The sequence below is a fragment of the Oncorhynchus kisutch genome, linkage group LG6, assembly GCF_002021735.2.
Source record: "Oncorhynchus kisutch isolate 150728-3 linkage group LG6, Okis_V2, whole genome shotgun sequence".
In the NCBI taxonomy this organism is placed as follows: domain Eukaryota; kingdom Metazoa; phylum Chordata; class Actinopteri; order Salmoniformes; family Salmonidae; genus Oncorhynchus; species Oncorhynchus kisutch.
The window spans coordinates 61,768,523-61,885,151 of NC_034179.2; the positions used below are offsets into that span (position 1 = coordinate 61,768,523).

General features: G+C 42.8%; 5 protein-coding genes across 10 annotated transcripts; 4 read left to right on the forward strand and 1 right to left on the reverse strand.

Annotated features, from left to right (window-relative positions):
* The first annotated feature begins 5,335 nt into the window (after positions 1-5,335).
* On the forward strand, positions 5,336-13,706 carry LOC109893108 (nudix (nucleoside diphosphate linked moiety X)-type motif 9). 2 transcript variants are annotated; one of them, XM_020486159.2, is made up of 8 exons: positions 5,336-7,746; positions 7,944-8,228; positions 8,335-8,424; positions 8,862-8,948; positions 10,995-11,106; positions 11,875-12,021; positions 12,142-12,226; positions 12,466-13,706. In XM_020486159.2, exons 1-8 carry the CDS (start codon positions 7,655-7,657, stop codon positions 12,609-12,611), a joined length of 1,044 nt encoding a protein of 347 aa, XP_020341748.1. In that variant the 5' UTR covers positions 5,336-7,654; the 3' UTR covers positions 12,612-13,706. The 2 variants fall into 2 exon arrangements, 1 of the variants encoding a protein (XP_020341748.1); XR_004210359.1 differs by having other exon boundaries at positions 7,385-7,746; positions 8,335-8,455.
* Positions 13,707-13,914: 208 nt separating this feature from the next.
* si:ch211-11k18.4 (uncharacterized) lies at positions 13,915-27,198 on the forward strand. The gene is made up of 12 exons (XM_020486147.2): positions 13,915-14,229; positions 20,242-20,353; positions 20,608-20,701; positions 20,891-20,945; positions 22,137-22,277; positions 22,512-22,672; positions 24,767-24,865; positions 25,024-25,169; positions 25,325-25,496; positions 25,632-25,744; positions 25,845-25,929; positions 26,032-27,198. Exons 1-12 carry the CDS (start codon positions 14,112-14,114, stop codon positions 26,086-26,088), a joined length of 1,353 nt encoding a protein of 450 aa, XP_020341736.1. The 5' UTR covers positions 13,915-14,111; the 3' UTR covers positions 26,089-27,198.
* A 32,864-nt stretch (positions 27,199-60,062) lies between these two features.
* On the forward strand, positions 60,063-87,415 carry LOC109893087 (sarcoplasmic/endoplasmic reticulum calcium ATPase 1). Its single transcript, XM_020486123.1, has 25 exons — positions 60,063-60,149; positions 60,352-60,488; positions 61,835-61,852; positions 65,269-65,351; positions 67,474-67,578; positions 68,001-68,139; positions 70,506-70,586; positions 71,050-71,135; positions 71,399-71,554; positions 72,277-72,418; positions 72,690-72,856; positions 76,385-76,473; positions 76,609-76,711; positions 76,920-77,051; positions 77,323-77,448; positions 77,618-77,836; positions 78,013-78,124; positions 78,354-78,577; positions 78,771-78,991; positions 79,271-79,473; positions 82,118-82,203; positions 83,100-83,233; positions 83,984-84,101; positions 84,713-84,830; positions 87,060-87,415. Exons 2-25 carry the CDS (start codon positions 60,371-60,373, stop codon positions 87,095-87,097), a joined length of 3,018 nt encoding a protein of 1,005 aa, XP_020341712.1. The 5' UTR covers positions 60,063-60,149; positions 60,352-60,370; the 3' UTR covers positions 87,098-87,415.
* Positions 87,416-88,125: 710 nt separating this feature from the next.
* On the reverse strand, positions 88,126-97,742 carry LOC109893100 (rab GTPase-binding effector protein 2). Of its 2 annotated transcripts, none has more exons than XM_020486146.2 (12): positions 97,547-97,742; positions 96,659-96,820; positions 96,286-96,368; positions 95,834-96,196; positions 94,533-94,628; positions 94,330-94,428; positions 94,106-94,225; positions 93,927-94,005; positions 93,768-93,779; positions 89,710-89,864; positions 89,411-89,527; positions 88,126-89,164 (listed from the first exon to the last, which is right to left on the reverse strand). In XM_020486146.2, exons 1-12 carry the CDS (start codon positions 97,581-97,583, stop codon positions 89,060-89,062), a joined length of 1,428 nt encoding a protein of 475 aa, XP_020341735.1. In that variant the 5' UTR covers positions 97,584-97,742; the 3' UTR covers positions 88,126-89,059. The 2 variants fall into 2 exon arrangements, with proteins under 2 accessions (XP_020341735.1, XP_031682946.1); XM_031827086.1 differs by lacking the exon at positions 97,547-97,742 and adding an exon at positions 97,050-97,069.
* Positions 97,743-101,506: 3,764 nt separating this feature from the next.
* Positions 101,507-105,736, forward strand: LOC109893102 (uncharacterized). Of its 4 annotated transcripts, none has more exons than XM_020486148.2 (4): positions 101,509-101,803; positions 104,002-104,486; positions 104,783-104,878; positions 105,004-105,736. In XM_020486148.2, exons 1-4 carry the CDS (start codon positions 101,560-101,562, stop codon positions 105,520-105,522), a joined length of 1,344 nt encoding a protein of 447 aa, XP_020341737.1. In that variant the 5' UTR covers positions 101,509-101,559; the 3' UTR covers positions 105,523-105,736. The 4 variants fall into 4 exon arrangements, with proteins under 4 accessions (XP_020341740.1, XP_020341737.1, XP_020341738.1 ...); XM_020486149.2 differs by having other exon boundaries at positions 101,510-101,803; positions 104,783-104,809; XM_020486150.2 differs by having other exon boundaries at positions 101,510-101,803; positions 104,783-104,788.
* The last annotated feature ends 10,893 nt before the right edge of the window (positions 105,737-116,629 follow it).

The following is a 116,629-nucleotide window of genomic DNA, read 5'->3' on the forward strand; positions in this document are numbered from 1 at the left end:
ACCCTTAACCGTGTTCTGAACACCTCCAAAACAAAGGTCATGTGATTTGGTAAGAAGAATGTCCCTCTTCCCACAGGTGTTAATACTACTTCTGAGGGTTTAGACCTTGAGGTAGTCACCTCATACAAGTATTTGCGAGTATGGCTAGACAGTACACTGTCATTCTCTCAGCACATATCCAAGCTGCAGGCTAAAGTTAAATCTAGACTCGGTTTCCTCTATCGTAATCACTCCTCTTTCACCCCAGCTGCCAAACTAACCCTGATTCAGATGACCATCCTACCATGCTAGATTACGGAGACATCATTTATAGATTGGCAGGTAAGGGTGCTCTCAAGCAGCTAGACGTTCTTTACCATTCGGCCATCACATTGCAACGGTTTTCTTCTGGTGAAATAGAGGCGGACCAAAATGCAGCGTGGTTAGTTTTGTACATCTTTAATAAAGATGAAAATACAACAATCTACAAAACAAGAACCGTGAAAAAACCGAAACAGTCCTATCTGGTGCCACAAAGACAGGAACAATCACCCACAAGAGACCTAAAGAATATGGCTGCCTAAATATGGTTCCCAATCAGAGACAACGATAAACTCCTGCCTCTGATTGAGAACCACTCTAGGCAACCATAGACTTACCTAGAGCACTACTCTAACCACAATCCCATACTCTACAAACAACCCCAGACAAAACAAACCACATAAATCCCCATGTCACACCCTGGCCTAACCAAAATAATAACGAAAACACAGAATACTAAGGCCAGGGCGTGACACCAATGCTCCATGCTCCAAGTCCATTTATTTAAGTGGCCAGAGATTTGAGTCTGTATGTTGGCAGTACCCTCTCTATGTTAGTGATGGCTGTTTAACAGTCTGATGGCCTTGAGATAGAAGCTGTTTTTCAGTCTCTCGGTCCCAGCTTTGATACACCTGTACTGACCTCGACCTTCTGGATGATAGTGAGGTGAACAGGCACCAGCTCGGGTGGTTGTTGTCCTTGATGCTCTTTTGACCTTCCTGTTACATCGTGTGCTGTAGGTGTCCTGGAGGGCAGGTAGTTTGCCCCCGGTGATGCGTTGTGCAGACCGCACTAACCTCTGGAGAGCCCTGCGGTTGAGGGCAGTGAAATTGCCGTACTTATTGTATATAAATGAGGGCTAGCACAACTAATGGTTAAAGAACAATTCAATTTACAATATCAAACAAGTTAATATAAATCATAAGACAGTTAAGTATATTCTTCTGTATATCAAATGATATATACATGAACTTAACTGTGATACAGTTCGACAGGATGCTCTCGATTGTGCATCTGTAAAAGTTTACGAGTGTTTTAGATGACAAGCCAAATTTCTTCAGCCTCCTGAGGTTGAAGAGGCGCTGCTGTGTGGGTGTACCATTTCAGTATGTCTGTGATGTGTATGCAGAGGAACTTCAAACTTTCCACCTTCTCCACCACTGTTCCGTCGATGTGGATGAGGGGGTTCTCCCTCTGCTGTTTCCTGAAGTCTCGCCATTGTTGGTAATCAGGCCTACCACTGTAGTGTCATCTGCAAACTTGATGATGGAGTTGGAAGCATGCATGGCCACGCAGTCATGGGTGAAGAGGGAGTACAGGAGAGAGCTGAGAACGCACCCTTGTGGGGCCCCTGTGTTGAGGATCAGCGGGGTGGAGATGTTGTTTCCTACCTTCACCACCTGGGGGCGGTCCGTCAGAAAGTCCAGGACCCAGTTGCACAGTGCGGGGTCAAGATCCAGGGTCTCGAGCTTAATGACGAGTGGAAGGTACTATGGTGTTAAATGCTGAGCTGTAGTCAATGAACAACATTCTTACATAGGTATTCCACTTGTCCAGATGGGATAGGGCAGTGTGCAGTGTGGTGGCGATTGCATCGTCAGTGGACCTATTGGGGCGGTAAGCAAATTGGAGTGGGTCTAGGGTATCCGGTAGGGTGGAGGTGATATGATCCTTGACTAGTCTCTAAAATAACTTCATGACGACAGAAGTGAGTGCAATGGGGTGATAGTCATTTAGTTCAATCACCTTAGCTTTCTTGGGAACAGGCACAATGGTGGCCATCTTGAAGCATGTGGGGACAACAGACTGGGATAGGGATTGGTTGAATATGTCCGTAAACATACCAGCCTGCTGGTCTGCGCATGCTCTGAGGACGCGGCTAGAGATGCCATCTGGGCCGGCAGCTTTGCGAGGGTTAACACGTTTAAATGTTTGACTGACGTTGGCCATGGAGAAGGAGAGCCCACAGGCTTTGATAGTGGGCCGTGTCAGTGGCACTGTATTGTCCTCAAATCGAGCAAAGAAGTTGTTTAATTTGTCTGGGAGCAAGAAGTCAATGTCCGTGACGGGGCTGGTTTTCTTTTGTAATCCGTGATTAACTGTAGACCCTGCCACATACGTCTTGTGTTTGAGCCGTTGAACAGTGACTCTACTTTGTCTCTATACGGACTCTTTGCTTGTTTGATTGCCTTGCGGAGGAAATATCTGCACTGTTTGTATTTGGTCATGTTTCCTTGCCATGTCGCCTTGCCATAATTAAAAGCGGTGTTTCGCTCCTTCGGGTTTTGCGCGAATGCTGCCATCAATCCATGGTTTCTGGATAGGGAAGGTTTTAATAGTCACAGAGGGTAAGACATCTCCGATGCACTTGCTAATAAACTAGCTCACCGAATCAGCGTTTACATCATTGTTGTTGTCTGAGGCTATCCGGAACATGTCCCAGTCCACGTGATCGAAGCAATCTTGAAGCGTGGAATCCGATTGGTCAGACCAGCGTTGTATTGACCTGAGCACGGGTGTTTCCTGTTTTAGTTTCTGTCTATAGGCTGGGAGCAACAAAAGGGAGTCATGGTCAGACTTGCCGAAGGCAGGGCGGGGGTGGGCTTTGTATGCATCGCGGAAGTTAGAGTAGCAATGATCCAGAATACTAACAGCTCGTGTCGCGCATTCGATATGCTGATAGAATTGAGGAATTATTGTTCTTAGGTTAGCTTTGTTAAAATCCCCAGCTACAATAAATGCAGCCTCAGGATGTATGGTTTCCAGTTTACATAGAGTCCAGTGAAGTTCTTTCAGGGCTGACTAGGGAACTGCTTGGGGGGGGGGGGGGGGGGGTGGGGGGGGGGATATATATGGCTGTGACTATAATTGAAGAGAATTCTCTTGGAAGATAATGCGGTCGGCATTTGACTGTAAGGAATTCTAGGTCAGGTGAACAAAAGGACTGTAGTTCCTGTATGTTGTTGTGATTATACCATGAGTCGTTAAGCATAAGGTATACACCCCCGCCCTTCTTCTTACCAGAGAGATGTGTGTTTCTGTCGGCGCGATGCATGAAGAAACCGGGTGGCTGTACCGACTCTGACAACATATCAAGAGTGAGCCATGTTTCCATGAAACAGAGAATGTTACAATCTCTGATGTCTCTTTGGAATGCAACTTGTGCCCTAATTTCATCCACCTTGTTATCTAGAGATTGGACATTGGCTAGTAATATGCTCGGAAGCGGTGGATGGTGTGCTCGCCTTCTGAATCTGACCAGTAGGCCTCTCCGTCTGCCTCTCCTGCGACGACCACTCCGTCTGCCTCTCCTACAACGACCACTCCGTCTGCCTCTCCTACGACGACCACTCCGTCTGCCTCTCCTGCGACGACCACTCCGTCTGCCTCTCCTACGACGACCACTCCATCTGCCTCTCCTACGACGACCACTCCGTCTGCCTCTCCTACGACGACCACTCCGTCTGCCTCTCCTACGACGACCGCTCCGTCTGCCTCTCCTACGACGACCGCTCCGTCTGCCTCTCCTACGACGACCACTCCGTCTGCCTCTCCTACGACGACCGCATTGTTATGGGTCGGCCTCTGGGATAAGATCGCATGTCCAGGGTGGAGGTCCGAACAAAGGATCCGCTTCGGGAAAGACGTATTCCTGGTCGTAATTATGGTAAGTTGACATCGCTTTTATATCCAAAAGTTCTTTCCGGCTGCATGAAATAACACTTGAGATTTTCTGGGCTAACAATGTAAGAAATAATACATTAAAAAAACAAAAAACTGCATTGTTTTCTAAGGACCTGAAGCGAGGCGACCATCTCTGTCAGTGCCATTTTTGTGCTGCTACAATGTTGTGTTGCTACCATGTTGTTGTTACGTTGTGTTGCTACCATGCTGTGCTGTTGTCTTAGATTTCTCTTTATGTAGAGTTGTGTTGTCTTTCTTCTTGTGATGTGTGTTTTGTCCTATATTTATATTATATTTATTTTTAATCCCAGGGCCCCGTACCCGCAGGAGGCCTTTTGCCCTTTGGTAGGCCGTCATTGTAAATAATAATTTGTTCTTAACTGACTTGCCTAGTTAAATAAAGGTTCAATAAAAAAAGATATTTAAAAAATCATGAGTAATACAACAACAGATCTACTATCAGTGTGATCATATAGCCTACCTCAAATTTTGTAATATAATTTACAAAATTTCAGCAGTAGACCTGAAATTTGCTCAGTGCTGAAAAAAACTAGAGGGAATTTTGTAAGCAACCTATTGCTTAGGTAGGAATGTCTGTCACAAGTGCTTGGGAGGATGGGTCATGGCTAGAAGCTTTTGTCAAATTAACATCAGATTTGACATTTTGTAGCAGGTTAGGATAACTTATGCAGCAGGTTAGGAGAATTAACATAGCAGGTTAGGAGACTTATGTTAAGGTTAGGAAAAGGGTTAGGGTTAGCTAAAATGCAACAACAACAAAAAACTTTTGACGTTCATTTGACAAAAGCTGGATCCCTTCTAGTCATGACCGGGAGGGAGGGTAGGGGACTAAGCAGGCAATGATTTGGGATCAAAAAAAAGATTTTTATAACTAGCCAAAGATAGAAAACTGAGGTATAATATTAACCGTCGCTTCCACTGGGTTGTTTCAAATGGGAGCAAATTAATCATAGTGGGCAGAACAAGCAAAGAGGTGAGCAGAGCCAAGCACGAACTAGCAATATCCTATTGGCGCGTTCTAGCATGTGTTTGCATATTTCCGTTAAGGAACTCCTACTCTTTGAAGTATGCATGTGCAATAACTCAATTCACCCTTGCACTCCTACAGAACACCATTTATTTTATTTTTTTTACTTTTGCAAAGGGTAAAATCTACAAAACGTAGTCCACTCTGTTTGTAACAGATTATAGTTTTGGGAACAAAAAACTGTATTGAGATCAAATGTTTTATTGATGAGAAAATTAGCAGAATGTCGGACAAAATCCATCTCACTCCATCTTCTCCCACTGCCGGCCACCGGGCATCCTCTCATCACCATATTCGGTGGTGAGTGGAAATGCATTCTTCTTCTTGTGAATATCTGCGAAAGACTAGATGCTTTTTGGCATATTGCCAACCTTTTTCAGTTCAGAATGTGCATTCCACATTGTGACAAAAAATACGAAATAAATACAGGGCAAAGGGTAATGGGAAAACTTAATTGCCACACCATCTTACCCTGCACCTATATGCTTTCCCCAAAAACCCACCACCCCATCCCACTACTTTGGCCCTAAACGATCCTACACCAGGCAGTCGGCCTGGGAGGATGGAACCCCTTCTCTCAAAATTTCCTGTAGATCTTCTGCACTAAAATGTCTCACACCATAATATTTCTCTGCTGCTGCAACTAACACATCTATCTTCTGTGATTTCCGCTCCATCAGTGCAGTGCAGTTGATCACAAAGGCTATAAAAGCAAGGAATTCAACCTTACTATAATTCATCCTCTCTGTTTCTCTCTCTCTCTCTCTCTCTCTCTCTCTCTCTTCAGGACCTAATCACTGTGGGCCTCCCAGTCGACTCCCTCACCCTTGGGCTATCCTCTACTCTCTTCACTGCCTCAGCTTAGGAAACGTTCTTCCCCAATCGGACTCTGGCAATCTCAACCTGTCTCTCTCTCACTTCAGATTCCCAGCTGCATGGGCACCCCCACAGTTGACACACTGTGCTTTCTCTATCCCAACTGTACACTCCCTCTGACTATGCCCTCCTGCACATTTCTCACATTGTGGGATCTCCCTTCTACACTCTGCTGCAACATGTCCGAATCCTTAGCACCTAAAGCCCCAAAGCGGGTTCGAAACATAGGCCCTCACAGAATAGCAAATATAATTGCCACCGGGTCAACGTCTCACCAAACGGCGAGCGTCACAAACACTATAAGTCATATTACTTCGTTTGAAAACAGGAGATGTAGGTATCTACACATTGAACGAAGGTGTAAACTCAGGAGACAAATCTCTGATCTTAACAGCGCCATTCTTGCTTTCATGTCATCGAACCTCCTCCGTCCGTCTCGTGTTCCTTTTTTTTCCTCAAATCCGTCTCGTGTTCCTTCTCTTTCCTCAAATCTGTATCCCACCGAAGATTATGGATAAACTGACAAGATACATGTCTCTCCGCCCTAACAACAAGGCAGTGGGCTGTCTAGCTATCCTTTCATTGGATTGGTGGATATGTCTCATTATTGCAATCCTATTAAAAATATTCGATGAGGGTTGTTGACGTGAACTGCCTGTATTCAATGGAGAGAGCTTCTATGTTACTAGCTTCATGCCATGAATATGCATAGTCATCTTGAGACAACTCTAAATAAAGTGTTTTTTTCCCCTCAAATTTGCCAGGATGTCACATGTCCTACTTATATTAGTACACTTGTAACAACTTAAACATTACGAAACTTCTATTTGATCAGATAAACCTCATGTAGCAAATAAGACATACACTATTTGGGGACCAAATTCGACACTCATTGACCTCCATACTAAACCTCTTTGCTTGGTGTGCGAAACAATGAAAAACGCCACCTGCTGGAGGGAGACAGATTTTCCGCAGAGTTGGGCCTCTCTTCCTCTCTGATCCCTCTCGTGTGAACGCCACCAAGTGGAAATGCTAACCGGATGCTTCAGATTCATACATCCGGTGAAACATCTGGCTTATTGTTTTATTTGTGATCAAAGTGCAGACTGGCCGATCACGTTATGACGACATGCGGAAGCAGAAACACGGGTTGAAACTAAAGACAGTACAGTCACATATAGAACAATGAGCAAGATATTTCACCAGACCTTTAGGTGTGAAGCATCCGGGTATCCACCCACTACCACATATGGTGATGATAGGAAGCCAAGTGTCCGGCAGTGGGAGAAGATGGAACGAGATGGATTTTGGCAGACGTTGTGCTAATTTTCTCATCGATAAAACGTTTGATTTCACACGCGCACTTCACAGAGTAGGAGTTCCCTAAGCAGAAATATGCAAATGCCTGCTAGAACGCGACAATAGGAACTCGCTAGCTTGTGCTTGGCTCTGCCCCCCGCCCCCTTGTTTGTTCTGCCCACTGTGACTCATTTGTCACATTGGAAACGAAAGACTGTGGTGTATCTGTGGTACAGTGTGTTGAAACTGAATTAAACATCGAATCATATGAGCAAAGGCAGCTTCAAAATTATTTATGATTGCGTCGTCCGCAACAACACTGAAATATTCCTATACGATTCAGTGCGCTCCTTAAAAAAAAAGCATAGCAGCGGGCTTTCTGTATTTCCTGGTTACTGCAGCATTATTAATGTGTATACAGGCCTGTACTGTGTTGACTGACTGGTTATGATACGAGTGGGACGGAACTGGGTTGGGCCGATTCGAATAGCACTTAGCCTGTTAGGATTTCCATTTTGCCTCTGCACCTCAGGAATCAGGTATGGAATCTTACTGGAGTAATTTTGGAGACCTATGATCAATCTATTCGTATCATTAGGGAGTTATCTGTTCTTTTCACCTTCTGCCTTTTTCTCTGCCTTGTAGCTACTCCCTGTTTTATGTTACTATCGTCATAGAATGCTAAGATTACTTAAAATTGTACTTTTAGATGTTAAATCTCTCTCTCCCTCCCCAGGCCTCTCACCTCATTCTCTCCTGACCAGTTTATTGCCAGAGTTAGTAAAAGCCTCAGTCCCAGTGGCTGTAGTCTGTGTGTGCTACCGCCCAGTGTCTTCACCATGCCCTGCTCGGCCCCTCACAACAAGGCCAGATGCCCAAAGTACCCCGGCTCAGAGACACAGCGGTTCCCAGTGCCTGATGACAAAGTTGACTGGAATACTGATTGGCCCCAGTACAGACCAGTGGGCTACACTGCCCCATCTGTGCTCATCAAGCCTGTATGGGCCGATCAGGACATCAGGTGAGTGAGAGAGAGAGGGTTTCAAATGATCTGTTTTACTGACATAACTGATTAGTTCATTATTGATGATTATTAAGTATTTTTACAATTTTGTATTATTTCACAGGTCTTTCTCCCCACGGTTTAACGCTCTGGATGGCAATGTGGACAGGCGGAGTCACGAGGGAGACTACAGAGTGGAGCAAGGCATGCCACTGTGAGCCTTCATCCAACACAGTTCTACAATGGTGATCCTCAGCAAGATTACACCATAATACACAACTTCCTACTTACAGACAACATCAACTGCATTCAAATATGCCACGGATGCCATTTGTTGTCTCAAATTGTGGAAATCTCCAAGAAAATCATTCTTAGCAGATTTGAATTCTGTTGAAGCTGATGTCATCTTGCTGAGTGTATCTTTACAATCTCCAACATAATGCCTACTTGACATGAGCTGTCAGAAGCAACTGTGGCAAATGTGTGACCCTATTCAAGCATTTACTAGCCAATGATAAGCTAGCATTCTGCAGCATGTTACTAAGCAGGGTTTTGCTACAGAGTTGTACATGTATATGACCTCATATCAATTTTAAATAATTGAATGTGTAGCAATTCATCATACATAAGCTAACTCTTGTCCTCCTGTAGAAATCCTCGCGGCCGCACTGGTTTGACTGGGAGAGGTTTGCTGGGACGATGGGGACCCAATCACGCAGCAGATCCCATTGTTACCAGGTAACTTTCCCACTTTATTCCATCATCTCTTAAGCTATGCATCTACTTTTCAGATTACTTAACCTAACCTTCCCACAAACTCTCTTTAAAGTCAAACCAACTCCTGTGCCCAATATTGGCCACCCCTACCCCCTAGGGAAAGATATACAGTTGAAATCGGAAGTTTACATACACCATAGCCAAATACATTTAAACTCTGTTTTTCACCATTCCTGACATTTAACCCTAGTAAAAATTCAATATTTTAGGTCAGTTAGGATCACCACTTTATTTTAAGAATGTGAAATGTCAGAATAATGGTAGAGAGAATTCATTTCAGCTTGTATTTCTTTCATCACATTCCCAGTGGGTCAGAAGTTTACATACAATCAATTAGTATTTGGTAGCATTGCCTTTAAATGGTTTAACTTGGGTCAAACGTTTTGGGTAGCCTTCCACAAAGTTGTGTGAATTTTGGCCCATTCCTCCTGACAGAGCTGGTGTAACTGAGTCAGGTTTGTAGGCCTCCTTGCTCACACACACTTTGTCACTGCTGCCCTCAAATTTTCTATGGGATTGAGGTCAGGGCTTTGTGATGGCCACTCCAATACCTTGACTTTGTTGTCCTTAAGCCATTTTGCCACAACTTTGGAAGTATGCTTGGGGTCATTGTCCATTTGGAAGACCCATTTGCAACCAAGCTTTAACTTCCTGACTGATGTCTTGAGATGTTGCTTCAACATATCCACATAATTTTCCTCCCTCATGATGTCATCTATTTTGTGAAGTGCACCAGTCCCTCCTGCATCAAAGCACCCCCACAACATGATGCTGCCACCCCCGTGCTTCACGGTTGGGATGGTGTTCTTCGGCTTGCAAGCCTCTCCCTTTTTCCTCCAAACATAACAATGGTCATTATGGCCAAACAGTTCTATTTTTGTTTCATCAGACCAGATTACATTTTTCCAAAGTGTACGACCTTTGTCCCCATGTGCAGTTGCAAAACGTAGTCTGCCTTTTTTATGGCGGTTTCGGAGCAGTGGCTTCTTCCTTGCTGAGCGGCCTCTTCCTTGCTGAGCGGCCTTTCAGGTTATGTCAATATAGGACTTGTTTTACTGTGGATATAGATACTTTTGTACCTGTTTCCTCCAGAAACTTCACAAGGTCCTTTGCTGTTGTTCTGGGATTGATTTGCACTTTTCACACCAAAGTACATTCATCTCTAAGAGACAGAACGCATCTCCTTCCTGAGCGGTGTGATGGCTGCGTGGTCCCATGGTGTTTATACTTGCGTACTATTGTTTTTACAGATGAATGTGGTACCTTCAGGCGTTTGGAAATTGCTCCCAAGGATGAACCAGACTTGTGGAGGTCTACAATTTTTTTTCTTAGGTCTTTGCTGATTCCTTTTGATTTTCCCATGATGTCAAGCAAAGAGGCACTGTGTTTGAAGATAGGCCTTGAAATTCATCCACAGGTACACCTCCAATTCACTCAAAAGATGTCAATTAGCCTATCAGAGGCTTCTAAAGCCATGACATCATCTTCTGGAATTTTCCAAGTTGTTTAAAGGCACAGTCAACATAGTGTATGTAACTTCTGACCAACTTGAATTGTGATACAGTGAATTGTAAGTTAATAATCTGTCTGTAAACAATTGTTGGAAAAATTACCTGTCCTAACCGACTTGCCAAAACTATAGTTTGTTAACAAGAAATTTGTGGAGTGGTTGAAAAATGAGTTTTAATGACTCCAACCTAAGTGTATGTAAACTTCCGACTTCAACTGTACATCTCTCTCAGAAAAGCCTATAACCCTCAAACTCAACTCTGGACCTCGAAGCCCGTGCCACTGCATTTTTTAAATTGTTCCCCTCTAATCATGTGTGTGCAATTAATGATTTAGACCAGGGACAGCGGATGTGTAATTAATTATCAGGTAGAACAAAAAAAACAAGACTTTGGACCTCGTAGGGTAAGAGTTGAATACCCCTGGCCTATGGAGTTAGGGGTAGATTTCCGTACTGTAGTTTAACCTGTCGCTACTGTATGTGTCACCGCCCTACAGGTGGAAGAGAGACTCAGCTGGACAGCAAGTGTCGCACCCAGTGTCCAAACTGCCAGTTTTGCAGTTTGTGTCCATCAAGAGGAGAGACTGTGGGGAATGGGCCATCCCAGGGGTCAGTGGGATTCTTTAAACTCCTTCCTTCCTCCCTCATCTGTCTAACCCTCCACATACAACACCCGTTCTGCCAGTCACATTCTGTTATAGGTCCCCAAAGCACACACATCCCTGGGTCACTCGTCTTTTCAGTTCGCTGCAGCTAGCGACTGGAACGAGCTGCAACAAACACTGAAACTGGACAGTTTTATCTCCATCTCTTCATTCAAAGACTCAATCATGGACACACTTACTGACAGTTGTGGCTGCTTCACGTGATGTATTGTTGTCTCCACTTTCTTGCCCTTTGTGCTGTTGTCTGTGCCATAATGTTTGTACTATATTTTGTGCTGCTGCCATGTTGTGTTGCTACCATGTTGTTGTCATGTTTGCTGCCATGGTATGTTGTTGTCTTAGGTCTATCTTTATGTTGTGGTGTCTCTCTTGTCCTGATGTGTGTTTTGTCCTGTAGTTTTAAATTTTAATCCCAGCCCTTCCCCGCAGGAGGCCTTTTGGTTAGCCGTCATTGTAAATAAGAATTTGTTATTAACCGACTTGCCTAGTGAAGTAAAGGTAAAAAATTATTATTCATAATAATACAAAAATATATATATATTTCCTCCTCTCTCACCTGCTACTCCCTCCTCTTGCTCACCTAGTCCTCCCTCCTCTTCCTCACCTGCTCTGAACCTCTGTATCATCTTGGCCTTCTCGGGAGCATAGGGCGTCAACCATGGCTCTACACCTCACTGTATTCTTATGGACGATGACATGTGTTTGTGTGTAGGGTATGGTAGACCCGGGGGAGCTGGTGTCCCTCACCCTGCAGCGTGAGTTCTCAGAGGAGGCTCTGAACTCCCTGGCAGCTTCCCCCCAGGACAGAGAGCGGATCCACGAGCGCATCACTCAGCTGTTCAACTCGCCGGGTCTGGAGGTCAGCAGGCTAGAAAGAATTTATCCTCATATATTTATTTTCATTTTGTATTTGTTTGTGTAGTTGACATAAAACACTTGTTTTCTTTCTCTCTCTCTCTGTCCTTCATCTACTTCTCAGGTTTATAAGGGCTATGTAGATGACCCAAGAAATAATGACAACTCTTGGATGGAAACGGTTGCTGTCAACTTCCATGATGATACAGGTAAATCAATGATTAGTCTTATGATATTATAGACCCTGATCAACAACAAGTTAAGGCAGTCTTATCTATGCAGGAAAAATGTTGACTAAATTCAATGAAAACCATGAGGATTTGGCTATTCTCACAGCAGGATAGCATGCAACATGTTTCCTTATCCTGTACATTTTTCCCCATTCTGCTCTTTATTTGTACACACATTGCAGTTCTCTGAAATTTAGATTTTTGCTCTGGTTACCTAGGTAACAGTGTGAGCGAGCTCCCATTGCAAGCGGGCGATGATGCCGGGCAAGTCCACTGGATCGACCTTGACTCCGTCCTATCCCTCTATGCAAGCCACTCCCAGTTCTTGGAGGTGGTCGCCAAGGAGAGGCATGCTCACTGGTAACCAAGGAAACTGTCCTCACGTTCAAGAGGATTGGCCGGAGCAAGGCCCTGCAGCATTATCACTATGTTTTGGCATCATGGCCTTGGTCAGGGAGTAACGAAACAATGAGAGCATGTCTTCTTTTGAACAAATCATGTTCCCATCAGCCCTGATTAGAGGGAGTGGTTACAGAGTAACCACATAGTAAACAGTGAAAAGCAATAGGTAATATACATTCTAAATATATATACACTATCAAAATGCATATTGAGGTTAGAAGCAGTAGAAAGGTCTAAGTAGTTACGGCCTTTTTATTTCACCATTATTTAACCAGGTAGGCGAGTTGAGAACAAGTTCTCATTTACAACTGTGACCTGGCCAAGATAAAGCAAAGCAGTGCGACACAAACAACAACAGAGTTACACGCGGGATAAACAAATGTACAGTCAATAACACAATAGAAAAGTCTATGTACAGTGTGTGCAAATGTAATAAGGTTAGGGAGGTAAGGCAATAAATAGGACATAAGAGGCGAAATAATTACAATTTAGCATTAACACTGGAGTGATAGATGTGCAGATGATGATGTGCAAGTAGAGATACTGGTGTGCAAAACAGCAACAACAAAATTAACAATTAAATATGGAAGGACAAAAACATATATAGTGAGAAGAGCCATACTACAAAGCTCACTAGATGGCAACAACTATGAACCACAAAACATAGAAAAGGGTAATAGGGCTAAAAACACACCACAAAGTAGTTTTAGCAAACTATTGACCCTACAGAAATGGTGAGAAATAAATTTGTGTCCTTCCATATTCAAGGCAAGAACCACTTAGACCTCTAATGCTTCTAATCTTAATATGCGTTTTGATATATCTATTTAGAATGTATATTACCTATTGCTGTTTACTATGTGGTGTCCACCAATGACTAATGTGTAACCACTCTGTAATCAGGGCTGATGGGAACCTGGTTTGCTCAAAAGAAGACATGCTCTCATTGTTTCTTTGTTACTCCTTGACCAAGGCCATGATCCCGAAACGCGTCTGAGTTTAGCTTTTGCTTCAATTAAAAATGCCGTGATCAAAAATAAAGGCATTTTAAACAATATCAGTCTATTTTGTTTGTGATGAAGCCAAGTGTTATGTAAACAAATATACTTTGGTATATGTGTGTAGGGTTAGTTGGTGGTGCAATTCTTTAATTTGATTTTGTATTACAAAACGTAACATGACTGACCACACAACTGCACAGTAGATGCATGTGCAAACGACATGATACCAAAGAAAAAGGAGAACCAGGAACTACACTACCCGAAAGGCGTTGCGTATTCTAGTTGGCTACGTGGCTCCTACGTTCCTTTACAACCGACCGGGGTGATTTAAACTTAGAATGAGTAAGAAGAGGGGCATTTTTTTAGCTCAATCTGGAATTTAATGAGTAGCTAGTTAATACTTTTATAGTTTAAAGCAACATTTGTTATTTTCATTGATACGTTTGGATTAACGTTTTGCAATGTCTGGGAAAATCAAGAGCCGAATCGCGGCAAATGCCGACTCGTTGTCTGGAAGTGTGTCTTGCGATGAGCGCATTTTACGAGACTGTCATCAATTGTACATCGATGCCGACAGTGGTGAGTTAGCTAATGTCTCACCAAATTAAGATTTAATGAAGATATCAACCAATTTCAGCAGACATTTGCTGTCGGAATGTCATTCAGCCTGTATGTTTAGCTAGCTATATTTGGTATGACTCATTGATTCTGACTAACGCGTTAGCTAGTAGCTAGCTAGCATTACGTTGAAAGGGAAGAGGGATTCATAGTTGTACAACTGAATGCCTTCAACTGAAATGGGTCACCCATTTAACCCAACCCATCTGAATCAAAGGTGCGGGGGCTGCCTTAATCGACATCCACGTCTTCGGCGCCCGGGGAACAGTGGGCTAACTGCCTTGCTCAGGGGCAGAACGACAGATTTGTACCTTGTCAGCTCTATAGTGTTGAAATGTTTGTTATAAAATGCATTTTACAAATCAGACGTTGGGACTATTAAGGGTCCATCTTCACAAAGCATAGTTCTGAGCAGGGCTGGCTCCAGGCATAAGTAACATAACCGGTGGCTTAGGGCAGGGTTTCCCCAAAGCCAAACCCTGGCTTAGCCCTGGCCCCCAAATATGTTATTGTGTTCATTGTTTTTAATCTGGGTTCAGCCATAAGGTTCTATCTGGCACAGAATGTTAAAAGTACATGCGTTTAATAGATTAATTAAATCACATCAAATATATTAATTCATGTTCATCACACATTTTGTTAAAGCGATAGTTCTCTAAAATGACAAATACACTATATCCTATAGATAAGAGACAATTTATGCTTGATAAGAAAGCGGTGTGGATGGTGTGACGTAATTGCATTCCAAATTGAGCTCCGTACCACATCGCTGTGCACCTCTCAAATTGGTTTACTATGTGGAGGGCTCTGTATAGCTGCATTGACATGAACCAAAACGTGCGCTCATAGTGGCCAGGGACTTTAATGCAGGGAAACTTACATTTGTTTTACCTCATTTCTACCAGCATGTTAAATGTGCAACCAGAGGGGGAAAAAACTCTACACCACCTTTAATCCACACACAGAGACCTGTACAAAGTTCTCCCTCCATTTGGCAAATCTGACCATAACTCTATCCTCCTGCTTACAAACAAAAACAGGAAGTAACAGTGACTCAATAAGGAAGTGGTCAGATGACGAAGATGCTTAGCTACAAGACTGCATTTCAAGCGCAGACTGGAATATGTTCTGGGATTCTTCAGTTGGCATTGAGGAGTACACCACATCATTCAATGATTTCATCAATAAGTGCATCAACGATGTCGTCCCCACAGTGACCGTACGTACATACCCCAACCAGAAGCCATGGTAGAGCTGCTGTTTCAAGGAGCGGGACTCTAACCCGGAAGTTTGTAAGAAATCACTATACCGGCCCCCCTCCTGTACTCCCTGTTCACCCATGACTGCATTGCCAAGCATGACTCCAACACAATCATTAAGTTTGCTGACGACACAACAGTGGTCACCGACAACGATGAGACAGCCTATAGGGAGGAGGTCAGAGACCTGGCCATGTGGTGCCAGGATAACCTCTCCTTCAACTTGATCAAGACAAAGGAGATGATTGTGGACTACAGGAAAAGGAGGATCGAGCACGCCCCCATTCTCATCGACGGGGCTGTAGTGGAGCAGGTTGAGCTTCAAGTTCCTTGGTGTCCACATCACCAACAAACTATCATGGTCCAAACACACCAAGACAGTTGTGAAGAGGGCACAACAATGCCTATTTTCCCTCGGGAGACTGAAAAGATTTGGCATGGGTCCTCAGATTCCTGAACAGCTAATCAAATGGCTACCTGGACTATTTCCCACCCAAATTTTTACTCTGCTGCTACTCTGTTTATTATCCATGCATACAAGGGATGCAATGGTACACAGTATGTTGTCAAATGGTTCGGTACGCCCCCTATGGTTCAATACGCACGTGGAATTACGATATGCCTGTCATTTTCCTATAATTTCCAAAACATGCTTATTGTGCTGCAGACTACAGGCACGTTGTACATTCAGATCCACAGAACCAGACTTGCAGCTTGTAAACAGGCCTGGCAGGCAACTGCTTGGGGCACCAGACCGTTAGGGGTCTCCTGAGGGCTGAAAAACTTAACTCCATAGCAATGTCTCAATGTGGCAACCGCAGTGACCGCAACCTCCCCTTCAAATCAAATTAAATGTATTTGTATAGCCGTTCGTACATCAGCTGATATCTCAAAGTGCTGTACAGAAACCCAGCCTAAAACCCCAAACAGCAAGCAATGCAGGTGTAGAAGCACAGTGGCTAGGAAAAACTCCCTAGAAAGGCCAAAACCTAGGAAGAAACCTAGAGAGGAACCAGGCTATGTGGGGTGGCCAGTCCTCTTCTGGCTGTGCCGGGTGGAGATTATAACAGAACATGGCCAAGATGTTCAAATGTTCATAAATGACCAGCATGGTCGAATAATAATAAGGCAGAACAGTTGAAACTGGAGCAGCAGCACGGCCAGGTGGACTGGGGACAGCAAGGAGTCATCATGTCAGGTAGTCCTGGCGCATGGTCCTAGGGCTCAGGTCCTCCGAGAGAGAGAAAGAAAGAGAGAATTAGAGAACGCACACTTAGATTCACACAGAACACACCGAATAGAACAGGAGAAGTACTCCAGATATAACAAACTGACCCTAACCCCCCGACACACAAGCTACTGCAGCATAAATAAATACTGCATGAATATGCAGTATATTATAAACTCAGCAAAAAAAAGAAACGTCCCCTTTTCAGGACCCTGTCTTTCAAAGGTAATTCGTAAAAAAACAAATCACTTCACAGATCTTCATTGTAAAGGATTTAAACACTGTTTTTGCTGAGTTTATAATATACTGCATATTCAAATATTAAATATTACTGCCCACTACAAATGTTACTGGAGTTATCTCTGCAGGATGGCCAGAATTAGGGTGAAATGCTTGTTCAATGAACCATAAACAATTAATGAACATGCACCTGTGGAACGGTCGTTAAGACACTAACAGCTTACAGATGGTAGGCAATTAAGGTCACAGTTGTGAAAACTTAGGACACTAAAGAGGCCTTTCTACTGACTACTGAAAAACACCAAAAGAAAGATACCCAGAGTCCCTGCTCATCTGTGTGAATGTGCCTTAGGCATGCTGCAAGGAGGCATGAGGACAGCAGATGTGGCCAGGGCAATAAATTGCAATCTCTGTACTGTGAGACGCCTAAGGCAGCACTACAGGGAGACAGGACGGACAGCTGGTCATCCTCACAGTGGCAGACCATGTGTAACAACACCTGCACAGAATCGGTACATCTGAACATCACACCTGTGGGACAGGTACAGGATGGCAACAACAACTGCTTGAGTTACACCAGGAACCCACAATCCCTCCATCAGTGCTGTCCGCAATAGGCTGAGAGAGGTTAGAGGCAGGTCCTCACCAGACATCACTGGCAACAACGTCGCCTATGGGCACAAACACGCCGTCGCTGGACAAGACAGGACTGGCAAAAAGTGCTCTTCACTGACGAGTCGCGGTTTTGTCTCACCAGCATTTATCGTCGAAGGAATGAGCGTTACACTGAGGCCTGTACTCTGGAGCTGGATCGAGGTGGAGGGTCCGTCATGGTCTGGGGTGGTGTGTCACAGCATCATCGGATTGAGCTTGTTGTCATTGCAGGCAATCTCAACGCTGAGCATTACAGGGTAGACATCCTCCTCCCTCATGTGGTACCCTTCCTGCAGGCTCATCCTGATATGACCCTCCAGCATGACAATGTCACCACGCACAGAATGAGCAGTATGGCTGATTTCCTGCAAGACAGGAATGTCAGTGTTCTGCCATGGCCAGCGAAGAGCCCGGATCTCAATCCCATTGAGCAGGTCTGGGACCTGTTGGATCGGAGGGTGAGGGCTAGGGCCACTCCCCCCAGAAATGTCCGGGAACTTGCAGGGTAACATTCTCACAGCAAGAACGGGCAAATCTGGTGCAGTCCATGAGGAGGAGACTCACTGCAGTACTGCAGCTGGTGGCCAGACCAGATACTGACTGTTACCTTTTATTTTGCCCCCCCCCCTTTTGTTCAGGGACACATCATTCCATTTATGTTAGTTATATGTCTGTGGAACTTGTTCATTTTGTCTGTAGTTTAATCTTATGTTCATACAAATATTTACACATGTTAAGTTTTCTTGAAATAAACGCAGTTGACAGTGAGAGGATTTAAACATTTTTGCTGAGTTTATATACCTCGCATGCGACAAGTAATAAGACTAAGCAATTATCCCATTAAATTATCTTTATCTGGCTCCATAGTATACATAGGAATATGCATGGAGACTTGAGTAACAGTAATGGGCAATGAAGAATAGAATTCTAAATACAAGTGTATTTAATTACTTTGTAAAATGAATGGATTCACGTACAATTCCTAAAGCTTAAGTTACAAGGAATTAACAAGAATTACAAGGCATTATTTTAATCATGGGCATTAATATGGAGTTTGTCCCCACCTTTTGCCGCTATAACAGCCTACACTCTTCTGGTAAGGCTTTCCACTAGATGATTGAACAATGTTGCAGGGGCTTGCTTCCATTCAGCCACGAGCATTAGTGAGGTCGGGCACTGATGTTGGGCGATTAGGCCTGGCTTGCGGTTGACCTTCCTATTCAAGATTTAATATTTCCCTTCACTGGAACTAAGGGGCCTGAACCATGAAAATCAGCCCCAGAACATTCCTCCACCAAACTTTACAGTTGGTACTATGCATTCAGGCAGGTAGCATTCTCCTGGCATCCGCCAAACCCGGATTTGTCTGTCGGACTGCCAGATGGTGAACCGTTATTCACCACTCCAGAGAAAGCTTTTCCACTGCTCCAATGACGGTGAACTTTACACCACTCCAGCCAACTCTTGGCATTGCGTATGGGGATCTTAGGCTTGTGTACGGCTGCTCGGCCATGGAAACCCATTTCATGATGCTCCCGACTAACAATTATTGTGCTGACGTTGCTTCCAGAGGTAGTTTAGAACTCTGTAGTGAGTGTTGCAACCGAGGACAGGCGATTTCTACTCGCTACGCACTTCAGCACTCTGCGGCCCGTCCTGTCGCTTCTGTGGCCTACCACTTTGCGGCTGAGCCATTGTTGCTCCTAGATGTTTCCACTTCACAATAACAGCACTTACAGTTGACCGGGGAAGTTCTAGCAGGGCAGAAATTTGATTAACTGACTTGTTGGATAGGATGCCATGTTGAAAGTCACTGAGCTCTTCAGTAAGGTCATTCTACTGCCAAGAGGTGTCCACATTCTTTTGTGTATGTAGTGTATCAGAGCTAGATGGTGTTACCTTTGCTTCTCAGAGGTATGAAAATGGGGGTTGGCAAGACCAACACAGACAATACTGAATTCCTAAGACAACACAGAGGACATTCTTGTGCACAGTTGATAAGAGGAGTCACTTTGGCGGCTGCCCTACACTTCTGAACGGATTATGATCAAGAAATTAGGTTTGGAACATTGGATTTTAGAGGATTAAATACAGAATTAACAAATGATTTTACCCATTGGTCATTTTTTTGGGGGGGGGACACACACCTTAGTTGCTTATAGATGAATGGTATTTAGCTACCCATTGATTCATGAAGAATATAATGTATAAATGCCTGAGCTTAGTTCAACAGTCAAACCCCATCAGAACCCTTGCATCCATAGCGTAGTCTATGGATTTGAAGTGGTTGTATTTGACTGAAACTGTGGTGGGGAGGACACTGTTAATATTTCAGTTAAGGATTGCCGCTTTAATGTAACTACCAGTAGGAGTTGTTAGCAATAGTTTGTGGTAGCTAGATTAGTTAGCTAGCTATAGCTTAGTGGCTAATACTAGTAAACTAACAGTTGATCAATCGGCTTTATACGAAACTCGTCACGTCAACGAGCAAGTTTTTAAAGCTAGTATTTATATCACCGCTAGCTAGCCCATGTTAGATAAGCTAAAGTTAGCAAAGTGTCCTGATCACATCCCTCCATGTCTCCATTCTAGGGCTGGTAGCAGTGGCCCAGTCTGTTGGCGTGACTCTGCTGGCACCCAGGAAAAAGATCACGGTCATGTTGATGGGCAACCACTCTGCCGGCAAGAGCTCCTTCATCAACTGGTAATGTTCAATCAGATCGAGGTTACCATTGACAGCCACAGGAAGAGTGGAGAGAAGGATGCACTTTGAAAAGTGTTCCATCAGAGACTGGGACTTTTCCCTACACTGATGCTACTGTCCCCTATGCTTCTCTTTGCTTCAAAGTCATTGTAATTGTGTGTGTGTGTGTGTGTGTGTGTGGAGATACACCTCGTATAACGTGAATACCAGAGAGAGTGCTTGTTAAAATGTCTGCTGTAAACTTTCTGTCTCAGGTATGTGGAGGAACACATCCAGCGTACAGGAGTGGCCATTGAGACGCAAGGCTTCAGCTTTGTCACAAGTGGCCGCAAGAGAGAGTCTCTCACAGTGAGTACAGCTGGTACAGTTCAGAGTGAATTTCCTCTACAACTTCAGTTTGCTCCTCAATTCATGCACTTTCGTTGAGGTACTTTGAGGGGTTTTACCTTTTCACTGAGTAAGTGCTCACACAGTGGATGGTGGATGTGTTTTTCTCGCAGAATGTAAACTTTGGCTTGGTTTCTTGGTGTATTTTAGGGAAATGCCACGCTGCACCTTTACCCACACTTCAAACCTCTACACGAGCTCAAAGGTGAGATTTCAGAGTTGATTCAACCTCATTCGTCAGCGTCAAAGTAGGACTCAGGAAACACCCCCCCTGCCCCCCCTGTAATACAGTGGCAAGAAAAAGTATGTGAACCCTGGATTTCTGCATTAATTGGTCATAAAATTTGATTTGATCTTCATCTAAGTCACAACAACAGACTAACAGTCTGCTTAAACTAATAACACACAAATTGTATTTTTCTTGTCTATATTGAATACAGCATTGCCTGATGTTGAACCGTGCCTCGAACAAAAGAGATCTCAGAAGACGGAAGATTAAGAATTGTTGACTTGCATAAAGCCGGAAAGGGTTACAAAAGTATCTCTAAAAGCCTTGATGATCATCAGTCCACAGTAAGACAAATTGTCTATAAATGGAGAAAGTTCAGCACTGTTGCTCCTCTCCCTAGGAGTGGCTGTCCTGCAAAGATAACTGCAAGAGCACAGCATAGAATGCTCAATGAGGTTAAGAAGAAGAATCCAAGAGTGTCAGCTAAAGACCTACAGAAATCTCTGGAAGATGCTATCATCTCTGTTGACAAGTCTACAATACGTAAAACGCTAAACAGCGGGAGTGGCCCAATCAGAGTCCTGACCTCAACCCGATTGAGACGCTGTGGCATGACCGCGTGAGTGGTTCACACCAGACATCCCAAGAATATTGCTGAACTGAAACAGTTTTGTAAAGAGGAATGGTCCAAAATTCCTTCTGACCGTTGATCAGGTCTGATCCGCAATTACAGAAAACGTTTGGTTGAGGTTATTGCTGCCAAAGGAGGGTCAACCAGTTATTAAATCCAAGGGTTCACATACTTTTCCCACCCTGCACTGTGAATGTTTACACGGTGTGTTCAATAAAGACATGAACACGTGTTATTAGTTTAAGCAAACTGTCTTTGTCTATTGTTGTGACTTAGATGAAGATCAGATCAAATTTTATTTGATCAAAATGTATGCATAAGTCCAGGTAATTCCATAGGGTTCACATACTTTTTCTGGCCACTGTATATGATGTGATAGTCATGCTGTCATCACCATTGTATTTCTGACAAACCATTCTAAACATTAGTCAGCACTTAGTGATATGTTTGAAAATACCATTTGAGTAAAGGTCTCTCCCCCTCCCACACACTCACTCTTTCATCACTTTCATTTTTCTTTCTCTCTCTGCCTGTAGGTGTGTCTGAGTACCTGGGTACTGAGATCTGCACTTCGAGGCAAAAGCGCTTCAGCCTGGTGACGTTTGTGGACTCTCCTGGCCTGGTAGACGGGGACATGAAGTACCCCTTCGATGTGGACCAGGCCATCATGTGGCTGGGTAGGTCACCACAATATGGCGCTGTGTGTGTGGTGTAGGGTGTGTAATTCTGTGAAGGTACTGTTGACTTTACAGCATGTTTTCTTATTCATCTCTGTGTTTCATCATGACACACACACACACACACACACACACCATCTGTGTGTAAAGATGGCTACAGTATTTAATGTTTCTGCATTTCTCTATCTGGCTAATTGAACAGAACATAACAGGCTCGTCTCTGTCCCATCCCAGGCGAGCTGTGTGACCTCATCCTGGTGTTCTTTGACCCCATGGGCCAGGCGCTGTGCAAACGCACCCTCAACATCGTGGAGAAGCTCAACGAGAAGCACGGCGACCGTCTGCGCTTCTACCTCAGTAAGGCCGACGAGGCCGGGGGAGAGTCGGACAGACAGGTACCCCCCCCCCCCCCCCCCCCCCCCCACACACACACACACACACACTCTAGTGGGAAATGTTAAGATTAATAAAATTCATGTTCAGTTAAGTGCTTAACACAATGCATTATGCTTTTCCTTTTCTGTAATGCACATGATTCTGTTCATGCAAGGTTTTTTGGTCACTAGACTTGGAGGCCAGACAGGTTATGGACAGTTACCCTTCACGTCTGCTGATAGTATTGGTGCCAGTTCCGAGGACACACTGGTTTTCTCTGCGTCCTTGCTGGAGGTTTCGTACAAAACCAGAGATAAAAAAATTAACTTTAACAACGACCGCTTTTGTGTCTATTACACCTGGAAATTCCCTATTACACACACTTTATACATATCTACAATATCAACAAGGTTGACAGTTGGCTGGGACGGAGTTGGCCAGTTTTATTTTATAATCCAATCAAGTAAATGTCAGTTGGCTTTTCATAGCCGATCATTCAGAGTATCTCTACCGCTCCTACTGTTTCTAGAGCGTTGAACAGGTAGCACGTCCGATGAGCAGGTCAGGGTTCCATAGCCGCAGGCAGAACAGTTGAAACTGGAGCAGCAGCATGGTCAGGTGGACTGGGGACAGCAAGGTGTCGTCATGCCAGGTAGTCCTGAGGCATGGTCCTAGGGCTCAGGTCCTCCTCCGAGAGAGAGAGAATTAGAGAGAGCATACTTAAATTCACACAGGACACTGGATAAGACAGGAGAAATACTCCAGATGTAACAGACTGACCCTAGCCCCCCGACACACAAACTACTGCAGCATAAATACTGGAGGCTGAGACAGGAGGGGTCAGGAGACACTGTGGTCCCGTCGGACTATACCCCCGGACAGGGCCAAACAGGAAGGATATAACCCCACCCACTTTGCCAAAGCACAAGCCCCCACACCACTAGAGGGATATCTTCAACCACCAACTTACCATCCTGAGACGAGGCCGGGTATAGCCCACGAAGATCTCCGCCACAGCACAACCCAAGGGGGTGCGCCAACCCAGACAGGAAGATCACGTCAGTGACTGATGCACCCCTCCTAGGGACGGCATGGAAGAGCACCAGTAAGCCAGTGACTCAGCCCCTGTAATAGGGTTAGAGGCAGAGAATCCCGGTGGAGAGAGGAACCGGGGAACCGGCCTGGCAGAGACAGCAAGGGCGGTTTGTTGCTCCAGAGCCTTTCCGTTCACCTTCACACTCCTGGGCCAGACTACACTCAATCATAGGACCCACTGAAGAGATGAGTAAAGGCCTTCAGTAAAGGCTTAAAGGTCTGACGCCATTTACCACCTTCACAAGTGCAGTCTCAGTGCTATGATGGGGTCTAAAACCAGACTGAATCGTTTCGTATACATTGTTTGTCTTCAGGAAGGCAGTGAGTTGCTGCGCAAAACAGCTTGTTCAATTTTGTTTGAGATGAATGGGAGATTCGATTTGATATAGGCCTATAGTTAAAAATATATATTTTCTGGGTCATTTGACTTTTTCAAGAGAGGCTCTATTACTGCCACTTGTAGTGAGTTTGGTACACATCCGGTGGATAGAGAGCTGTTTATTATGTTCAACATAGGAGGGCCAAGCACAGGAAGCAGCTCTTTCAGTAGTTTAGTTGGAATAGGGTCCAGTATGCAGCTTGAAGGTTGAGGCCATGATTATTTTCATCAATGTGTCGAGATATCGTACTAAAAAACTTGTCTCCGTTGAACTTAGGTCCTGGCAGAGTTGTGCAATTAAATGTTATTAGTCACATGTACTTACTTACGATCCCCTAAACAACAATGCAGTTTAAAAAAATACAGATAAGAATAAGAAATAAAAGTAACAAGTAGTTCAAGTGCAGCAGTAAAATAACAATAGCGAGACTATACACAGGGGGGTAAAGGTACAGAGTCAATGTGCGGAGGCACCGGTTAGTTGAGGTCATTTGTACATGTAGGTAGAGTTATTAAAGTGACTATGCATAGATAACAACATCGTAGCAGTAGTGTATAAGAGGGGGGTGGTTGCTGCTTGAAATTTCTGTTTAGTTTATAACATCAACTAATCTCCCTGTCATGTGAATGGCTGTTTCAGAGGGTGATGATGCAGATAGTCCAGGAGCTGTGCAAGCGGCCGGGACTCAACAAGTGTGGCTTTGACATGCCTACCATCTATGTCCCCAACCCCAACAAGGTAGCCACCGCACCCACCTTTTTGTACACTGCACCTGAAAGGCACTGGATATGCCAACCTGGGCAATCTTGGGACTATCCTAGCTAAACAAATCAAATGTATGTATACTATGTACGTATGTTTTGAACTTCACTTCCGCCTGCTTGTCCCAACCCCAGCCCAGTCGCTGTGTGAACCAGATTGAGGAGGCATGTCGCACCATCGAGAAGACCATCAACCAGACGGTCCAGAACACACTCAACTCACTAGAGAAGGACTGTGAGCTCATCACTAAGGCCATTGCAGATACACTCAGCCACGACAGGTAACACACGCCTGCGTATTTAGTGTGTTTTACACCTACACTCATTCTCAACTTGCTGAAAAAACAGTGACTGGGGATATTGTCGATGACACGAGCACACATCACTGATCTTCTCTCCTTTCCAACACAACAATCTCTCTCTCTCTGTCTCTCAGGCAGACGAGTGTAGATAACCGGCGGGCGCGCTGTAAGGGCTGTGTGTTGGCTCTGCTGGGCTTCAGTGTGCCCTTCATGCTGATGGCAGCCCTGGTGCTGGGCAGCCTCTCCAGAGAGCTGCTAGAGATGTCCCTGGGGCATGATGGCATTGAGGCCCTCTCTCTCTACCTGGTCAGTGTCTTTGTAAGAGAGTGACAGAGTGAAGGGGTGTGGGGAGGGGTGTTAATCTGACCATGGTCGTGTGTGTGAGACGGAGTGGGGGAAGTTTTTGTGTTTGTTTGACTCTTTGCCCTTTGTCCCCAACAGACTCCTGTAGTGAGAGTGTTTGAATCTATGTCCGTGGAGTACCAGCTCTACAGTTGTGGCGGACTCATCTTCCTCTCCTTCCTACTCCTCATCCTTGCCCGCTTCTCTTTCAGGTAAGAGCTGAGCACACTCTCAAACTGCGGGATCTTGTTCAACTTCAAGTGCCACCAGTTATCAATTAATTATGCCTAAAGCATCTCTCTCTCTCTGCAGATCTCGGCCCACTCTCTCTGGCCGACAGAAGAGGCAGCTACAGGAAAAGCTGGATTATGTGCAGGAGGTGGTAAAGACCAAGAAGGTAGTGTGTGTGTGTGTGTGTGTGTGTGTGTGTGTGTGTGTGTGTGTGTGTGCGCGCGCGCGTGTGCTTGTCCACTAACAGCGTATCTCTCCCTTCCTGTAGAAGAAGCTCTATGAGGAATACCTTCGCCAGAGTGTGGGTGATCAAGATATGGACTGATAGAAAAAGCAAGGGATGGAAAGATTGGAGGAAACCACAGAAGTACCACTTAACATTCTCACTGTAGAGGACCAAATGTAATGTAGGGTTTAAACTGTTCATGCTTTACCTTCCTGGCCATGCCTTTATGGTGCATTTATGACAAGTTGGAAACTCGGGGGCTGTTCAATGTTGGTCATCAGAGGCCAAAACACTTCTGGTGTTAATCCTGTCCTTCTAATCAGGGACTGATTCAGACCTGGGACATCAGGTGAGTGAAATTAACCACCAGGTGGAAAACCTGGGCCTCCTCTTTCTACAACGAATTTCCAAGTCGAAAATGTTGGAGTTTCCGACTTGTCTTGAACGCACCAGTTACGCGTCTCTCGGGCGCGAGAGACACTTGTCCAAGTGTTGTCAGTCCAATGTCTGTTCATTCATGTTATTGTAAACCATAGATCACCTTTAATGTCTGATACAGTAAGCTCTTAGAAACCAACTCCTAACTGTGGTACTCATTCATTTACCAGTGTTTCACTCCCATGTTAACTGATTGTTGTTTTTCAAATCCTCATGCAAACTGGCATCATGGGACCGGTATTTTTGTATGAGAGAATTCTGTGCACTAACTACATTATGAATTGAACAAAGCATTTATATATATTTGTTTCAAAGTTTTTTTGGTAGCCACAGCTGTGCCTGTTTGCTCAGACAAACACCTATGATGCAATATAAACCAATAACATTTACATGGGACCTGTGTTTTTGTACAAGGTGAACTCAGCAATCCGTGTCTCTGTAAGTAAATCGGCATCAAAGGACTTTTGCAGGGCTGTTTACTTGCTGTTCCTTTTGTTCACATGTAACTGTTTCAAAGCTGCAATTGTGCACTTCCACATATTTTCTGACCTTGATTATGTCAACTGATACTAACTGTAAGACTATGTAATGGGAGACTCATGAATAAGCACAACGGCTGCTTTGTACTGATGTGTGACCAAGCAGTTAACAACCATGATCTGACACCGAGAGCCTGTTCTCTTTTTTTTATTTTTTTTTATAACTTTTTTTTATACTTTTCCTACATTTACTGTTTCATTCAAAATTATATAATTAAAACGCACAGTTTGTACAAACCAATGTTTTCAGTTCAGCAGGTGTCATGAATTTTTAGAATATCGACCCCATGTTTGGCATCAGCCAAGCCAACCTCTTATTTCCATACGGGCAGTGAGAAAATTGATGTCACATTTGTTAACCTATTGTGTGGCGTGTAGTGTCCCCCCCCCAAATAGGATTTGAGCAGGCAGCATCACATTTTCAAACCACTTTACGTGGTTAAAAATAGTTTAGGCATTTAATCAACTGACCTACACCCCAAGGAGCAAGCTAAGCAAAAGGACAGTGGCCAGGAAGCATTCCCTAGAATGAGGGAACCTGGAGGGGAACCAGGCTCCGAGGGGTGCCTAGTTCTCTTCTGTCTGTACCGGGTAGTCCAGGCATACTGCATTTCTGAAGCTCCTCTGAAGAGTTTGGTGAGGGAATGGAACATCCTGACCATGAGAGGGTGTTTGGGGCACTCCTGAGCAGGGGGTGGGTCCTCCTGGATTGTGGATGGAACCTCACACTCAGCATCTGTGATAAGAGAACATTGTGGGGATCAGAAATGAATATACATGGAATGCATCTGTCTTAACTTCTGCTTAAACAAACTGGTAATGTTTATGACATTTCATGTTGCCTACATTTTGTCATGAGGGGAAACCAGGGGCGGACTGGGACCAGATATAGCCCTAGCAATTTCAAGGGATGAAAGCCTCTAGGTCTGCCAATGGCAGGCCTAATAAGACTGTAAATGTAATTCTAATCACAGGTAAGCTCAGTTCTGTCATGTGTCAATTTCAGAAACCATTCTCATTTGAGTTCGCATTGAGTCATACACTATCTGGCCAAAATTATGTGGACCCCACGCTCATCCATCATCTCATTCTAGTTCTCACAGTTGTGCTGACGTTGCTTCTAGAGGCCATTTGGAACTCGGTAGTGAGTGTTGCAACCGAGGACAGATTTACACGCTACGTGCTTCAGCACTGCGGTCCTGTTCTGTGAGCTTGTGTGGCCTACCGCTTCAAGTGGAAGTTTCCACTTCACAATAACAGCACTTACAGTTGACTGGGGCAGCTCTAGCAGCGCAGAAATTTCTCCACGCCACCTTTTCTTTTTCTCTACATTATGACACTACGAGATTACTCAGAATAGTTATTTGGAAGACACAGAAGACGGAACAAATCATAGTTTGCTAGAGGACTCTAGATCAGGGCTCTCCAACCCTGTTCCTGGAAAGCTACTCTCCTGTAGGTTTTTGATCCAACCCCAGTTGTAACTAACCTGATTCAGTTTATCAACCAGCTAATTATTAGAATTGTGTACGCTAGATTAGGGTTGGAGTGAAAACCTACAGGATGGTAGCGCTCTAGGAACAAGGTAGGAGAGCCCTGCTCTAGATGGATAAAACCTATTTTGGCATGGACATTGACATTGAGCGCTTCCACCATTTGAAAGTAGTCAATAGGGCGGGAGTCAGGACTTTCTATGGGTTAAGGAACGATCACATGATAGTCCCGCACTTCCCTATGGGAAAAATATAATTGATCATAAACTACTCTTAAGACCCAATAGGAGACATAGAGATAGTTTTGACCATAGTCCAGCAGCTACGTGAAGATTTATTGGACTTTGTAATAGAGCCACCAAATATCACACAGCTAGGGCATCTAAATAAAGTAGTTTTGGCAATAGTGCAATCACAGATTTTGTCCTTTACCCCCCTGGGTGGTCATTTCCAATATGGCCACTGACAAATTGGCTAAGAAACCCAAGAGAAGTAACTCCAGGGGTACTCTGCTCCATTCTGAGAGCACACAGACAGAGACAGTGCCAAAGTTAAAATATTTATTAAGGACTTATGGTTGGACTTGGTGAAGTTGGATTTGTGTGTGGCTCTGCAGCAAAGGAGAGACATAAGCTGGTTGCATAATAATAAAAAGGTAATGGTGATAAGGATGAATCTATTAAACCAATATATCTCAAACGAGGAAATGACATCTTAATGTTATGACTGAACTAAAATATACATGGAAATGGTACCCAAATGTACTCTTAACTTGTTCGCACACAACTGGAAAGAAACTGAGGAATGCCTTGACAGGATTTAAATGATTTATTTTACCTTTATTTAACAAATTTAACTAATTCTTATTTTCAATAACGGCCTAGGAACAGTGGGTTTACTGCCTTGTTCAGAACGACAGATTTGTACCTTGTCAGCTCAGGGATTTGATCTTGCAACCTTTCGGGTTACTAGTCCAACCACTAGGCTACCTCATTCAAACTAACCACTAGGCTACCTCATTCAAACTAACCACTAGGCTACCTCATTCAAACTAATCACCAGGCTACCTCATTCAAACTAACCACTAGGCTACCTCATTCAAATTTAAGGTTTGAATGAGCCTATCAGGGCAGTCCTGATAATTAGTGAAGGCTTTGTGGCATTGAGAGAGGGTCAACAGGTGACATCAACTTAGTTGATCAAGTTAATCTCAGTAGTATGTTGCTCCACTGAGGGCTTTTGTACAACCGCCAACCAGATGCATGGGGCCGTATCGGACACGACTCACATTGCCATAGCTCCATAAATAGTTGGCATATACAGCCCAATGATGGATTGAAAGGTTTAACTGGGTCTGGAAAACACAATAAAATGGCCCAAAGATGCCATATAAATGTATCTGTACTTTTTTCATGTAGAAAAGTGTTGAAAACATGTTCCAACATACTGTTTTTTTGTTAGTGTATTTATGGATAGTTCCAGTAGTTTATGTGCAAAATGTTATGGGTGTTCACTGAAGTCTACTGAATGCAATGATATATTATATGATATTCTGTTTTGTGTCAATTTTAAATGTGACAGGACACCTGTCCAGTACATGTCACTTTAGGTAAAATCCTATAGGAAGGCATTCCAGTCCAGCAGAGAGACAGGTAACCTATTATTGATGAGAACTTTCAGGCTTTACACAAAGTGTGTAAACTGCCATTTCAGATTTAATAACCTATTATACTCTAAAATGACCACCAACCAGCTACATTGGTTTTAATTGGGCGGGGTTCACATGGACATACTGTACCTCCATAAATAATTGGTACATACAGCCCAATAATGTTTTAGCTGGTGTGGAGAACACAATAAGCCCAAGTATGCCTTTATGCAGAAATGTGGTGGAAATGTCCCCTAAAATTTGTTCTGTAATTTTAATCGGCACTAACTTCATTAGTAAGTGGCATATTAAGCCTAATGATGATTTAAAATTAAAATGTTCAAGATAGTGTGGACAATATAATCAAATGGATCACGTATGTTTTTTTAAAGAAGTTTTAGAAAATATGACCAAAAATGTGCCTGAAATGCTGTGTCCAAATCACAGATTTTTGTTGATATTTTGATCTCTCGATTGAGAGGATCACGTTTCGGCATGCTCCTAATGATATCAGAATATTGTGTGATATCTGTGGATTAAAATGTCCCAAAACAGTGCTTGCATAATAAGTAATGGTAGTCTTAGTATCATGTCCCATACATCCCATTCAAATAGGCAGAGTTCTATTGGAATGGCTTCATGTCCATGGTTCCATTTTCAGTACAGGGAAGTCAGTACAGGAAAAGATGTATTGAAATTGACAAAATAATGAATATCATATTTTATATCATTGTAATCAGTAAACTTTAGGGAACACCCTTTTGACAGTTTTAAGTGTTTAAAAAGAGGATGGAGGTATGTTCAATAATCAGTACATTTTGTAATTTATTTAAAACTTTTCCACCACTTTTCTACAAAAAATATATTTAATGGGTACTTACCATACTTGGGTCATTTTATTGTGTTCTCCAGACCCCCTCAAAGATTTTAAACTATTCTTGGGCTGTATGTACCAAAATTCAAGCCCCTTGGGTGCTGCCATAGAGTTACATACATTATTAATCCAATGCCCCCCCCCCCCCCCCACACACACTGCTGCTACTCGCTGTTTGTTATCTTTGCACAGTCACTTTACCACCTACCAACATGTACAAATGACCTCGACTAACCTGTACCCCCGCATATTGATTCAGTACCAGTACCCACTGTATATAGCCTCATTATTGTTATTTTATTATGTTACTTTTTATTACATTTTTTACTTTAGTTTATTTAGTAAATCATTTCTTAACACTATTTATTGAACTGCATTGCTGGACTTGTAAGTAAGCATTTCACGGTAAGGTCTAAACCTGTTGTATTCGGCACATGTGACAAATAACATTTGATTTGATTTGACATTAGAATTGCCCATCCAAGAAGGCTCAAGGCCATTTGCCACAGATAAAATGTCAAATCACGTTATATCTACCAAAGCTTTGATTGGACTGATCATGTCAACATCATACTTTCAAAATCTTAGCTAGCAAGCTAAACAAGCAGTCATCGTCATGAATCAAGTCGACAATCTACTGGCAAATCTTTTTCAATCGACCATTGAAGATTAACATTACACAACAAGTTGGAAATTGCAAATTAAACAATGAGTGGTTTGGAAGGAATCAGTGGCTAACTGCAAGCATTGCAAGGCAATCACTAGCCTGGTATTCAGTGGAGTGGGTGTGTGGTGCAAGTCTGGGTTTAAGGGTCTCTTTTCCAAGCTTTAAAGGATAAACATTCACACGCCATGGGCCAGAAAAGATTGAATACATTGGCCATGCTGACAATGCAGCATGACTTCTGCCATGTTCAAAACAACTGGAAACCCGGAATTCGGAAATCTCAGACTTCAGTGAGTTCAAGACAACTGGGAACTCAGAAAAAAACGAGCTCTGACTGGGAAATACATTTTAAACGGTCATCCAACTCGGAATTCCAAGTCAGGAACTCCGGCCTCTTTCTAGAGCTCAGAACGGAATATTACTGACACCATGATTCAACCTTGTTTTTTTCCACAGTTGTCTTGAAGGCCCCCATAAATCCAGAGAATGACCAGACTTGGTGACAATGTTTGATGACAAAATTTGCCCACAAGGACCGCCGTTCCACCGTCCTGTTCAAGTGAGCACAGCACAACAAAGTCCAAAAATGTATTGTATGCTGCTGCATAAATTATGCAATGTGCCAGGGAGATATGTCAACTGTAGCTAAGAAAGTAATACTATGTGTATGTTGTGTAGTAAGCTGTTAGTAGCCCATGTGCCTCACCCTAATAATTTGGTCCCTTTCCCCTCATAACTTAGCCTACTGTTCTGACTTGGTGGTGCACATGTAGCCTGTAGCGTGTTTTAGAGAAATGTAATCATCAAATATTTTAAGAGCTTTCATTGTCTTCCTAAATGCCCCCTTCATTTAACCTACGGTCCTGACTTGGTGTACAGTGAGAAAACTATAAGAACGGCCCGATGTTCTGAATTCTGTCACTGTAGCCTACATTTCAAAAGTGCTGAAAAATGGTTATATTGACTACATATCATCCTAGCTCACTCATTAATGTCTTAATGGAAATTACGGATTGCTTCTTATCTGCTTGTCGTCCCCTTACGCCATAGTTTGTACATCTCAAATGTCAGTAGAAACCACATTTGTTTCAGCAAGTCAGCCATATCAGCTATGTTTTTTTAAAAGGCAGTAAATAAGGCGAAATGAACTGTTTCGCTGCCAGACCAGGTTCCACTGATGTGGAGGTGTAGCAGTGGTAAGGATTCACTCCATGGTGCTGAAAAGAAAGCTCTGCTGTTGGGACAGCTTCATGTAGGCTCTAACAGTTTGTGGGCACCATTTGTCACCGTTATAGTGCAATTAATGTATTGTTTAGTGTTGTGTAGTGGCGTTGCTGATATGCATCTAAAAATGTTTTTTTGAGTTTGCCCCACCTAGATTTACATGCTAAAATCCTATCTATTTCTATGATGAAACACACCGATACGTAGTTATACCCAGGGGCGTCATTTATATTGAATTGTGCTTATATCATGCTATACCATGAAAAACATAAAAGTTAGAAAAATTGTTTTGACCAAGAAGTGACAGGTTCATTGACACGAAATCTCGCTGCGCTCTATCAGCGCCATGGACAGCTCGGTACACACTAAAGCGCGATTTTGATTTTAAAAAACAACCAGCTAGTGGCACAGCGGTCTAAGGGACTGCATATCAGCATCTGAGGTGTCACGACAGACACCCTGGTTTGATTCCAGGCTGTATCACAACTGGCTGGAATTGGGAGTCCCACAGGGCGGAGCACAGGGTTTGGCCAGTGTAGGCTGTTATTGTGAAGAATAGTTTTTTCTCAACTGACTTGCCTAGTTAAATAAAATATTGTTTCAGTCTTACCTTTTCAAAAGAGTTGCAGCTTCCTTGATGCTCTGTGGAACTTCCTGAGTAATCAATCATTCCATTCTCCGCTAAATCTTCTTGTAAGATCCCCCTCAAATGCCATTTGAATTAGTTAAGCTTTCCTCACGAGTAGCAAGCTTCTTCTGTGCTGACTGAACATGTTTGTCAAAGTGGAAAATTAGTTTTTGCATGTAGCTGTGGACACCCAAAAGTCAATCCATGTTTCAATGCAGTAAGCATGATCGGCATAGCGCAGAGAGGCCCAGAGTGTCGTTGAAGGATATCAAGTGGGGTCCATTTGTCCTCATTGGAGCCAGAGTGGGCGATTTCAGTCTGCAAAACTGCAAAACTCACTAAACTCAGCTTCAACCAAATCTGTTTTTATTAGCTCCAGCAGTGGTTTACATTTTTCACATTTAGAAAGTCGTGGCTCCCTGGGTCAAGGGCACACAGGGCCTCCAACAATTGGCTGTTGCGGTCGCTGAATCTTTTAGACATTTCATGATAGCATCCAATGTGCTGAAGAACAGTCTTTTTCACTGTGAGAGAATTATTACGTATTACCTGATTTATTTAATATTCATGGTTAACAATTCATATTGAACTAATAGTAAGACATTTCTGTCCTGCTAATGCTGTGTTTTTATGGTCTCCACTCTCGTTCCATGCAGCTAATCTGGGCGTATGGTCACTAGAGGTGGCTTGAGCTGACAAATGAGTTAAAGACTGCATTACATAGACAAGAATGTGTTTTACTAGAGATAGCTTAGGAGTAGAACAATCCCTCCTTGTCTCTAAATCGTCCTGGCATCTGGGAAACTAAGCTAGGGTGGGGTTAAGACAACCACCCCGTGCAGATAACGACCAGATGAACCTAGAGTGCCTTATGATGCTCCTTTGTCTGCATGGGAGGGCTGGAACAGCCATGACTAAGCATTGCTAGTGTCCGCTTTATAAAGAACTCTGCATTTCGGTAAAGGTTAGACTCTCTGCCCAACACTCATGGGTGTTGGGTTGACCAGCCTCATTATTGCAATAATTAATCGATATTGAATAAAGATGATTGTTTGAAGAAATGACAAAGCCTCTCTCACTTGATTAGAATATTCCACGACAACACTCAATAGCATTCCTCGAGCTAGAATACCCAGCTTGGGTGAAGGCCTTTTCTACGTTAGCATTGGACCCAACACGGAACTTTCGATATAGGAAACAAAATGCAGCATCTGCAGTAACCGAGTATTCCAGACACTCTTTTTCTATGAACCAGTTGCTATTAAATGAACGTTTTTTTGGACCTAAAAACCTGCAGCTAGGGTAGGATTCTAGGCTAACTTGGGCTGGATCCTCTGCTCCAAGATAATCAGGAGCAGTCAGAGGTGAAGGCGGCTGTGGGGCTATCATCCTGGAGACGCTTGTGGAAGGGTGGATAGCCTCTGCACACGGAGCTAGCTGGAGCTCGGCAGCATCATCGCTGTTTCGATTGGCGGTGGCCTCGGTGGTTTGATGCTGCTGCTCATCGCTCACCTTCTCCTTTGTTTGGATACTTTGGCGAAGCCAACTTGTGATATCCATCGTGACAGATTAGCTGGTTCTCGCTAGCTAAATAGGCTAAGGCTAATAACACTAACGTTAAGCTAAGAGTGAAGCAGCTTCAACGGTATACTTGACCCTATAAATCAAAATCAAATATTTCAGTCGGGGGCATATCACATTATTCACATTTTATGGAATCCCAAAGGAGTCAAACCTAACCGCCCAGTGGCTTTCCATTGCCACCCTACACACACCGCAGCACACCCTTTGCATTGTGCTGACACCACACAGCCGAGATACAGATTTCTTTTGGAACGTATATAGGGACGTAAAACTAAAACCGAGGGTTTGAACTGAGGGGGCTTATCTCCCTTTAGTCCCTTTGTCGGGCCGTGACCGGTTATTTATGGTTGGCATTCAGATGCAGCTTGGACGTTTCACCTGTAAAACGAGGATAATTATCATTCATGATTGACAGTGATGATGGCCTATTTTGAAATTAGGTAGGCCTAATTTTGTGTTTGAGGGTATTAAAAATACAAACACGAGGCAACACGGAGTGCCTGCATACAGCCCTTAGCCGTGGTATACTGGGCATATACTGTACCACAAACCCCATAGGTGCCTTATTGCTATTATAAACTGGTTACCAACATAATTAGAGCAGTAAAACAAATGTTTTTGTCATACCCGTGGTATATGGTCTGATATACCACGGCTGTCAGCCAATCAGCATTCAGGGCTCGAACCACCCAGTTTATAATGAGAATTACACATTGGCTGGGTCAAATCCTGAATGCTGATTGATTAAAAACTCATTCCAGTCTGTGCCTATGCCACAAGTTACCACCGGCTAAATCTATGACATTAAAATGCCTATTTACTCTGTTCCATCTGACTTTTTTTTTCAATGTTCACATGTAAACTATTGGAGCTAGCCATGAAAACATTTACCAAAAAACAAATTTGATATGCGATTTCACCACTTTTCTACTAAAGTCTTAAAGGATACGTATATGTTTCATTTTTTGACATTTTATTGTGTTTTCCAAACCCATTCAAACATTGTAAGCCATCATTGAGCTGTTTGTACCAATTATTTAGGGAGAAATGACCATGTGAATCATATGGGCCCATCCTGTTTCAGCATGACAATGCCCCCGTCACAAAGCGAGATCGGTGTGGATGAACTTGACCAGCCTGCATAGAGCCCTGACCTCAACCCCAACGAACACCTTGGGGATGAATTGGAATGCCGACTGCGAGCCAGGCCTAATCGCCCAACATCAGTGCCCAACCTCACTAATGCTCTTGTGGCTGAATGGAAGCAAGCCCCCGCAGCAATGTTCCAAGATCTCGTGGCAAGCCTAATGCCCATGACTTTGGAATGAAATGTTCGACAAGCAGATGTCCACATACTTTTGGTAATGTAGGGTATTTACCAGTCTACCTCCAATCTTTAAAATGTTCTTTTATATCATAAAGTGAAACGATCTTGGATACATTTGGTTCTTATCCACTGGACCATGTCGGGTACATGTGCTTAAACAAGGACGTGGTGCTAAAGAACATATCGATATCCACAGGACTTTCCATTCACTGTCAAACAAAAAAACAAACACATATTTCCACACTAAAACAAGATAATTGAACTGTCATCTAAAATTGTCCACTCAATTTGCTGCATGCTACCTGGGCTGTTTGAGAGAGGATGGAAACTTTTTGGACCCAATGTCGACTAATTCTGCCCTGCAGCGAATTGTGCAGTTATATTCTAGATTTTCTGTGAAGAGACATGCATTGCTTAAAATTCCATGCCCAAGCATACAATTATGTTGGGTGTGTAGGCATAATAACTTTTCAAGGTTTACCAAAACAAACATTTAGCCACAAGGGGGAGGCCAAACTCTATTGTTGTTTATACCTACTCAATCCTCTTAGATCTCCTACTAAGTGTTGGTTCAATTTGGAATTAGTTGATTTGGGATAACAACAAATATGAATTTCCATATTCTGCACAGGGCACAGTTTTGCCCCAGGACAGGTGCGTACCTATCTCTCTCTCTCTTCTCTCTCTCTCTCTCACTCCCCCCTCCCCTACCCCGCACCTCCCTCCCTTCGCAGCAATTAAACGACAGGCCACACTTCAAACATACAAAAACACGTAGCACGATTATAAATAGCACCTTATGCAAAGTGTTGGAAACAAATCTCTTTATATACCCCTCCCCAACGAGAGATTGGCCGAAGGCTGTGTCGGGTTTCACATATCAAATAGTTTGTTAACCTAAATCGGTCTCTTAATAGGGAGTGTTAAAAGAGCGGCTGAAGCAGGGGTATCACCAGCCGAGCATCCAATGTCAGATTATAACGAGAGGGGAAGTCATTATATGGCATTATCACTTGGTTAATTTGTTTGACTTTGAGAAAAACACCTACCAGAGCCTCTTTGAGCAGCAGATTTGTTTTGACTTGGACTAACTGTTGACGATATATACAGTATTACGCCAATATCTAGGCTACATTTGGAGTGCTTAGAAGACCTCTTTCTGTGTGCATTGTTGTGAGGCATTGTGTTAACATTTAGGGTTGCGATTGTCCTTTTGTGTGTGCTGTGTTTGTATTTCTAGATGTTTTTATTATAGTACACTACATGACCAAAGGTATGTGGACACCTGCTCATCACAACACCTCATTCCACCTCATCATTTCAGAGAACATGTTTCCACTGCTCCAAAGTCCAATGGTGGCGAACTTTACACCATTCCAGCCAATGCTTGGCATTGTGAATGGTGATCTTTGGCTTGTGTGCGGCTGCTCGGCCATGGAAATCCATTTTACGAAGCTCCCGATAAACAGTTCTTGTGCTGACGTTGCTTCCACAGGCAGTTTGGAACTCAGTAGTGAGTATTGCAACTGAGGACAGATGATTTTTATATGCTATGCGCTTCAGCACTCAGCAGTCTTTTTCTGTGAGCTTGTGTGGCCTACCACTTCGCGGCTGAGTGTTTCAGCACCTCTACTCCCTCGTTCTCTCTCTGTCATTCTTTATTTCTCTCTAGCCATCTTATTTACACATCTCTCTCTTTGTTTCTCTCTCTCTCATTTACTCTAGGCCATTGTACCTCTCTGTCTCTATCCCTCCCGCCCTCCCGCCCTGTCTCTCGCTCTACCCCCCTCCCTCGCCTTACATCTCTGACTAGGGTGGCGTGGTGAGGAGAGGGGAGTGTCTGTTCCAGAGACATTAAACCAGGCATGTGCGTGCAATGTAAATGTAACCTCAGGGATGGAAACACAATAAAATAAAATCCACCCGGCCTCAGGTTTCAAAATGGACACTAACAAATCGCTCACACAGACAGGTTAGCTTAGATTTAGACAGTGAATGTATTTCATTCCCCTTCAGTCTACTGGCCTGCAGAGGGCAGTCTGCTAGAGAGGTTGTGTAAGGGCATGCGCATGCCTGGTTTGACTAGAGCCATATGGCCCTGTCAAAGTAGTGCCTTATATAGGGAATAAGGGGCCATTTGGGTACAGCCCAGCATACATACATCAGAGTTTATAGTTATCAGGAGCAGTTAAGAACAGTGTACAGTCATTTAATTGGGACTGGCAAACTGTAGTGCACCTAAACAGAGGCTGCACATATCCGAAGTGCACTTATAAGGAGTGGACTGTCATTGGCCATCAGTCTTACTTTCTCCTTGTCAGTCGACAACAATCTGCCTTTATCTGTGTCCTCTGTCTATGCCTTGGACCGACTGCCCCCAACTATCTCTCACTCTCTTTCTGTCTCTCTCTCTCTCTCTCTCTCTCTGCCTCACTCTCTCCCTCTCTCTGTCTCTCTCTCTCTCTCTCTCTGCCTCTCTCTCTCTCTCTCTCTCTCTCTCTCTCTCTCTCTCTCTCTCTCTCACAGACACCTGTTACAACACCCTCAGCTTGTGTTACTGTTATAAATGTAATAGAACACTATGTCTCTCCTCTCTCTCTCGCTCTGACCCTCTGTCTTTTCTGTCACACTCTCTCTCCTCTCTCTCTCTGTCCCTCTGTCTTTTCTGTCACACTCTCTCTCTCTGTCCCTCTCCCTCTCTCTCTCTCTCTCTCCCCCTCTCTCTCTCTCTCTCTCTCTCTTTCTCTCTCTCTCTCTCTTTTCTGTCACTCTCTCTCTCTCCCTATGTTCTCTAGTTATGTTATCTGAACCTGCCTGCCACAACAACAATCTGGCTTTGCACTTTTTGTATGTAAATCATGATTGGGGTCAATTCCATAAAAATTGTACTCCGATGAAGAAACTCCTCATCCAATTGACTTCTGATGAAATCATACAGGCTGTGTCCCAAATGGCACCTAATTCAAAATAATGAATGGCACCTAATTCGTCACATGCTTTGTAAACAACAGGTGTGGACCAACAGTGAAATGCTTACTCGCGGGCCCTTCCCCAATAAGGCAGAGAGAAAGAAAATGGAGAAATAGTAGAAAAGTAAAATAGGTCATTATAAAGCAATAATAGATACACAATGAGTGATGATAGCTTGACTCATATACAAGGGTTACCAGTACCGAGTCGATGTGCAGGGGTACGAGGTAATTGAGGTAGATATGTGAATATAACTAGGAATACATGTGACGGATAATAAACAGTAGTCCAGGTAGCTATTTGATTAACTATTTAGCGCTATTGTGGCTTGCGGGTAGAAGCTGTTCAGGGTCCTGTTGGTTCCAGACTCGGGCACCGCTTGCAGTGTGGTAAACAGAGAGAATAGACTATGACATGGCTGGAGTCTTTGACAGTTTTTAGGGCTTTCCTCTGACACCGCCTGGTATAGAGGTCCTGGGTGGCAGGGAGCTTGGCCCCAGTGACATAGTAGGCCGTACGCACTACCCTCTGTAGCACCTTGCAGTCGGATGCCAAGCAGTTGCCATATCAAGCGGTGATGCAGCCAGTCAAGATGCTCTTATTGGTGCAGCTGTCATACTTTTTGAGGAACTGAGGCTCCATGCCAAATCTTTTCAGTCTCCTGAGGGGCAAGAGGTGTTGTCGTGCCCTCTTCACAATTGTGTTGTTGTGTTTGGACCATGATAGATCCTTAGTGATGTGGACACCTTATTCCCCATAGGACACTGGCCAAATTCCCAATATAGTGCATTTGGCCAGTGTCCTATGGGGAATAAGGTGACATTTGGGACTAGGCCATATAGAAGGAGACAGGTATATTGTAATCTCTTCCCCTGCCTTGCTTTCTCCTCATATGACCACAGTCTCTCCAGCAGCTGCTGATAATGCCTCTGTCCTTCGTTATCCTTGTGGCCTCTTGTCTTTCCCTCCTTTTTGCTCTCACACGCCTCTCGCTCTCATTCTCTCTCTTTTGTCCTCTTCTCTCTGTGACTCCTTTTGCTCTCTTCTCACTCCTTATGTCTTTGTAATGGAGGTGTGTGATGGTGACGCGTGTTGCACCTGCAAATAGTTCAAATGTTTTGAAGAAGACCTCTTGTACGCAGTTGTTTCAGGCAACACTGAAGCACATTGGTTTTATTTATAAAGAAGCATGTTTGAAATCTACTTCTATTGTCCTCCAAGAGAAGCTGAATATTTTCCTCTCTTCTGTTGTTTCACTGTCTACAATGTTTATTTAAAAAAGGAGGTGAAGGAAGAGGAGGAGGTGGAGTATAAAGGTAATGCTGCCGGTGGTGATGATGAAGGTGAAGAAGGAGAAATCAACACTGAGTATAACAAATAAACTCATACTTTCAACTTTGAAAAAAGGTTTTGAAAGATTATTAGAAAGTGATAATAAGTAAGGAGAAGTGTGTTCTAATCCATGCCAACATGGCGGCTTCAGTAACTGCTAGGTTAGTCCACCCCAGGCCACCATACTTTCAGACGACAGTCTTCAAGCACCTTTTCCCCAATAGTTTGAGCACATACCGTTCTCCTCTCTAAAACTCAATGAAGCACTGTAGAGGAGCGAGCGGACAGACCGTCGTTCCACTGGACATCTGTTTATCAAGCGGCCGTATTAACACCGTGAAGGATGACGATGAGGATGATGGTGGTGGTAGTGATGGTGATAATTAGTGCGGCGAAGGCTAGGTGGGGGTCGAGCGCTGGACCTTCACAGCTTAGGTGAAAACACGGGCGGTTACCAGGCAACTGTGTCCCTGCCTAGGCCTTGTAAGGCTCGGAGTGGCAGTGAGGCGGAGGGGTTGACAGCTCTACCACCGTACCCCCTGCAGCTAAATATAACTCAGAGGAGAGAGGGGAACAGAGAGGGAGAGAGAGGGGAAGATGGAGATTGAGAGAAAGCCAAGGAACAGAGAAAATAAGTGAGTAATAGGGGAAGACAGTATTGAGGAGTGACAGTTGAGAAAGCAAGTGAGAGAAAAAGTAAAGAAGAAAGAAGTATGAGAGAGAGATAGGGAGAATAAATGCAGTGTTAAAGGGGGCGGAAGGGTACAGTAACACTTGCTTATCCCCTCTGTCTTCTCTGGGAAATCCTCAACTGCAACCCCCACCTGTCTCCTTTTACCTAAAATACACAAGGATAACCCTACCTATTAATAGCAAGTGTTGTCATCTGTCACCGGAGAAATGAGACCTTCTGTACAGTTAACTATTTTCCCCTCTGTCCTCTTTGTAGCCCAGCGACCGCTCCCATCGTGAATTATCCCCAGTCAACATCAGATATTCCCAATTGTTATCAATCCATTCATAGCCAAAACATTCCCATTTCCTACCATCTGTCACTAGTCACTCACTCTCCACCCAGCATGTTCTTCTCTATCACTTTTGGCCAAGGATACCTGGGGATGTTCTGAAACAGAATTTATTTATGTTTTTTTGTTGTTGCAGTATTTAGTTTGAATCGAATCCTCAAGATGTATTTGTATTGATTCACGGGGTTTTGATTCATGGGGTCTCCTCACTATTCCATCGAGGCAAACATCTATCAAATCATCGCCATTTCGCGTAGCTATTTGCGCTCTTGCATTGTTTGGGTTATTTATTTAACCTTTACTTTGACAGGGAGTCGTGCTGAGACCAAGGTCTCTTTTGCGGATGAGCCCAGTAATTACAAACCTCCATTTGGCAAATCTGACCATAACTCTATAGTCCTGATTCCTGCTTACAAGCAAAAACGCAAACAGGAAGTACCAGTGACATATCCAATACAGAAGTGGTCCGATGAAGCTAAAATACAGGACTCTTTTGCTAGCACAGACTGGAATATGTACCAGAATTTATCCGATGGCATTGAGGAGTTTATCACATCAGTCACCGGCTTCATTAATAAGTGCATCGACAACGTCATCCCCACAGTGACCTTACGTATCAAAATCAAATCAAATCAAATTTATTTATATAGCCCTTCGTACATCAGCTGATATCTCAAAGTGCTGTACAGAAACCCAGCCTAAAACCCCAAACAGCAAGCAATGCAGGTGTAGAAGCACGGTGGCTAGGAAAAACTCCCTAGAAAGGCCAATACCTAGGAAGAAACCTAGAGAGGAACCAGGCTATGTGGGGTGGCCAGTCCTCTTCTGGCTGTGCTGGGTGGAGATTATAACATAACATGGCCAAGATGTTCAAATGTTCATAAATGACCAGCATGGTCGAATAATAATAAGGCAGAACAGTTGAAACTGGAGCAGCAGCACAGTCAGGTGGAAGTTGAAACTGGAGCAGCAGCATGGCCAGGTGGACTGGGGACAGCAAGGAGTCATCATGTCAGGTAGTCCTGGGGCATGGTCCTAGGGCTCAGGTCAGTTGAAACTGGAACAGCAGCATGGCCAGGTGGACTGGGGACAGCAAGGAGTCATCATGTCAGGTAGTCCTGGGGCATGGTCCTAGGGCTCAGGTCCTCCGAGAGAGAGAAAGAAAGAGAGAAGGAGAGAATTAGAGAACGCACACTTAGATTCACACAGGACACCGAATAGGACAGGAGAAGTACTCCAGATATAACAAACTGACCCCAGCCCCCCAACACATAAACTACTGCAGCATAAATACTGGAGGCTGAGACAGGAGGGGTCAGGAGACACTGTGGCCCCATCCGAGGACACCCCCGGACAGGGCCAAACAGGAAGGATATAACCCCACCCACTTTGCCAAAGCACAGCCCCCACACCACTAGAGGGATATCTTCAACCACCAATTTACCATCCTGAGACAAGGCTGAGTATAGCCCACAAAGATCTCCGCCACGGCACAACCCAAGGGGGGGGCGCCAACCCAGACAGGATGACCACAACAGTGAATCAACCCACTCAGGTGACGCACCCCCTCCAGGGACGGCATGAGAGAGCCCCAGCAAGCCAGTGACTCAGCCCCTGTAATAGGGTTAGAGGCAGAGAATCCCAGTGGAAAGAGGGGAACCGGCCAGGCAGAGACAGCAAGGGCGGTTAGTTGCTCCAGAGCCTTTCCGTTCACCTTCCCACTCCTGGGCCAGACTACACTCAATCATATGACCCACTGAAGAGATGAGTCTTCAGTAAAGACTTAAAGGTTGAGACCGAGTTTGCATCTCTGACATGGGTAGGCAGACCGTTCCATAAAAATGGAGCTCTATAGGAGAAAGCCCTGCCTCCAGCTGTTTGCTTAGAAATTCTAGGGACAATTAGGAGGCCTGCGTCTTGTGACCGTAGCGTACGTGTAGGTATGTACGGCAGGACCAAATCAGAGAGATAGGTAGGAGCAAGCCCATGTAATGCTTTGTAGGTTAGCAGTAAAACCTTGAAATCAGCCCTTGCTTTGACAGGAAGCCAGTGTAGAGAGGCTAGCACTGGAGTAATATGATCACATTTTTTGGTTCTAGTCAGGATTCTAGCAGCCGTATTTAGCACTAACTGAAGTTTATTTAGTGCTTTATCCGGGTAGCCGGAAAATAGAGCATTGCAGTAGTCTAACCTAGAAGTGACAAAAGCATGGATGAATTTTTCTGCATCATTTTTGGACAGAAAGTTTCAGATTTTTGCAATGTTACGTAGATGGAAAAAAGCTGTCCTCGAAATGGTCTTGATATGTTCTTCAAAAGAGAGATCAGGGTCCAGAGTAACGCCGAGGTCCTTTACAGTTTTATTTGAGACGACTGTACAACCATTAAGATTAATTGTCAGATTCAACAGAAGATCTCTTTGTTTCTTGGGACCTAGAACAAGCATCTCTGTTTTGTCCGAGTTTAATAGTAGAAAGTTTGCAGCCATCCACTTCCTTATGTCTGAAACACATGCTTCTAGCGAGGGCAATTTTGGGGCTTCACCATGTTTCATTGAAATGTACAGCTGTGTGTCATCCGCATAGCAGTGAAAGTTTACATTATGTTTTCGAATAACATCCCCAAGAGGTAAAATATATAGTGAAAACAATAGTGGTCCTAAAACGGAACCTTGAGGAACACCGCAATTTACAGTTGATTTGTCAGAGGACAAACCATTCACAGAGACAAACTGATATCTTTCCGACAGATAAGATCTAAACCAGGCCAGAACATGTCCGTGTAGACCAATTTGGGTTTCCAATCTCTCCAAAAGAATGTGGTGATCGATGGTATCAAAAGCAGCACTAAGGTCTAGGAGCACGAGGACAGATGCAGAGCCTCGGTCCGATGCCATTAAAATGTCATTTACCACCTTCACAAGTGCCGTCTCAGTGCTATGATGGGGTCTAAAACCAGACTGAAGCATTTCGTATACATTGTTTGTCTTCAGGAAGGCAGTGAGTTGCTGCGCAACAGCCTTCTCTAAAATTTTTGAGAGGAATGGAAGATTCGATATAGGCCGATAGTTTTTTATATTTTCTGGGTCAAGGTTTGGCTTTTTCAAGAGAGGCTTTATTACTGCCACTTTTAGTGAGTTTGGTACACATCCAGTGGATAGAGAGCCGTTTATTATGTTCAACATAGGAGGGCCAAGCACAGGAAGCAGCTCTTTCAGTAGTTTAGTTGGAATAGGGTCCAGTATGCAGCTTGAAGGTTTATTTTCATCATTGTGTCAAGAGATATAGTACTAAAACACTTGAGCGTCTCTCTTGATCCTAGGTCCTGGCAGAGTTGTGCAGACTCAGTACAACTGAGGTTTGGAGGAATACGCAGGTTTAAAGAGGAGTCCGTAATTTGCTTTCTAATAATCATAATCTTTTCCTCAAAGAAGTTCATGAATTTATCACTGCTAAAGTGAAAGTCATCCTCTCTTGGGGAATGCTGCTTTTTAGTTAGCTTTGCGACAGTATCAAAAAGGAATTTCGGATTGTTCTTATTTTCCTCAATTAAGTTAGAAAAATAGGATGATCGAGCAGCAGTAAGGGCTCTACGGTACTGCACGGTACCGTCCTTCCAAGCTAGTCGGAAGACTTCCAGTTTGGTGTGGCGCCATTTCCGTTCCAATTTTCTGGAAGCTTGCTTCAGAGCTCGGGTATTTTCTGTGTACCAGGGAGCTAGTTTCTTATGATAATTTTTTTTAGTTTTTAGGGGTGCAACTGCATCTAGGGTATTGCGCAAGGTTAAATTGAGATCCTCAGTTAGGTGGTTAACTGATTTTTGTCCTCTGGCGTCCTTGGGTAGGCAGAGGGAGTCTGGAAGGGCATCAAGGAATCTTTGTGTTGTCTGTGAATTTATAGCACGACTTTTGATGTTCCTTGGTTGGGGTCTGAGCAGATTATTTGTTGCAATTGCAAACGTAATAAAATGGTGGTCCGATAGTCCAGGATTATGAGGAAAAACATTAAGATCCACCACATTTATTCCATGGGACAAAACTAGGTCCAGCGTATGACTGTGACAGTGAGTGGGTCCAGAGACATGTTGGACAAAACCCACTGAGTCGATGATGGCTCCGAAAGCCTTTTGGAGTGGGTCTGTGGACTTTTCCATGTGAATATTAAAGTCACCAAAGATTAGAATATTATCTGCTATGACTACAAGGTCCGATACGAATTCAGGGAACTCAGTGAGAAACGCTGTATATGGCCCAGGAGGCCTGTAAACAGTAGCTATAAAAAGTGATTGAGTAGGCTGCATAGATTTCATGACTAGAAGCTCAAAAGACGAAAACCTCATTTTTTTTTTTGTAAATTGAAATTTGCTATCGTAAATGTTAGCAACACCTCCGCCTTTGCGGGATGCACAGGGGATATGGTCACTAGTGTAGCCAGGAGGTGAGGCCTCATTTAAAACAGTAAATTCATCAGGCTTAAGCCATGTTTCAGTCAGGCCAATCACATCAAGATTATGATCAGTGATTAGTTCATTGACTATAATTGCCTTTGAAGTAAGGGATCTAACATTAAGTAGCCCTATTTTGAGATGTGAGGTATCATGATCTCTTTCAGTAATGACAGGAATGGAGGTGGTCTTTATCCTAGTGAGATTGCTAAGGCGAACACCGCCATGTTTAGTTTTGCCCAACCTAGGTCGAGGCACAGACACGGTCTCAATGGTGATAGCTGAGCTGACTACACTGACTGTGCTAAATCAGAAGCAATGGATTATGGGCAACATCCCCATTGAGCTACAGGCTAGTTTCAAGGAGTGGGACACATCTGGACACTTAAAATAAATCCTGCTATGCCCTCCTACGAACCATCTAACAGACAAAGCATCAATACAGGACTAAGATCAAATCCTACTACACTGGCTCTGACGCTCGTCGGATGTGGCAGCGCTTATAAACTCTCACAGTGTGATCACTGTGTGATCACGTTTTCCGTAGCCGATGTGAGTAAACAGGTTAACATTCACAAAGCCGCGGGACCAGACTGATTACCAGGACCCTGGCCTAGTCTGTAATACCTACATGTTTCAAGCAAACCTACATATTTATCCAAGTAGCCATGAAATGCTTTGAAAGGCTGGTCATGTCTCACATCAACACCATCATCACAGACACCCTGGACCTACTCCAATTTGCAAACCGCTCCAACAGATCCACAGATGATGCAATCTCTATTGCACTCCACATTGCCCTTTCCCACCTGGACGAAATTAACACCTATGTGAGAAAGCTCATTACTAAGCTAAGGACCCTGGGACTGAACTCCTCCCTCTGCAACTGGATCCTGGACTTTCTGACGGGTCGCCCCCAGATGGTGAGGGTAGGCAACAACACATTGGCTATGCTGAACCTCAACACGGGGGCCCCTCAGGGATGCATGCTTAGTCCACTCCTGTCCTCCCTGTTCACCCACAACTGTGTGGCCGTGCACAACTCCAACACCATCATTAAGTTTGCAGACGACCACAATGGCACTGTTGGCACAAAGGCACTGTTGGCAGTAGGTGCAATTGATTCAGCAGCCCTAGCACAGGGAAGGCAAAGTGTTCCCATTATGAACCATTTCATGTGTCTGAAGGTAGAACTCTGCCTACCCGGCAGGCCTAGAGAACAAATCAAGTGCACCTACGGGCTTTCCGCTGGCCAATCAGATAGCTCACTGTCTGCACAGTTTCCTCGAGCTATAGACTGTAAAAAGACGCCTCGAACGCACAGCAAAGTTGATACTGTGAGATTTTAAATGATTTCAAAAGTTGATGTTTAAGTTGTTATTCAGCACTATCAACACTTTGTTCGACACTTTTATAAGCCATAAAATGTGTGTTCTCCCTACTTCCACTCACGTTACAACCAGTACTGCAGATACAATGAATGACTATAGCAAAGTGGTCCGATAAGCTTGCGTTGTTATTATTAGCAGCTTGTGCCTTTTTTAATATCAAGGAATATTTAACTTTCTCTGGTCATAGTAACATCATGAATTGGTGCATGACGCAGAAATAATGGGGTGCGACTTGAGTTTTGCAATCAACTGGAAGACTGTCCTCATTTCTCAACGGAGGAATGGGAGAGCAGAGGGACGTCTAACAAATTAACTTGATATCCTGAATACAAAGCGTTATGTTTTGGGCAAGTCCAACACTGAGTACCCCTCTTCATATTTTCAAGCATGGTGGTGGCTGCATCATGTTATGGGTATGCATGTCATCGGCAAGGACTAGGACATTTTTTAGGATAAAAAGAAACGGAATAGAGCTAAGCACAGGCAAAATTCTAGAGTAAAACCTGCTTTAGTCTGCTTTCCACCAGACACTGGGAGACAAATTCACCTTTCAGCAGGACAACAACCTAAAACACAAGGCCAAATATACACTGGAGCTGCTTACCAATATGGCATTGAATGTTATTGAGTGGCCTAGTTACAGTTTTGACTTAAATCGTCTTGAATCTATGGCAAGACTTGAAAATGGCTGTCTAGCAATGATCAACAACCAACTTGACAGAGCTTGATTTTTTTTAAAGACATAAAGACTCACAGCTGTAATCTCTGCCAAAGGTGATTCTAACATGCATTGACTCAGGGGTGTGTAAACTTATGTAAATGAGATGTTTCTGTATTTAATTTTCAATAAATTTACAAACATTTCTAAAAACATGTTTTCACCTTGCCATTATGGGCTATTGTGTAGAGATGGGTGGGAAGATTCATGCTGTAACACAACAAAATGTGGACTAGGTCAAGGGGTATGTATACTTTCTGAAGGCAAGGTATGTTATCCTTCCTGTGTCCTGTTTCAGTGGCTGCTTATTTTGGCTTTAGCCACAGAGCTAAAGGTGATTTATAGACCTGGGGGCACGATAAGGCAGTCCTCTCCTCTCCATCACCTCCTATGACAACACAATTTCATTACTCATCTGCATACACACAGCCTGTAGTATCACTCCACACGCAATAATACCACTGCGTTGGTTATAAAAGAGATGTGTGTGGGTGTGAGAGAGATTGTGATTGTACGCCTGTGTGTGCAAAGAGTGAGGTGTGTGATCATATGCGTGTGCAGAGTGTAAAATGATCTGTGCTTGTGTTCATACAGGGTGGGTGTGAATTTGTTTCAAGGGGGGTATTCTGTCATGTGGTGTGTGTATGCAGTGCAGCAGTGTGTGTGTAAGGCACAGAGTGTGTCTTGGCTCTTTAAGAGTAGATCAGTTGTCCTGAGTTGTGGGACCACCAGCTCAAAGCCCCAGGAATAAGGATAGGAACAGCGTTTGGAGCTTAGCACCATTCCACCCCAACACCTGTCACACACAGACCTAACTAGCACATACTGTACACACAGAGACATTTTAACTTACCCCGGAATAGCCCGGAATGTTGATATGTCTGCAAGGCCATCATATATATGTTCTCTCACTTTTCACACACAGGTCTATGTTTCTCCAATTTCCATGTTGTTCTCTACTTGTGGGTTAGGTCTGTCCATGTGTTGCCATATCTCTGCATCCCCATGTCTCAGTGAGAGTATCACGGTCTTCCTATCTGCAATTTTCTGTGTGTTTCCATGTTTTGTGTATTTATGTTTTTTTTAATGGAGGCTTCAAGTTTCCTTCGCATAGCACAATGACCTTATATCCAATGTACCATTGACTATTGTGTTACCAGCAAACTCAATTCAAGTTATTCCTAAAGCACTCTCTCTCTCTTTGCTCCTTCCTCTCTAAATGTAACCTCTCTCTCTCTTTGCTCGTTCCTCTCTAAATGTAACCTCTCTCTCTCTCCGTATTGGTGTCCCACTCCCTCCATCTCTTTTTTCATTCATCTGTCATCCTGTCATCAACATGGTGTGCGACCCAGCTTGCACCAGCCTTATATGGCAGAGGGAGTCGGAGAGAGCGACAGGGGGTTAAAAGGCACGAATATAATTTTCTTAAATCTTTCAGCACTAACCTGTCAATGAGAGATGCACCCTGGGTCAACAGTGAGTGGCACCCCATGCTAGCTGTCACTTGTGGAGAAACCCTTCTTCCTGCTACAGCATTCAGTGTTAGTTCCAGATATGTAGCATAGCATGTTAGAACTAGCTAGCTAACATAGCATAGCACGTGAAGTCTAGCTATTTTATGGTTGCATGTTAGGTTTAGCTAGTTTTCATAGTATATCATGACAAGTCCAGCTAGTTAGCATAGCATGTTAGGTGTAGTTAGTTAGCATGACATAATATAGCATGTTACTGTAACCTTGGTCTAAGAGCTAGCCAGTTAACATAACATGTTGCTAATGCAAAACCAGTTAGCATGGATCATTACTAGCTAAATAGCTTTTGAATTACATTTGGTTGTCATTTAGATTGCTGGTTATGTACCAGCGAATGTGACATATAGAGCTGCTGGTCAATAGGGCCTATTTACATCTTAGACATAGACTTAATGGTTGTTTATAAGTCAGTGATCGCTTGTTTACAGTCTCTTGGAGGTGTACTTTGGATGTAGACTTTAGACTGAGGTGAAGATGAGATGGTTAGTAATGGGGGTTAGGAGGTGTTGAAGGGTGGCTGCAGTTGCTTCTCTAAGTAAACAATCTTGCAAGATGAGACGGGTCGTCTGTCTCCAAGAAAAACTGTCACTCTCTGGATATGAGAGTAAACCTGAAACCCTCAGTGGCCAACCGAGTCCAACGATTCCTCCTGACGCATGTCACACACAGCAATGAGAGTAGATATGCAGACTGAAGCTGCTGCCATAAGTACTGACCCCTCCACGGAGAAATTGAGACGTGGTTCTGTTACGGCTATACTATGCGTAGGTCATTTGCACAGTCACAACGAGTCTGTAGGGGCCAGCTAAGGGTAAGGGCTGTAAAGGGAGTGACAAGGCAGAGTGTTAAGGGTGTCGAAAACTGAGGCGGTTATAGAGTACCAGGTCAAGAGTCAAAAGTAATCGCTGGTAAAATGAAGAGGAATGACGAGGGGGTCCTGAGGAGGGTGGTGGATGCAGGCGGTGATGAGCAGGGGTTGAGTAGGGGGTCGAAAGAGGATTGACACCCACCATCTCAGATTGTTCTTAAATTGTTTCTATAGTTACTAACAGATACAATTAGCATTCCTGAAACATTATTTTGTTGAAATATAATTTGATCTCTGAGGAATTAAGCTAAATGATTTCACCCAAATTGGACATTTTCATTTATAGGATTCAGATAATATTCCATAAATATAGTATCCGACATCCGATTTGAACCAAACTTTTTCCTACCAATGAGTAAGACATGAGGAATCCATTTTTTTTTCAAAAGCCACACACGGACTCCCCACACCCCATGCCAATCCCACCCCAATGACCAGTATACAGTATCAGATCTCTATTTCTGGCAATAAGTATGAAGCTGTGGCTTGGAGTATTGCTTCTCCATACTATATCATGTGAATCTGGTGATGTTTTTTTGTTCTCTTGTTCAGAAGGTTTGTCATTTAAATTGCTTGCATTATCTACCATAAAGTAGTGTGCAAGTAGATAGATTTGTCTCATTATGAAAATAAATTGTGTGGTCATCCTCACAATTCAAGCCAGTCCTCCATGAAAGCAATCAGTTTTTCCTAATAGCAACCTAATGCTTCAACCCAACTCTGCTTGAATAGACCAACAGGTGGCTGCTCTCTGAGAGGGCTATCCCTATGAAATTCTCATATGAGGACTTTTTCGACAAGCCCAAAACTTTGATGGAGAAATGGGCTAGGGACTAAAATGTTGTGACAGCCCTAATACAATAATGAATTGCAAGGCAGACATGTTTTTCAATAGAATGATCAGGAAACGGGTCTATATGTATTGTGATTAGTGACATGTACCATTAAACCCAACACAACCCTATAACATTACAATTGTGAAACGCTATACAGTGTGTTTTTGGGACTTTTACCATTGAATACTATAAAGAGACAATTAAAACCATTAAAACCATTAAAATGGCTGTAGCCTAATGGTTTGCTTGTTCACCAGGAATGATCTAACAGTAACTAATCCAGACCTTTTTTGAAGGGAATAAAGCACACACAAAGGGGCCACTTGAATTGCGGATGATTCATTTTCATCATGAGCCAAATCTATTGGTTTTCTACCCAAAGTTGCAAAGAAAATGTTGTGAGCTATTTAATAAACACGAGACCAGCAAAACTGATAAAAGAGTGTGGCAGTATAGCAGGAACAGCGGCATCTAGTGGTCAAAACCTGGTACTTTCACACAACTTTATGGTAGATAATGCAAGTGGCTTAAATGACTAATTTCTCTGAACAGGAGATGGGGACCATCAGCAGATTCACATGGAATACATTACATAGTATGAAGCTTCCTAATACCTGTCAAACATAGAGAACTGATACTGTATACTGGTTGTTGGGGTGTTTCTACCTGTTTCTAACTACATTAACTATTTCAGAACAATCTGAGATGGTGGGTGCCATGGCTTGCTGAAATGACATGGAACGACTTATTGGGCAAGTCCCACAACCTTAACACGGGACAGAAGATTATGTGACAATTCCATTGTTCTTTCTTAGAAATAATATCAAACTAGTCCGTTTTAAGCGGAGTTTCAACCCTATACGACCCTGGCTGGATAAAACTGTAGCAAACATGATATCACAATGAGAGGAGGTTGGGAATGAGGTAGGCTAAGAGAGGAGGATATACATTAGAATAGTGTGAGCCACAGAGCATTTAAGCATGTAAATCTATCAAAATGACAAGATGTCAGGTCAGCCTGCTTAAAGGAACTGTCTGTCTGTTCACTTCACTCTACCCCTCCTCCCACCACAACTACAAACAAGAACAACCTTCAACCTAACCTTCAACCCCTACATATGTTGCGTTAGCGGGGTTAACACATTCCCCCACCACACCGAAATAACACCGAAATTTGTGAATCGCGCCGTACCGCTGTCTGACTGCATCACCAAGGGTTATTTATACTGAGGCAGCACAACTGCTACTGTAGCTACGGTTACCTCAAACGTTGCACTCTCCTAATAATACAACACACTATTTTAATGTTTTCAAATACTTGAAGCATTTGCTTTAGCCTGCCTGGAGTGCCAGATGGGCGGGGTTTGCAGTTTTGCGACTTTCTATTGAAGGGATCATCAACTAGATTCAGCCGCAGGACTATTTTTTTCTGAAGCGGATGGTCGAGGTGTCGGGAAAAACAATCATTTGTAGACTACAAATTGAACGCAAGAAGCCCAAACAGATATATTTGACAAAAACATAATAATTTCAAACGTTGCTTACATTTGTAAACAATCGCGTGTCTATTATGCGTATGATAATCACTTGGAGCTGATTTCCTGGTGTTATTACAGTCTTTTATGTCCAACAATGAGTAAAAACAAAAAATAATAACACAAAAAATTGCTCAGAAAGTTGGGTGGGCCAAATAAAACCACCTGCTGGCCAAATTTGGCCTGCAGACCACCAGCTGGGGAACCCTGTTCTATTAATTTCATTGCATTGGGTCAGGCAAGCTCAATCAAGCCCAGATGAAGTATGTGAATTTATTTCAAATGGTATTTGAACCCAGGTCTGCAACACATATGGTACTTCTTCTATCACTACTACTACCCTCGCTCATAGTCATTCCTCAAAGTACTGCCCCCACATCCTGCACATTTGATCAATTCCCATAGCCATAGCCCCTCTAGCGTTTCACAGCTGCTCAGTAGATATATGATGAAGTGATTCACCCTGAGGATGAAAACTCTTTAGCTGAAACATTGGTCAAATAGTGTGACTTTGTTTTTCAATTTGGTCTGAGAACCACTACATTACAATAACTATGAACTAAAGATTGATTCAGAAGACACTCAAGTCCAAATAGATGGAGCATCCAAACAATAAGGAGATCTGAAGTGAATAGCCACATTCACTGCTAATACATGCTCATCGTATTCCTTGTCATTATTTATTTCTATCTCTTATTTAAATTATTGTTTTTAGCGTATTTTATTTTCTAATATTTTGTTGTTGTGTTTTACTGTCAAGCAGCGATAATTTTGGCACTCTTATTTAGATTTCATTCAGTCAGTCATTTTGACAAAAATATAATTAAGTTGTATTTTTGTCATTTGAATAATGATTTAGTCTAGTTATTGTCAAAATGATGAAAACAGTTGACAATTTTAGTCACCTAAATTACCTTTCATTTTAGTCACATTTTAATCACATCATGTTTGTATTGCCTCATTAACCTACAGTATAAGAATTATCTGGCCATGTAATTCAGCCTAATTCCTTATTCAGCCTACATTGAGAGAGAGAGGGATGTAGATTTAGCGAGAGAGAGAGATGTAGATGTAGAGAGAGAGAGAGATGTAGATGTAGAGAGAGATAGAGAGAGAGATGTAGATGTAGAGAGAGAGATGTAGATGTAGAGAGAGAGATAGAGAGGTGTAGATGTAGAGAGAGAGAGAGAGAGGGATGTAGATGTAGAGAGAGAGAGATGTAGAGAGAGAGATGTAGATGTAGAGAGAGAGATGTAGAGATAGATGTAGATGTAGAGAGAGATAGAGATGTAGATGTAGAGAGAGAGATGTAAGAGAGAGAAAGATGTAGATGTAGAGAGAGAGAGAGAGAGAGAGAGAGAGAGAGAGAGAGAGAGAGAGAGAGAGAGGGAGGGATGTAGAGAGAGAGATGTAGATAGAGATGTAGATGTAGAGAGAGATAGAGAGAGAGAGGGATGTAGATGTAGAGAGAGATTGAGAGAGAGAGGGAGAGAGAGAGAGAGAGGGATGTAGATGTAGAGAGAGAGATGTAGATGTAGAGAGAGAGATGTAGATGTAGAGAGAGAGATATAGGTGTAGAGAGAGATAGAGAGAGAGATGTAGATGTAGAGAGAGAGATGTAGAGATGTAGATGTAGAGAGAGAGATGTAGGTGTAGAGAGAGATAGAGAGAGATGTAGATGTAGAGAGAGATAGAGAGAGACGTAGAGACAGAGAAATGTAGAGAGAGAGAGTGATGTAGAGACAAAGAGATGTAGAGAGAGAGAGTGATGTAGAGACAAAGAGATGTAGAGAGAGAGATGTAGAGTGAGAGAGAGATGTAGAGAGATATATAGATATATATATATATAGAGAGAGAGAGAGATGTAGAGAGAGAAAGAGATGTAGATGTACTACATCATTGGGCGAAACAGTCATTAGCTCCCTTCAAAGTCATTAGCCACCGTTCTTCTTTTGGACATCAAGGTGGCTGCGGCATCTGTGGACATTGATAACAATGGCAATGATGTGACCAAGTGACGGAGGTGAAACCCATATTACTTTGCCAATTCTTTGTGGCACCATCTGGTGATTGAGCTATTATAATTTCATGAATAGAGTCAATTCCATGAATAGAGTCAATGTTATTCCTTATTCAACATGTCCAGTGGCAACCCATCATTCAGGGCATGTGGGGCAGAGCACCACCTGTTTTGAACCTCACATTTTTAGCAAAAAATAATGTATCAGTTTGTCACATATCAGTTGGCAAACAATGTAAAAAAAATATATATATATATATATTTGAGTTAATAAAGCCGCATACAAACATGTTCTGTTTTCTTGAGAAAGGCAGTTCCAAAATGCAGGTGTTTCAGCCTAGCTCAGTGCTTTCTGTGGTGGTGGGGCAAGCCAGCAGAAAATATGGAGTGTTGCACCGTGATTGGCTCAGTGTTCTGTCACTCATGGGGACACTACGTCACCGCCAAGTCTAAGGGTAGAGCTCGAAAATTCTAGCCCCTTGGGTGTTGCCATAGAGTTACATTAGAAGTGCCCATTCAAGAAGGCTCAAGGTCATTGGCCACAGATGACTTCAAATCACGTTATATCTAGAGTAGCTTTGATTGGACTGATCATGTCAACATCATACATTCAAAATCTTAGCTAGCAATCATCATCATGAATCAAGTTGACAATCTACTGGCAAATCCTTTTTAATCCTTGTCATATGAAGAGAAATTATAGATAAAACGTATCGGTGCTCATCGACCATTGGACATAAACATTACACAACAAGTTGGAAATCGCAAATTCAACAATGAGTGGTTTGGAAGGAATCAGTGGCTAACTGTGAGTTCAAGACAACTGGGAACTCGGGAAAAACGAGCTACGACTGGGAAAATACGTTTTGAACTTTTTCATCCAACTCGGAATTGTAAATCGGGAACTCGGGCCTCTTTCTAGAGCTATGACCTGAAGATCACTGCCGTCATCATGATTCAACCTTTTTTGTTGTTGTTCCCAGTTGAAAGCACCCATACATCCAGAGAATGCCAGACTTTGATGACGAAGTTTGATGACAAAACAAGGTGAGTCCAAACATGTATTGTATGCTGCTGCATAAATGATGTAATAAGCCAGGGAGGCATACTCTAGCTAAGAAGGTAATACTAAATGTATATACCCCCTTTATTTATCCTACGGTTCTGACTTGGTGTACAGGGAGAACACCTTAAGAACGGCCCGTGTTCTGAATTCTGTCACTGTACATTTCAAAAGTGCTGAACAAATAAGTTATATTGACAACTTCCGTCCTAGCTCGCTCATTAATGTCTTCATCGAAATTACGGATGGTCTCTTATCTGCTCGTCATCCCCTTATGCCATAGTTTGTATATCTCAACTTTCAGTAGAAACCACATTTGTTTAAGCAAGTCAGCCATATTAGCTATGTTTTTTTAAAGTTAGTAAATGAGGCTGAATGAACTGTTTCGCTGCCAGACAAGGTTCCGCTGATAGCCAAGTGTAGCAGTGGTAAAGTGTTGGAACTGCTCTTGGGACAGCTTTATGTTGGCTCTAACAGTTTTTGGGCACCGTTTGTCACCGTTGTACTGCAATTCATGTATTGTTTAGTGTTGTGTAGTGTAGTGACTTTGCTGGCATGCATCCCACATATTTTTTTGTTTGTTGCCCCACCAAGATTTACATGCTAAAATCGCCACTGAACATGTCAGAGGCATGTTTGTTCTAAATAGCATATTTCTATCTGAACGTTCCAAAACATTGCATCCGGCTGAACGTACCCCAGGTTGTTAGATATAGCTACAGTAGCTAATGAGATAACATGACTGAACAAGGTGTAGCCTAAACAAATGGTAACGGTCCGGTACGCAATTAGCCTAGTTTTAGAACAGCCTGCGATATGCTGTAGCGGCGTATCTTTTCAACAGCAAGGGCTAGAATCAAGACGTTTTCTCTGCAGAAAAGAGGGAGACTTGGTTACGTTGGCTACAGAGCCTGGCTATGAAGTGCAGTGGTTAAATTGGAAGGGTTGAGCAAGACTACAAATTCAAAGACAGCTACTACTTTTCTCTTTTCTATACTCAGGGGAGAGAAAAACATAAGTAGACTGATGTTTTACTATTAAACTCAATGCTGCTAATGTTTTTGATTCCGTAAAGCAGCTTGTGTTTTCTTAACCAGGCAAAGGGCAGCTAACTAGAAGGCTGGTGGTGACTGGTTAGCTCCGGGGAAGCAAGAGAGTCACCTGCACGATGTGTATAATCTGTCACACTCATTGCTTGCTCCTCCATCGTAGGCTGTGCGTGCCGGGTCCTTCCCGCTGCTGAACAGAACTGCGCTGCACATCTGTGCTGCTAATATTAATTGTGGTTTTCACTAAAAAGCTCTCAATCTCTCTGGATAACTCTTGTCCAGTCCACCTAGCAGTCAGATTTTAGTCACAGAGATACAGTAAATTTGTCTCGTTTTAGTCAAATGAAAAGGGAAAAAAAACTAATTTTTGTTTATTTTTTTCCTGGGTCTATTTAGTTAGTTATAGTCTCGTCAATTGCCCCTGAAAAAATAGGTGTTTGATGAATATTTTGTTAATGGAATTAACAAATTAATTAATTAAAATAAACCTATTCCGGTATAGCCGGTTTCACCAAAACAAAATCACGTTTCCCCATCATCAAAGGCATGTGTATAATCTCTAGGAACTGTATTTAAACTGTATGTAAAAGTGAAATGTGTCCCTCACTATCAAATAAACGTCTGAATCCAACTTTTGTGTTAACGGCACCATATTCCTGCTGTGTAAACAGCAGGGTTGGGGCCAATTCAGAATTTTATTCAATTCAAACAATGAATTTGAACTCAATTTGAATTGATCACACCTACAGGAAGCAGGATTTGAATTGAATGAAGAATAATTAAATTCAAAACCATTCAAACCAATTCAACTGAGACACGAAACATGAAAGGATCATTAATTTGACAAATCTTTTATCAAAAGGATATGCCACCTATTAATGCAAAAATACAGATTTCTAATATTAATTTGAACTTTGATTCTAATTTAAATAGTCAGTCAAACAGTATTATTCTTTGTCACAAGATGTTCCCTTCCATACTGCGTGTTTGATTGAATATATTCTGGGTTTTTTTCCCACCAGATATTTTTAAAACATTAAGGAATTATGAATGATTATAGACAACCCACAACATGATCTTGGAATATTTCCAGACCACTATAATTATAAAAAATGGTTTAATACCACATTCAATTAGTTTTAGTCAAATGTTTATAGATATTTCAATTTGAATTTGTTTTTTATGGTGTAGAATGCCCTGTGTGCTTTCTCTCTCAGTTCATTCTCCGCCTCATTTAGGTGTCCAACTGAGCTTATTATTAAGCCTGAGTAATTGTAGTGTGCAATACTCTATAAACTTTGGTCTAATTCCTTGAGATCTGGATATTCTCTGGAAAATTGGTCTGCTAGGCTCTGCTAGAGGCCACGTGCTGTGGGTGACAGCAAGCACAAGTCATCTGCGAAGAGCAGGCATTTAACCTCTTAATTGTGGAGACTGAGACCAAGGACTGAGGATTTTTCTAGAATAGTGTCCAATTCATTGATGTAAATATTGAAGAGCGTGGGGCTGAGATTGCAACCCTTGCAAAGGCCCTGCCTCTGGTTAAAGAATTATGTTCTTCTCTTGACAATTTTGATGCTGCACCTGTTTCCCCCCTAAATTGTCATATTATTATGCCATTTAATTGAATTATGTCATACGTTTTGCCCCTGCACCACTTTCAATAACTTTGTAGAACAGTCCTGCATGCCAAATAGAATTAAATACTTTTTGGAAGACAATAAAGCAAGCATACACTGGTGTTATTGTGGTGGACATGTTATTCTATCAGGATGTTTAGGGTGGAAATATGATCGGTTGTGCGATGGTTTGGTATAAATCCAATTTGGTTTTTACTCAAGACGTTGTGCTTATTAAGGAAGCTTTAGAACTCTCTATGTCTCTGTCACTGTACTCTCTATTTGCCTCTCTCTCTGCCCCCCCATCTCTCTATCTGCCTCTCTCTCTGTACCCCCCCCCCCTCTCTCTCTTTATCTTTCTCTGCTCCCCCTCTCTCTCTCTTTAACTCTATCTGCCTCTCTCTGTCCCCCCTCTCTTTCTTTATCTGCCTCACTATCTGTCCCTCCTCTCTCTCTCTTCATCTCTATCTGCTTCTCACTTTGTTCCCTCTCTCTCTCCATCTGCCTCTCTCTCTATCTGCCTCTCTCTGTCCCCCCTCTCTCTGTCCCCCCCTCTCTGCCTCTCTCTGTCCTCCCCTCTCTCTCTGTCCCCCCCTCTCTCTCTCTCTGCCTCTCTCTGTCCTCCCCTCTCTCTCTGTACCCTCCCTTTCTCTCTCTCTGTCCACCCTCTCTATCAGCCTCTCTCTCTCTTCATCTCTATCTGCCTCTCTCTCTTCCTCTGCCTCTCTCTCTGTCCCCCCTCTCTCTCTTCATCTCTATCTGTTTCTCTCTCTGTACCCCCCCTCTCTTTATCTCTCTCTGTCCCCCCACTATCTCTATGTGCTTCTCACTTTGTCCCCTCTCTCTCTCCCTCTGCCTCTCTCTCTGTCCCCCCTCTCTCTACCTGCCTCTCTCTGTTCCCCCCCCCTCCTCTCTCTCTCTTTATCTCTATCTACCTCTCTCTCTGTACCCCCCCCCCCCCCCTTTGTCCTATCTGCCACACTGGACCCATCATTAAATGCCCCCTACCTCTCATTCAAAGTACCCCTGCCCCTATCTCCCCCTCCCTGTTCTACTGACCATGCTCGATCCAAAAACATATCTTATTTTCAGTTTGACGGCAGACAGCGGACCCCCTCTGCAGTTGGTGACCAATTCTTCCACGCGTGACCCCCCCCCCCCCCCCCCCCCCCCCCAGGACCCTCCCGGCCCACCCACTTTTGCTCCCCTCAGCCAATGAGGTGCAGGCGCATGGTGAGAGAGCACCAATCGCACCACTTTTGTGTCTGTATAAAACTTTTCATGAGCCTGTGCCAGGTTGCACTTTCTGTCAGTCCAGGGCTCCAGTTTGCCGGAGAGGTGAGAGAGAGAGAGGGGAGAGAGAGTACGAAGGGGGTTGACAGTTTTTATCCCAATCCCACACTTTTATAGAGTGATGGGTAACAAATAATTTCTCTGGTTGTAAAACCTCATAACTGGAGAACTACCTACTGCGCCAAGCCACGCATTACTGGACAGACGTGTCCTAAACGTGTCTTTGTTTTGTTCTCTTCTTCTGAAGCGTCTCCTGTTTGGTGAGGATGGAGAATGCACACGCAAAAGAGCCGGAAGAGGTCGTGTCATACTTTGGTGTCGACCAGACCACCGGCCTCACACCAGAACAGTTCAAGAAGAACCTGGCCAGATATGGTCACAATGGTGAGAAAGAGAGACTGAGATGGATGGATTGATGGAAAAGAATAGAGAAACCAAGTGATGGACAGAGGTACATGGTGATAGATAAGAGGAGGGAAAGGGCTTGTTGGAAAGATGATGGTGAGGAGGAGGAAGAGGAGGAGAAAAAGGAGGAGGATCTGGTTGGGTGTAGAGGTTCAGACCCAAAATGGGGTTCATTGGTCCTAAATGCTGTGGAAAGGCTAATGCAATGGAGGGATAGACAGACAGACATACATACATACAGACAGCAACAGGTGTTCCACTGGCTTGGACAATAGTTAGTCTTTGTTTTGGTTATGAAGAGGGGAAGGTCGGATGTTGACTCTTTGTGATTGGCCGTTGGCTGGCTGGCTGACTGACACATTGGCACACGGCAACCAAAATGGTTCACGTGACCTTGTGATGGTGCGGCAGATGCCATTTGAAGGTCATCGGCACCAAAGGATGCTTGGGTAGTGTAGTTTGTGATCAGTCCAGTACAGGCTCTCTATCGTGGTTGGTTGGATTCCAGAAGTTCATGACAACTTCTACTTGCATAACTGTTGTATCAGTCCTTTTATTTGAGTGTGTTTGCAGTTAGCACACTTGATAATAACATTGAGGGGCTAAGCATCAGACTTGATATACAGAGGCAAAAGTCAAGTTATGAAGCTTATGATAATATTATTTTATAAAAATGTTTCTTCTTGGTCATCCGTGCTTAAATCATGATATGAAGCATTGGTATAGTCATTGTCTCATCCAGCCAATGATAAGCAACGACAGACTCAAGGCTCTGATTGGCTAACCAATCAGAGGTCAGTGAGAAGGACAGAGGTTTGCTATGGCTACTGACGGGCCGACCTGGGACAAACCAAGGCCCTAACACTCGTTCGCAAACGTTTGCTAAAGAAAACCACTTAGTTCGATCCTTTAGAAATAAAGTAGAATCACAGTTGTGCTACCAGTTCTTCGGTTTGTTGATGTTTTTGTTTTTGCATCATTTGAAGGTTTGAAATGAGTTCAGAGAGATTTCAGTCCTGACGTAAGTTATCAATCAAAAGGTGGATGACATGAGCTAAGTAAAGGTTTTTAGCTAATTAACTATACGCATTTGTATCAAGTGCACAAGTTTGCACCTGTATTTTCAATGACCTGATCTGACCGTGAAACAGGTGGAAACAAAGGCTTCGTACATCTGGTCCCTTACATTGAAACAGTGTATAATTAGGATTTCTGTTATCAAAGTTAGAGGTAGCAGGCCTAATGCTGATCTCAATTAGCAATGTTAGTAGCAAATAGCAATGCTATGGTAATAATCTGCCGTCTCTCGCTTTCCCCTTTTACAGAGCTGCCAGCTGAGATTGGTGAGTTCCCAACGTTATCTTTGCCCCTCACACACCTGTTTGTGGTCGGTCTGCACACACTCTCCTATTTCTGTCCCAATGTCCAGGAGGTTACACATCCCATCAGTCACACTACCTCTTTATTTCTTGCCACCATGTCACACACATTTGCAGTCACACATACACACCTGTTGTTCTGCTTCCTGCCTGGGATGATGGACTTCCTGTCAGTCGTGCCATCGTGACATCTGTCATCACAAACCCTCCAGACATTCCGATTCACCCATTTATCTCTGTATATGCCCCCTCTAGGGTTTAAAATCACTGGATTGGTTGGTGTAGAGTAGCCATATTTCCTATCCAATCCGATGCTTGACAGGGAGTGGCTACACACTTCAGAGAGAAGGAAGGGGAAGATGTGAATGGGATTACTATTCTTGTCAAACTCATAACCCTGAAAGAAAAGGATCTTCCTATGCACAGATCTGTGTCCTTACATACCCATCCCATCTGTCACACAAAACCTCAAAAACCCAGAAGTAAAAACTTAAATTGGGTTATCACTAGTTAACACAGTCACAAAGTATTAAACCCCACCTATTTCTACAATTTCTCTTCTAAAAATCAGATTTTAAACCAGAGGTGGCCGGTAGCACCTCAATTGGGGAAAACCGTCTCATAGTGATGGCTGGAACAGAATAAATGGAATGGTATTGAACACATCAAGCATACAATTTCCATGTTTTTGATACCATTTCATTCACTCCATTCCAGTCATTATTATGAGCCTTCCTCCCCTCAGCAGCCTCCTGTGTTTTAAACCTAACCCTAAATTTAACGTTAATCTTAACCACACTTCTAACTTTATGCCTAATCCTAACCTTAAATTAAGGCCAAAAATGTCATTTTTGCTTTGATACATTTTTATGATATACCCAGTTTTGGCTCTGTGGCTGTGTTATCTAGTGGGAACCTTCCAGTTGTGTTGCGTGTGTCTACCCATGAGAGATTATTATCACACTGACTATTCCTCCCTGTGACGGTTATGATTCTCACATCTGACAGTACTATATCATCGTGATGCAATAGAGACATGGTCATCGAAATTGTTAAAAAGTTTTAAAAACAATTCTAATAAATGCAACAGTTGGACAATGGATGAAGACACTGCAAACCAGATATTGACTGAATTGTAGCACATAAAACGTTTTACTGGCACGGACAAATAATGAACGGAGTCCAGGGATTTAGGTGCGAATTTAGGTATCCAATTGATTGTAGAATGTCCCAATATTTGGGGGGCGGCTGGGGGGTGGGGGTGGGATGCACTCATATATACATTTTCTTATTATATCAGCTATTTGTTTGTGTGTTAAAATAAGGGAACGCATATGTGCCTACTTTGCACATATTTGCATGTATGCATGTATTTGCATATATTACACATTAACATAAAGGGGAGAGACAGGGCTGTAACAACCAAACCACCAGAATCTCTAGTGGCACAGCTAGCACTGCGATGCAGTGCCTTAGACCACTGCACCACTCAGGAGGCCCCTTCATTAATTACTGTTGTTGTCACTTTATTTAGCATAAATCAACAAGTGTATCAATAGCAGGATACCCTTGGATTATAAATCAACATGCTTGGCTCTGGTTTACACCTACTTTACATTGCTTGTGAGACCAGACATGCACTACATGATCAAAAGTATGTAGACACCTGCTCGTTGAACATCTCATGCCAAAATCATGGGCATTAATATGGAGTTGGTCCCTTCTTTGCTGCCATAACAGCCTTCACTCTTCTGGGAAGACTTTCCACTTGATGTAGGAACATTTCTGCGGAGACTTCCATTCAGCCACAAGAATGTTAGTGAGGTTGGGCACTGATGTTGGGCGATTAGGCCTGGCTCGCAGTGGGTGTTCCAATTCATCCCAAAGGTGTTTGATGGGGTTGAGGTCAGGGCTCTGTGCAGGTCAGTCAAGTTCTTCCACATCAATCTCGACAAACCATTTCTGTATAGACAGAAATGTGCAAAGGGGCATTATCAAAGGCCTTCCCCAAACTGTTGCCACAAAGTTGGAAGCACAGAATCGTCTAAAATGTCATTGTATGCTGTAGAGTTAAGAATTTGCTTCATTGGAACTAAGGGGCCTAGCCCGATTCCATGAAAAACAGCCCCAGACTATTATTCTTCCTCCACCAAACTTTATAGTTGGCACTTTGCATTTGGGTAAGTAGCATTCTCCTGGTATCCGCCAAAGCCAGATTCGTCAGTTGGACTGTCAGATGGTGAAGCGTGACTCATCACTCCAGAGAATGCGTTTCCATGGCTCCAGAGTCCAATGGCGGCGAGCTTTACACCACTCCAGTCGATGCTTGGCTTTGGCATGGTGATCTTAGGCTTGATGACAGCTTTGTCAAGAGTGTGCAAAGCTGTCATCAAGGCAAAGGGTGGCTACTTTGAAGAATCTCAAATGTAAAATATATTTAGATTTGTTAAACACTTTTTTGCTTACTACATGATTCCATATGTGTTATTTCATAGTTTGGATGTCTTCACTATTATTCTACAATGTAGAAAATAGTCCAAATAAAGAAAAACCCTGGAATGAGTAGGTGTGTCCAATCTTCTGTCTGGTACTGTAAGTGTCGAGACGAAGCTTTAGCGTTCTTATAGATTCAACGGAAAGCCAATGTATCTGCGGTCATAACGGGGGGAAAAACGACAGGCACAAGCAAGAGAATGAAAGAATCGCAGGAATAAAGTGAAAACAATCAATCGAGTGAGATTTAAGTGACAAGGTTTTGCGCCCCACAAACAGAGGGGCTGAATAAGACAGCCCCTCAGGTGGTCGGCCGGGCGTGCACGTTGCTAGGGAACATTTCTGTTGGTTTCCACATTGCATGATGTTGGCAAGTGTCTTGAAGAGTGCACTCCTCTTTAGGTCTGATAGGTCTGCGTGTGTAACCACACAAAACAATCGTGAGAAAGTAGTATTGCGATTTCATTTGGCAGTATTTTTATTGTTGTATTGTGCTAATACACTCCTGCCAACACACACAGAGCCACACACACACTGACATTATTCTCATTCCCCCCTCTCTTTCTATCTGCCTCTCCCTTTCTATCTATCTGCCTCTCCCTTTCTATCTATCTGCCTCTCCCTTTCTCTCTCTCTCTCTCTCTCTCTCTCTCTCTCTCTCTCTCTCTCTCTCTCTCTCTCTCTCTCTCTCTCTCTCTCTCTCTCTATCTATCTATCTATCTATCTATCTATCTATCTATCTATCTATCTATCTATCTATCTATCTATCTATCTATCTATCTATCTATCTATCTGCCTCTCCCTTTCTCTCTCTCTCTATCTATCTGCATCTCCCTTTCTCTCTCTCTCTATCTATCTGCCTCTCTCTCTCTCTCTCTCTCTCTCAGGTAAGACCATCTGGGAGTTGGTCGTAGAGCAGTTTGAGGATCTGTTGGTCAGAATCCTGCTGCTGGCTGCCTGCATCTCTTTTGTAAGTAGACAAAATGATGTCACTGATTTTGACCGACTATGGCAAAAATATATTGCTATGGGTTACAGGGGAAAGATTGCAGAGTAATGACACAAGACAAGGTAAAGACATGACCTCCTAGTCGCTAGATTCATTGCTGCGTTAGAATGGTGAATGACTTTAGATGTTCTGTTCCTAACTTCATTGGTATAAGACAAAGTGATGTCATCTGGTCTGCTCCTCAATGATTGGTGTAATTAGAGCAAGGGGAAGATATTCATGTATTGATAATACCTATTGAGTCTTCTCAGATCTCCACAAGTGGGTTAGGGTCTATACAGGTCGATAGGTTTGGGTGCATGTATGCGTTTGTTGGTGTTAGCACCTGTAAGGTCACTGTGAAGTCACTTCCTGTCAATTTCCTCCCTCCACGTCCTCTCCTTACCCCAACGCAGGATGGGTAAATGTTTCAGCGTAGCAGCTGTGCATGGTGGCAGAGGCCATGAGAGGACACTGAAAGCTAACACACACACACAAGGTTACATACCTGCACAATGAAAGACACATACTGTACACACATACAGGTCAATTATGCTTTGCGTACACACACACACAGAACACATGCTGTGACCCGTCAAGTTATATTTCACATGGATTGATGTCCTCCCTCTCTCCCTCCCTCGCTTACTCACTCACTCGCTCGCTCGCTCACTCTAGGAATCCCTCCCCCATCCCTCTCTCTCACTATTTCATTTCACTGTTGTCTCCCCTCCACCCTCCTGTCTCGCTCTCTCTTTTCAAATCTGTTTTGGGGGTGGGGTGGGGGGGTGACACAATGTTGTCACCCCCCCCCCCCCCCCAACCCTCTACGCTCTGTCCCTGGCCAGCTGTCATTATGGCCTTAGAAAGAATGGTGTGTGTGTGCGATATAGTGTGTGTGTGTGTGTGTGTGTGTGTGTGTGTGTGTGTGTGTGTGTGTGTGTGTGTGTGTGTGTGCATGGTGTGTACGTGCGTGCGTGCATGTGTGTGACAAGAGGGCGCGAGGGGAGAGAGGCCCGCGTTATTTTAAGAAAGTCTCAAGCCAGGCCGAGAAACTGTATCCTTCCACAAAGGTCAGGGATGAAAGGAACGAAGGATTGCCGGCGAGAACGCAAGAGAGAGACAGTGTTGCACAATGGCATTGATTGTTGCAAAGACAAACAAACCGATGATGATAGGTACATACAGCATATGGTTGAGGAAGACACTGTAGTGATTATACTATGCATTTATGAATGATATATTATTAAGTTGATATACTGCGTGAATGCATAAATGCATTGGCAATATTGTTGCAATGTTTCTCATGTACTTTCAAGTGAAGTTTTGCGTGGAATGGAAGGGTTCTACGATAGCATGGTACGTGTGAGGAGGCTACAATGGATTTCAATGTGGTACCTTTTAGAATAGAGAGACAGAGAGGATGAACGATATAGAGATCTTAAAAGAGAGGGAATAAGAGAATAAATGGATAGAAACAAGAAAAGAAAGAAAGAAACAAGCAAAAGAAAGAAAGAGAGAGAGAGAGAGAGAGAGAGAGAGAGAGAGAGAGAAAGAGAAAGATGGAAAGAAAGAACGAAAGAAAGAAGGAAAGAGGATGGAAGAATGAAATCGTTGCACTAAGGAACAACGGAGTAGAGAAGGGAGAGGCGATGGAAGAAGGTAAAAGAGGACGGTTTGGACAAAGGAATAGGCAATAAAGAATAATGGATGGATGTATAAAATCATGGAGGGATTTCTGTCTCTCTCTGTGGGTTAGATTGCTTCTCACTCTGCTTCAGTGGATCAGAACTGATCTGTGTCCATGTCAACACAGCCTCTTTCCTAAACAGACCAGTGACAACAACTCGTTACACTCACATACACGAAAGCGCATACACACACACACACGTGAGGAAACACACACTCAAAAACTCCCTCTATCACACATGCACATGTGCATGGACACGCATACAAAAAAAAAGGCTGGCATAGAGTGGAAAAAAGTGATTCTGATATAGGTGCATACTGTCAAGTGTCATAAAAATGCATTCCATTCCATTGTCAATAAACATAAATGCTCTCTCTCCCTCTCTTTCTCTCCCTCTGTCTCTCTCGCTTTCAGGTGTTGGCCTTGTTTGAGGAAGGTGAGGAAACAGTCACAGCCTTCGTGGAACCCTTAGTCATCCTCCTCATTCTCATCGCTAATGCCATCGTTGGAGTCTGGCAGGTCAGTTAGTGGAAACACACACACACACGCGCGCACACAAACACCACACACACACACACATAATACATCACATGCATTAGTTTACCCGCTCAGGGTCAGAATGTGTTAACCGCGGGGTGGGGTGGGGTGGTGTTAAAGGGGGAAATGCAGCAGCCCCCAGTCCCACAGTAAAAATACAGAGGGACGATCGGGTTACCGCAAGCCACAAGCAGCGGGTCCATATTGGCCTTGTGGTGGTCATTTGGAAACTATGTACAAGGATTCACACATAGGGGGGGTTATGGGACGAGGGAGCGGGGAGCGGGGAGGGGGTGGATGTGACGGGTGTAGGGGGTGGGCATATTGGCACAAGTCAGGCTTTACACTTCTGGACGGGAGGTCAGGAGGAACTGATGTTCTGTGGGGTTATTGTTGCCCTGTAGGAGCGCAATGCAGAGAGCGCCATCGAGGCTCTGAAGGAGTATGAACCTGAGATGGGGAAGGTTTACCGGTCGGACAGGAAGAACGTCCAGATGATCAAGGCCAGGGAGATCGTCCCTGGAGATGTGGTGGAGGTGTCCGGTAAGATTCAGATCTGTGCCCAAGGGCTACTTCTACCCCAACCGGCCCAAGAGTTGTAGGCCCAGTTCCAAGTCGACCCATAGCCCCAATACCCACAAGCCACTAAAAATAAATGTAAATCTGATGTAATCGAGAGAGAATCTACCTGGCCTATCAGAGACGAAGGGTGATGCCCCCCCCCCCCCCCAAGAAAAATAATTAAACAAACAAGGCCTAATACCCATAGTGAATATTGTCAGTCTACTGGTTGACAGACACATCACAAAGGGCACTCTATTCACTTTATAGTCATAGGGCTCTGGTCAAAAGTGTACTGTACTGTAGGCCCCAGGACCCCTGAGGGTACTTGGCTTATCCACAGAGTGTACTTGAGAAGACTCATGACACCATAGGGCTACTGGTAAAATGCACATGAGGGGGTACTTCAGGATGAGTCTTACAGTATTGAGTGCATGTGAGTGTGTGTGTGTTTTTCTTTTAAACCCACAACCCTGGCGTTGCAAGTGCCATGCTCTACCAACTGAGCCACACTGGACCTGCATCAATGTACTAGATGTGTGGCTTGGCATTGTGAACGAGTGTGTGTGCCCGTGCGTATTTGAGAGGGTAAGAAAGAGAGAGAGAGAGAGAGGGATAGAGAGCGTATGACAATGACTAAGTGTCATTGTGTGAAGAAGGGAGGGAGGGTGGCTGTCCTTGTGTCCTTGAGACAGTGGGTCCTTTTAAGGCAATCAGAGGGTAAGAGAGAGGGAGGTAGAGAGAGAATGAGAGAAAGTTATATACACTGTATATACTGTAGGTGACAGTAAAACAGTGTAACCATCATCCATACATTTTGTTGTTTATTTATTAGCCATTCTTTCTTTTTCTTTTTATAATCTTCTTTTTATTTAATGAAATAAAAAATGACCGAAGATTCCACAATACAGCAGTAGTGTTGTACCTGTATATTAGATGTACTGTTATTATTACTACTGAAATGAACTGTATTTCATTATCCTCATTCCATTGTACTGAACATGCTGTACCACTATACTGCTTTGGCAATATCTACAAATTGTATTTCATGCCAATAAAGCAATCTGAATTTGATGTTGAATTTGAGAGAGCGATAACATGTGTGCTTAGTACTCACACCTGTCTATCTATCTCACTCTCTTACACCCTCTATCTATTCCCCATACACCTGTTTGCTATCATATCGCTGCATCTCGCCCTCTGTCTTTCTCTCCCTCTCGTTCTGTCTGTCCGTGGGGTCGGCTTTCAGTGTTGCTACTCATCCAGAGTTCTAAGACGAGTCAGGCTCTCTCTCTCACTCTATTGGCTTTCTCTCGCTCTATTGGCTCTCTCTCTCACTCTCTTTATTGGCTCTCTCTCTCACTCTCTTTATTGGCTCTCTCTCTCACTCTCTTTATTGGCTCTCTCTCTCACTCTCTTTATTGTCTCTCTCTCTCACTCTCTTTATTGGCTCTCTCTCTCACTCCCATTATTGGCTCTCTCTCTCACTCTCATTATTGGCGCTCTCTCTCACTCTCTTTATTGGCTCTCTCTCTCTCACTCTCATTATTGGCTCTCTCTCTCATTCTCTTTATTGGCTCTCTCTCTCACTCTCATTATTGGCATGCACTTTCAATTCATTGGGTCTTCATTGGCTCTCTCTCTCACTCTCATTATTGGCATGTACTTTCAATTCATTGGGTCTTCATTGGCTCTCTCTCTCACTCTCATTATTGGCATGTACTTTCAATTCATTGGGTCTTCATTGGCATGGGAAGCAATGTTTTACATTGTGTATGTCACTTGCTTTGGCAATCACAAATAAACAGTTCAAATTAAAAAACACAAATGTTTCAATGTTATATTATTAACTATGTACAGTGTTGTTACAACAAGTAAATAGTACAAATGTTTTCCAAATAAGTAATATAATTGCATTTTTTAGTTTGGTTATAATGTGGTTGGATCAGACTGTCCTGAGGCTTTGTTGGGTTGGTAGGGGTTAATAAACTTAGCCTCGAGAGTCAAGACTAGTTGGATGAGGGGACTTTTCTCCATGATCAATTCTCTCGCTCTAATTTTGCCATACTGAAGAGTCAAGATGTCAAATGGTGATATTTTGACCATGTTAAAAAGCAGTGCGTTGGACAGAATACACTGTAAAAATAAGTCAGACTAAGCACAATGTTATCCAGGGAAAACCTTGATTGTGATAAAGACTGTGGATTCCAGTGTAGCAATTATGTTTGAACATACGTGAAATGAACTCTGAAGTGGAGTGGAGTGGAGTGTGTGTGTGTGTGTATATGCATGAAGTTGAGACAGCTACTTTGAGCTAACATTGTGTATGTTTGTTCTTTCTTTCCCAGTTGGTGACAAAGTCCCCGCTGACATCAGACTCGTCAAAATAAACTCTACTACTCTGCGGGTTGACCAGTCCATCCTCACTGGTGAGTGATATTATCAACTCTGACTGTCAGTCGTAACCTTCTTTACAAGACCACAATAAAAAAGAAATGAGGACTGACAGAGTTAATCAGTGAACTCGAGTTCACTTTATGTCATTTTAGTGCACTCTGAAAGCATTGAAAATACTCTGAAAACATCCAAAACACATGATATATACAGCTAAAATCTACAATGCCATGTACAAACAAGTTGACATTGAGGTTCAGTAAAGTGCGCTTTCTCAATTTGAACCATTATTTTAGACAAAATCAAGACGTCAATATTCTTGCACTGTTTTTTGTATGAACTTTTTAAAATTACACTTGGAATTTGCAATAAAATCCTGAGAGTTAAGTTGATTAAATGTGTTTCATCTTTTGACAGCCCTATTATAAATACATGTAAAACATTTTTGTTGTAAAACTCTCTCACTCTATCTGCCTCTCTGTCTCTCACCTCGCTCAGGTGAGTCTGTCAGTGTGATCAAGCACACTGATGCCGTCCCAGACATGAGAGCTGTCAACCAGGACAAGAAGAACATGCTTTTCTCTGTGAGGGACTCTCCTATATATTTATCCATCTATCTATCTTTCTATTCCTCCATCTCGGAATCTTTCCATCAATCTAACTGTCATTTTCCACACTCCTGCCCTCTTCTACTCTCCATCTCCTCCACCCTTACAGCCATTCATTGACCGCTCCCTCTTTCCCCCTCTCACTCTCACCACTATCTCCTTCTCCCCTCTCTCTTTCTGTCTCCCCTTCTCCCCCTCTCCCCCTCCCTTTATCTCGCTCCCTCTGTCTATCCCTCAAGGGCACCAACATTGCATCAGGCAAGGCTATCGGCGTAGCCGTGGCAACTGGTGTCTCTACAGAGATTGGGAAGATCCGCGACCAGATGGCTGCGACAGAGCAGGAGAAGACACCCCTGCAGGCCAAACTGGACGAGTTCGGAGAGCAGCTCTCCAAGGTGAGACAGACAGCTACTACTACACTACTACTACAACTACTACTACTGCTACACTACTACTACTACACTACTACTGCTGCTGCTACACCACTACTACTACTGCTGCTACACTACTAATACTAATACTACTGCTACACTACTACTACACTACTACACTGCTACTACATTACTACTACTGCTGCTATACTACTACTCGTACTACTACAGTACTACTACAGCTGCTATACTACTACTACTACTACTACACTACTACTACTACTACTACTGCTACTACTACAGCTGCTACACTACTACTACTACTACTCCACTACTATTAATACACTACTACTACTGCTGCTACACTACTACTACTACTACTACTACAGCTACACTACTACTACTACTACTACTACAGCTACACTACTACTACTACTACTACTACAGCTACACTACTACTACTACTACTACTACAATTCTACTACACTACACTTTAGTTGTTGCAACATGACAAGAAGAGTTTCCCCACGGCCTTAAAATGGTCAAGTAGCCAATTTTTACCCGTTTTTATTTGATACATCTTAAAGGGATATTTCACCCAAATTACGAAATGACATTACAAAAGTCATACCTTGTCCATAGACTTAGAATGTAAGGAAACCAATAGTGCAATGATGACAATTTTATTATATATATTTTTAAACCAGGGTTTATCTGACAACCTGTGGTTGTCTATTCCATAACAGGTCATCTCCCTGATCTGTGTTGCCGTTTGGATGATCAACATTGGCCACTTCAATGACCCTGTCCATGGAGGCTCCTGGATCCGCGGGGCCGTCTACTACTTCAAGATCGCTGTGGCCCTGGCTGTGGCTGCCATTCCTGAGGGTGAGCAACTGATACTGGACTAGCACTAATCTAATTTAAAAAGTCTAGATGGGTCAAAGTAAAGTGGACAAAAGTCAATCAACCAATCACCCTCAAGACTGTGTTAACCTGGGCTAAAGCCTATGTAGCAAAACGAATGCATGTCTTCAGGTCTCAAGAGAGGTTTCAATTCACAAGAACATGAACATGGTTTACTGTATAACTAATAACACTCTTTTCCCCTCACTTTCTACCATCTGTCCCCCTTCTCCCCCCTCTCTCTCCCTCCCAGGTCTGCCCGCTGTGATCACCACCTGCCTGGCTCTGGGTACCCGTCGTATGGCCAAGAAGAACGCCATCGTCCGCTCCCTGCCCTCTGTGGAGACCCTGGGCTGCACCTCCGTCATCTGCTCCGACAAGACTGGCACCCTCACCACTAACCAGATGTGTGTCACCAAGGTGGGTACACACACACGCCGCACAAACACACACACACGCCGCACAAACACGTCGTACAAACACAAATGCAAATGTGCGCTGTGCGTTCTAACACACACACACACACAAACACATCAGAGATCCAACACACTGTAAAAAAAAAAAAGTGGATTTTGTTGATCAAATGTTGAGGAAACACACAATCCTATTGCAGCTGGTTGCCTTACAATTTTACATTGATTCAAACCTCAATGCTGACTTGCAAAGTGATGTGTAATTCCTATTGGAATCCAGAGTGAGGATATCCAGCAATTTGAACTTTTATTCACCTGCAGCCTGCATTGAGAATGACTGTAAGGAAGGGAAGACTGAAAACGTACAACTACTAACAGATTGGATTAGTTTCTGAAAAACATTAGGAACACTGACCAGGTGAATCCAGTATGAATGCTATGATCCCTTATTGATGTCACCTGTTAAATCCACTTCAATCAGTGTAGATGAAGGGGAGTAAAAAAAAGGTTTTAGAAGGATTTTTAAGCCTAGAGTCAATCGAGACATGGATTGTGTATGTGTAGCCATTCAGAGGGTGAATGGGCAAGACTAAAGATTGTAGTGCCTTTGAACGGGGTATGGTAGTAGGTGCCAGGCGCATTGGTTTGAGTGTGTCAAGAACTGTTTTTTTTTCACGCTCAACAGTTTCCCTGTGTATCAAGCATGATCCACCACCCAAAGGACATACTGTACAGCCAACTTGACACAACTGTGGGAAGCAATGGAGTCAACATGGGCCTGCATCCCTGTTGAACACTTTCCACACCATGTAGTCCATGCCCCAATAAATTGAGGCTGTTCTGAGGGCAAAAGGGGGTGCAACCAAACATTATGGTGTTTCTCATGTTTTGTACACTCAGTGTATGTTATTTGTGTAATCAGCCAATCAACCAATGTAATCAACCAATAAGTGCCTTAAGAAAGTGTTCATACCCCTTGATTGTTTCCACATTTTTGTTGTGTTACAGCCTGAATTTAAAATACATTAAATGGAGTTGATGGGCTCTATTTTAACAAATCTAACGCAGCAGTAAATCTAGGCACTGACAGTAGCACTATAGCTTCAGGGGTGTGTCAAAAATATTTGTTCTATTTTCACCACCATAATTATAGGCACAGTTGCTGGCGGTGGCGCGTTTTGACAAATAAACCAGTTGTTGGTGTGTCGAGGCTTGCTGGCCAATCAGAACGGGATCCAGGGCTAAATATGTGGTGGCTTCAAGTTGTGTATTTACAGTCTTTTGTGTATTGCGTTGTTATCAACTCCAATTTGAATGTTACTCCATTATCACCTATTTTGTTAAATAGCCTGCCCCATATTTGCAATATATGTTGAACATGTTTGCAGTCGAACTGTTTATATAAGCATTGCATTGCTTTAGTATGGAAATACATTGTTAAATAGGCTATAGCATTTGCACTGCTATAGGGGCTTTAGGCCTACCATAAATTGCAGCCTGGACATGGACATGCCAAAAGTAGTCATAAACTAGATTAAATTCACTAGGCTATTGATAAGGCCTAAAAAATACTGTGTATAATTTTAATCAAATTCTAATAAAAACTAAACGGCAACTTCTTTTAAATAGGCTCTGTCTAAATACAGTTACAGGCACCATAACTGCTCCCTGTGGGCAATAATACATCTTACACTATGGAGGGTTTTATGCACATCCAAACTTTTCACAGGTGCTGGATAAATATAAAATATAAAGAGAAAGGGGAAATGTCCACACCAATATACTACTGGCAAATGTAATGTTTATAAACATTATGGAACCATCTACAGATCATATTTGCACCCATTTGAGCCATGGGGCGGCAGGGTAGCCTAGTGGTTAGAGCGTTGGACTAGTAACCGGAAGGTTGTAAAGTTCAAACCCCCGAGCTGACAAGGTACAAATCTGTCGTTCTGCCCCTGAACAGGCAGTTAACCCACTGTTCCAAGGCCGTCATTGAAAATAAGAATGTGTTCTTAACTGACTTGCCTGGTTAAATAAAAGTAAAATAAAAAAACAAAATAAAAATGTAGCAGTTTACTTCATCACCATAAACCCATGGATGTGAATATTTCTAATAAGTTTGTTTTTCAATCAAATTAAACGAAACACAATCAACCTGCTTTTTAAACCAACAACAATATTTAAAAAAAAAAAGGATCGGGTCAGATGATATCATAAATTGCGTATCTCATTGCCTTGGCATGTTTGCACGTCTATATACAAACTAGACTCCTGTCAATGGTATCGTTGCCTATGTCCTAGGTCAGATTCTGAAAAAAAATACAGCATTGATATGACATTATAGGAGGATTGAATAGTTTGAAGGAGCGCGGGTGTCTTTGGTAACGTTATTTGGGTGAGGAGCGCTCTTTGAAAATGGGGATGGATAGCCTACTCAAACAAGCGAAATGAAGTATGTAGGTATGTGAATTTTGAATAGCTAATGAAAAAAGCATGAGGGCAGAAACCTCTAAACTTATTCATAAGCTAGTTGGCTAATGGGGCCAGGCTAAAAAGATGCACCTATGTGATGGTGCTTAACCAGCCTTGATTAAGGGAAGGGTAGGCTATGCTTGATTCTCATTTAAACGAAATGGAGAGCAACCAATAGTTTATGTTTCTAAATACTAGATTCAGCGGCATAAAATCACATCTCTCTTCCACGGGCACTCACTGTGCGTCACCGCTGGATAGGCTGCACTTCTGCTCTCAAAATCCATGCAATTATCAACTGCAAAGACCTGCTTTTTGTGAGTCTTAAAACTTCCCATTAGCACTGCATGAAATTGTCACTTTTGCGCGTGTTTTTAAGGACACACCTCAAATATGGCCACCCCTCCCACTACAACGTAAAGTGAGCTGATGTTAGAATCTGGCGTTAGGGCTGGAAAATGCTATAGTGCGAAATTGACGAAAACAAAAATGTCTACAAACATGTTTTCACTTTGTCATTATGGGGTCTTCTGTGTAGAAAATAAATCAATTTAATCCATTTTGAATTCAAGCTGTAACAACAAAAGGTGGAATAAGTCAAGGGGTATGAATACTTGATGAAAGCAAAAACACGGGTATTGAAAAAGTCAAACTGCAATAAAGCATGCTGGGATAATGCTGGGATAATGATGGCTCTCGTTTTCAGTGGTTTTGAGCAAACATAGATTTCGTAATTTTACTCATCAAGCTTGTTTAAATTCAGCTCACCTCAATTATAGTCTGTTGATTCAACTACAATTGTAAGGCAGCCAACTGCAATAGGATTGTGAGTATGCTCAACATTTGGCACATACTGCAGCAGACCCAACATAAATGCTAAGGTAAACATTAATTTGTCATTTTACTCCAAAAATTACTCACACACACATTAGATCAATTTATTGTCCTTCTAAAGTCCACCCAACTCACAAAATAACGCTGATTAAGAAATTTGATCAGTTGGCTTTTTTAAAGTGCATAGTTAAGTAGTGTGTGTTGTGTCTTTGTGGTGTGGTTCCAGATGTTCATCATTGACAAAGTGGAGGGAGACAGCGTTTCTCTTGGTTCTTTCGACATCTCCGGTTCCAAGTACACCCCCGAGGGAGAAGTGTGAGTATAGCTGGACATGGGCACACACACACACACACACACACACACACACACACACACACACACACACACACACACACACACACACACACACACACACACACCTGCTTATTGTCTTCTCCATCTCTCTCTCAGTACTAAGAACGGTGCGTTAGTGAAGTGTGGCCAGTATGATGGCTTGGTGGAGCTATCCACCATCTGTGCTCTGTGCAATGACTCCTCTCTGGACTACAACGATGTAAGGAGAAGCTTTCTATCTGTGTGTGTGTTTGTGAGTTTGGGTGCGTGCGTGTGTGTGCGTGATACTTTGTCAGCACTCAGTATCTGTATATGTGTAGCTGTTATTTTATGGATCTGATATGTGTATTAGTCTAGCCCAGATCTGATATGTGTATTAGTCTAGCCCAGATTTGATAGTGTCTTTCTCCTCTCCCTCTCTCCTGCAGTCTAAGGGTATCTATGAGAAGGTGGGCGAGGCCACTGAGACCGCTCTGTGCTGCCTGGTTGAGAAGATGAACGTGTTCAACACTGAAGTACGCGGCCTGTCTAAGCCCGACAGAGCCAACGCCTGTTGCTCTGTAAGTCTTTCTTCCTCCCTCCACCTTTCCTCTACCCCTCCTTTCCTCCCCCTTTCTGCCCTCTCTCCAGTCCACCCTCTCTCACCTCCCTCTTTTCCATCTGGCTCCCCTCTCCCCCTACTTCCCCTACCCCCCCATCTCATCCCTCTCGTTCCACCCTCCCTCCCCTCTCCAGCCTACCTCCCATTTCTCCCTCTCTAACGCCTGCCTCCATTTCTAAACCCTCTCCTCCCTCCCTCTCTAACCCATGTCCTCTCCGTCTCTCTCCCAGGTGATCAAGCAGCTGATGAAGAAGGAGTTCACCCTGGAGTTCTCCAGAGACAGGAAGTCCATGTCAGTGTTCTGCTCCCCAGCCAAGTCCTCTAAGGCCGCTGTCGGCAACAAGATGTTCGTCAAGGTGAGAGAACACCGTCAACAGTCTCAATGGAAATGCTCAGAGTAAAGGTCCCGGTGACGTTGTCATATCAATAATCTCTATAGCGATCTTGCAGTGATTGTTCATGAAGTTCCAAAATGCTCCTTGAGTCCGGACCGCTCTCTCTCTCCCTCCGTCACCCTCTCCCTAGGGCGCTCCCGAGGGTGTTATTGAGAGGTGTGCATATGTGCGCGTTGGCACTACCCGCGTGCCCCTGTCCGAGCCTGTCAAGAACAAGATCATGGCTGTGATCAAGGAGTGGGGTACCGGCCGTGACACCCTGCGTTGCCTGGCACTGGCCACCCGCGACACACCCCTCCGCATGGAAGAGATGAACCTCGAAGACGCCACCAAGTTTGGCGACTACGAGGTGAGAAAGGAGAGAGAGGGGGGGGGGATTTAAGTACCTACTGTATTAATTTCTAGGTAAAGAAAGGGGTTCCTGAGTTACTAGGTAAATACAAACAGTACTACTGGAATTTCTAAATTCATCCGAAGCACTTACCCTACGTCTCCTCTCTTTCTCGCTCTGTCTGTGGTCCTCAGACTGACCTTACCTTCGTGGGCTGCGTGGGCATGCTTGACCCCCCTCGTAAGGAGGTCATTGGAGCTATCGAGCTGTGCAGGGCTGCTGGCATCCGCGTCATCATGATTACTGGTCAGTATGCTGGACTGCAAAAATCTGGTGCTTTTCCAAGAATCCTCTAACCAGGATTTCTGGAAAACCTTTATCACTCCCACTGTTTCCATCCATCTACCTCTTCTCCGTTGGTTGTCTTTCCTCCATTATATTTCACTCTGGTGGTCTCAGAGAGGACTGAAATAAATTGAGAAAAAAACAAACAATACAATACTTCACTCTCTCTCTCTCCCTCCCTCCCTCCCAGGTGACAACAAGGGAACTGCCGTGGCTATCTGCCGTCGTATTGGCATCTTCACCGAGGATGAGGACACTACTGGCCGAGCCTTCACTGGCCGTGAGTTTGACGATCTGCCCCTCCACGAGCAAAAAAAAGCCGTCCGCAAGGCCTGCTGCTATGCCCGCGTTGAGCCCTCTCACAAGTCCAAGATCGTCGAGTTCCTGCAAGGCTTCGACGAGATCACCGCCATGGTGAGAGGAGGGAACAGGAACAGAGGAGACACTCCTATTCAAAACTCAAAAGCTTATTGTACAACCATCCAATTTACAAAAAAAACTGAATATGTGCGGAAATACGATTCACATCATAACAGAACACATCACTAACAGTCGTCCTCCTTCTCTACCTTCTCTTTTCTTCTTTCTTTCTCGCTTCCTCCACCAGACCGGAGATGGGGTGAACGATGCCCCCGCCCTGAAGAAGGCCGAGATCGGCATCGCCATGGGCTCTGGCACTGCCGTTGCCAAGTCTGCCTCTGAGATGGTCCTGGCTGATGACAACTTCTCTTCCATCGTGGCAGCTGTCGAGGAGGGCAGAGCCATTTACAACAACATGAAGCAGTTCATCCGTTACCTCATCTCCTCCAACGTTGGTGAGGTCGTCTGGTGAGTGTTCGGGGGGGAAGGGTTGAAGTGACCGCATGGTGACCCCATCTCGACAGACATAACCGTGGTTGAACGCCAATCCAGACGGAAGACAGCGATTCACTGTAGTAGCAGCATAACTACTTGGTCACGCTCCTGTATTGGCTGTCAAGACACCACCGTGAGCGAGAACATCAATATGACTGCCACACACAGTTCTAGCCAAAACATACTCTTCTCCTTTCTTTGTTTTCTCTTTCTTTCCCTCGCTCTCCTCATCCATCCCTCCATCTCTCTCAGTATCTTCCTGACCGCTGCCCTGGGTCTGCCCGAGGCTCTGATCCCTGTCCAGCTGCTGTGGGTCAACCTGGTGACTGATGGTCTTCCTGCCACTGCCCTGGGCTTCAACCCCCCTGACCTGGACATCATGGGCAAGCTGCCCCGCTCCCCCAAGGAGCCCCTCATCTCTGGATGGCTGTTCTTCAGATACCTCGCCATCGGAGGTACGATAGGATAAGATACCATACCATATAATATGACAGCATTTTTATTGTCCATTTGCATGGAAATGTATTCTGGGAAGTCAGGAACACATCAAAAACACTAAATACAAAACAAAACCATTACAAATGCACTGGCCATTATGCTTTCCTCCTCTCATGTTCCTTCAACAACCGTTGGGGTCACTAGAATACCACTGTGAATGCATGACCAATACATTGCCTCATTCTAAGTAGTTTCTAAGTAGTATGCTATGGTGGATATTGTGTCTAAAGCCCCGTCTATACCTGGTGCTAACATGCAGCCTTTGTCCACATTCTAAATTGTGCCCACATTTTTAGACAGGGGTAGACGATTAAAAGACTCCTTGTGATCTGATTGTAATCAGATCTTCCAAGTGTAACAAATAAGATCAGGTCAAATAACACATTTTTTACATGAACGAACAAAATTGAGTAATTTAGCATATGCTCTCAACCAGAGAAATGTATTTTTCATACATGTCCCCCGTGGGAATCAAACCCACAACCTTGGCTTTGCAAGGCGCCATGCTCTGCCAACTGAGCCACATGGGACCTGTTAGCAGTAGTTATACATGGGGCTTATGTAGTACGCTAGTGTGGATACTGGAACAGAGTCATGGTCCAGGTTCAACATAGACGCTATGCTCACTATCCATCTCTGACCTAATTCTATCTCATGAAGCTATGTCCGACTCTCCAACCATGAACTATCCCTGGCTCAGTCGTAAATCTAAATACAACCCTGACCCAACGTCAAACGCTTAGAGCTTTCAACCCTCACCGACTGGGCGTACAGCAGTTGTGGTCGGTGCCATTTAAGATGAGGGAGGACGATGATTTTTTTGAATGAGCATGGCTTTATTTCTATTACAGCATATTGGATAACTGTCATTTATATTCCATTCCCTCAGCTCAATGTAACATTGATAGGTTTAGGCTACTGCGTGATACTCACATTTTCCCTATACCCATCATTAGATTTCTACATCCTAGCCTATGAATGAAAGTTTACAATGTAGTTGCAGAGGTCGAGAGAAATTTGAGTAATCAAGGTGACAGACAGTGACACATTCAATACCGCCTTGCACACTCTTGCCTATATCTAGCTGATCTAGGGTGTAATCATTAATCCAACAGTTACAAACGAGAGTTTCTCTTGGACAAATTCAGGTACGTTTGTCCCCATTTTATGTACGTTTGCTTCTGTTTAAGAAACGTTTTAACAGAATCGGCAGAATGAATATACCCCTGATCACACACAAACACAGTTCACTTTCATAGCAGCCACATACAAACAGCATGATTACTTTTCTTGTAGTATATATCCTTCTCGCATCTACGTGATCGACCTCCTTTCACAGTTCTCCTCGCTTGTGGACTTCAGTGCACAACACATCAGTTGTCTGTGACCAGGCGAAAAAAAGCCAAGCCAAGCCAAGCCTTCATATCATAGCCGCTACACACAGCCTACATCGTTGTCACCATATCATCTAATGTCATAGTCAACATAGCTACAAGAACTAACGCATTAGTAAACCCGCTACAATCACACAGTACAGTCAGCAAGCAGTTTAGCCATTGCACTGGTGGGGGCTCCAGTGGCAATACATTTATAAAACCAAAAGCTTACCTTAACTTAGAAGAGTTCAAGTGTTGGATACCCAAAGCTAGCTAGCTAACATAGCATCCCTTTCTGTTTGAGCTGGGTGTTTGAGTAGGCTAAAGTAATTAGCTTCATTCACTAGCTAAGTAAGTGGAAGTGAAAAAAAATATGCAACGAAATATAGCTAGCTTTCTCTCTCTCTCTCTCTCTCTCGCTTCACCTTCATTTTTGAAGAAATGAATTTGTTCAAAACTGTTCAACTATTGTCGTTCTCTCTCTTTGAGTCAGCTACTCACCACACTTTATGCATTGCAGTGCTAGTTAGCTGTAGCTTATGCTTTCAGTACTAGATTAATTCTCTGATGCTTTGATTGGGTGGACAACATGTCAGTTCATGCTGCAGGAGCTCTGATAGGTTGGAGCTCATTCTCCAGAAGTTGTCATAATTACTGTGTAAGTAATTCTATGGAAGGGGGTGAGAAACAGCCTCCTAGGTTTTGTATTGAAGTCAATGTAACCAGAGGACGGAAACTAGCTGTCCCCCAACTACACCATGGTGCTACCCTACAGAGTACTGTTGAGGCTACTGTAGACCTTTAATCCATTATTTGGTGTCGTGTATATTTAGTATAGTTTATCTAAAAAGGATAACTGTTTCACAACAACAACAAAAAACACCCCTCTTCCTCCTCTGAGGAGCCTCCACTGGCGCACAGCGTAGACACCCCCCTCTCTACAACACCACATTCAAATTGAGCAGTGCTTTATTGGCATGGTGGTGGGACACAAACTGAAGCCAAAGCAATAATCAAATTAATGTTATACTGTTTCTGTACATCCTCGTGATAAAGGAACACAGTAGATAAAAAATTTGAATTAAAAAGTGATGCAAAGCAAATTTTTTAAACAACAAAGATTGTCATCATCTCATCTCGATACTTCCAACAGAAAAAGGAAATCAAATAGGACCAATTATAATTGAGATCAATGTTACCTGACTTCCTGTGGTGTTTGTTCCAGGCTACGTCGGTGCTGCCACCGTTGCTGCTGCGGCCTGGTGGTTCCTATACAGCGAGGACGGCCCTGGTGTGTCTTTCTATCAGCTGGTGAGCAGCAGCATCAGATATGGAAGAGGAGGGCAAGACCTCCCACATTTTTCTTTCAATGGAAGTCAATGAACTTAGCTAACTGCTATCTCATTAGTGTCTATGGGAGAGGCACCCCCATAAGCAGACAATAGTTTGAGTCGTTCATCTTAAAATCCAACATCTTTGGTAGGCATCACCAATCCAAAATTGGAACCCTAGGCCTAGCTCATTGCTCTCCACGTAGATCTGAATATATATATATTAAAAAATAAAAAATACTATACAATCGTGGGGGGTACGGGCTACCTAGGACTTACATTTAAATGAGTCATTCAGCAAAAACGTAGTCCGGTGAGTAGAGCAGAGGCTGCGTCCCAAAAGGCACCCTATTCCCTATATAGGGCCCATAGGGCTCTGGTCAAAAGTAGTGCACTATGGGAAAATGGGTGCCATTTGGGATGTACCACTCTGTAGAACAGGGAGTGGTCTCCACCTTTACTGGGTGTGCAGGCATTTGTGTGCAGGCACCAGGCCAGCACCAACACACCTGTATCAGATACTAATATCAGATACTAACTGTATCAGATATCAACTATGTTTTTTATTTAAAAAAACTCGACACAATGTAAAGATTTGTCTTTGGCTTCACCAAATAATTTAAGAAACCGTACAAAGTACAAAAGTGCCACTGCAGTTCCAAATTCATTGGTCATTGGTCTAAAACCATAATTATCATCAAGAGATCCTCATTTAAAATACATTAAAAGGTCATAAACCTTCATCATGATCATCATCTTAGGTGTAGGGTCTACCTAGGATCTACATTTAAACTTCTTACTTAGCAAAAATGTACAGTGAATGATTGTGATAATCCAGTAAATGGTTCCATCCTAATTTCGGATTTTTCTCCTCAGTCCCACTTCATGCAGTGCCACGAGGAAAACGAGGACTTTGTCGGCGTCCACTGTGAAGTGTTTGAGGCCGCTCCGCCCATGACAATGGCCCTGTCTGTGTTGGTCACCATCGAGATGTGCAATGCCCTCAATAGGTCAGACTGCAAATAGAGCTAGAAGCAACTTTGGTTCCTGCCTGGTTCAATATAAAGCCATGTTTGAAGATTCATGGTAGAAATGCTAGATTTAATTAGGCATAACATTAAAGGCCCATTTCCCAGTCCCAGATTAAGCCTACTCCTTGACTAAAACAGCACTTTCAATGGATATTATCCATTTGACATGCTTTGTAGTGCAGGACAGGAGTAGGTTTAATCTGGGTCCTCAGAATTAGCAACATTGGTAGTTTGTTAGCACTGTAATTCTTGATACACACACAGTATATCAATTTAGAGGTGGAACATGAACAGTAAAGTTATATAAAACACTTTGTTTACGTTTATAAATGATAGCACTTCTATAACAGTGCGTTTCTAAAACACAGAGTATCAAGAGTATGATATGAAAGCCCAATCCCAAAAGTAGCTATAACGTTGAAAGTGTAGTGTAACCCCAAAGACATTGGAAGAGTAACTTTAGATTAAACGTGCAGAACAAACATTATCCTCCATCCCTCACCATGTCATCTCAGATCCCCACATGCTTCTGCACACCTCTTGGCACACACACCTCTGTGGATAACAGCGTATAAACACACACATTTTAAATACTTTATTTGGATCCACAAATCAAATGTACATTTCAAGAAGGATCTAAACATCTCAGTGCGCCCGCGCACACACACAGTGTTTAGCCAGCGTGGATTACGTAACCCCTCCGCCCCATCCCCCCCTTCCCCCTCCCAGCTTGTCTGAGAACCAGTCCCTGCTGCGCATGCCCCCCTGGAGCAACCTGTGGCTGGTTGGAGCCATGTCCCTCTCCATGTCACTCCACTTCGTGATCATTTACGTCGACCCCATGCCCGTGAGTCTGCCTGACCTCGCACCACAACCCTCCGGCTCCAAGGACCACTAGTTTTGACCCTACATCCACCTCTCTTTGTCTTACTCTCTCGATCTCCTTCTGCCTCTCTCTTTCTCGCCTTCTGTCTGCTTCCCGCTCTCTCTCTCCCAGTCAAACATTATTGTTAGACAGACATTATTGTTATCCACTCCCCTTTATTGTGATATTCAGCGTTAGAGCGTGATTGAAATTTAAAGGCAATGTCCCCGCATTATCGGCGGATTCACGGTAAATGCTACATATGTCTGCTCAACCTGAACATTTCTATCACATAAATCTGTAATGAATCAGCGATACAGATTGAATAGAGCCCTAAGAGTGATAACTGAGTAAGAGTATTTGACAACTGAGTAAGGCCTAGATTCAATCTGGGACGTTATAGTGCGATTTACATTTACAGTGAGTGGTCTACGCAAACACGGAAACATTGCTTTTAAAAAGGTGCATAGCATAAAAGGGCCGATCGGATTGAATCTAGCCGTAAGAGTATGTGATAACTAAGTAGTAGTATGTGATAACTAAGTAGTAGTATGTGATACGTGTCTGAAATGTGCCTGTCCTCTCCGCTGCAGATGATCTTTAAATTGACCCACTTGAACGTGGAGAAATGGATGGTGGTGCTCAAGCTCTCCTTCCCTGTCATCCTCATTGACGAGGTCCTCAAGTTTGTGGCCCGCAATTACCTGGAGGGTAAGGACACACACATCTGTTATCGATTAAATCTATATTATTCCTTGTAATAATATCCTGTAATATCCACATAAATGTTCCCTCTATTTTGGGCCCTGGGCAAATTTCAGGTCTTGCGAGTGGAAACTTGAATGTTGTGAGAATTCTGTGCAACTTCCGGCGCATTGTTTACAGTGAACACTGAGGCTGTACCCTTACAATTTTAGACAGCAGCCAATACGATATCGTGGATATTTGAGCATAATGTATGCCTATCAGTGGCCTACCAACAAAACCAATTATGGAAATCCCATAACATTTTCTCAATTTTGATTTCTATGATATGGCCAGTAGCCTATATGGGGTGTTCAATGCAGTCTTTTAAAAAACGTTTTTACACAATGCTCTTGTAGGAAGCAGTAACACCCCATTGCTGACCAATTGAAGAAAAGGCTCTAGGGTGGACTGTAAATTAGGTTTAAGACTGTTGCTACCGCTATTGTATATTAGTCAGGATGTTAGAGGAATGAGGAGCAGGAATCCAATACTTGAGTTTATTGCACACACAAAGCACATTGGGTTGTTTGGCGGTTTTGGAGTTGTGTTTTTTGGTCAGTCGCGCACAACAAAGAAAGAACAAAAGCAAGATGGCCACCCAATTTAAAATCACCAGCACAACTGCAGCTTAAATAGTGCAGAAATGTCAATTAGTTCAGTGGGAACAGGTGTGGTAATTAGACAGGAGCAAGGCCAGAGTAGAGGGAAAACCTGGTTGCTGCCATGAGGCTTTGTAACACCATTACTTACCTATAACTGGGCTAATAACTTGCTAACTAGCAAAGAATATCAAATGTGCACACCACACTTGCGCTACCCGTCAATAGAATTATACTCCGATGCACGTTGGCTTAAAAATTTGATGTGCCCAGTCCGTAATACATTTGTGTCCCCTATGGGCCGGCTCGTACATAAAGCATCCCCCATTCATGCTGCAAAGGCATAATTTTCCTTAACTAGCTTTGATGGTGGGCCATCTGAAAAAAACTGGAATAATGTGTACTGTAGCAGTGATGTAAAAATACTTTAAAGTACTACTTAAGTCATTTTTTTTGTTGGTAGCATGCCCCTGGCTATCTGTAATTTAAAACAAAACTAGAAAATGATTTGGTTTGGTTTGTTGCATTGAAAGTGTCTGATAGTGAAGATTCATCTCTTGCATCTCTGTGTGGGCTGGCATTTCTTCTGCACGGCAGTCCTGGCGGTGGTGCGTGGCCGCGCACGCAAACAGCTTAGAGTGAATATTGATCCAGACTTTCATACTTGCTTCAATTCTAAATATGAATCTATTTAATTGCAAAGTCTTTCATAATAACAATGATTAATATGATTTATCTCCCCCACTTTTCCTATACCTGCCACTGCCTTGGCTCCTCCCCCCTTCCTTCCTGTTTTCACTTTGTTTATGAATCAATGGTTTTGTATTTTGTGTCAACACTGAATTTACACTGATAATATATAATACCCACTCTTACATGTTTTCACTAAAGTCTGTGTGTCTTCCTACAGGTTTCTATGTATCCCCATACTGCTTAAAGTTAGTCTAACTTTATGGCTATAATGTCCCATTTAGGTAGTAATTGCCTTTGTGTACTCTTCCACCAGCAAGATCATGCTTGGGGATAAGGTTAGCCATTGCAGTTTTAACTTGTTAATATAAAACATCTCCCATATTAACATTTAACTACGGTCAACATACAGCAGCCTATGATTGTATGGAAAAGTAATTTTTTAAAATTAACATATTCAAAATATTGGTATCATTTAGCGGACACTTTTATCCAAAACAACTTGGTCATGCGTGCATACATTTTATGTGGGTGGCCCCTGGGAATTAACAATCCTGCCGTTGGAAGCGCCATGCTCTACAGAACCACCAATATTTGGTGTTGAGTATATAAAAGTGTTGGATAACGTAAATTGAGCCGTACTAAAATATAACTAAAATGGCCAGAATAATAGATGCATGCCCAACTCCACATCAATCAATAGTACTTCATGTAGATCTAAAAGGGTTGTAATTATTCAAAATATGGTCATTTTTAGGCTGGGTTGGAATGTTCCCCATATTGCTTATACCTATCCTCCAAATTGATCCTTGGGGGCTAGTGCTCAATTTGGGACTTGAGTCTAGTCCTACCTCATCCGGTTGCCAATACCCTGAAAATGACAGCCATTTTCTTTCCCATGCAGTTGCTGATGACAATCTAGTAAGCAAGAAGTGGGACTAAAAGAACACGAGGAGTATAAAGGAGAGAAAAGAATGAGAAGAGAAAACGGTGGAAGCGCTTCCCAGAAACGAGAGCGCAGACCGTCACTAGAAGTGAGATTTTTTTTTTGACAAGCTCAAAGAATGAAACATACAAAAGCCACCAGAAAAAAATTATAAAAACGAACAAACCAACAAAAAAAACGTGCAAATAAACACCTTTTTCCTTTGTGTATGTATTGAAATAAAGTTAATATATATAGGTAAGCGTTATGAACATGAACAATATATTCAAATTATTCTGACTATTCTTAAAAAATAAAACTGTATTAAAAGAGAATGCGAGTGTGGCTGGTTAATTGTTATTGGTTTTGGTTTTATTCCCAGTATCTCACTTACTTACGGTCGATGAGAAGCATCTTCTCCTTTACTTTGGAGTCCTTTGGTGGCTGTGGAGATCAATCATGGTTTTACAGCTGCGGCTGCAGACTGGGCATGTGAAAGCTTGGTTGGAGGGGGGAGGAATAGCCCTGTTCGCATGCCTCTGCACGCTTTGCCTCCAGATGTTGTGTGCATTCGTCCTCCATACTCCTGATGCCCATTGCACAATGAGAGCGCCAGAATGTTTGGCAGGTGGCTAGGTCCTCTATACTGGATGGATTGATCTTGCACCTCTTCAGGGTGGTTTTAATTCAGTCCTGCATCCGCTTCTTCTGGCCAACAGCAGAGCGTTGGCCTTCATGTGACCGTTGAGCACTTTCGTTTGGCAGTCGGCCCTCTGGCATGCGGATGACATGACCAAGCCATCTTAGTTGGTGATGGTTTAAGGTGGACTGCATGCTACCACTGCCAGCCCGTTTCAGTACCTCGATGTTGGGTATTCTGTCCTCGTAATAACGAGAATCTTCTGGAGGCACTTTATGTGGATGGACTCCAGGGTTTTCATGTGCTAAGGGATCCATGCTTCCCGGCTGTTTAACAGGGTGAACACACACACACACCGCTCTCTCCGCAAACAATTACACAAGAAGAACATGATCCTGCAAAGAGTAGTCTTTCAATGTATATTTATATATTACGGCAATTAGTATCAACAAGAGAATACCAAATTCATTCATATTATTTTTTACAGGTTTCTTATCTCTTACTCTTCATTTAAAAACATGGTCAAGTCTAAAAAAGGTAAAGATGGTAATTGTGTCAGAGTGGTTTGGAACAGGGTTGTTAGTGTTACTCGCTGGTATCAACAAGGGCAGTGCCATTAGATCAATGGTCGGAAGTCCTGAGAGTTGGGTGTGTGTGTGTATGCATGTGTATTTACATGAGTCAGAAGTATCATAATACAGTATAACTTACAGTAGTAGATACTGGCCTTTTCTCAACATATTGCCTTTTAGTGACGTCCACTAAAGCAGTAATGGACTGTTTCTCGTCACATCTGACTAGCGGGAATGTCGAGTCAGGAACTCCAATACAAATATTCAAGTTATCTCAATGAGTCCAGTTTTTAAAAAGTTTGGTCATAGAATGAGTGTTTGGTCATTGAACATGAGAAAATACATTTTAAAAACTCTCAAATATGGAAAGATGGAGGGCGCTCAAGCAACATGAGTCGGGGTGCAACCAAAAACAATTATAATAATCAGAACATCATTGAACAGCTCCAAAGTACAAATATTCCAAGTCACATTACAAGCGGAGGTGGTGATTCCCAATGTTGGAGAGAACTGGCCTGAGCAAGGCCAGCACAGATCTGATTCTCATTAGGAGTTGTCTGAAATGCAAGCTGTTTTGTATATCAGTGATTATGCACAGCTCCTTGCTCAGCCCACTCCTCTTCAACGTGGGCATAGTCATGATAGTGGTCAAATCTTTCTCTGTGGTTACTGTTGCACTTCATGTCCAGCCGCGTTCTTATTGGTCACCCTTGGAATATTTCTTGTTTCTCCCGTCGCTTTGGCTCTGTTGTGTTGCTCTGATAGACTCACGTGGCACCAGTGGGCGGGGCACCCTCTTCAGGAAGCCCCTCCTCCAAGATGTCCCTGACCTGGTCCAGAGTTTCAGCCTGACGGATCAACTCCAGCTTCACCTACAAGAAAGGGATGAAGGGAGAGAGAAGGAGGGGAAAGAGGGGGAGAGGGGGGAGGGGTGGAGTAAGAGAAGAGAAAGCAAGAGAGAGAGAGACCATGAGGAAGGCTCATGGTCATTTGACTATGGACCGAAAATGGAATCCAGCTGGACTGGTCCTAGATCAGTGCTGTAAACTAACATAAACCAACTCAATGTGAATACACCATGAGTGGGCTGGTCCTGAATCAGGACCAATCTACTGTACCTGCAGTGACTGCGAAAGCTGGACAAAGTCCCTCTGCACCGTCTGGCTGGTGTCCACCTGAGAACGCATACTGATGATCTGGCTACGCAGCTCCAAACACTGTTGCTGGAGGGACGCCTGGGAGGGAGATAGAAAGGGAGTGAGAATGGTAAGGGTAAGAGAGAGAGCTAAAGAGAGAAAGCTACAGTAACATGTTAAGTGTTCCCAAAGTAGGAAAGATAAGTACACAAAAAGGTATAACACGGACAGACAGACGCACGCGCACACACACCTCTATCCCTGGTCCCCCTGTACAGTACCTTGTCATGGGTTAGAGTCTTGCTGTCTCCCTGTAGGTGTGAGAGCGCCACCCTGAGGCCTTGTAGCTCGGTGCGACAGGTCTGTAGCTCCAACTGCAGCTTCTCTTTCTGACACTGGACCCGCTCCATCTCGGTCTTCAGACTGGACAGCTGCACTGCAGAGGGCAAAGGTCAACAGGACTATTTTTACTGAACGTTTATTTATCAAGGAAGTTCCGTTGAGGTCAGACAACCTATTTCACAAGGGAAAGACAATGGGCTTGTTGGAGCGGATACGTTTTGTCAAGTCACCGCCTTTCAAAAATGCATTATGTGGATAACTGCCTGAACTGCATGAAAAACCATGTGGTTTTTGTAAGGTCATGCGGTTTTTGAGAGTCTCCTTCAATTTATGCAGTTGCTTTTCACCGATGGCACCATACAGCCATTGCCTGGCAACTGGTTGGCACTACTTGTCAACCAATCAGTGTTTTTGTTTGACCCACGCGGACTCGACCAAAGACGTGACTGAAACAGGAACCAGCTTTGCCGCGACTCTAAAGCTACAGGGGATACAAATGAAAGTGATATTTGAGAACTCTAACAAATGCATTATACAATAGCTTCAGAAAGTATTTCATATCTCTTGATTTATTCCACATTTTGTTGTTACAGCCTGAATTCAAAATTGATTTTCTCACTCCATTTACATACAATACCCCATAATGAAAAAGTGAACTTTTTACTTAGGAAATGTATAGATAATTAAATACAGAAATATCTAATGTACATAAGTATTCACACCCGAGTCAATGCATGTTAGAAACAACGTTGGCAGCGATAACAGCAGTGAGTCTTTCTGGTAAGTCTCTAAGCCACGTGTCAAACTCATTCCAGGGGGGGGCTAGTGTTTTCGCTCCTCCCTTGTACTTGATTGATGAATTAAGGTCACTAATTAGTAAGGAACTCCCCTCATCTGGTTGTCTAGGTCTTAATTGAAAGGATAAAACAAACAAGCATACATTAAGCCCTCCATGGAATGAGTTTTGACACTACTGCTCTAAGTGCTTTGCACAGCTGGTTTGTACAATATTTGCCCATTATTTATATTTGCCCATTAAGCAACTCCAGTGTAGATTTGGCCTCGTGTTTTAGGTTATTGTCCTACTGAAAGTTGAATTCACTCCACGCGTCTGGTGGAATGCAGACTGAACCAGGTTTTTCTTTAGGATTTTGCCTGTGATTAGCTCCATTCCATTTATTTTTTAAATATTCTGTACACTTCATTCTTTTAACTCAGTCAAATAGGTAACATGTGGAATTGTTTTAAGATGGTCATACCAAAGATCATTTAGCTATTTCATTTCGAATTTTAGGTATCTTTATATCTTATTTGATCAAATAAAAAGTGTCTGCCCAATATCTGAGAAAGATCAGAAAAAAAGAAGAAAAAAAACTGGGACCCATATTTAACAAAAAACTTGGCACTAAACTACTTCCATATATACTTCCATTAATATTTTTAACTGGTACCGGGCTTCAGATGAGTCTTGTGGGCGTCGAAACGACCAACATCTACAGTGCATTCGGAAAGTATTCAGACCCCTTGACTTTTTCCACATTGTTACGTTACAGCCTTATTCTAAAATTGATTAAATTGTTGTTTTTTTCCCCCCATGATAAAGTCCTTGACAAATGTCCTTGTGTAGCCCAGCCAGAGCCTGGACTTTCCGGGAGGTGCAGATTGACTCTAGGGGGTTATTGAACACTATTATTGCACAGAGTGAGTCCATGCAACTTATTATTGTTAAGCAAATTCTTACTCCTGAACTTATTTAGACTTGCCATAACAAAGGGGTTGAATACTTATTGACTTTTGTGACCTGTTTCAAGAAGTTAGGCGCATGTCGCACGTCACTAGTTCACATTAGAGGCATTTTAACATTATTTTTTTAAATCAAAATGCATTTTGGGGCAGAAATGCCTTCTGGAACATGTGAACTTTCATGTGCCTTAATAACAAACTTGCATGCCATCTGTAAATAAGAATACAATTGTTCAATTACTAGCCTAGTTAGTTTAGCCACAGGAAAATACAGGAACCTTCCCGCTAGCCATGAATGGCTGAGATAGACGGGCTGGCCATGCCAAGAGATGAGTTCAGATTGGTGTGCCATTGTAGCATGCTTCTGTATATAACATAAGCTGCTCAGTAATGTTTGGATAATCCTTTCTATAGCAGATTTTTTTTGAAAAATATCAGAAAGAACTGAAAAAGTGTTGCATTGCTGCCCTGAAGTTAATAGCGCTATCGACTAAGATCAGTGGGGAAAAGTTGTGATGGACTACTTTCTGGAGGACGATCGTGCGATGCCGACTCTGAATATGATCCGAGGTTGAGAAAATCCCTGATTTAGGTAAAAACATTTTCATTGAACCAGACATTGACGTCTTCTGATGACCATGATGGGGGAAGAAACGTCAATCAACAGTGTTGTTCTCACGTTGACCGAGCTTTGAAATCAGTGGAATGCCCGGGTGAAGCAGAGAGATGATTGCCAAATCAGGAGAGTCAAAAAGGCTATTGTATAAAACACCTGTCTCTGGATTACATCTTCAAACTAAGGGCAACCATGGCATTCATGACAGAGGGAGAAGCGTTCATCCATGTACATGGGTAAGAGTCTAGCTACATTTTCAGATATTACAAGTCTCTAATTTTGTCAGAAAATGGTTTTCATTGCAAGTTAAAGTGTACTGTTAGCTAGATAGATGGCTGGCTGGCTAGCTAATGTTACATGTATGATCTGTGTAGTAACAATACTTGTATCTCAGAAAGCCATTTGCATTGTTAGTTATAGCCCAATGTCATTGAACCTAGTTGGTTATCTTTAGCTACTTGCAGAATCATGCATGGTAGTATGAGTTGGGATCATCGTTTATTGTTTACCTAGCTAGCTACATGTCTAAACAAAAGACTCTCCTATGCAAGTAACCATTTCACTGTACCGTTTACAACTTCTCTATCCTGTGCATGTGACAAATAAACAGATTTGATTTGATATAGTGTGTGTTTACCAGAGACGGTAATGTGAAGAACAAGATGACCTGCACCAAAGTCAGATTAGGATATAGACCAAAGACTAGATAGTGTATTTTTACTACTACTTTTTGCTACTACTTTCACCCCTTTTAATCTAGAAATTTTGGGTCATTTACTACACTGCCATATTCACTTGCTTTAGCACATGGCCTCACATGTGAATCCTTAAAGAGATGGGTGGGGCTAAGGCTTAAGCGGGTGTGACCGATGCTGAATGGGTGTGGACAAAGAAGAGCACTCCAGGTGTACCGAAACATTCACCGGCCATTTTCTCAAACGTGGGGTTACTTTCCCATTGTTCCTGAACTGCAGTGTGAGATATACCATGTTCTTGCTCTGAGTCTCTACTTTTATCCAACGTAAAAAATGTTTTTCTTTTAAAACACAATTTATAATGTTGCTACATAGGACCGAATCCAGGTGGTACATTTAAGCTTTACATTTTTTTATTAATTTGTACAAATTTCAAAATACCTAATTCCACTTTGACATTACAGGGTATTGTGCGTAGGCCAGTGAAAATAAATCTAAATTGTATACATTTTAAATTTAGGCTGTAACACAACAATATGTTGTGTTACAGGGGTGTGAATACTTTCTGAAGGCACTTCAGAAAGAAAGTATGTTATGTTTTCAGTTTGTGAGTGTGTGATATTATGGGTAAAGAAAAGTTTATTTAGACCTTAAACATTTGCAGGTATGTTGACACTGCCATGTTGATCTGAGCTTTGCTGTTGGAAAACTACTACAGTGTCCCGACTCAGCTGTGGTAGATGAACCTCCCCCGACTTTCGTCTAAAGTTGGCTTCATTAGCCTAACTACTCGAACACACCCCATGAGTTTACTACGGTCAACGCCTGTTATCAACTGCCTGTGTGTAATGCATTACGGATTAATTCCTATGGCCTTCTTTACCACACAATTTTCTAATTCTCTCGCTCACTCTCGCGCACACACACACCAATGTCCACTCACCTTGTAAAACTTCTGTTGCAGCAGTACCAGGGAAGAGAGAAAGAGAGAATGGTTAAAAACCAACATACAACTGGCAGTTTCTATTACACTTATCAACACAAAGAAAGAAAGAAAGAAAGAAAGACAAAGAAATTGCGAAGGAAAGGCGGATGAACAGACCGCTCTCCTCCACGCGGGTCTCCAGTTGTTCCTTTAGGTTGACGATCTCAATAAGCAGCCTCTCTTCACTGTGTGCCCCCTACAGGTGGGAGTACAGTAGTCCATACAGTAATAGTATGTTTTCTATGTATTTCAATGATTCTTGACTGTATGAATACACACACACACACAAACTGCACCTGTAGTGTAGGACCAAGGGGTGTGTTGGCGTCCCCTGCCCCATCAGTCTCCTCGATCTCCTCCCCTTTTAGCCTGGACAGCTCGCTACACACCCTCCTCTGAGAGAGAGACAGCTCCGCCTGGGAACACAACACACACACACACACACACAAAACACCTCAAACACACACTACATGGACCTCATCCCCCTCCTCCCTGGTTGGACCAGGTGCCTGTCACTCACCAGCCTGCTATGGACGGCATTCTGTGATTGGTTGAAAGATTTCTGTAGCTCCTGTAGGAGGGCCTCTGAGGTCTGAACCTGAGTCTGGAGAACTGAGACCTAACACACACACACACACACATAGTAACATTCACATTCAATTCCGTGGATAACTGACGCTTCTCAATATACAATATATGCCATGTGTGTAAATGTGGGAGTACGTGTTTGTGTGTCTCGGTAGTCTGTGTGTCCAGCTCGCTCTCCAGCTCTGTCCTCTCATCCCTCAGTCGACTCAGCTCTCCCTTCAGCTCCTCAACCTGCACATCAGACCACACCATCAGACATCATGAGTCCACTCCTAACCTGTAAAGTTTGGCTCACCTGTTTGATAGACAACGTTGGTGTTTGACTGTTAACAGGCTTTAAGTACACTTAACAAAAATAAATGGAACATGCAACCATTTCAAACACTTTACTGAGTTATAGCAAAATAACATTACAAAATCAATCAATTTAAATAAATGCATTAGGACCTAATCTCTGTGCATTCAAATGACCATCAATAAAATGCAAATGTGTTCGTTGTCCGTAGCTTATGCCTGCCAATACCATAACCCCACCACCACCATAGGGCACGCCGTTCACCTCAGCAAACCGCTTGCCCACACAACGCCATTAACGCTGTCTGCCATCTGCACGGTACAGTTGAAACCAGGATTCAACCGTGACAAGCACACTTCTCCAGCGTGCCAGTAGTCATTGAAGGTGAGCATTTGCCCACTAAAGTCGGTTACGACGCCAAACTGCATTCAGGCAAAGACCTTGGTGAGGACGACGAGCAAGCAGATGAGTTTCCCGAAGACGGTTTCAGACAGTTTGTGCTGAATTTCTTAGTTTGTGCAAACCTAGTTTCATCAGCTGTCTGGGTGGCTTGTCTCAGACAACCCCGCAGGTGAAGTCAGATGTGGAGGGCCTGTTGTGGTTACACGTGGTCTGCGGTTGTGGGGCCGGTTGGACGTACTGCCAAATTCTCTAAAACGACGTTGGCTTAAGGTAGAGAAATTAACATTAAATGATCTGGCAACAGCTCTGCTGGAAATTTTTGCAGTCAGTATGCCAATTGCACGCTCCCTCAAAACTTGAGACATCTGTGACATTGTGTTGTGTGACAACTGCACATTTTAGAGTGGCCTTATATTGTCCCCAGCACCTGTGTAATGATCATGCTGTTTAATCAGCTTCTTAATATGCCACACCTGTCAGGTGGATGGATTATCTTGGCAAAGGAGAAATGCTCACTAACGGATGTAAACAAATGTGTGCACAACATTCAAGAGAAATAAGCTTTTTGTGTGTATGGAACATTTCTGGGATCTTTTATTTCAGTTCATGAAACATGGGACCAACACTTAAAATGTTGCGTTTATATTTTTGTTCAGTAGAAGTCCTAGTTGGAGTGTGTTTCTGTGGCTAGTGCTCATTTGTTTGCTTAGTGAATTGATGTCAGAGTGTGTGTGTTCACCTGTGTGTTAAGCGAATCCCATTCGGTGTGTGTGACCAGGCGGTGGCCGGGCGGGGGCAGGTAGATGGCCTCGGGCACCAGGGTTCCCGTGGAGACCAGGGACGCAGTGTCTTCCTGGGGGGGTGGGCGGCGTGGCAGTGAGGGCGTGTCCAAGGAGAAGGAGGAGAAAGAAGCGAAGTCACAGTTCTGGGAGAAATAGCCCTCCAGTCCCGCCCCTTCACCCTCCCCTGGTCCCTCAGCCTCCGCTGGTTGGCTATCCCATCCGTCCGTTCCTGGTTCTCTGAGGGTATTGGTGGGAGAGTCTGTCGACTGGCTCTCGGACTGCATAGCTCCTGCCTCCAACCTGTCCTTCTTTACACTGCCCTGAGAGAGAGAGAGAGAGGGAGCGAGAGAGAGAGAGTCAGAGACAAGGAAATAGGTTTAGTAACATTGAGGTGAACACACACACACACCTGAGACTGCACACTGGCTCTCCTCCACTGGGCACGCTCAGACTGCAGAGTAGATATTCTAGCCTCATACTGAGAAGCAGTCTCTGAGAATAGAAGAGAGAGAAATGAGATGATGACAGACAATAACAGGCCATCTAGGTGGGTCCTACACATTATCTGCGTCCCAAATGAAACCCTATTCCCTATCTAGTGCAATACTTTTGACCATAGCCGCCATTGGGAATGCATGATGAATAGAAGGTATGGAGCGACCTTTCTCACAAGAGAGAGGGGGCCCGCCCCATCTATACAATAGTAGGGAAACACTAGTATGTAGAAAAGGTATCTTCCACCTCTGACTGCATCTCCTGGTCACACTTAATCTCTCTCTGACCTCTGAGGGCCTCCTGAAGAGACTGCATCTCCTGGTCACACTGTTTCTGCAGCTCTCCCAGCTCCTCCTGTTTGCTCAGTTCGCAGATCGTCGCCACGCCCTGCCAGTGCTCCAGCTGCGCTCGGCAACCTGCTAGCTGGGCCTGCAAGCTTTCCATTGCATCTGACAAGCAGAAAAATTGAGAGATATCATAAGATCTGTTTATGGTGAATATCGGACAATACAAGGTTGTGAATAGAGTTCAACACTGACTTCAATGTATCTTATGAGCGGGATAAAGCATGATCATGCAAACAATTGCACTTAGTCCTTCTACACAGGCTATTCCTTCCGATGTCAATAACATTACAAAATATCACATGCAAAGAAATTCATAAATGTAATAAAACACCTGTTGACAATCGAACTGACAGATAACATTGTTTTGTCTGTGTATCAGTGGAGACACGGCAATCCTTGGCACACACCTGCCATAGCTTCTAATTAGGTTGACTGACGTCTCCACAAAATCATAATTATTATGGCTAAACCCCCGGCCATTTCTACAATTTCTCTTCTTAAAAATAAGATTTTCAACCTAACTACACTGCTAAACTTATGCCTAACTAACCTTAAATTACGACCAAAAAATATATTTTCGTTCATTCATTTTTACGATACAGGCAATTTTGACTTTGTGGCAGTAACAGAAAGGTCAAACGAGTTCACTTAGAGTGACAGCTCTAGTAATAGCAACATTTTGTACATTTTCAGTGATCTGTAGCTACATTCCTGAAATGCACACGCATTTGTGAGATTTGGTTATCACGAAGGGTTAGTTAGCTAGCAATCAAGCTAGCCTAGCTAAAACACTTGTTGATGGCTAAGTTAGCTAAGTGACATTCTTACCAGTGTCGTCATTCTGAGATTTCTCCGACGGTTCCATTATCAATCCTTTGTGTCGGATCTGTTCTGTAATGGCACCAAATGTCTTAGTCGTGAAAATAATCTACTGTATGTGTGTTTAGGGGTCGGGTTGGTGTGAGAGCTCAAAACAGGACTTGTTCACTACTGGTCAACTTCAGGAAATAACTTTCCCCGGTTTAAGCCTACGGATATTACGTAAACATCCTTCCTAATGCGGACGACTGCATAGAATTTCCCTTATTCTTCCCAGTTCCAACTACCGTATTGTCATGGGATGAGCGAATGATAATATGTGAAAAGACATACAGTACTATACCAGTCAAAAGTTTGAACAAACCTACTCATTCAAGGGGTTTTCTTTATTTTTACTATTTGCTACGTTGTGGAATAATAGGGAAGACATCAACACTATGAAAGAACACATATAGAATCATGTAGTAACCCAAAAAATGTTAAACAAATAAAGGTTCAATAAAATAAAATAAAACAATTATTCAAAGTAGCCACCCTTTGCCTTGATGACAGCTTTGCACCCTCTTGGCATTCTCTCAATCAGGTTAACCTGGAATGCTTTTCCAACAGTACTGAAGAAGTATCCACGTATGCTGAGCACTTGTTGGTTGCTTTTCCTTCACTCTGCAGTCCAACTCATCCCAAACCATCTCAATTGAGTCTGATGCAGCTCATCTGATGCAGCTCTCCATCACTCTCCTTCTTGGTTAAATATCCCTACACAGCCTGGAGGTGTGTTGGGTCATTGTCCTGTTGAAAATAAAATTATAGTCCCACTAAGAGCAAACCAGATGGGATGGCGTATTGCTGCAGAATGTTATGTTAGCCATGTTGGTTAAGTGTGCCTAGAATTCAAAATAAATCACCTCCTCCAAAAATCTCACATTTGGACTCATCAGACCAAAGGACAGATTTCCACCGGTCTAATGTCCATTGCTCATGTTTCTTGGCACAAGCAAGTCTCTTCCTATTATTGGTGTCCTTTAGTAGTGGTTTCTTTGCAGCAATTCGACCATGAAGGCCTGATTCACACAGTCTCCTCTGAACAGTTGACGTTGAGATGTGTCTGTTACTTGAACTCTATGAAGCATTTATTTGTGCTGCAATTTCTGAGGCTGGTAACTGTAATAAACGTATCCTCTGCAGCAGAGGTAACTCTGGGTCTTCCTTTCATCCTTTCCTCATGAGAGCCAGTTTCATCATAGTGCTTGATGGATCTTGCAACTACACTTGAAGAAACTTTAAAAGTTCTTGACATTTTCCGGCTTGACTGACCTTCATGTCTTAAAGTAATGATGGACTGTCATTTCTCTTTGATTATTTGATCTGTTCTTGCCATAATATGGACTTGGTCTTTTACCAAATAGGGCTATATTCTGTATACCACCCCTACCTTGTCACAACACAACTGATTGGCTCAAACGCATTAAGAAGGAAAGAAATTCCACAAATGAACTTTTAACAAGGCACACCTGTTAATTGAAATGCATTCCAGGTGACTACCTCAGGAAGCTGGTTGAGAAAACGCCAAGAGTGTGCAAAGCTGTCATCAGGCAAAGGGTGGCTACTTTGAAGAATCTCAAATATAAAATATATTTTGATTTATTTAACACTTTGTTGCTACATGATTTCATATGTGTTATTTCATAGTTTTGATGTCTTCACTTTTGTTTACAATATTTCATGGTATTGTGTCCAAAATATATATATATATGTGAATACTGAATCTGCTATGATGAGAAGCCAACAGCCAACATACCAATAAACTTATTTCAATACATTTTATGTTCAATGTCCAGCAATGCAATACGGTATGAAATGACATATTAACATCAACAGTGTGCTTTCCACTCTCTTTACAGTACAACCAATACATATAAACACTTCCTGAATAGCTCTGAGCCATAAAAGGCCATTATAATGTCAAACAGTAGAAATTAGTATTTTCAGAATAGCAAAACATATTCAGTGATACTGTACTAATGCATTTTGAAAAGTCCATTATACAAGTCCCTCACTTCAGTCAATCTCTTCAATGGTTGGGCCTTGGGAGCTGGCACCAGAGCTGGACCGTGCCTGATTTCCACAGCTGCCTATAGGCATCCCTCATTGCTGGTATAGCTTGGTAATGATAGGCTGACACACTTTCTCCAGCTCCTTCAGCTGAAGCTCGTACTCCTATTTGTCATCCTCCAACCAGAAAATGGCCTGGTTGCATCCTGTCCACCACTTTCTTCTTGTCCTCCTCCCTGATATTGCCTTTCACGTTGTCGTCCTCAACGCTGCTCTTCATATTGAAGGTGTCCGACTCCAGGGAGGTTCTTGGCTGCTATTTTCTCCCTCTGTGCATCGTCCTCAGCTTTGTATTTGTCGGCATCATGCAACATCCTCTCAATGTCCTCTTTGCTGAGCCGCCCCTTGTGGTTGGTGATGGTGATCTTGTTCTCTTTGCTCTTGTCTACCGCTGATATGTTCAGAATGCCATTGGCGTCGATGTCAAAAGTCATGCACCTCAAACTGAGGGATTCCTCGTGGGGCAGGGGGGATTCCAGAGAGCTCAAACCAAATATTCTAACAAACTATAATGTTACAGCTAAGGCTTTGTCTACACAATCAAAATGGCATACTTTTTGATTTCGATGAAGCCTGTGGCCCAATTGTTACAGCCATTTATGAAAATAATGAACGTTTCTTACAGTTTGTGAATGTAGAAGTCTCGTTGAAAGGTATAGGGGCAGTAGCTTAAGGTCGCTCTTCTCTTTACTTACTTTCTTCTCTCTTTAGTGTTCTCATTGAGTCGATGTTTGTAACTGAATTCATTTATATCATCCCTTTTGATATCTCGACATTTCTCAACTCTCTGACTACACTGTAGAGCTCTGCTACCCGGCCCGAGCCTGTACAGCGCAGTACAGTCATATCTGACTAAAACCATAACACGGGTGTCAGAAGTGCTTTAAAATCATCAAATAAAAAACGGGAGAGAATATTTCACAGAAAATGATCATTTCCTTGAGTTTTGTCAGAGTTTAGAGTGACGAAAAGTTGCTCAGCTTACTACTCTCTCGTCTCATTATTGAACAGAGCAGCCCAAGCGGAGCTGATGTTGCTATGGATACTCACACACCCAGAGCTGCCATAAGCAGAGCGTATGCAGAGTATGCAGCGTGCAGGGAGCGGGAGAGACAGAGAGGAGCAGCTAATTGATTCACTAATGGAGTAAGTTATTTCTGATATCGGCTTTCGGGCAGGGCTGGGCCTTAAATTTGGCAGAAGCAATCGGGCCTAGGTAGGGTAAGGCCTGAACGATGCGGACATGGGTAGTGCTCAGCTTAAAATTCATGCAACTGCAGGGCTCTGCTATACTGACCAATGAGAGCGCAGCTTCCTGTGCAGTGGTCTTTCGGTTACAGAAGCACGGAGACCTGTCCAGAATTACTTGTGGAAGAATATTTGTGCCATGAACTTTGACAAATGAATAATTTACTATTATAAACAGGGGGGTTTGAGCCCTGAATGTTGATTGGCTGAAGGCCATGTTCTATCAGACCGTATACCTAATTACATTGGTAAACAGTTTATAATAGCAATAATAGCAAAAACGCACATTGGGGGTTTGTGGGAGATTGCCAATATTCCACAGTGATGGCTGTGTCCAGGCACTCTGTGTTGCGTTGTACTTAAGAACAGCCATAATACATCGTATATTGGCCATATACTACACCCCCATGGGCCTTATTGCTTAAGTGTCCAACGTGGAATAACATCTAAAGGCAATTATTATTATTACTCATGGATCAATTGATTTAAAGTCTTTGCTACTAGTCGCTTTATGGACACCACGGTTGAATCAGATCACCCATTACACAAACTCCACAGCAGGTGGCGGTAATGAAACTTCTGTCAAGCCACTCAGTGGATGAACGAGGAACAGAGCATGCGCACACTTCATTGTTTTGTACTGTTCGGTAGGAAGAGAGTACATGTGGAATTCTGTTCGGACAGGACAGAACAACGATTTTCATTCTGCGAAAATGGCTAAAATATCGTTGCTGAGAGTGCTTCTCAATGAACGATTAACAGCAGTTGCTGATGAGATATTTGGGGCTGTTGAAAAAACGGTGGCAGAGTACCAGGAAGAAATCTATCGTTCTAAGGAGGAGAACGAGAAGCTACGGAGGCTGCTTGATATCGTTCTTAAACCAGATATAAAGTTGCATAGATCGGGTTAGTAACGTTAATTGATTAAAATGTGTGTATATGAAACATTTTAAAAGGGAAAACAACTGTTAGAAAACAACTCAACAACAGCTACCACCCATCCAGGAGCCTATTCACAACCAATACCAATCTAATTTCACCTCGTTTTAAAAGTCAAACTTTGTTTTAAACTACTTTTTACGTGCATTTGCAGAAAAACAGTCGCTAAACTGGTGGCATATGAATAAAAAATAAACTCGACATGCAACAATTTCAACGGTTTTACTTAGTTGAATCAGGCCCTCTATGGATTTCACACGACTGGGTAGGGGCGCAGCTATGGGAGGGCATAGACCCACCCACGTAGGAGTCAGGCCCACCCACTGGGGAGCCAGGCCCAGCCAATCAGAATGAGTTTTCCCCACAAAAGGGCTTATTACAGACAGAAATACACCTCAGCCGGATGTGGAGGTCCCGGGCTGGTGTGGTCACACGTGGGCTGCGGTTGTGAGGCCAGTTGGACGTACTGCCAAGTTCTCTAAAACAACGTTTGATGCGGCTTATGGTAGACAGTATTTTTGTGCATTCAAATTGCCATTGATAAAATGCAATTGGGTTTGTTGTCCGTCACTTATGTTTGCCCATACCATAACCCCACCACCATTATGGGGCACTCTATTCACAGCGTTTGACATCAGCAAACGGCTTGTCCGTACAACGCCATACACGTTCTGCGGTTGTGAGCCAGGTTGGACGTGCTGCCAAATTCTTTAAAAAGACATTGGTAGAGAAATTAACATTACATTCCCTGGTGGAACAGTTCTGGTTCAGTTCTGGTGGACATTCCTGCAGTCAGCATGTCTATGCACACTCCATCAACTTGAGACATCTGTGGTATTTGTGTTGTGTGACAAAACTGCACGTTTTTGGTCCCCAGCACAAGTTGCAGCTGTGTAATGATCATGCTGTTTAATCAGTTTCTAGATGTGCCACACCCATCAGATGGATGGATTACATGTATCTTCTAAAATGTCTGTGTTCAGTTGCAGTTGGATCATTGGAATTTACAAAATGCTCTGTTTATTAAAATAAATGTTTTACTCCATGAAGTAATCCAACAATGTGTACACCGCCATTTTGTCTATTTCAAATTTTCTCTCGTTGATCGAGACAGGTGAGTGTCATCATGACATGCGGCACTTTTGGGTGGACCCACCTATCTGTCAACGAGAGAAGATTTGAAATAGACAAGATGCCAGTGTACACATTGTTGGGTTACTTCACGGAGCAAAAAACAATGTATTTATTTTAATAACGGAGCATTTCAAATGAACCACCTGATTGATTGGCCTGGTGCCGCTTGTAATATATATATATAATTTTTTTTACTTGACCTTTATTTAACTAGGCAAGTCAGTTAAGAACAAATTCTTATTTACAATGACGGCCAAACCTGGACGAACCTAATAGACTTGAGCTCCCTCGTCTCCACTGCTACAGCCACCTTTCAACTACGCTACTCTAGTTACTAGGCTACTGTATTGTGGTCGCAGTATTGACAACAGAAATGCTACGGTCATTTTAATGAATCAATAATTAGTCATAAAAAGAGGTAGCCTACCCTTTGGCTGTCTGTCATGTTCCAGTAGGCCTAAAGGAGTTCATTATGCATTTTTCTACAGTGATTATTATGCACCGAAGTAGGTAAGGTAGCTCCCGGGCTGCTGGCATGCATTGCATGATCAGCACTGCAAATGTGAACCGCTAGCCATTGAGCATATAGGCATGTTGCATATGAATGCTCAAAATAGATATACTTGTATTAGGCGGTGGGCTATAGATTTCATGAAAAATATTTCTACATTTTCTGGTTAGTATGCTGCAGTTGATTGACTGGTCCCTCGAGTAATGTCAAAGTCCATTGTTTCAGAACGCCAAACCCTAACGTTCAAAACTACTTTGCAAACCGTTGGTTTAAAATTCCTATTGATTCATTTTTAGGGATATCATTTTCATCAGTAAACAGACAAACAATACTGTGGTGCCTGGTGAAGGATTTCCTTCTCCATGACCACTTGTTTCATATACACCCTTTAAGTAAATAACCAAGTACATGTATAGCTTCTCAGGTGTGTGTGGGGGGGGGGGGGTCACAATTATGTTGTCTTGGTTTATTATTGTTGTCAGCTGAATTCACTTAGTCATCCGTTTCATCCTTCCTCCAGACCTACAGCAGCTCACTGTCTCTGAAAAGGTTCCCCCTGAGCAGCAGGACTGTGAACAGGAGTTGAGCCCCAGTCTGGGGCAGGAGGACCCAGAGGCCACACAGATTAATGAGCAGGAGCTCAGGACCAGTCACGGGAGAGAGCAGCTTCATGCTCTGGAGTCAAAAGACCCTAATGTTATATTCACAATTGCTTGTGTCAAAAGCTTGTGCCAGAATCCGGTCTCAACTGAGCCTTCACATATTTACCAAACCCAAAGTGTGGAATATGAACAGGGACCCTCTCTACCAAGCACTTCAACAGAACAGATCAAAACAGAACCTGATGGAGAGGGCTACATGTCATTAGAACCAACCAGTGAACCTCAGCCCCTCTCTGCATTTCATCACTATTCTGCAGTTCAGCGTGAAAACAGAATACTCCTCAGTGTGGCAAGTGGAGAGCTTCCATCAGGGTCAAAGCCATCGGAATCAAAGAGAGCACGGGTCAGTCAAATTGGTACTGCTGGTCTTCATTGGGGCACGTTATGTGGGGATTCCTTTCACACCACATTTTCTGTTATGACCAGAGTGCATGCTAGTGAGAGAGAACCTGTGTGTGTGTGTGTGTGTAGAATACTTTAAGTCAAAACAAAGTTTAGTAGATAATCTTGAAACTAACGTTAACACACATTTGATTAAATGGAAATGTCTTTTTTTTCTTTTCTTTTTTTTGCACATATGTCTCTTGCAAATATAATCTGAACCTGCACATGGAGACTCATGATGAGAAATCTTTCCAGTGCCAGGTCTGTGATGATTGCTGTAAGGTAAAGGGTACTCTCATAAAACATCAGAAGACTCACATAAGGGAAAATGGAGCAATGAAATGGCAGCAGGTCTGTTAAATGAAAGGGAATCCCATGAAAGTAACTTGAGAATTTAGTGCCATCAGTGAGAAGGTATATGAATAGATTAAAGTAGAATTACTTCTAGGTATTCTGATTCTGCATCTGTCCTGCAGGATCGAGGCCCCGCTGCTGCCACAGCAAGCCAGTCCCTGGACCCTACTCTTTCCTCACCACCTTTCCACCGCCCAGCTGTGCCCCGTTCCATTGCATGGCGCCAAAAGAGGAAGGGGGAGGAATATGCACACGCCCAGCAGCAGGGCGCTCTTTACCCAAAACGCTCAAATGTATACCGCTCGAAGGTACATCCTGACATTTCCATTCCTCATCTGACACCAGAATATGACGAACTGCTCACCAACCGCAGCGGGGGCCGTCCGGACCGCTATGCTGTTTTGCTATTCCGTGCATGCGTAAGCGAAGAGAGATACCGCGAGTGGGAACAGAATACCAACTGGGATGGATCACGAGGAAAATTTGGCTTGCCAGTGAATCTCCGAATGTTCATCAGGACCACTGTGTCTCAAAAGTTTCCTTCCATGAGTGATGTAACCCGAAAAAATATAAAAGACAGAGTAAATGAGTACTTGAGGTCACCGAGGAAGTCTGGACATGGACTGCTCTCGCTTATCTAAGGAATTAGGCATATTTCAGACCGTTCTCATAATCACTTCCTTTCCTAGCTGAGGTGATTACAAACAGCTGCCTACAGTATGTACAGAAACTCTCATTGTCCTGTTTGTCACACTGTACAGTACCTTAATGCGAATCTGCATTTTGAAATACAAAAAAAATTAATGCATTTAAATATTTTATTAATAAAAACACAAAGATGTTGATGAAAAAGTACTCTAGATTCTATATTTTTATTAGAATACTGGGCTTACCGTAGTGATGGAGGCTGGTCACAGTTCATGCCTTGATGAGCCATTCAATTGGACAATAGCTAACCAAAACTCTCAATAGAGTACCACAGTATGAGTAATAACATAGTTGTCAAACACTGAAATGGTTCAAATCGTTGTTTTTCCCAATTGGGGATTTTAGAAACACTTCAAATAAGGGCTGTGTTTTACGGGAGAGTATTAGAGCCATGTGAAGATAAAGACATCTATGGGTGGTGGTACATGGATATTTATTCTTCTTGCATTAGTAGTACTTAAAAAAAAGTATTAAGTGCCAATATTTTGAGAATAAACAAAACATTTAATTTAGGCAAAGTCAATTTTGACATTTTGAGAAAGTTATATTTCAAGAGTAAAGTATGGTATTTGGTTATTAAGCACATAACCATATAGCCCTAATCCCCCTTAACCTAACCTTATTTAAACCAATTTGTAAATAGGTCATGGTAGATCAGGAATTCACCATTTATCAGCATAGAATATCCCATATCATACATCTAACTCTCCATTTCATTCTCTTAAACACATCCTGCTCAGCTTACATTTAAATCAAATCAAATTTTATTTGTCACATACACATGGTTAGCAGATGTTAATGCGAGTGTAGCGAAATGCTTGTGCTTCTAGTTCCGACAATGCAGTAATAACCAACAAGTAATCTAACTAACAATTCCAAACTACTGTCTTATACACAGTGTAAGGGGATAAAGAATATGTACATAAGGATATATGAATGATATATGAATGAGTGATGGTACAGAGCACACACATATAGGCTTACACTGCCAACTCCTCCTGCCCCTGCTTTACGTCCCTCATCTTCACTGACCTCACTCCCACTTGGACCCTCTACAACAGAAGACAAGTATTGCCAACATGGAAAAGCAATAAGAATGTGTCTTGTACACAAGTAAATAGCCTGTGGCGGAGATAAACTGCACAGTCATGTTGTGTCACTCATTTGACAAATGGATTCAATATTCAAGTTAAGGCTATTGGAAACACTTCATAGCAAAACATAATATGTGTGACTAACTTTATTTTCCCAGAAGGAATTTAATTTGTGCTGTCAGATACATCAAGCACACTTTAATTTAAAACACACAACAGTGCATTATTACATTAAAAAACAGGGCATGTGTACATTAGCAAATAAAATACAGTGCATGCGGGTGTAGCCTATTAATAAATGTATCCATAAATCGCTAAATAGGTAGCCAGGGTGCCTAGGAGGACAGTGCAGCACTCACTCAGTATCCTTATGGAGGCAGGTATAATGCTAGAAGCCACTTCCACTATCCTGGGCCCCAATGGTAGGAAGGCATACATTGGTTAGAAATTATGTCCTTGCCCTTTTTGTGTGCCTTTTCTTGTCTTTGAGGCTGCATAGCCGGTTACCTACTATCTTGAAACTCACTGACAACTTCTTTCATTTACTTTTCCAGCCTGTTATAGTTTGTGTCTCTTGGACATTCGGTTTCTGCTTTATAAAAAATTCAAATTTTGGTCATTTTTCCGCTGTTCCGGTAAATTCCACCAGATGGCGAATGGAATCTTATTGCAAATGTACAAAACATCACCAATCACGACATGGCCATTTCTCCTAAATGGAAAAGACTTCGAAGACAAAACTTGGTGAGCATAGGTTTGGACTAATGGGCTGTTAGCCCCGAAACAAGATGGCGTTGAGGCCTCAAAGCTTTTTGAGTTAAGGCCATTTTTCTGGGATTAAAGGTCAAAAATGAAAATAGAGCTCTAATTTGACCACTTCACGTCAAAGTACATGAACCTACGGTGTGAGGAAAAAAGAACCAGCCCTTTATCTATCGTAATTTAAGAGAAATCGTACAATGTACAATTGGTGATGTTCAAAGTGTTTTGTTTTTTTTTATCAAAAAAGTTACAGATCCAGTTGCGGCATGTTCAGACAAGTCCGTTAAGGTGTGCTTCGGAACTCTACGTGATTTTCTGTGATTTTCTGAAATAACACTCAATCATTCAACCCTCTGTAAATAAGTCAGTTCTTAACATAAATACTTAAAACTCAAAAATCTGTAAGAGCCTACCCCAAGGAGGATATGTTTTCACTTTCAGCTTCCTGTGTCAACCGGAAGTGCCTTAAATTGGGGTCCTAGGGGCTGTTTTCGAAGGGTTAAAAATGTCACATCTTTCCAAAATACTGTATGTGTGATTGGGCAACCCTCATAAACTGTAAATCAGTCATTTCTCCCAAAAGATGTAAATGAAAAAACTCTCTCTCTCTCCCTCACACACACACACACACACACACACACACACACACACACACACACACACACACACACACACACACACACACACACACACACACACACACAGTGCGGGCTTAAAGACATGCAGAGCCTGCAATGGCATTACCATAATCTCTAGGCAGTGCCGAGTTCAACGAGACACCCTGCTTGATCGTAGCTTGCTCTGAGCGCAGCAACCATGAAAAAAAGTTGACCCATAATGAAGCCTGTCCCTAAATTGTAGGTACTTTTGGGGGACAGTGGCGGAACCGTTAGGGTTAGAAGGACAATTCATCCACAGGAATGTTCCTAAGGTCCTCCCGATCTGTGCAAGCCTAACCTTGACCATGTGGCATTATCCCTTAACAGTGAAAACAGGGTTTTTTCATCTCACAGTTTACAATGAAATCTGTCCCCATAGGAATACATTGCCTGCTCCCCTAAATTCAACCTGAAGCCTATGTGGGTTATGAATGCCTTATGAACCTGTCTTCGATGACAATTCATCAGGCCACTATGAGGTCTACCTGTGTTGATTCTAAGCTTCCTGGAGCAACCGGAAGTGGTTACATGGGGGAGGAAATTAAAGTTGTAATCAGCTCTGCAATGCTTGTTTAAAAAATAGAGATACCTTGAAAAATATATAATTTTCAATTAATCGAAAATGAGACGTGGCAATCTGCACAAAGGCAAATGGGAATTTTTTTAATATTGGATGAGCTTTTCTTAGTAATCTACTTGAGAACCATTTAGGGTTCAAGTAAAACTTTTGAATAAGTGAAGCTTTTAGAGAGAGGTTTAGTGCTTTTATATTTAATCATCTCAACCCACCCAATTGATATTCATTATATACTGTAGATAGGCACACTTTATCTTGTGTGGTTTAGGGTCCTAGATAAAGACAAATATTTTTTGCTCATATGATTTGAAAACGAATCATCAGGAGTTGGCAGCGCCATAAGTAAGTGAGTAAACTGAGATACGACTAAGGAGTTAATCAGGGCAATTTTTCCATAAATAGACAGGTATTTACCTACATGGTTGCAGGATCTTGTCTATTTTTACAAGTTATCTTTTGAAATTCATTGTGGAGAGCTCATTTATGTATTTTGTGATATGAATACCAAGCATGTCTACTTTACCGTCAGCCCATTTATAGGTAAACTGCAGGGTAGTGTCGAAGTTTTATTCTTTAAATATCCAATACGTAATATTGTACACTTATCATAATTAGGTTTTAGTCCAGAGTCCAGAAAAGTTATCTAGATCTTCAATGAGATATTGCAGGGATCTAGCTTGTGGACTTCATATAAAACTTGAGTCATTGGCATACATGGACACCTTTGTTTTTAAGCCTTGGATTTCTAATCCTCTAATGTTGATATTTCATCTGATTTTAATAACTAGCATTTCGATGGCCATAACAAATAGATATGGTGACAGCGGACACCCTCGTTTAACTCCGCTTGACAATTCAAAACTCTCTGAGAAGTAGCCGTTATTTACTATTTTACACCTGGGGTTGTTATACATTACTTTTACCCATTTTATAAGAGAATCACCAACATTGAAAACATCCAGGCATTTATAAATAAAATCCAGTTTTGAGGCCCCCCCTGGAGTTCGGTGGCCCCCCCAGATAATATATGAACATGTCATAAGAAATGGCAAAATATGTTGAATTGCAGGAAATTTTCTTTAACAAAAAACAGTCCAATGCCGCCTCTTTCTCAATTTTCAAACAGAAATGTGTTATGCAATTTAATCTATGTGTCACTCTGGTAATGCTCACCGTGACCAAAATATCTAGTTCATTGGCTAAGCTAGCCACTTGTAGCTAGCCAGTAACTCCTCCAGTATGTGTTGACGTAATTTCACAGGATCTTTGTTCGGATGGAAGCTGTAGAGTTTGGTAAGAAATAGCACTTCTGTAGCCCAAATACACTACCGGTCAAAAGTTTTAGAACCTACTAATTCAAGGGTTTTTTCTTTATTTTTCTTTCAAGGACTTTCAATGTTCAAATGGCTTGCATTGAGCAATAGCCCTGGTTTCCACAGACAGTGTAGTATATTCTGAGCCTGTGTAACATAGGATGTGAAATCTGAAACCACTGGGATGCCCTTCCTATCATTTAATTTGCTCGTCCGAATGTCCAACTCCTGGCAGAAGCCTATGCCACAGCCACTGACAAACCAGTGGCGAGTGAGTTCCAAATGATTTCCGGAATCCAAGCTAGTAATCTGTGAGATATTCACAGCGATAGGGACAGATGTTTTGATCAACAGAGACCTTTAGAAAATAGTCAAATTTTCTTTAACACTAAACATACAAATATGTATTTTACAGTTATAAGGAAGGTGAAACCTTATAGTTAGTCATATTATAATTGTATTAAACTATATTTAGAAAGCATATAAGTCATTTCAAGCTTTATTCATACAGTTTTGTTGAATAGGAAATATACATAAATATTTATTTATACTGTGTACTTGAACTTGTGTGCTCAAAAGTACCTACACTACACCTCAGAAATGTATAACTATTTATACCAGAAAGGTGAGGTTTTAACCTTTTGGAGTATGCAATATTACTACTTATTGTTTTTTGCCCTCATGATAATTACTTTTGGGAATTATGTAGATTACATTTAGTTACATTTAACTGGTTTGGTTTAACTGGTTTGGTATTTTGGTATTTTATTAGGATCCCCATTAGCTGTTGCAAAAGCAGCAGCTACTATTCCTGGGGTCCACACAAAACATGAAACATAATACAGAATGACACTCATGCTGCCAAACATACCCTTGTAAAACTGACCATCCTACCAATCCTCGACTTCGGCGATGTCATTTACAAAATAGCCTCCAATACCCTACTAAACAAATTGGATGCAGTCTATCACAGTGCCATCCGTTTTGTCACCAAAGCCCAATATACTACCCACCATTGCGACCTGTACGCTCTCGTTGGCTGGCCCTCGCTTCATACTCGTCGCCAAACCCACTGGCTCCATGTCATCTACAAGACCCTGCTAGGTAAAGTCCCCCCTTATCTCAGCTCGCTGGTCACCATAGCATCACCCACCTGTAGCACGCGCTCCAGCAGGTATATCTCTCTGGTCACCCCCAAAACCAATTCTTTCTTTGGCCGCCTCTCCTTCCAGTTCTCTGCTGCCAATGACTGGAACGAACTACAAAAATCTCTGAAACTGGAAACACTTATCTCCTTCACTAGCTTTAAGCACCAGCTGTCAGAGCAGCTCACAGATTACTGCACCTGTACATAGCCCATCTATAATTTAGCCCAAACAACTACCTCTTTCCCTGCTGTATTTATTTTATTTATGTATTTATTTTGCTCCTTTGCACCCCATTATTTTTATTTCTACTTTGCACATTCTTCCACTGCAAATCTACCATTCCAGTGTTTTACTTGCTATATTGTATTTACTTTGCCACCCTTATCTCACCTCATTTGCTCACATCATATATAGACTTGTTTCTACTGTATTATTGACTGTATGTTTATTTTACTCCATGTGTAACTCTGTGTTGTTGTATGTGTTGAGCTGCTTTGCTTTATCTTGGCCAGGTCGCAATTGTAAATGAGAACTTCTTCTCAACTTGCCTACCTGGTTAAATAAAGGTGAAAAAAATATATAAAAAAATAAAAAACCTGGATTCCAATCAATGAGATGAGATTATAGATGTTGGTTAGAGCTGCCTTGCCATATAAAAAAACTAATTTGAGTTTGCTATTCACAAGAAGCATTGCCTGATGTGAACCTTGCCTCGAACAAAAGGGATCTCAGAAGACCTAAGATTAAGAATTGTTGACTTGCATAAAGCTGGAAAGGGTTACACAAGTATCTCTAAAAGCCTTGATGTCCATCAGTCCACGGTAAGACATTGTCTATTAATGGAGAAAGTTCAGCACTGTTGCTACTCTCCCTAGGAGTATCCGTCCTGCAAAGATGACTGCAAGAGCACAGTGCAGAATGCTCAATGAGGTTAAGAAGAATGTCAGCTAAAGACTTACAGAAATCTCTGGAATCAAAACCTCATCCTAACTATAAAGTATGGTGGAGGTAGCATCGTGGTTTGGGGCTGCTTTGCTGCCTCAGGGCCTGGACAACTTGCTATCATCAACGGAAAAATGAATTCCCAAGTTTATTAAGACATTTTGCAGTTGGATGTTAGGCTATCTTTCTGCCAATTGAAGCTCAAAAGAAGTTGGGTGATGCAACAGAAGTAAATTAACAACAGAATGGCTTCAACAGAAGAAAATACGCCTTCTGGAGTGGCCAAGTCAGAGTCCTGAACTCAATCCAGTTGAGATGCTGTGGCATGACCTCAAGTGAGCAGTTCACACCAGACATCCCAAGAATATTGCTGAACTGAAACTGTTTGTCTATTGTTGTGACCTAGATGAAGGTCTGATCTAATTTTCTGACAAATTTATGCAGAAATTCAGGTATTTCCAAAGGGTTCAAATACTTTTTCTCGCCACTGTAGCCTACATATCAGTGCATACACACAAGCTATCTAGGTCAAATAGGGGAGAGGCGTTGTGCCGCGAGGTGTTGCTTTATCTGTTTTTGAAACCTGGTTTGCTGTTTATTTGCGCAATATGAGATGGAAGGAAGTTCCATGCAATTAGGGCTCTATATAATTTTTGAATTTGTTCTGGATTTGGGGACTGAAAAGACCCCTGGTGGCATGTCTGGTGGGATAAGTGTGTGTGTCAGAGCTATGTAAAAGTTGACTATGCAAACAATTTGGGATTTTCAACCCTGTTTCTTATAAAAATAAGAAATTATGCAGTCAGTCTTTCCTCAACTCTTAGCCAAGAGAGACTGGCATGCATAATATTTATTTCAGCCCCCTACAGTTAAGAGCAAAACGTGTTGCTCTGTTCTGAGCCAGCTGCAGCTTAACTAGGTATTTCCTTGCAGCACTGGACCACACAACTGGACAATAATCAAGATTAGACAAAACTAGAGCTTGCAGAACTTGCTTTTTGGAGTGTGGTATCAAAAAAGCAGAGCATCTCTTTATTATGGCCAGACCTCTCCATTTAATCTATATGTTTTGACCATGACAGTTTATAATCTAAGGTAAAGCCAAGTAATTTAGTCTCCTCAACTTGTTCAACAGCCACACAATTCATTACAAGATTCATCTTGAGGTCTAGAACTTAAGGAATGATTTGTTCCAAATACAATGCTCTTAGTTTTAGAGATGTTCAGGACCAGTGTATTACTGGCCACCCCTTCCAAAACAGACTGCAACTCTTTGTTAAGGGTTTCAATGACTTCATTAGCTGTGGTTGCTGATGCATTTATTGTTGAATCATCAGCATACATGGACTCACATGCTTTGTTTAATGCCAGTGGCAGGTCATTGGTAAAAATATAAATGAATAGAGGGCCATGAGAGCTGGACGGACATTATTTTAGGCCCAGCTGTTGGAACTTTGGCCGTCCTGGATATAGCCACTCTATTGTGATCCCTGCATCTAATGTGAACGGATATAGCTTTAGAATTTAAGTTCTGCAGTATTAGTAAAAATGTGATCGATACATGTGGATGTTCTTGTTCCTGTAGTGTTTCTAAACATCATGGTAGGTTGATTAATAACCTGGACCAGATTACAGGCACTGGTTACAGTAAGAAGCTTCCTCTTGAGCGGACAGCTTGATAAAAACCAGTCAATATTCAGGTCCCCAAGAAAGTAAACCTCTCTGTCTACATCACATACACTATCAAACATACACGATCAAAATGTGGGTATGAGAAAAGTAACATTCACTGGACAGTTACTTTAAAGCTGCAAATGTTCTCTGAGCCTCATGGCAAAATGTGTAGAATCGCAGGAAATTTGCTTTAAAACTATTATTTCACAAAGATTCTTTTACAATCAGTTTACCCTTCACACTGTGCCTCTTTTTCCAAGAAGGACCGTAGTGATTGTATCAGATGTTATCACAGAATAAAGAGTTGATAAACTGTTGCTATTACGGTGGCTTCACCTGCTCTCCTCTCTCTGGTGGTTTAGCTGTCGATCAAAGTTTTGTTTACAATATTTCATGGTTTTGTGTAAAAAAATATATATATAAAAATGTGAATACTGAATCTGTTTTGATGAGAAGGAATTCAAAGAAACAACCAACAGACCGAGAAACTTATCTCAATACATATTATTTGCAATGTTCAGCAATGCAATATGGTATGAAACAACACATTTACGTCACTGTTTCTTTTATCTTTTGTTGTGACGTGACTATCATTATTGTGATGACTGCTATTTATCTAATAATTACCTACTGTCTAATTATTACTCAATTAAATTAATCGTGTAACAATTAACTCATTAGAAATTTGGGGCACCATAGGAAAAGTTTGTTTAATGAGTTACCATCTCCCGAATTAACTCAAGAATATATAGAGATCATACCAGTCACTAATTAATAATTAGTCTCATTCTGAACGTCGTAGACTCTGCACAAACCCGGGTCTCACTGGTCATTCCGTACCACACAAATTTATTTGATTATTTATTTACTAACAGGCTAAATGATAACCTATACTGTGTGTATCTTATGTTATTGATTAGAAACTTTGATGACAGCAGGTCCCTAGCGGACTAACACAATATGACACTGGTTACACAAGATGGAGAGTTAAAGAGAGAGTGAGAAAACGAGAGGGAGAGAGAAGCAACACTTGGATAAATTTGGGAACTACACTCGCAATAACCCTAATACCTTACCCCGAACTGCCTCTCTTATGGGTAAGAGGTGATGCATGTATTTACGTGTTGAAGGTCTTCGTCGGGTATCTTTGTTGGGCCTAGGCCTTCGTGCGTCGGGTTCCGCTTGGTGAGGAGGGTTTGATTGAGACTTCCTATTTCGGATGGCCTTCTCCTTTGTTCTCTGGTGTAAGTCTCTTGTCCACAAGATGTCACACTGTCCTTCTTAGTTGTCTGTTTACTTGCACTCGTTCTGGAAGAGGGGTCTCCTGAGGACGGCTAGTCAGCCGTGTTGATGATCCCAGAGTGGTGATGAAAGCAGTGTAGGACACAAAGATTTAAAGAGAATAACCAGATAGTCCAACTTAAATTAACCTTCTTAGATACAGAACAGCTACTCAACCATATCATTGATTTTTAAGAGGTTCCTTTGTCTTCTTCAACCTTGTGTTGCGTTTCAGGGTCATGACTAATCGTAGACCTCAGCTGCAGATGGTGGCCCTTCTAGTCTGATATGTTAATTCTTAACTCAACACTTTTATACCCTTGGTATGTGCCCAATAATGTTTGTACCATGTTTTATGCTGCTACCATGTTGTGTTGCTACCATGTTGTTGTCATGTTGTGTTTCTACCATGCTGTGCTGTCATGTGCTCCCACCCTCATCAAACTGTGAGGCTGCCTGAGAGACCGGCCCATTTAACATCGCCACCTGTCATCCTAGGCAGCTCTATGGTGAGAAACATCTCGGTTCGCAAATCAAAAACCCTGTGCTACCCAGGTGCACGAGTACAGGACATCACAAGGCTGCTTCCGACTGTTCTACGACAGATGCCGTGAGTTGACATTGTCGTAGTCCATGTGGGGTCAAATGACATAAGGAGGGCTAGCTCGGAACATCTTAAAATGTATTTTAAAGAACTGATTTTAGCATTAAAAGACTCCAAAAAAACAGCCTATCAATTTCAGGTCCAGTACCATTGCTGGACCACGAGTGTGAAAGATTCAGCAGGCTACTGGCATTACACATCTGGCTAAAAGATTATTGTAGCTCTGCTGGAGTCACTTTTATTGATAACTTTGACACCTTCTGGAAACAGAAGATACTCACCAGGAATGACGGAGTCCATCCAAATCACCTTGGCTCCTGTACATGCATTTCAAGGCTGTGTTGAAACAATGACTTATCAATGACCCAAGAACAGCTCAGCTAATCCCTACCATTGTGACAATGAGTCGTCATAATGCTGCATTAAATGTACATTATCCTCGGGGCGTTGGCAGACACAATGTAAGTAACTTAATTTATGTCCCCCTAATTGCCCTGAATACCTTTGTTAATCCTTCAGCTATTGGATGAGCCTATGAACCAGAGTTACACTGTTAGCACTGAGGCGGTGTGCCCTAGTAGGAAGACCACTTTGTGCAGCTCACCCTGCACTATCAAGTCTACTTCTGATAAGATTCCCAGGAAATCATTATAAACAATCAAGCAACCCAGAAAAGTGCTAAAAATAGCCCATATTAACATATGCAGCCTGAGAAACAAGGTCCATGAAGTCAATAACTTGCTTGTAACAGATGACATTCATATTCTGACAATACCTGAAGCTCACTTAGATAATACATTTGATGATACAGTGGTAGCAATACATGGTTATAACATTTACCGAAAATACATAAATGCCAACAGGCGGTGTTGCGGTCTATATAAAGAACCACATTCCTGTAAAGCTTAGAGAAGATCTAATGTTAAATACTGTTGAAGTAATATGGCTACAGGTTAATCTGCCTCATCTAAAACCCATTCTTGTGG

Excerpts from the sequence above, each read along its gene's own strand:
- LOC109893108 (XM_020486159.2), top strand. The coding sequence starts at position 7,655 with ATGATACGAGTGGGACGGAACTGGGTTGGGCCGATTCGAATAGCACTT. Across the intron at positions 8,229-8,334 it reads TGGGCCGATCAGGACATCAG|GTCTTTCTCCCCACGGTTTA; the intron begins GTGAGTGAGAGA and ends ATTATTTCACAG. Across the intron at positions 12,227-12,465 it reads CAACTTCCATGATGATACAG|GTAACAGTGTGAGCGAGCTC; the intron begins GTAAATCAATGA and ends CTGGTTACCTAG.
- LOC109893087 (XM_020486123.1), top strand. The coding sequence starts at position 60,371 with ATGGAGAATGCACACGCAAAAGAGCCGGAAGAGGTCGTGTCATACTTT. Across the intron at positions 67,579-68,000 it reads CCATCGTTGGAGTCTGGCAG|GAGCGCAATGCAGAGAGCGC; the intron begins GTCAGTTAGTGG and ends GTTGCCCTGTAG. Across the intron at positions 78,125-78,353 it reads CCGCGTCATCATGATTACTG|GTGACAACAAGGGAACTGCC; the intron begins GTCAGTATGCTG and ends CCTCCCTCCCAG.
- si:ch211-11k18.4 (XM_020486147.2), top strand. The coding sequence starts at position 14,112 with ATGTCTGGGAAAATCAAGAGCCGAATCGCGGCAAATGCCGACTCGTTG. Across the intron at positions 22,673-24,766 it reads GGGGAGAGTCGGACAGACAG|AGGGTGATGATGCAGATAGT; the intron begins GTACCCCCCCCC and ends TGGCTGTTTCAG. Across the intron at positions 25,497-25,631 it reads AGGCCCTCTCTCTCTACCTG|ACTCCTGTAGTGAGAGTGTT; the intron begins GTCAGTGTCTTT and ends TGTCCCCAACAG.
- LOC109893100 (XM_020486146.2), bottom strand. The coding sequence starts at position 97,583 with ATGGAACCGTCGGAGAAATCTCAGAATGACGACACTG. Across the intron at positions 89,528-89,709 it reads AGACTCTAACCCATGACAAG|GCGTCCCTCCAGCAACAGTG; the intron begins GTACTGTACAGG and ends TCTCCCTCCCAG. Across the intron at positions 89,165-89,410 it reads AGCTTTCGCAGTCACTGCAG|GTGAAGCTGGAGTTGATCCG; the intron begins GTACAGTAGATT and ends CCTTTCTTGTAG.
- LOC109893102 (XM_020486148.2), top strand. The coding sequence starts at position 101,560 with ATGTGGAATTCTGTTCGGACAGGACAGAACAACGATTTTCATTCTGCG. Across the intron at positions 101,804-104,001 it reads TATAAAGTTGCATAGATCGG|ACCTACAGCAGCTCACTGTC; the intron begins GTTAGTAACGTT and ends TCCTTCCTCCAG. Across the intron at positions 104,487-104,782 it reads CGGAATCAAAGAGAGCACGG|TGCCAGGTCTGTGATGATTG; the intron begins GTCAGTCAAATT and ends AAATCTTTCCAG.